This window comes from Pseudophryne corroboree (assembly GCF_028390025.1).
Source record: "Pseudophryne corroboree isolate aPseCor3 chromosome 2 unlocalized genomic scaffold, aPseCor3.hap2 SUPER_2_unloc_1, whole genome shotgun sequence".
In the NCBI taxonomy this organism is placed as follows: domain Eukaryota; kingdom Metazoa; phylum Chordata; class Amphibia; order Anura; family Myobatrachidae; genus Pseudophryne; species Pseudophryne corroboree.
Window position 1 is genome coordinate 1356704 of NW_026967488.1, and position 110429 is coordinate 1467132.

A 110429-nucleotide genomic window follows, 5' to 3' on the forward strand; every position below is an offset into this window, starting at 1 on the left:
TGTATAGGGGTATATATTGGGTTACACTGTGTGTAGGGGTATACATGGGGTGTCGTGTGTGTGTGTGTGTGTGTGTGTGTGTGTGTGTGTGTGTGTGTGTGTGTGTGTGTGTGTGTGTGTATATATATGGGGTGTCAGTGTGTATAGGGGTATATATGGGGTGTCACTGTGAGTATAGGGGTGTATATATATATGGGGTGTCACTGTGTATAGGGGTATATATGGGGTGTCACTGTGTGTATAGGGGTATATATGGGGTGTCACTGTGTGTGTACAGGGGTGTGTGTGTGTGTGTGTGTGTGTGTGTGTGTGTGTGTGTGTGTGTGTGTGTGTGTGTGTATATGGGGTGTCACTGTGTGTATAGGGGTATATATATGGGGTGTCAAGTGTGTATAGGGGTATATATGGGGTGTCACTGTGTGTATAAGGGTGTATATATAGGGTGTCACTGTATAGGGGTATATATGGGGTGTCACTGTGTTTATAGGGGTATATATATATATGGGGTGTCACTGTGTGTATAGGGGTATATATGGGGTGTCACTGTGTGTATAGGGGTATATATGGGTGTCACTGTGTGTATAGTAGTGATGTGCACCGGAAATTTTTCGGGCTTTGTGTTTTGGTTTTGGATTCAGACGCGTTTTGGCAAAACCTCCCTGAAATTTATTTGTCGGATTCGGGTGTGTTTTGGATTTGGGTGTTTTTTTACAAAAACCCCTCAAAAACAGCTTAAATCATAGAATTTGGGGGTCATTTTGATCCCATAGTATTATTAACCTCAATAACCATAATTTCCACTCATTTCCAGTCTATTCTGAACACCTCACACCTCACAATATTATTTTTAGTCCTAAAATTTGCACCGAGGTCGCTGGATGGCTAAGCTAAGCGACACAAGTGGCCGACACAAACACCTGGCCCATCTAGGAGTGGCACTGCAGTTTTCTAGCGAGAGGATGAGTGCTTCCATCCTCATGTGAATCTGAACCACTAGCCATGAACATAGGCCAGGGCCTCAGCCGTTCCTTGCCACTCCATGTCGTAAATGGCATATTGGCAAGTTTACGCTTCTCATCAGACGCTTCTAATTTAGATTTTTGGGTCATTTTACTGAACTTTTGTAGTATACTTGACGACACAGAGGTAGAGCAGTGGACTACTGTACGGACTACTGTACCGTACTGCTATATATATACTGGTGGTCAGCAAAATTCTGCACTGTCCTCCTACTATATACTGCGCACAACTAAAATGCAGCACAGGTATGGATGCATAGTATACTTGACGACACAGAGGTAGAGCAATGGACTACTGTACCGTACTGCTATATATATACTGGTGGTCACAGCAAAATTCTGCACTGTCCTCCTACTATATACTGCGCACAACTAAAATGCAGCACAGGTATGGATGCATAGTATACTTGACGACACAGAGGTAGAGCAATGGACTACTGTACCGTACTGCTATATATTATATACTGGTAGTCAGCAAAATTCTGCACTGTCCTCCTACTATGTATACTGCGCACAACTAAAATGCACCACAGGTATGGATGGATAGTATACTTGACGACACAGAGGTAGGTAGAGCAGTGGCCTACTGTACGGTACTGCTATATATTATATACTGGTGGTCAGCAAAATTCTGCACTGTCCTCCTACTATATATACTGCGCACAACTAAAATGCACCACAGGTATGGATGGATAATATTAGAGATGAGCGGGTTCGGTTTCTCTGAATCCGAACCCGCCAGAACTTCATGTTTTTTTTCACGGGTCCGAGCGACTCGGATCTTCCCGCCTTGCTCGGTTAACCCGAGCGCGCCCGAACGTCATCATGACGCTGTCGGATTCTCGCGAGGCTCGGATTCTATCGCGAGACTCGGATTCTATATAAGGAGCCGCGCGTCGCCGCCATTTTCACACGTGCATTGAGATTGATAGGGAGAGGACGTGGCTGGCGTCCTCTCCGTTTAGAATAGATTAGAGAGACACTTGATTTACTAATTTTGGGGAGCATTAGGAGTACTCAGTACAGTGCAGAGTTTTGCTGATAGTGACCAGTGACCACCAGTTTTATTTATAATCCGTTCTCTGCCTGAAAAAAGCGATACACAGCACACAGTGACTCAGTCACATACCATATCTGTGTGCACTGCTCAGGCTCAGGCCAGTGTGCTGCATCATCTATTATCTATATATAATATTATATATCTGTCTGACTGCTCAGCTCACACAGCTTATAATTGTGGGGGAGACTGGGGAGCACTACTGCAGTGCCAGTTATAGGTTATAGCAGGAGCCAGGAGTACATAATATATTATATAGTGAGTGACCACCAGACACACAGTGCAGTTTATTTAATATATCCGTTCTCTGCCTGAAAAAAGCGATACACACAGTGACTCAGTCAGTCACATACCATATCTGTGTGCACTGCTCAGGCTCAGGCCAGTGTGCTGCATCATCTATATATATTATATATCTGTCTGACTGCTCAGCTCACACAGCTTATAATTGTGGGGGAGACTGGGGAGCACTACTGCAGTGCCAGTTATAGGTTATAGCAGGAGCCAGGAGTACATAATATTATATTAAAATTAAACAGTGCACACTTTTGCTGCAGGAGTGCCACTGCCAGTGTGACTAGTGACCAGTGACCTGACCACCAGTATATATAATATTAGTAGTATACTATCTCTTTATCAACCAGTCTATATTAGCAGCAGACACAGTACAGTGCGGTAGTTCACGGCTGTGGCTACCTCTGTGTCGGCACTCGGCAGCCCGTCCATAATTGTATATACCACCTAACCGTGTTTTTTTTTTCTTTCTTTATACATACATACTAGTTACGAGTATACTATCTCTTTATCAACCAGTCTATATTAGCAGCAGACACAGTACAGTGCGGTAGTTCACGGCTGTGGCTACCTCTGTGTCGGCACTCGGCAGCCCGTCCATAATTGTATATACCACCTAACCGTGGTTTTTTTTTCTTTCTTTATACATACATACTAGTTACGAGTATACTATCTCTTTATCAACCAGTCTATATATTAGCAGCAGACACAGTACAGTGCGGTAGTTCACGGCTGTGGCTACCTCTGTGTCGGCACTCGGCAGCCCGTCCATAATTGTATATACCACCTAACCGTGGTTTTTTTTTCTTTCTTTATACATACATACTAGTTACGAGTATACTATCTCTTTATCAACCAGTCTATATATTAGCAGCAGACACAGTACAGTGCGGTAGTTCACGGCTGTGGCTACCTCTGTGTCGGCACTCGGCAGCCCGTCCATAATTGTATATACCACCTAACCGTTGTTTTTTTTTCTTTCTTTATACATACATACTAGTTACGAGTATACTATCTCTTTATCAACCAGTCTATATTAGCAGCAGACACAGTACAGTGCGGTAGTTCACGGCTGTGGCTACCTCTGTGTCGGCACTCGGCAGCCCGTCCATAATTGTATATACCACCTAACCATGGTTTTTTTTTCTTTCTTTATACATACATACTAGTTACGAGTATACTATCTCTTTATCAACCAGTCTATATATTAGCAGCAGACACAGTACAGTGCGGTAGTTCACGGCTGTGGCTACCTCTGTGTCGGCACTCGGCAGCCCGTCCATAATTGTATATACCACCTAACCGTGGTTTTTTTTTCTTTCTTTATACATACATACTAGTTACGAGTATACTATCTCTTTATCAACCAGTCTATATATTAGCAGCAGACACAGTACAGTGCGGTAGTTCACGGCTGTGGCTACCTCTGTGTCGGCACTCGGCAGCCCGTCCATAATTGTAGTATATACCACCTAACCGTGGTTTTTTTTTCTTTCTTTATACATACATACTAGTTACGAGTATACTATCTCTTTATCAACCAGTCTATATATTAGCAGCAGACACAGTACAGTGCGGTAGTTCACGGCTGTGGCTACCTCTGTGTCGGCACTCGGCAGCCCGTCCATAATTGTATATACCACCTAACCGTGTTTTTTTTTTCTTTCTTTATACATACATACTAGTTACGAGTATACTATCTCTTTATCAACCAGTCTATATATTAGCAGCAGACACAGTACAGTGCGGTAGTTCACGGCTGTGGCTACCTCTGTGTCGGCACTCGGCAGCCCGTCCATAATTGTATATACCACCTAACCGTGGTTTTTTTTTCTTTCTTTATACATACATACTAGTTACGAGTATACTATCTCTTTATCAACCAGTCTATATTAGCAGCAGACACAGTACAGTGCGGTAGTTCACGGCTGTGGCTACCTCTGTGTCGGCACTCGGCAGCCCGTCCATAATTGTATATACCACCTAACCGTGGTTTTTTTTTCTTTCTTTATACATACATACTAGTTACGAGTATACTATCTCTTTATCAACCAGTCTATATATTAGCAGCAGACACAGTACAGTGCGGTAGTTCACGGCTGTGGCTACCTCTGTGTCGGCACTCGGCAGCCCGTCCATAATTGTATATACCACCTAACCGTGGTTTTTTTTTCTTTCTTTATACATACATACTAGTTACGAGTATACTATCTCTTTATCAACCAGTCTATATATTAGCAGCAGACACAGTACAGTGCGGTAGTTCACGGCTGTGGCTACCTCTGTGTCGGCACTCGGCAGCCCGTCCATAATTGTATATACCACCTAACCGTTGTTTTTTTTTCTTTCTTTATACATACATACTAGTTACGAGTATACTATCTCTTTATCAACCAGTCTATATTAGCAGCAGACACAGTACAGTGCGGTAGTTCACGGCTGTGGCTACCTCTGTGTCGGCACTCGGCAGCCCGTCCATAATTGTATATACCACCTAACCATGGTTTTTTTTTCTTTCTTTATACATACATACTAGTTACGAGTATACTATCTCTTTATCAACCAGTCTATATATTAGCAGCAGACACAGTACAGTGCGGTAGTTCACGGCTGTGGCTACCTCTGTGTCGGCACTCGGCAGCCCGTCCATAATTGTATATACCACCTAACCGTGGTTTTTTTTTCTTTCTTTATACATACATACTAGTTACGAGTATACTATCTCTTTATCAACCAGTCTATATATTAGCAGCAGACACAGTACAGTGCGGTAGTTCACGGCTGTGGCTACCTCTGTGTCAGCACTCGGCAGCCCGTCCATAATTGTATATACCACCTAACCGTGTTTTTTTTTTCTTTCTTTATACATACATACTAGTTACGAGTATACTATCTCTTTATCAACCAGTCTATATATTAGCAGCAGACACAGTACAATGCGGTAGTTCACGGCTGTGGCTACCTCTGTGTCGGCACTCGGCAGCCCGTCCATAATTGTATATACCACCTAACCGTGGTTTTTTTTTCTTTCTTTATACATACATACTAGTTACGAGTATACTATCTCTTTATCAACCAGTCTATATTAGCAGCAGACACAGTACAGTGCGGTAGTTCACGGCTGTGGCTACCTCTGTGTCGGCACTCGGCAGCCCGTCCATAATTGTATATACCACCTAACCGTGGTTTTTTTTTCTTTCTTTATACATACATACTAGTTACGAGTATACTATCTCTTTATCAACCAGTCTATATATTAGCAGCAGACACAGTACAGTGCGGTAGTTCACGGCTGTGGCTACCTCTGTGTCGGCACTCGGCAGCCCGTCCATAATTGTATATACCACCTAACCGTGGTTTTTTTTTCTTTCTTTATACATACATACTAGTTACGAGTATACTATCTCTTTATCAACCAGTCTATATATTAGCAGCAGACACAGTACAGTGCGGTAGTTCACGGCTGTGGCTACCTCTGTGTCGGCACTCGGCAGCCCGTCCATAATTGTATACTAGTATCCAATCCATCCATCTCCATTGTTTACCTGAGGTGCCTTTTAGTTGTGCCTATTAAAATATGGAGAACAAAAATGTTGAGGTTCCAAAATTAGGGAAAGATCAAGATCCACTTCCACCTCGTGCTGAAGCTGCTGCCACTAGTCATGGCCGAGACGATGAAATGCCAGCAACGTCGTCTGCCAAGGCCGATGCCCAATGTCATAGTACAGAGCATGTCAAATCCAAAACACCAAATATCAGTAAAAAAAGGACTCCAAAACCTAAAATAAAATTGTCGGAGGAGAAGCGTAAACTTGCCAATATGCCATTTACCACACGGAGTGGCAAGGAACGGCTGAGGCCCTGGCCTATGTTCATGGCTAGTGGTTCAGCTTCACATGAGGATGGAAGCACTCAGCCTCTCGCTAGAAAAATGAAAAGACTCAAGCTGGCAAAAGCAGCACAGCAAAGAACTGTGCGTTCTTCGAAATCCCAAATCCACAAGGAGAGTCCAATTGTGTCGGTTGCGATGCCTGACCTTCCCAACACTGGACGTGAAGAGCATGCGCCTTCCACCATTTGCACGCCCCCTGCAAGTGCTGGAAGGAGCACCCGCAGTCCAGTTCCTGATAGTCAGATTGAAGATGTCAGTGTTGAAGTACACCAGGATGAGGATATGGGTGTTGCTGGCGCTGGGGAGGAAATTGACCAGGAGGATTCTGATGGTGAGGTGGTTTGTTTAAGTCAGGCACCCGGGGAGACACCTGTTGTCCGTGGGAGGAATATGGCCGTTGACATGCCAGGTGAAAATACCAAAAAAATCAGCTCTTCGGTGTGGAGGTATTTCACCAGAAATGCGGACAACAGGTGTCAAGCCGTGTGTTCCCTTTGTCAAGCTGTAATAAGTAGGGGTAAGGACGTTAACCACCTCGGAACATCCTCCCTTATACGTCACCTGCAGCGCATTCATAATAAGTCAGTGACAAGTTCAAAAACTTTGGGTGACAGCGGAAGCAGTCCACTGACCAGTAAATCCCTTCCTCTTGTAACCAAGCTCACGCAAACCACCCCACCAACTCCCTCAGTGTCAATTTCCTCCTTCCCCAGGAATGCCAATAGTCCTGCAGGCCATGTCACTGGCAATTCTGACGAGTCCTCTCCTGCCTGGGATTCCTCCGATGCATCCTTGCGTGTAACGCCTACTGCTGCTGGCGCTGCTGTTGTTGCCGCTGGGAGTCGATGGTCATCCCAGAGGGGAAGTCGTAAGCCCACTTGTACTACTTCCAGTAAGCAATTGACTGTTCAACAGTCCTTTGCGAGGAAGATGAAATATCACAGCAGTCATCCTACTGCAAAGCGGATAACTGAGTCCTTGACAACTATGTTGGTGTTAGACGTGCGTCCGGTATCCGCCGTTAGTTCACAGGGAACTAGACAATTTATTGAGGCAGTGTGCCCCCGTTACCAAATACCATCTAGGTTCCACTTCTCTAGGCAGGCGATACCGAGAATGTACACGGACGTCAGAAAAAGACTCACCAGTGTCCTAAAAAATGCAGTTGTACCCAATGTCCACTTAACCACGGACATGTGGACAAGTGGAGCAGGGCAGGGTCAGGACTATATGACTGTGACAGCCCACTGGGTAGATGTATGGACTCCCGCCGCAAGAACAGCAGCGGCGGCACCAGTAGCAGCATCTCGCAAACGCCAACTCTTTCCTAGGCAGGCTACGCTTTGTATCACCGCTTTCCAGAATACGCACACAGCTGAAAACCTCTTACGGCAACTGAGGAAGATCATCGCGGAATGGCTTACCCCAATTGGACTCTCCTGTGGATTTGTGGCATCGGACAACGCCAGCAATATTGTGTGTGCATTAAATATGGGCAAATTCCAGCACGTCCCATGTTTTGCACATACCTTGAATTTGGTGGTGCAGAATTTTTTAAAAAACGACAGGGGCGTGCAAGAGATGCTGTCGGTGGCCAGAAAAATTGCGGGACACTTTCGGCGTACAGGCACCACGTACAGAAGACTGGAGCACCACCAAAAACTACTGAACCTGCCCTGCCATCATCTGAAGCAAGAAGTGGTAACGAGGTGGAATTCAACCCTCTATATGCTTCAGAGGTTGGAGGAGCAGCAAAAGGCCATTCAAGCCTATACAATTGAGCACGATATAGTAGGTGGAATGCACCTGTCTCAAGTGCAGTGGAGAATGATTTCAACGTTGTGCAAGGTTCTGATGCCCTTTGAACTTGCCACACGTGAAGTCAGTTCAGACACTGCCAGCCTGAGTCAGGTCATTCCCCTCATCAGGCTTTTGCAGAAGAAGCTGGAGGCATTGAAGGAGGAGCTAAAAGGGAGCGATTCCGCTAGGCATGTGGGACTTGTGGATGCAGCCCTTAATTCGCTTAACAAGGATTCACGGGTGGTCAATCTGTTGAAATCAGAGCACTACATTTTGGCCACCGTGCTCGATCCTAGATTTAAAGCCTACCTTGGATCTCTCTTTCCGGCAGACACAGGTCTGCTGGGGTTGAAAGACCTGCTGGTGACAAAATTGTCAAGTCAAGCGGAACGCGACCTGTCAACATCTCCTCCTTCACATTCTCCCGCAACTGGGGGTGCGAGGAAAAGGCTCAGAATTCCGAGCCCACCCGCTGGCGGTGATGCAGGGCAGTCTGGAGCGACTGCTGATGCTGACATCTGGTCCGGACTGAAGGACCTGACAACGATTACGGACATGTCGTCTACTGTCACTGCATATGATTCTCTCAACATTGATAGAATGGTGGAGGATTATATGAGTGACCGCATCCAAGTAGGCACGTCACACAGTCCGTACTTATACTGGCAGGAAAAAGAGGCAATTTGGAGGCCCTTGCACAAACTGGCTTTATTCTACCTAAGTTGCCCTCCCACAAGTGTGTACTCCGAAAGAGTGTTTAGTGCCGCCGCTCACCTTGTCAGCAATCGGCGTACGAGGTTACATCCAGAAAATGTGGAGAAGATGATGTTCATTAAAATTAATTATAATCAATTCCTCCGCGGAGACATTGACCAGCAGCAATTGCCTCCACAAAGTACACAGGGAGCTGAGATGGTGGATTCCAGTGGGGACGAATTGATAATCTGTGAGGAGGGGGATGTACACGGTGATATATCGGAGGGTGAAGATGAGGTGGACATCTTGCCTCTGTAGAGCCAGTTTGTGCAAGGAGAGATTAATTGCTTCTTTTTTGGGGGGGGTCCAAACCAACCCGTCATATCAGTCACAGTCGTGTGGCAGACCCTGTCACTGAAATGATGGGTTGGTTAAAGTGTGCATGTCCTGTTTTGTTTATACAACATAAGGGTGGGTGGGAGGGCCCAAGGACAATTCCATCTTGCACCTCTTTTTTCTTTTCTTTTTCTTTGCATCATGTGCTGATTGGGGAGGGTTTTTTGGAAGGGACATCCTGCGTGACACTGCAGTGCCACTCCTAGATGGGCCCGGTGTTTGTGTCGGCCACTAGGGTCGCTAATCTTACTCACACAGTCAGCTACCTCATTGCGCCTCTTTTTTTCTTTGCGTCATGTGCTGTTTGGGGAGGGTTTTTTGGAAGGGACATCCTGCGTGACACTGCAGTGCCACTCCTAGATGGGCCCGGTGTTTGTGTCGGCCACTAGGGTCGCTAATCTTACTCACACAGCTACCTCATTGCGCCTCTTTTTTTCTTTGCGTCATGTGCTGTTTGGGGAGGGTTTTTTGGAAGGGACATCCTGCGTGACACTGCAGTGCCACTCCTAGATGGGCCCGGTGTTTGTGTCGGCCACTAGGGTCGCTTATCTTACTCACACAGCGACCTCGGTGCAAATTTTAGGACTAAAAATAATATTGTGAGGTGTGAGGTATTCAGAATAGACTGAAAATGAGTGTAAATTATGGTTTTTGAGGTTAATAATACTTTGGGATCAAAATGACCCCCAAATTCTATGATTTAAGCTGTTTTTTAGTGTTTTTTGAAAAAAACACCCGAATCCAAAACACACCCGAATCCGACAAAAAAAATTCGGTGAGGTTTTGCCAAAACGCGTTCGAACCCAAAACACGGCCGCGGAACCGAACCCAAAACCAAAACACAAAACCCGAAAAATTTCAGGCGCTCATCTCTAGATAATATACTTGACGACACAGAGGTAGGTAGAGCAGTGGACTACTGTACTGTACTGATATAATACTGGTGGTCACTGGTCAGCAAAATTCTGCACTGTCCTCCTACTATATACTACAATGCAGCACAGATATGGAGCGTTTTTCAGGCAGAGAACGTAGATATTTGCAGCACACTGAGCACAGATATTTGCAGCACACTGAGCACAGATATTTGCAAGCACACTGAGCACAGATATTTGCAAGCACACTGAGCACAGATATTTGCAAGCACACTGAGCACAGATATTTGCAGCACACTGAGCACAGATATTTGCAGCACACTGAACAGCCACGTCCTCTCCCTATCATCTCCAATGCACGAGTGAAAATGGCGGCGACGCGCGGCTCCTTATATAGAATACGAATCTCGCGAGAATCCGACAGCGGGATGATGACGTTCGGGCGCGCTCGGGTTAACCGAGCAAGGCGGGAGGATCCGAGTCTGCCTCGGAACCGTTTAAAATGGGTGAAGTTCGGGGGGGTTCGGATTCCGAGGAACCGAACCCGCTCATTACTAGTGTATAGGGGTATATATGGGGCGTCACTGTGTGTATAGGGGTATATATGGGGTGTCAGTGTGTGGGTATTGTGGTATATATGTGGTGTCACTGTGTGTATAGGGGTATATATGGGGTGTCACTGTGTGTATATAGGGGTGTAAGGGGTGTCACTGTGTGGGTATAGGGGTATATATGGGGTGTCACTGTGTGTGTATAGGGGTTTATATGGGGTGTCACTGTGTATAGGGGTATATATATGGTGTGTGTGTGTGTGTGTGTGTGTGTGTGTGTGTGTGTGTGTGTGTGTGTGTGTGTGTGTGTAGGGGTGTATATGGGGTGTCACTGTGTGTATGGGGGTATATATGGGGTGTCACTGTGTGTATGGGGGTATATATGGGGTGTCACTCTGTATAGGGGTATACATATGGGGTGTCACTGTGTGTATATAGGGGTGTAAGGGGTGTCACTGTGTGGGTATAGGGGTATATATGGGGTGTCACTGTGTATAGGGGTATATATGGGGTGTCACTGTGCATATAGGGGTATATATGGGGTGTCACTGTGTATAGGGGTATATAATATATATGGGGTGTCACTGTGTGTATGGGGGTATATATGGGGTGTCACTGTGCGTATAGGGGTACATATGGGGTGTCAATGTGCATATAGGGGTATATATGGGGTGTCACTGTGTATAGGGGTATATATGGGGTGTCACTGTGTATAGGGGTATATATGGGGTGTCACTGTGTGTGTGTAAAGGGGTATATATGGGGTGTCAGTGTCACTGTGTGTGTATTGGGGTATATATGGGGGTCACTGTCACTGTGTGTATAGGGGTGTATATGGGGGGTCACTGTCACTGTGTGTATAGGGGTGTATATGGGGGGGGCGCACTGTGTGTGTGTGTGTATCGGGGTATATATGGGGTGTCACTGTGTGTATAGGGGTATAGATGGGGGGTCGCTGTGTGTGTTTAGGGGTGTATATATGGGGTGTCGCTGTGTGTATAGGGGTATATATGGGGGTTGCTGTGTGTGTTTAGGGGTATATATATATGGGGTGTCGCTGTGTATGGGGGTATATATGTGGAGGTCGCTGTGTGTGTATAGGGGTATATATGGGGGTATCACTGTGTGTATAGGGGTATATATGGGGTGTCACTGTGTGTATAGGGGTATATATTGGATGTCACTGTGTGTATAGGGGTATATATGGGGTGTCAGTGTGTGTATAGGGGTATATATATGGGGTGTCACTGTGTGTATAGGTGTATATATGGGGTGTCAGTGTGTGTATAGGGGTATATATATATATATATATATGGGGTATCACTGTGTGTATAGGGGTATATATATGGTGTGTCACTGTGTGTATAGTGGTATATATGTGGTATCACTGTGTGTATAGGGGTATATATGGGGTGTCACTGTGTGTATAGGGGTATATATGGGGTGTCAGTGTGTGTATAGGGGTATATATGGGGTGTCAGTGTGCGTATAGGAGTATATATATATGGGGTATCAATGTGTGTATAGGGGTATATATGGGGTGTCACTGTGTGTATAGGGGTATATATATGGGGTATCACTGTGTGTAGGGGTATATATGGGGGTCGCTGTGTGTGTATAGGGGTATATATGGGGTGTCGCTGTGTGTATAGGGGTATATATGGGGGGTCACTGTGTTTGTTTAGGGGTATATATATGGGGTGTCGCTGTGTGTATAGGAGTATATATGGGGTCACTGTGTGTGTTTAGGGTATATATATGGGGTGTCGCTGTGTGTATAGGGGTATATATGGGGAGGTCGCTGTGTGTGGATAGCGGTATATATATATGGGGTGTCACTGTGTGTATAGGGGTATATATATGGGGTATCACTGTGTGTAGGGGTATATATGGGGGTCGCTGTGTGTGTATAGGGTATATATGGGGTGTCGCTGTGTGTATAGGTGTATATATGGGGGGTCACTGTGTGTGTTAAGGGGTATATATATGGGGGGTCGCTGTGTGTGTTAAGGGGTATATATATGGGGTGTCGCTGTGTGTGCATAGGAGTATATATGGGGTCACTGTGTGTGTTTAGGGTATATATATGGGGTGTCACTGTGTGTATAGGGGTATATATGGGGAGGTCGCTGTGTGTGTATAGGGGTATATATATACTAGGTGCTTAATCGCGCCCTACGGGCGCTCTTCACACCGTCGCTAGGGGCTACGCCCCCTTTACCCTTGCATGCCTGTCTGGGGGTCAATATTTGTATTATATGGAGTATTACCTGCATTCCTTTGTTAGTGGTTAAATATTGCACAATGAAAGGGCGTGCGATGGTGAAGGAGGCGCAGCCCCTTGCGACGGCGTGAACAGCACCTGCAGGGCACGATGTACAGAATGTAGCAGGTGCGGGGGGTCTGTGGATGTGGGAGGGTGTCTGTAGATGCTGCGGGTGGAGGGGGGGCGGAAGCGGGGCGGCCCGGATGGGGAAGGGTCGGGAGGTGCTGTGGGTGGGGGAGGGGCAGAGGAGTGGGGGCCGCAGATGGGGGAGGGGTCCGGAGGCACTGCAGGTGGGGGAGGGGCAGGGGTGCCACGGGTGGGAGAGGGACAGGTGTGGGGATGTTGCGGATGGGTGAAGGGTTCCGGAGGTGCTGTGGGATGGGAAGGGGCGGGGGTGCCTGGGGGTGGGGTAGGGGTCCGCAGGTGCCGTGGGTAGGGGAGAATTAGGTACGGGTGGTGCAGATGATGAGGAAGGAGGTCCGGAGGTGCTGCAGGTGGTGGAGGGGCAAATGCAGGGGTGCCATGGGTGGGGGAGGGGTGGATGAGGGGGGGACCACGGATGGAGGAGGGTGTCTGCAGATGCTGCGGGTGGAGGGGGGCAGGTGTGGGGGGAGACATATATGGGGGGTGGATGGTGGAGGGGGTCTGGAGGTGCTGTGGGTGGTGATGGGGCGGAGGAAAGTGAGCCGCGGGTGGTGTAGGGGGTCTGGAGGCTCAGCGTGTGGGGGAGGGGTAGGTGCGGAGGTGTGGTGCATTGGGGAGGGGTCTGGAGGCGCTGCGGGTGCTGTACCTGCCAAAAAGGTAGTTGGAGGGTATGCAGTAAGAGGGCCAGGACAGGGGTGACGGGGCCAGGACAGGGGTGACGGGGCCAGGACAGGGGTGACGGGGCCAGGACAGAGGCGACGGGGCCAGGACAGAAATGACAGGGACAGGATAGGGGTGACAGGAACAGGACAGGGGCGGCAGGACCAGGACAGGGGCGGCAGGACCAGTATAGGGTTGACAAGGCAAGCACAGGAGTGACAGGGCCAGCATAAGGGTGACAGGGCCAGGATAACGGTGACAGGGCAAGGCCAGGGGTGACAGGGCCAGTATAGGGTTGACAGGGCCAGGATAAGGGTGACAGGGCCAGGATAAGGGTGACAGGGCCAGGATAAGGGTGACAGGGCCAGGATAACAGTGACAGTGCAAGGCCAGGGGTGACAGGGACATGACAGAACACAGGGTACGGGAGAGATTGGTATTAGGGACAGAACAGTGGTGACAGACAGATGTGTCTTACCGGAGTCACTGCTGCTGGCTGCTGCTGTTCCACTCCAACCTGTTTGGATCTGCTGCTGGTGGAGACTTAGCATGGTTGACTCTCTGAGGCTGGAGTCCTGCTTCCTCTGCCCGTCCGCATCCCTCCCCCCCTCCTCAGTCACACACCGCAGACCTCGCGCAGCTGCCGGGCACTGTGGTAAGGGGAGACTGGGTGTGACTGGTTAGCTCCCAGGAGACGCTGCGGCTGGAGGGAGGAGGGGGTCGGAGCCTGCAAGCAGCTCGGACTTCTGCAGCGCTACCTGCCGGCTAAAGTGTGTGAAGGAGCTGGGTGCACCTCACTGCAGGCGGCAGCGCTGCAGCTAGCGGTGGGGTTGTCGGGGCTGGAGATAACAGAGGCGGTACGGAACCTGCACAGCGGCAGGTGCCCCACAAAACTGCAGCTAAGAAACGTGGAGTGTGCCAGAAAGTGACGCTCCTCCGCGCCAGAGAGACCCTGCTGAGTATGCTGATGTGGGGGGTCAAGTATGGCATACCCCCTCACACACCCCCATACCTCCCAACTGTCCCGATTTTCGCGGGACAGTCCCATTTTTTGGGGTCTGTCCCGCTGTCCCACCCGCAGGTCGCAGTGTCCCGCGGTGGGGGGGGGGGGGAGGGGGCAGTTGGAAAGCTCCTGTACTCGCTGTTCTGCTTAGCAGAGCAGCGGTGAATAGTGGAGACAGAGGGAGAGGGGGCATCAGGGGGTACGGATTAAGGGGGGGTTCCAGCAGCAGAGCTGAATTAAGGGGGGGGGGGGGCAGGGGTTGGACCCACAGTTTTAGGGGGGCCCCCGGCTGGAGTAGCTCTGTCCCAGCTCAGAAGCTCCCCCGTCCTGCCAGTAACAGCGGCAGCATTGTGCTACAGTCAGCACACGCTGCAGCGTATTGGCAGGTCTGTGGTGTTGCAGGGAGGCAGCAGTCTCCCTGCTTTCTTCTCCCTGTGCGGGTGTGTAGGGGGGAGCGACCACCCCCTCTGGATTTAGCCCTAGCTGAGGGGCCAAAATCCCATTTAAAAAGCAACAACATGAATTTGCATAAGGGGGCGTGGCCTCTCATCCCGCGATTAGGCCACGCCCCCAACCCCACAGCAGGCTCAGCAATGAGATAGGGCTCCCCTGTCTCAAGTGCCCTGGACTCATAATCAGCCCCTGGGGGCATGCCAGCAGCTCACAGAGTGCTGGGCATGCCCCCTCACTGACGAAAACGGGGACCCTCCGATCTGTGACTCATTTGACTAACTCCGCCCAGTGTTGTGACTCCGCCCAACGTTAGCAAATGAATCACAAAGTCATAGATCTGGGCTATTATATAGGAGATATATGGGGTGTCACTGTGTATAGGGGTCTATATATGGGGTATCACTGTGTGTATATGGGTATATATGGGGGGGTCACTGTGTGTATAGGGGTATATATGGGGGGTCGCTGTGTGTGTATAGGGGTATATATGGGGGGTCGCTGTGTGTGTATAGGGGTATATATGGGGAGGTCGCTGTGTGTGTATAGGGGTATATATATGGGGTGTCATTGTGTATAGGGGTATATATATATGGGGTATCACTGTGTATAGGGGTATATATATGGGGTATCACTGTGTGTATATGGGTATATATGGGGGGTCGCTGTGTGTGTATAGGGGTATATATGGGGGGTCACTGTGTGTGTATAGGGGTATATATGGGGGGGTCGCTGTGTGTGTATAGGGGTATATATGGGGGGTCGCTGTGAGCGCCAGGTGAGAGGTTACCCCCAGGTACTGGGGCAGCAGGGTGACAGGAGGCAGCAGCTGCAGGATGCAGTCACTGAGTGCTGGAATTCCGGGAATGTGGCTGGGATTAACCCCGTGTGCCCAGCAGCAGCAGCCGGTGATTGCAGCACATGTGTGAGGGGTGTAAGAGGAGGGGGAGGAGGGACAGTGTCTGAGGCCTATGTACAGAGCGTCCCAGGACAGCAGAGTCCCTGTATGACCGGGGTATCCCACTGCAGCTGCTGCTCTGTCCTGCCCCGGGGAGTGACTCTCAGGACCTCCAGGTGCTTATAGTGGGCGCTACCTATCCCCCAGACACCCACCCCTGCCCCTCACACCTCCCTGCCTGGAAGACTCTGCTCTCCCAGGTTTCTGCCCTTGGAGCGCATGGCGAAGGTTGGCAGCCCAGATGAAAGCAGCGGGGAGGCCCAGTCTCACTGCCCACGGTGCCAGGAAATGTTCCTGGATGCCCGGGTGCTGCCCTGCCTGCACACTGTGTGTCTGAGCTGCCTGCAGGTGCTGGAGCCATTTAGCACCATGGAAAGAGGTCAGAAAGTGGCCGCACACAAGAGCATCCTCTGCCCAGTGTGTGACTCAGAAGTAGCCCTGCCACCAGGGGGAGTCAGAGAACTGCTGCCCGACATGCTGGCACAGACCCAGGTGCTGCTGGAACGGCTGCGGAGCGGAGGGCACCAGATGCCGTGTGACCTGTGCGGAGATGGGAAGGGAGAGCACCGGTGCCAAGACTGCAGGGTGAACGTCTGCGAGTTCTGCTGCCGGGCACACAGGTGAGAGCAGGGGCTGTGGGTAGGTGGGCACACAGGTTAGAGCAGGGGCTTTGGGTAGGTGGGCACACAGGTTAGAGCAGGGGAAGGGGCTGCAGGTAGGTGGGTACACAGGTGAGAGCAGGGGAAGGGGCCGCGGGTAGGTGGGCACACAGGTGAGAGCAGGGGAAGGGGCTGCGGGTAGGTGGGCACACAGGTGAGAGCAGGAGAAGGGGCTGCGGGTAGGTGGGCACACAGGTGAGAGCAGGGGAAGGGGCTGCGGGTAGGTTGGCACACAGGTGAGAGCAGGGGAAGGGACGGGTAGGTGGGCACACAGGTGAGAGCAGGAGAAGGGGCTGCGGGTAGGTGGGCACACAGGTGAGAGCAGGGGAAGGGGCTGCGGGTAGGTTGGCACACAGGTGAGAGCAGGGGAAGGGACGGGTAGGTGGGCACACAGGTGAGAGCAGGGGAAGGGGCTGCGGGTAGGTGGGCACACAGGTGAGAGCAGGAGAAGGGGCTGCGGGTAGGTGGGCACACAGGTGAGAGCAGGGGAAGGGGCTGCGGGTAGGTTGGCACACAGGTGAGAGCAGGGGAAGGGACGGGTAGGTGGGCACACAGGTGAGAGCAGGGGAAGGGGCTGCGGGTAGGTGGGTACGGGTGGTATTCATGTGACCGCCGGTCAGCTGACCGACAGTCACATGACCTCCTCCACCATCCCGCCGGCTCAGTATCCCGATGGTCGGCATGCCGACCAACAGGGACTAATTCCACTCGTGGGTGTCCACGACACCCATAGAGTGGGAATAGAATCCGTCCACGACACCCATAGAGTGGGAATAGAATCCGTCCACGACACCCATAGAGTGGGAATAGAACCCGTGGCGACCGCAGGTCGCCACCGAGCCCGCAGCGTGGCGAGCACAGCGAGCCCACAAGGGGTTTGCTGCACTCGCCCCTCCCCGCCGGGATCCCGCCGTACCACACCCAGTGGGTACACTTACCCTTAAATTTAGCACAGCTACGATCAGTCACACTGACATGCGGGGGGACGCCCAGCACAGGGCTAGTATGTCAGTAGTACACCTGTCAATCAGGCAGAGGCGATCGTTTTGTCAGCCATGCAGTGTGCCGGTGCGCCGGTTCAGGTCAGAATGACCCCATAGTCTCATGGTATAGTCACACCTTACGTTTGTGAGCTCTGCTGCCGGGCACACTGGTGAGAGCAAGGGAAGGGGCTGTGGGTAGAAGGGGGGGTATTATTATTACTATCTTTTATTTATTTATATGGCGCCACAAGGGTTCCGCAGCGCCCAATTACAGAGTACATAAACAAATAATCAAACAGGAAAACAGCGACTTACAGGTGATGACAGTATAGGACAAGTACAGGGTAAATACACATAGTTACATCAGCAGATGACACTGGAATAAGTATCAGGTGGCAGAAGACTGCTGGATGTGGTGCAGTTGAGGATTATTAAAGTAAGACAAAGGATAAGCACTTGAGGGAAGAGGGCCCTGCTCGTGAGAGCTTACATTCTAAAGGGGAGGGGTAGACAGACAGGGGTGACACAGGTGGGGCAGAGCGAGCGTGGGACAGAGGGTTAGGATGAGAGACGGCTGGGTTTGGGGAAGAAGGGGGTCTTGAGAGCCCGTTTGAAGCTCTATAGAGAGGTGGAGAGTCTGAGGGGGAGAGGTAGAGAGTTCCAGAGAAAGGGAGCAGCACGTGAGAAATCTTAGGGATAGGAATGGAGGAAGTACACTTACCCTTAGGGCTGTACACACACCGTATGTCTGTGGGCTCTGCTGCCGGGTACTAGAAAACTGCTGTGTTACTGTATTGTCCTTTATAAAGTGCTCTACACCAGTGGTATATCTATAATAGGACAGCATGGTTGGTGTAGTGGTGAGCATTACTGCCTCACAGCACTGGGGTCCTACCTGTATGGAGTGTTTATGTTGTGTACGTGTCGTGAGGGTGTCATCCCGCACTCCAGTAATATACTGCGGACTGGTCGATATACTCACTGTGCAGTGCTATGTAATATGTGTGCGCTATAAATAACTGGCAATACATAATGGTGCACCCAGAACAGATCCACTGTGTGCCACTATGTATTGTGCTGGTGCTGCCATCTCTGACCACGCCGAGTGACCCTGCGCTACCCGCCTCTGACCACGCCTAGTGACCCTGCGCTACCCGCCTCTGACCACGCCGAGTGACCCTGCGCTACCCGCCTCTGACCACACCGAGTGACCCTGCGTTACCCGCCTCTGACCACACAGAGTGACCCTGCGCTACACGCCTCTGACCACGCCGAGTGACCTTGCGCTACCCGCCTCTGACCACACCGAGTGACCCTGCGCTACACGCCTCTGACCACGCCGAGTGACCCTGCGCTACCCGCCTCTGACCACGCCGAGTGACCCTGTGCCACCCGCCTCTGACCACGCCTAGTGACCCTGCGCTACCCGCCCTTGACCACGCCTAGTGACCCTGCGCTACCTGCCTCTGACCACGCCGAGTGACCCTGCGCTACCTGCCTCTGACCACGCCTAGTGACCCTGCACTACCTGCCTCTGACCACGCTTAGTGACCCTGCGCTACCCGCCCTTGACCACGCCTAGTGACCCTGCGCTACCCGACTCTGACCACGCCGAGTGACCCTGCGCTACCTGCCTCTGACCACGCCTAGTGACCCTGCGCTACCTGCCTCTGACCACGCCGAGTGACCCTGCGCTACCCGACTCTGACCACGCCTAGTGACCCCACACCACCCGCCTCTGATTACGGTGAGTGACCCCACACCACCCGCCTCTGACCACGCCGACTGACCCTGCACCACCCGCCCCTGACCACGCCGAGGTACCCTGCGCTACCCGCCTCTGACCACACCGAGTGACCCTGCGCTACCCGCCTCTGACCACGCCGAGTGACCCTGCGCTACCCGCGTCTGACCACGCCGAGTGACCCTGCGCTACCCGCCTCTGACCACGCCGAGTGACCCTGCACTACCCGCCTCTGACCACGCCGAGTGACCCTGCGCTACCCGCCTCTGACCACGCCGAGTGACCCTGCGCTACCCGCCTCTGACCACGCCGAGTGACCCTGCCCTTCCCGCCTCTGAGCACAGCGAGTTATCATGCCATACCAACCCACAGTGAGAGCGATCACATAAGCGTTACACACGTATCAGTCGGCCGCTCGGTATGTTGGGCCAGACGTCACAACTGGGCAGGCGTTTGCATTTGCTATGATGTCAGTGTCGGCGGTCCCTGCAGCTGGTGTACGGGCGGTCGGCACGCAGCCAGATGCAGCGATAGATCGGCTGGACGTGATAGGTCTGTACATAACGTATACTGAGTGTACACACCCCCTGATATAACAGGATACATCCGCCAGTGTGTTCCCAGTGTGACACTTGTGCGGTCTGCGTACGCTCTCCTGTGCTGGCTGACAGCGCGGTTCCCTTACTGGCACCTGTTGTTACTGACACTCGTGTGTGTACTATGGCATCCCACCTCCCAGCGGGAAATGATAGTCTCAGGGCACACAGGCCGGCTTATCCCATACTAGTGCCTCACACCCCGGAGGCACAGTGTACACTGTGAGGGGCAGGAGAAATGCCTCCCAACCTCACACACATCAGGACGAACGTGCGTATTGCGGGATGGCGGAACCCGTAGGGCGTCATTTAAATGGTGAAATGTGACGTTTGTAAATTTCTTCAATGATGGGGTCTAAAAATATGTTTCCTGGTAAGAGGAATAAAATCTGCCGCTATTTGTGAGATTGGGCCACATCGTGCTTAGTAAATCTAGGTCTGAATAACAATCATGTCACTTTCTCTCAAAATACCCATTCATACATTTTATCTTCTGGAAACGACAAATGTGCAGATATCTGCAGTTATATTTACATGAAACATATACCGTCAGATCTGAATTACCCCCTTATTCAGGTGTGTTAGCAAACCAAAACAGTTAGCAATTGGGAAAAACCATGGGGGTCATTCCGAGTTGTTCGCTCGTTATTTTTTTCTCGCAACGGAGCGAATAGTCGATAATGCGCATGCGCAATGTCCGCAGTGCGACTGCGCCAAGTAAATTTGCTATGCAGTTAGGTTTTTTACTCACGGCATTACGAGGTTTTTTCTTCGTTCTAGTGATCGTAATGTGATTGACAGGAAGTGGGTGTTTCTGGGCGGAAACTGGCCGTTTTATGGGTGTGTGTGAAAAAACGCTGCCGTTTCTGGGAAAAACGCGGGAGTGGCTGGAGAAACGGAGGAGTGTCTGGGCGAACGCTGGGTGTGTTTGTGACGTCAAACCAGGAACGACAAGCACTGAACTGATCGCAGTGGCCGAGTAAGTCTGGAGCTACTCAGAAACTGCTAAAAAGTGTCTATTCGCAATTGTGCTAATCTTTCGTTCGCACTTTTGATAAGCTAAGATTCACTCCCAGTAGGCGGCGGCTTAGCGTGTGCAAAGCTGCTAAAAGCAGCTTTCGAGCGAACAACTCGGAATGACCCCCCATGTGCAGTGGGGGGGGGGGGGGGGGCAGATGTAACTTGTGCTGAGAGAGTTAGATGTTAGGCTGCACTGCAGGTGGGGCAGATGTAACATGTGCAGAGAGAGTTAGATTTGGGTGGGGTGTGTTCAAACTGAAATCTAAATTGCAGTGTAAGAATAAAGCAGCCAGTATTTACCCTGCACAGAAACAATATACCCCGCCCAAATCGACCTCTCTCTGCACATGTTACATCTGCCCCACCTGCAGTGCATATGGTTTTGTCTAATTGATAACTTTTTTGGTTTGCTGTGGAACCTGAATGACTCCCTATGTACAGAGAAGTGAGTATATATAGTGTCAGCAGGAAGGGAGGGTCCGGATGCCGCATGTTCCTCTTATCTGTACATTGCACACATGAGAGCTGTTACTCTGCTCCCGCTGTCACCCCGAATTCTGCTGGTAGGAATAACTGTGTGCAGTCCGCACCCTGCCTGCCCGTTACACACGTCACCCACTCCACACCGGAGGAGATAGACAGTATGATATTATACAGTAGCAGCAATACGCGACAGGCTCATTGGTAACATTATCTGCATGTACTATAATATTATTATTATCCTTTATATGGCGACACAAGGGATCCGCATCGCCTAACAAAACATAAATACATGAGCAAAACAAGAACACAGCGACTTACAGTACAAGACAATGTACATGGTATATACACATTGCTTTATCAGCAGTCACAACACTTATATAAGCAGCAGGACAGCAACCAAGAATTAGGAGCCAATGTAAGGAGTATGGAGTAGAAGATAGTCTAAGTATGAGAAGGATAAGCACATGAGGGAAGAGGGCCCTGCTCGTGAGAGCTTACATTCTAAAGGGGAGGGGTAGACAGACAGGGGTGACACAGATGGGGTACATAGAGAGCGTGGGACAGAGGGTTAGGATGAGATTTGGCTGGGTTTGGTGAAGAAGTGGGTCTTGAGAGCCCGTTTGAAGTTTTGTAGAGAGGTGGAGAGTCTGAGGGGGAGAGGTAGGGAATTCCAGAGAAGTGGTGCAGCACGTGAGAAATCTTGGAGGTAGGAGTGAGAGGAAGTAATCAGTAGGCAGGATAGTCAGCGTGCATTAGCAGAGTGAAGAGGACGGGTGGGAGAGTAAAGGGAGATAAGGTCAGAGATGTAGATGGGAGAGGAGTGGGTGAGGGCTTTGTAAGTGAGTGTGAGAAGCTTGAAATGGATTCTGAAATGGAAGGGGAGCCAGAGAAGGTCTAGTAAGAGAGGAGAGGTGGACGTAGTGCGTTTGGTGAGGAAGATGAGCCGGGCAGCAGCATTGAGGATAGATTGGAGTGGAGAGAGGTGTTTGTCAGGAATGCCAGTCAGGAGGAGATTACAGTACTCCAGTCTGGAGAAGACCAGTGAGTGGATGAGGGTCTTAGTAGCGTCCTTGGGGCTGGATGTACTAAGGGAGAAATGCTGTAAACCCCCCAATTTCGGGGGTTTTACAGCATTTTCAAATGTACCAAGACCCGGCCGCCGGGTTTTCGCTGCCCAAGGTATCGCCATCTTTGGACGGCGATACCCCATAGAAGCCTATGGGCTTCTTATCACCGGTTGCCGCAACACGCCGCGTCCGCCGCAGATGCCTCCCCCCCGACTTACCTTCCTACAGGCAGCCTGGACCCGGAAGGTAAACTCCTCCTGCTTCCCAGCGTGTAGGCAGCGTGGAGAGCCCTGGGAGGTGACAGAGACCCCCTGCAGACCACCTCACAGGTATCGCAGGGGGGCTCCGTCACTGCATTAGTACATATGCGATCAACATCGCTGCGATGGGCGGCAATGTATCTTAATACATCCCGCCCTTGGTGAGAAAGGGTCTGATCCTGGAAATATTACTCCAAGGCAGCGCACTTGGGGGCTAGAGGCAGTGGCGGATCCAGACAGGGGCAGAAAGGGCGATCGCCCCCCCCCCCCTTACACATGCCCCCACACATTTGAGAAGCCGCAGCCAAACAGCACACCCAGCCGTACAATACTTCCGCTCTGCGCCCGCCGCGACGATCATCTGCGGCAGCCACAGCACTGAAGTGCTGCCTAGCTGCGGCTGCCACAGATGATCGTCGCGGACCCCCCGCCGCCGCCGAGAGTCTGAGAGCAACTTGCAAGGTGCCAGGGGCCGCGGCGAGCAGTGTGTCAGTCACTGTGTGTTCTCCACGCCCGGCCCCCCTCCCCTGGCCTTTTCCGCTCCTCCTCCTCAGTGTCGTCTGTGCGATGACACACTGTCAGTTTTCTTAGTGACTAATAAAAATGTGTCTTCCTGTCATTAGGAGACTGGCAGCCACAGTAATGGACAGAGATAAGGGATCCCCCTATTAACTAAACCGTACCTGCTGGTGATGGGAGGCAACCACTTTGCCGGCAGTCGGATACCGACGCCGGATTCCCAACAGCTGGCAGTGCGAACAGCCAGAATACCGGCTCACAGGGGCTATTCCCACTCGAGGGTGAGTCCACGGCACCCATAGAGTGGGAATAGAACCTGTGGCAAACGCAGCGAGCCCCCTGCCAGCATCTTGACAGGAGCGGGATGCCGCTGTGGGCATACTGACAGCAGGCATCCCAATAACCATCACCAGGTATTACTAGTGATAGCTTTCACCCACACACTCATATTTCTCTAACGTCCTAGTGGATGCTGGGGACTCCGTAAGGACCATGGGGAATAGACGGGCTCCGCAGGAGACTGGGCACTCTAAGAAAGATTTAGTACTACTGGTGTGCACTGGCTCCTCCCTCTATGCCCCTCCTCCAGACCTCAGTTAGAATATGTGCCCGGCCAGAGCTGGGTGCTTTTAGTGAGCTCTCCTGAGCTTGCTAATAAGAAAGTATTTCAGTTAGGTTTTTTATTTTCAGAGAGCTTCTGCTGGCAACAGACTCTCTGCTACGTGGGACTGAGGGGAGAGAAGCAGCCCTACTCACTGAAGATAGGTCATGCTTCTTAGGCTACTGGACACCATTAGCTCCAGAGGGTTCGAACACAGGATCTTAACCTTGGTCGTCCGTTCCCGGAGCCGCGCCGCCGTCCCCCTCGCAGAGCCAGAAGACAGAAGCCGGCAGAAGCAAGAAGACATCGAAATCGGCGGCAGAAGACTCCTGTCTTCACATGAGGTAGCGCACAGCACTGCAGCTGTGCGCCATTGCTCCCGCATTACACCCACACACTCCGGTCACTGTAGGGTGCAGGGCGCAGGGGGGGGCGCCCTGGGCAGCAATTAAGTACCTCCTGGCAAAAGCAGCATATATACAGTTGGACACTGTTATATGCATGAGCCCCCGCCATTAATTTTACACAAAATCGCGGGAGAAGCCCGCTGCTGAGGGGGCGGGGCCTTCTTCCTCAGCACTCAACAGCGCCATTTTCTCTCCACAGATCCGCTGAGGGGAAGCTCCCCAGGCTCTCCCCTGCACGATAGAGAGGGTGAAAAAGAGAGGGGGGGGCACATAAATTTGGCGTAAAAACAATATATACAGCAGCTACTGGGTTAACACTAAGTTACTGTGTGATTCCTGGGTCATATAGCGCTGGGGTGTGTGCTGGCATACTCTCTCTCTGTCTCTCCAAAGGGCCTTGTGGGGGAACTGTCTTCAAATAGAGCATCCCCTGTGTGTGTGGTGTGTCGGTACGTGTGTGTCGACATGTCTGAGGTAAAAGGCTCCCCTAAGGAGGAGATAGAGCAAATATGTGTGTGAGAGGGTGTCTCCGTCGACAACGCCGACACCTGTTTGGATATGTGTAAGAGCTGAGGTGAATTTATTGCACAAAAGATTAGAGAACAGACAGGAAATCTACCCATGTCTGTCCCTATGGCGCAGAGACCTTCAGAGTCTCACAATGCTCACTATCCAAAATAATAAACACGAATGTCGACACGGAGTTTGACTCCAGTGTCGACTACGATAATGCAAAGTTACAGCCAAGATGGCTGAAAGGTATTATATATGATTGTTGTAATAAAAGATGATTTGCATATCACTGATGACTCATCTGTCCCTGACACAAGGGTACACAGGTTAAGGGGAAGAAAGCTGAGGTAAATTTCCCTCCTCTCATGAGGAAAAAGAGCGGGAATCTCCAGACAAGAGACGGCAGCTTCCCACAAAAAATTCTCAAGCAGTATCCTTTCCCCACTAGGGCCAGGATGTGATGGGAATCTTCCCCTAGGGTGTCCCGTTTGCACAGAAGGTAGCACTAGCTATTCTCAGGGATCTTGCAGATAGCGTGCACATTCTAGTATACTACTCAGACCGGCTATTGTGTCGGCATGGGTTTATAGCGCTGTGGCAGCGTGGACAGGTACCTTATCAGCAGAGATTAAGACCCTAGTATGCATATAGATATATATATATGTGTGTATATATAGATATATATATATATTAAAGATGCTGTCTTAAGTGATAGGTATATATATATATATATTAAACATGCACAAAGAGACATGAGTATACTGGGTCCTAGAGTCAAAGCTATGTCGATTTCTGCTTGACGTGTCCTGTAGAATATGCAATGGACAGATGATGCCGACTTAAGAGGCATGTGGAAGGCTGAGGATTGTGTGGAGAAGGATTCTCGGACCTGGTCTCCACAGCTATAGCTGGTAATTCTGATATTTTGCCTTATATTCCTGCACAGCCTAGGAAAGCACGACATTATCAAATGCAGCCTTTCGAATAAAGAAACAAGAAAGTCCGAGGTGCGTCCTTTCTTACCAGAGGCGGGGGCAGAGAAAAGAAGCTGCACAACACAGCTAGTTCCCAGGAACAGAAGTCCTCCCCGGCCTCTACAAAAATCCACCGCATGTCGCTGGGGCTCCACAGGCGGAGCTAGGCCCGGTGGGGGCACGCCTTAGTAAGTTCAGCTACAAGTGGGTTCACTCCCTGTTAGATCCCTGGGCAATAGATATTGTGTCTCAGGGATACAAGCTGGACTTTGAGAAGATGCCCCCTCACCGACGGCCCTGCCGGCTTCCCCCCACGAGAGGGAAACAGTGTTAACTGCAATTCATAAATTGTATCTTCAACAGGTGGTGGTCAAGGTTCCCCTCCTTCAACAAGGAGGGGGTTATTATTCGACCATGTTGTAGTCCCGAAACCAGACGGTTCAGTCGGACCCATATTGAATTTAAAATCCCTGAACATATACCTGAAAGGGTTCAAGTTCAAGATGGAATCGCTAAGAGCGGTTATTGCAAGCCTGAAAGGGGGAGATTTTATGGTGACTCAGGACATAAAGGATGCATTCCTTCATGTCCCCATTTATCCACCTCATCAGGCGTACCTCAGAATTGCGGTACGGGATGGTCATTACCAATTTCAAACGTTGCCGTTTGGTCTCTCCACGGCCTTGAGAATATTCACCAAGGTAATGGCGGAAATGATGGTGCTCCTGCGGAAGCAAGGTGTCACTATTATCACGTACTTGGACGATCTCCTCATAAAAGCGGGATCAAGAGAGCAGTTGCTGAACAGCGTATCGCTTTCTCCGGAAGTGAAACGGCAAAACGGCTGGATTCTATATATTCCAAAGTCGCAGTTGGTTCTTACAGCTCATCTGCCTCTCCTAGGCATGATCCTAGACACAGACCATAAAAAGGTTTATCTCCCGATAGAGAGAGCTCAGGAGCTCGTGACACTGGTCAGGAATCTATTAAAACTAAAACAGGTGTCAGTGCATCACTGCACTCGAGTCCTGGGAAGGAGGGTGGCATCATACGAGGCCATTCCCTTCGGCAGGTTCCATACCTCCCAATGGGACTTACTGGACAAGTGGTCCGGATCACATCTTCGGATGCATCGGTTAATTACCCTATCCCCCAGAGCAAGGGTGTCTCTCCTGTGGTGACTGCAGAGTGCTCACCTTCTCGAAGGTCGCAGATTCGGCATTCAGGACTGGGTCCTGGTGACCACGGATGCAAGCCTCCGAGGGTGGGGGGCAGTCACACAGGGAAGAAATTTCCAAGGGCTGTGGTCGAGGCAGGAGACTTGCCTTCACATCAATATCCTGGAACTAAGGGCCATATACAACGCCCTAAGTCAAGCGGAGACCCTGCTTCGCGACCAACCGGTTCTGATCCAGTCAGACAATATCACGCAGTGGCTCATATAAACCGCCAAGGCGGCACAAGGAGCAGGGTGGCGATGGTAGAAGCCACCAGAATTCTTCGCTGGGCGGAGAATCACGTAAGCACACTGTCAGCAGTGTTCATTCCGGGAGTGGACAACTGGGAAGCAGACTTCCTCAGCAGGCACGACCTCCACCCGGGAGAGTGGGGACTTCACCAAGAAGTCTTCACGCAGATTGCAAATCGACAGGAACTGCCACAGGTGGACATGATGGCATCCCGCCTCAACAAAAAGCTAAAAAGGTATTGCGCCAGGTCAAGGGACCCTCAGGCGATAGCTGTGGACGCACTAGTAACACCGTGGGTGTTCCAGTCGGTCTATGTGTTTCCTCCTCTTCCTCTCATACCAAAGGTGCTGAGGATTGTAAGAAAAAGAGGAGTGAGAACAATACTCATTGTTCCGGATTGGCCAAGAAGGACTTGGTACCCGGAACTGCAAGAAATGCTCACAGAGGACCCATGGCCTCTGCCTCTCAGACAGGACCTGTTGCAACAAGGGCACTGTCTGTTCCAAGACTTACCGCGGCTGCGTTTGACGGCATGGCGGTTGAACGCCGGATCCTAGCGGAAAAAGGCATTCCGGATGAAGTTATTCCTACGCTGATAAAGGCTAGGAAGGACGTGACAGCAAAGCATTATCACCGTATATGGCGAAAATATGTTGCTTGGTGTGAGGCCAGGAAGGCCCTACAGAAGAATTCCAGCTGGGTCGATTCCTGCACTTCCTACAGTCAGGAGTGACTACCTAAAATTAGGGTCCATAAAGGTCCAGATTTCGGCCCTATCCATTTTCTTTCAAAAAGAACTGGCTTCACTGCCTGAGGTTCAGATGTTTGTCAAGGGAGTGCTGCATATTCAGCCCCCTTTTGTGCCACCAGTAGCACCTTGGGATCTTAACGTGGTGTTGGGTTTCCTGAAATCCCACTGGTTTGAGCCACTTAAGACTGTGGAGCTAAAGTATCTCACGTGGAAAGTGGTCATGCTGTTGGCCTTAGCTTCGGCTAGGCGTGTGTCAGAATTGGCGGCTTTGTCATGTAAAAGCCCCTATCTGGTTTACCAGATGGACAGGGCAGAATTGCGGACTCGTCCGCAATTTCTGCCAAAGGTGGTGTCATCTTTTCATTTGAACCAACCTATTGTGGTGCCTGCGGCTACTTGTGACTTGGAGGATTCCAAGTTGCTTGACGTAGTCCGGAGACTCCGGACTTTGAAGATTTATGTAACCAGAACGGCTGGAGTCAGGAAGACTGACTCGCTGTTTATCTTGTATGCATCCAACAAACTGGGTGCTCCTGCTTCAAAGCAAACTATTGCTCGCTGGATCTGTAACACGATTCAGCAGGCTCATTCTGCGGCTGGATTGCCGCATCCAAAATCAGTAAAAGCCCATTCCACAAGGAAGGTGGGCTCTTCTTGGGCGGCTGCCCGAGGGGTCTCGGCATTACAGCTTTGCCGAGCTGCTACTTGGTCGGGTTCAAACACATTTGCTAAATTCTACAAGTTTTAAACCCTGGCTGAGGAGGACCTTGTGTTTGCCCATTCGGTGCTGCAGAGTCATCCGCACTCTCCCACCCGTTTGGGAGCTTTGGTATAATCCCCATGGTCCTTACGGAGTCCCCAGCATCCACTAGGACGTTAGAGAAAATAAGATTTCTCTGACGTCCTAGTGGATGCTGGGTACTCCGTAAGGACCATGGGGTATAGACGGGCTCCGCAGGAGACTGGGCACTCTTAAAAGAAAGATTAGGTACTATATCTGGTGTGCACTGGCTCCTCCCTCTATGCCCCTCCTCCAGACCTCAGTTAGTATCTGTGCCCGGCCAGAGCTGGATGCACCCTAGGGGCTCTCCTGAGCTTCCTAGAAAAGAAAGTATTTGTTAGGTTTTTTATTTTCAGTGAGATCTGCTGGCAACAGACTCACTGCTACGTGGGACTGAGGGGAGAGAAGCGAACCTACCTGCTTGCAGCTAGCTTGGGCTTCTAAGGCTACTGGACACCATTAGCTCCAGAGGGATCGAACACAGGCCCAGTCCTCGGTCGTCCGGTCCCGGAGCCGCGCCGCCGTCCCCCTTGCAGAGCCAGAAGAACGAAGAGAAGTTGAAAATCGGCGGCTGAAGACTCCGGTCTTCATTAAGGTAGCGCACAGCACTGCAGCTGTGCGCCATTGCTCCCTTAGCACACCACACACTCCGGTCACTGATGGGTGCAGGGCGCTGGGGGGGCGCCCTGGGCAGCAATTAGATTACCTTACTTGGCGAAAAGCACATAATACAGTCTGATAAACTGTATATGTGCATTAACCCCCGCCATTAAAGTACATAAAAGGACAGAAGCCCGCCGCTGAGGGGGCCGGGCCTTCTTCCTCAGCACACCGGCGCCATTTTCTCTTCACAGCTCAGCTGGAAGGAAGCTCCCCAGGCTCTCCCCTGCAGTATCCTGGTACACAAAGGGTAAAAAAGAGAGGGGGGGCACATAAATTTAGGCGCAAAACTGTGTATATAAGCTGCTATAGGGGAAAAATCACTCAGTATAGTGTACATCCCTGTATTATATAGCGCTGTGGTGTGTGCTGGCATACTCTCTCTCTGTCTCTCCAAAGGGCCTTGTGGGGGAACTGTCTTCAAATAGAGCATCCCCTGTGTGTGTGGTGTGTCGGTACGCGTGTGTCAACATGTCTGAGGTAAAAGGCTCCTCTAAGGAGGTGATAGAGCGGATATGTGTGTGGGAGGGTGTCTCCGTCGACAACGCCGACACCTGTTTGGATATGTGTAAGTGCTGAGGTAAAAATATTGCACAAAAGGTTAGGGAACAGAAAGGAAATCTACCCTGGTCTGTCCCTATGTCACAGAGTCCTTCAGAGTCTCTCTATGTTCACTATCCAAAATAACAAAGTATCGACACGGAGTTTAACTCCACTGTCGACTACGATAATGCAAAGTTACAGCCAAGAGGGCTAAAAGATATTCAATATATGATTATTGGAATAAAAGATGATTTGCATATCACTGATGACTCATCTGTCCCTGACACGAGAGTACACATGTTAAGGGGAAGAATGCTGAGGTAAATTTCCCTCCTCTCATGAGGAAAAAGAGCGGGAATCTCCAGACAAGAGACGGCAGCTTCCCACAAGAGAATTCTCAGGCTGTATCCTTTCCCCACTAGGGCCAGGATGTGTTGAGAATCTTCCCCTTGGGTGTCCTGTTTGCACTAGCTATTCTCAGGGATCCTGCAGATAGTGTGCACATTCTAGTATACTACCCAGACCAGCGATTGTGTCGGCATGGGTTTATAGCGCTGTGGCAGCGTGGACAGGTACCTTATCAGCAGAGATTGAGACCCTAGTATGCATATGAATATTTTAAGATGCTGTTAAGTGATAGATATATAATTATAAAGCATGCCCAAAGGGACATGAGTATACTGGGTCCTAGAGACAAAAGCTATGTCGATTTCTGCTTGACGTGTCCTGTAGAATATACATTGGACAGATGATGCCGACTTAAGAGGCATATGGAAGGCTGAGGATTGTGTGGAGAAAGGTTCTCGGGCCTGGTCTCCACAGCTATAGCTGGTAATTCTGATATTTTGCCTTATTTTCCAGCACAGCCTAGGAAAGCACGACATTATTAAATGCAGCTTTTCGAATAAAGAAACAAGAAAGTCTGAGGTGCGTCCTTTCTTGTCAGAGCCGGGGGCAGAGGAAAGAAGCTGTACAACACAGCTAGTCCCCAGGAACAGAAGTCCTCCCCGGCCTCTACAAAAATCCACCGCATGTCGCTGGGGCTCCACAGGCGGAGCTAGGCCCGGTGGGGACACGCCTTCGTAAGTTCAGCCTCTCCCTGTTAGATCCCTGGGCAATAGAAATTGGCGGAGCTAGGCCCGGTGGGGACACGCCTTCGTAAGTTCAGCCTCTCCCTGTTAGATCCCTGGGCAATAGAAATTGTATCGCAGGGATACAGGCTGGACTGTGAGAAGATGCCCCCTCACCGAGGACCCGGCGGGCTTCCCCCCAAGAGAGGGAGCCAGTGTTAACTGCAATTCGTAAATTGTATCTTCAACAGGTGGTGGTCAAGGGTCCCCTCCTTCAACAAGAGGGTGTTATTATTCGACCATGTTATAATCCCGAAACCAGACGGTTCGGTTAGACCCATATTGTATTAAAATCCCTGAACATATACCTGAAAAGGTTCAGGTTCAAGATGGAATCGCTAAGAGCGGTCATTGCAAGCCTGAAATGAATCGGGACATAAGGGATGCATACCTTCGTGTCCCCATTTATCCACCTCATCAGGCGTACCTCAGAATTGCGGTACGGGATTGTCATTACCAATTTCACCAAGGTAATGGCGGATATGATGGTGCTCCTGCGGAAGCAAGGTGTCACTATTATCACATACTTGGATGATCTCCTCATAAAAGCGAGATCAAGAGAGCAGTTGCTGGACAGCGTATCACCTTCTCTGGAAGTGAAACGGCAACACGACTGGATTCTATATATTCCGAAGTCGCAGTTGGTTCCTACAGCTCATCTGCCTCGCCTAGGCATAATCCTAGACACAGACCAGAAGAGGGTTTATCTCCCGATAGAGAGAGCTCAGGAGCTCATGACACTGGTCAGGAATCCATTGAAAACCAAAACAGGTGTCAGTGCATCACTGCACTCGAGTCCTGGGAAGGATGATGGCATCATACGAGGCCATCCCCTTCGGCTGGTTCCTTGCAAGGACAATGGAACTTACTGGACAAGTGGTCCGGATCACATCTTCAGATGCATCAGTCAATCACCCTATCCCCCAGGGCCAGGGTGTCTCTCCTGTGGTGGCTGCGGAGTGCTCACCTTCTCGAGGGCCGCAGATTCGGCATTCAGGACTGGGTCCTGGTGACCACGGATGCAAGCCTCCGAGGGTGGGGGGCAGTTACACAGGGAAGTAAATTCCAAGGTTTGTGGTCAAGCCAACAGACTTGCCTTCACATCAATATCCTGGAACTATGGGCTATATACAACGCCCTAAGTCAAGCGGAGTTCCTGCTTCGCGACCAACCGGTTCTGATCCAGTCAGACCGCAGGGGCTCATGTAAACCGCCAGGGCGGCACAAGGAGCAGGGTGGCGAGGGTAGAAGCCACCAGAATTCTTCGCTGGGCGGAGAATCAAGTAAGCGCACTGTCAGCAGTGTTCATTCCGGGAGTGGACACGACCTCCACCCGGGAAAGTGGTGACTTCATCAGGAAGTCTTCACGCAGTTTTGCAAATTGATGGAAACTGCCTCAGGTAGACTACATGGCGTCCCACCTCAATAAAAAGATAAAAAAGGTTTTACGCTGGGTCAAGGGACTCTCAGGCGATAGCTGTGGTCGCACTAGTAACACCGTGGGTGTTCCAGTCGGTCTATATATTCCCTCCTCTTCCTCTCAGACCCAAGGGCTGAGAATTGTAATAAACGGAGGAGTGTGAACAATATTCTTTGCTCCGGATTGGCCAAGAAGGACTCGGTACCCGGAACTGCAAGAAATGCTCTCAGAGGACCCATGGCCTCTGCCTCTCAGTCAGGATATGTTGCAACAGGGACCCTGTCTGATCCAAGACTTACCGCGGCTGCGTTGGACGGCATGGCGGTTGAACGCCGGATCCTAGCGGAAAAGGGCATTCCGGATGCAGTTATTCCTACGCTGATAAAGGCTAGGAAAGATGTGACAGCAAGACTTTTTCACTGTATATGGCGAAAATAGGTTGCTTGGTGTGTGGCCGGGAAGGCCCTACAGAGGAATTCCAGGGGAGTCGATTCCTGCACTTCCTACAGTCAGGAGTGACTATGGGCCTAAAATTAGGATCCATAAAGGCCAAGATTTCGGCCCTATCCCTTTTTCTCTCAAAAAGAACTGGCTTCACTGCCTGAAGTTCGGACGTTGTTACAGGGGTGCTGCATATTCAGCCCCTTTTGTGCCTCCAGTGGCACCTTGGGATCTTAACGTGTGTTGGATTCCTAAAATCCCACTGGTTTGAGCCACTTAAGACCGTGGAGCTAAAATATCTCACGTGGAAAGTGGTCATGCTTTTGGCCTTAGCTTGGACTAGGCGTGTGTCAGAATTGGCGGCTTTGTCATGTAAAAGCCCATATCTGATCTTCCATATGGAAAGGGCAGAATGGAGGACTCGTCCCCAATTTCTCCCTAAGGTGGTATCATCGTTTCATTTGAACCAACCTATTGTGGTGCCTGCGGCTACTAGGGACTTGGAGGATTCCAAGTTGCTGGACGTAGTCCGGGCCCTGAAACTTTATGTTTCCAGGATGGCTAGAGTCAGAAAAACTGACTCGCTATTTATCCTGCATGCACCCAACAAGCTGGGTGCTCCTGCTTCAAAGCAGACTATTGCTCGCTGGATCTGTAGCACGATTCAGCTTGCACATTCTGCGGCTGGACTGCCGCATCCTAAATTAGTAAAAGCCCATTCCACGAGGAAGGTGGGCTCTTCTTGGGCGGCTGCCCGAGGGGTCTCGGCTTTACAACTTTGCCGAGCTGCTACTTGGTCGGGTTCAAACACTTTTGCAAAATTCTACAAGTTTGATACCCTGGCTGAGGAGGACCTTGAGTTTGCTCATTCGGTGCTGCAGAGTCATCCGCACTCTTCCGCCCGTTTGGGAGCTTTGGTATAATCCCCATGGTCCTTACGGAGTACCCAGCATCCACTAGGACGTCAGAGAAAATAAGAATTTACTCACCGGTAATTCTATTTCTCGTAGTCCGTAGTGGATGCTTGGCGCCCGTCCCAAGTGCGGACTCTCTGCAATACATGTATATAGTTATTGCTTAACTAAAGGGTTATTGTTATGAGCCATCTGTTACTGAGGCTCAGTTATTGTTCATACTGTTACCTGGGTATGGTTATCACGAGTTGTACGGTGTGATTGGTGTGGCTGGTATGAGTCTTACCCTGGATTCCAAATCCTTTCCTAGTAATGTCAGCTCTTCCGGGCACAGTTTCCTTAACTGAGGTCTGGAGGAGGGGCATAGAGGGAGGAGCCAGTGCACACCAGATATAGTACCTAATCTTTCTTTTAAGAGTGCCCAGTCTCCTGCGGAGCCCGTCTATACTCCATGGTCCTTACGGAGTACCCAGCATCCACTACGGACTACGAGAAATAGAATTACCGGTGAGTAAATTCTTATTTTTACTCACCGGTAATTCTATTTCTCGTAGTCCGTAGTGGATGCTGGGAGCCCGTCCCAAGTGCGGACTCTCTGCAATACATGTATATAGTTATTGCTTAACTAAAGGGTTATTGTATGAGCCATCTGTTGAGAGAGGCTCAGTTATTGTTCATACTGTTAACTGGGTATAGTTATCACGAGTTGTACGGTGTGATTGGTGTGGCTGGTATGAGTCTTACCCTGGATTCCAAATCCTTTCCTAGTAATGTCAGCTCTTCCGGGCACAGTTTCCCTAACTGAGGTCTGGAGGAGGGGCATAGAGGGAGGAGCCAGTGCACACCAGATATAGTACCTAATCTTTCTTTTAAGAGTGCCCAGTCTCCTGCGGAGCCCGTCTATACCCCATGGTCCTTACGGAGTACCCAGCATCCACTACGGACTACGAGAAATAGAATTACCGGTGAGTAAATTCTTATTTTTACTCACCGGTAAATCTATTTCTCGTAGTCCGTAGTGGATGCTGGGCGCCCGTCCCAAGTGCGGACTTTCTGCAATACGTGTATATAGTTATTGCTTAATAAAGGGTTATGTTATGTTGGCATCCATTGGTTGATGCTCTGTTGTTTGTTCATACTGTTAACTGGGTAAGTTTACTACAAGTTATACGGTGTGATTGGTGTGGCTGGTATGAGTCTTACCCTGGATTCCAAAATCCTTTCCTTGTAATGTCAGCTCTTCCGGGCACAGTTTCCTTAACTGAGGTCTGGAGGAGGGGCATAGAGGGAGGAGCCAGTGCACACCAGTAGTACTAAATCTTTCTTAGAGTGCCCAGTCTCCTGCGGAGCCCGTCTATTCCCCATGGTCCTTACGGAGTCCCCAGCATCCACTACGGACTACGAGAAATAGATTTACCGGTGAGTAAAATCTTATTTTAATGACAGTGGTGGTACAGGTGCCATTGTTGTCCTCCTATTACTTATGCCATCACAGGATCTAGTAAAAGAAATTAGTATATAAAGCATTTCTTCCTGCTAAAGTACAATTATTTCACTTTTTTCTCTCTGAAAGTGGACTGCATGATTGTGCATGTGTGATCTACGAATGTGCAGATGCGTGCAGGAACGGCGATTCGCCAGTGCGCGGGGTTCTCTCCAATAACTGCCAACATTTTATTAGTAATGGCAACAATAGGAAATTTTAGAATAGAATGGGAGGGGCATTGCTAAATGGGAGGAGCTATGATTATTATGTCTACAATCGCCTTACTGCCTTTCCTTCCTCACACTCACTGCTTGATCCATTCCAGTCTGGCTTCCGTCCTCTCCACTCCACTGAAACTGCCCTCACAAAAGTATGCAATGACCTCCATGCTGCTAAATCTAAGGGCCACTACTCTGCTTATTCTTCTTGACCTCTCTGCTGCTTTTGACACTGTGGACCACCCTCTCCTTCTGCAAATCCTTCACTACATTGGTCTGCGTGATACTGCCCTCTCCTGGTTGTCCTCCTACCTCTCTGACCATTCTCTGTCTCCTCTCATGACACCACTTCCCCCTCACTTCCACTAACTGTAGGGGTACCCCAAGGTTCTGTCCTTGGTCCTCTTCTTTTTCTCTCTCTATACGTCCTCACTAGGTGAGCTCATTCGCTCTTTTGGTTTCCAATATCATCTCTATGCTGATGATACTCAAATCTATCTTTCCTCTCCAGACCTCTCCCCTGCTCTCCTCACTCGTATCTCCAACTGTCTCTCTGCTACCTCTTCCTGGACGTCCCAGCGCTTTCTTAAACTTAACATGTCTAAGACCGAGCTGATCATCTTCCCTCCCTCCCGCACAACCTCACCTCCTACAATCTCATTATCTATTGATGGCACTACTATCTCCTCTAGCCCCCAAGTGCGCTGTCTTGGAGTAATCCTTGACTCTTCCCTCTCCATCACACCACACATTCAGCACCTCTCACAAACCTGCCGTTTTCATCTAAAAAATATTTCCAGGATCAGACCCTTTCTGACCCAGGATGCTACTAAGACTCTCATCCACTCACTGGTCATCTCCAGACTGGATTACTGTAATCTCCTCCTGACTGGCATTCCTGACAAACACCACTCTCCACTCCAAACTATCCTCAATGCTGCTGCCCGGCTCATTTTCCTCACCAAACGCACTACGTCTACCTCTCCTCTCCTACAAGACCTTCACTGTCTCTAACTTACCCTTCAGAATCAAACTCAAGCTTCTCACACTCACAAAGCCCTCACCCACTCCTATACCATCTACATCTCTGACCTTATCTCCCTTTACTCTCCCACCCGTCCTCTTCGCTCTGCTAATGCACGCCGTCTCTCTTGTCTTCTGATTACTTCCTCCCACTCCTATCTCTAATATTTCTCACGTGCTGCTCCCTATCTCTGGAATTCCCTACCTCTGTCCCTCAGACTCTCCACAGAACTTCAAACGGGCTCTCAGGACCCACTTCTTTACCAAACCCAGCCAAATCTCATCCTAACCCTCTCTTCCACGCTCTCTATGTACCCCATCTGTGTCACCCCTGTCTGTCTGCCCCTCCCCTTTAGAATGTAAGCTCTCACGAGCAGGGCCCTCTTCCCTCATGTGCTTATCCTTTTCTTACTTTAATAATCCTCAACTGCACCAAATGTTTTCTGCCACCTGATACTTATCTCTGTGTCGTCTTAGTTACCCTGTATTGTCGTGCATATGTACTCTGTAATTGGGCGCTGCGGAACCCTTGTGGCGCCATATAAATAAATAATAATTAAAGGGGTCAGAATTCTTAAACCCCCCCCCCAAAAAAAAAAAGTTAAGTCTAGATCCGCCACCGGCTAGAGGAGACAGTAGTGCCATCTATAGATAGTGATAGTGTGGGAGCTGAGTTTATGCGGGAGGGAAGATGATCAGCTCAGTCTTAGACATGTTAAGTGTAGGAAAGCGCTGGGACATCCAGGAAGAGATAGCAGAGAGACAGTTGGAGTGAGGAGAGCAGGGGAGAGGTCAGAGGAGGATAGGTAGATCTGAGTATTATCAGCATAGAGATGATATTGGAGGTTACTTGACCCACAATGAGCTCACCTAAAGAGGACGTATATAGGGAGAATAGGAGACGACCAAGAACAGAACCTTGGGGGACACCTACTGTTAGGAGAAATACGGGGAGGTGGTCATAAGAGAAGACAGAAAAAAACAGTCAGGGTGGGATGTACTATGCCTTGAAAACTGATAATTTCACTGTGATAAAGTACCAGCCAATCAGCTCCTAACTGACATGTCACAGGCTGTGTTTAAAAAATGACAGTTAGGAGCTGATTGGCTGGTACTATATAACAGTGAAATGATCACTTTTGAAGGCTTAGTACAGGGATGGGGAACCTGCGGCCCTCCAGCTGTTGTTAAACTACACATCCCAGCATGCCCTGCAACAGTTTTAACATGGCCAAATAGCAAAACTGAAGAAAGGCATGCTGGTATGTGTAGTTCAACAACAGCTGGAGGGCCAAAGGTTCCCCACCCCTGGACATCCTGCCCTCAGAGAGGTAGGAGGACAACCAGGAGAGGGCAGTATCACGCAGACCAAGGAAATGAAAGATTTGCAGTAGGAGAGGATGGTCCACAGTGTCAAAAGCAGCAGAGATATCAAGAAGAATGAGCAGTGGCCCTTGGGTTTGGCAGATAGGAGGTCATTACAGACTTTTGTGAGGGCAGTTTCAGTGGAGTGGAGAGGACGGAAACCAGACTGGAATGGGTCCAGCAGTGAGTGTGAGGCGGTTGTAGACAATACGCTCAAGGAGTTTGGAGGCAATAGGGAGACGAGAGATGGGTCGCTGGTTGGAGAGGGTGTTAGGATTGAGGGTTGTTTTATTGTTTTTTTAATAATAGGAGAGATGAGTGCATGCTTGAAGGCAGAGGGGACAGTGCCTGATGAGAGGGAGAGATTGAGGAGGTGGGCAAAATGGGAACAGGCAGAAGGAGAGAGGTAGACCCAGAGGCGGTGCTTACTCCAGTGACACCCGGTGCGGCCACACGAAAAAGGGGCAGGGTTTCATGGGAAGGAGGTGGATCTTCATGTGAAAGAGGTGGGGCTTCATGTCCTGAACCCCGTCTTTCGTCTCTCTGATGGGTTCGATAGATACAGCTACCCCCGGGGAGTGCTGTGGCTGCAGTTCCGGCTTCTACATAGTGACAGGAGCCGAGCGATGCATATAAAGATACAGCGCAGCACCCTGCTCCTGTCACTGAGCAGAAGCCGGCATTTTGGCGTCACCACTCAGCGGGTGACACCCGGGTGCGGCCCCCCCCCCCACTTGTGACGTCACTGAGTAGACCTAAACAGATTAATAGGATATATACTTATTACACAGATTGCTTTATTACACCAGCAGCATATTACTCCATAACATGAAACCAATAGTTCTTGCATCCATCGCCGTCCCTTACCCTCTATTGTTCTCTAATGGACCGTTATGTGATATTCCCTGTGTGTAGGAGTAGGAGCTGCCCTGATGAATAGCTCCCCCCGCCTGATCACATGGATGATGGATACGGGAGTGTATATACATGTTACATAGCATGGCGTGGGTGCCGTCTGTCCGGGGCATAGTCTGATGCGCTGTGTGGCGGCTGCTGGGTGGATGATTATTATGGTATTGATACGTTGTGCACTGCATGTAAGAAGCATTGTATGGGACAAAACATCCCAGCATGCCCTGCCACAGACTTCCTATTAGGGTATGCCAAAATGATGGCAGGGCATGCAGGGATGTGTAGTTCCACAGCAGCTGGAGGGCCATATGGTGACTTCCCCTGTTCTAAGGAGTGGAGAAATTACCCAATCAGCTTCTAGCTAACATTTATCGAGCGCACTGTACAAAATGATAGCTGGAAGTGGATTGGTTGCTGTGGGTAACTTCTGCACTCATTGGTGGGCTGATCCATCTCCCCCACAGTGTAGCATTGGGAGTATTATATTATATAGACACTGACAATGGTCATACGGCCACTAGCTATTGAGATATAGCTGTTATCAAGCCTTGAAGAGAGATGAAGTACCGGCCAATCAGCTCCTAGCTCCCATGTTACAGGCCATGCTTGCAAAATGACAGCTAGGAGCGGATTGGCTGGTGCTTTCTCTCTCTCTAAGCGTTGATAACTCTCCCCCTGTGTGCGGCAGGATGGCCAGGAAATGACAGAGTCTCTGTGATCTCTTCCCCAGGCGACAGAAGCGGACGGCTGACCATGCTTTGCTGCCCCTGCAGGACCTACCCCCGGGCTCCTCTCTGTCTCCGGTTCCATACTGCAGCCTACATCCACTGGAGGAGCTGTGCCTGTATTGCGAGCCCTGCGGCCTCCCCTCCTGCCGGGACTGTGCTCTCATCAGGCACCAGGGACACGATCTGCGCCCGGTCACCGAGAGCGCAGGGAGGCACAGAGCGCAACTGCAAGGAGCATTACTAAAGTTTGAACCCCAGCAGGAAGACCTGAAGACTGTACTCCAGGCTGTGCATGGTGCAGGAGAGGACCTCAGGCAGAGTGCGGCACTTCTGCGGCAGGAGGTGGAGACCTTCACGGAGGGGTACATGAGTGCAGTACAGGAACACAGGCTCCGGCTGCTGAGTGACATAGATGAGGAAGTGCGGCGGAGGGAGCAGGCGCTGAGCCTACAAAGGGCTCGGATACATCAGCAGCTGTCAGACCTACGCACGGCCACCACGTTCACTCGAAGCCTCCTAGACCGAGGGCCTGACCTCCACGTGGTACGAGCCAAGATCCTGGTGCTGAACCGCCTGAAAGAGCTGAATAATGACTGCAGCACAATGGAGCCAACAGAGGCAGACCGCATCCGATTCAGCCCGCAGGAGGACGCGGGACCGTGCCATGGGTATCCGATGTACGGGGCCGTGCAAACGTTGGGTGTGGATCCTGAGAGGTGCGAGGTCAAGGGGCAAGGTGAGTGTAGTTAGGAGGGATGTAACAAATCCAGGGCTTAGGGCGGGACAACAGGGTTTGCAGTCTCTAAGGGGCCCTGAGGTAAGGGGGCCCAGGCATGATGGCCACACCCTTCTCCCTCCACTGCAGAAAGCAGGACTGCATCTCCATTTTCCTACATGCCTATTATTTTGGCACTGCCAGATGAAGGTTCAGTTACTGGTTAGCTTCTAAAGGTTACTTCTATATCCCTGCTTGTCCATGTTAGCACAGAAGAGGTGAGATGTGTCCTATATCTGACAGTTTCCCCGGTGTCTATATTGTTATATATAAAACATGCACTTTGGTGTCATTGTGGTATATGAGCACAGAAGATGCTCCCCAGGTCTCAGCAGTGCCACCGAGCAAGATGCAAAGGAAGGGACTGCGAGTCCTAAACCAACCCCTGGCCAGTCCCTGAGAGCCTGGGCCGGTGTATGGCGGGGGGATAACCAGCACTTCAGGATGCTGTTCCAGATAATGACTTAAATAGGAAATATACATTCTTTTAATTGCAGCATTAGATAAACCAACATTTCACAATACAGTTTTCTTTAGAAAATATATATTTACTGCTGTTGTGCCACATTCCAATTGTAAAGCGCAACGGAATATACTGCGCTATATAAGAAACTAGTAATAAATATTCTCTCCATTCCCTACACAATATATACAGTTAGGCTCATATATATTTTTCACACTGACACAATTTTCCTAATTTGGGCTCCGTACGCCACCACAATGGATTATAAATGAAGCTATGGAGATGCCATTGAGGTGCTGACTTTCAGCTTTAATTCAAGATGTTGAATAAAAAATACTGTATGAAACGTTTAGGAATTAATTGCAAGCATTTTTATGCACAGTCCCCTGTTTCAGGGGCTGAAATGTAATTGGATACATTAACATGATCATAAATAAAATGCTAATGTTTAACACTTTGTGGAGCATCCTTTGCAGACAACACTGGTGACCCAGTGGCCGTGGAAGCAATGCCGGAACACGCCATCACACTGCCTCCACCGTGCGGTACAGATGAGGTGCTGTGCCTCAGATTATGAGCCATTCTAAGCCTTCTTTATCCCCCCCGCCCCCCCTCACCATCATTCTGGTGCATGTCAATCTTCGTTTTATCTGTCCATAGAATGCTTCTCCAGAGCTGGGCTGACTTTGGGCCTAATTCAGATCTGATTGCTGGGCTACGTTTTTTGCTGCCCTGCGATCAGGTAGTCGCCGCCTACAGGGTGAAGGTATATGTCGTGTGCAAGTGTGCGATCGCTTTTGTAGCAGAGCTGCACAAACATCAGTTCGTGCAGTCTCTGCTCAGCCCAAGACTTACTCTGCCGCAGTAATTGTTTCCTGCTGATCGGGGCCGAAGCTGACGTCAGACACCCTCCCTGACAACGCCTGATCCCGCCTGCGTTTTTCCGGACACTCCTGTAAAATGGTCAGTTGCCACCCACAAACAGCCTCTTCCTGTCAATCACTTTGCGAACATCCATGCAGGAAAACGAAGTGCTGGGAGGGCGCCCTGCATCCTCCACGGTCTACGAGAAAAGGATTTACCGGTAGGTACCAAAATCCTATTTTCTCTTACGTCCTAGAGGATGCTGGGGTCCATATTAGTACCATGGGGATGTACCAAAGCTCCCAGTACGGGACGGATAGCGCGGAGGCTCCTGCAACACTGCTTGACCAAACTTGAGGTCATCAGAGGCCAAAGTATCGAACTTGGAAAACTTGGCAAACGTGTTCGACCCAGACCAAGTAGCTGCTCGACAGAGTTGCATCGCCGAGACACCCCGGGCAGCTGCCCAGGAAGAGCCCACTTTACGAGTAGAGTGGGCCTTTACGGATTTCGGACACGGCAATCCTGCTGTGGAATAAACATGCTAAATAGTGAACCTGATCCAGCGTGAAATCGACTGCTTAGAAGCAGGACATACAATTTTTTTTGGATCATAGATGACAAACAGGGAGTCACTTTTCCTGTGACGAGCCGTCCTCTTCACGTAAATCTTCAAAGTCCTCACTACATCCAAGGCCTTTGAATTGGGGAGTCAGTAGCCACTGGCACCACAATAGGTTGGTTGACGTGGAAAACCGACACAACCTTAGGTAGGAACTGTGGACGAGTCCTAAGTTCCGCCCTATCTTCATGGAAGATCAAATAGGGGCTATTACAAGATAAAGCCCCCAATTCCGACACGTGTCATGCAGAAGCCAAGGCCAACAAGGTGACCGCCTTCCACGTGAGAAACTTGAGATCAGCCTCCTGTAGAGGCTCAAACCAAGCAGATTGCAGGAACTGCAACACGACATCCAGATGCCATGGAGCCGTAGGCGCCACAGAGGGAGGCTGGATGTGCAGAACCCCTTTCAAAAAGGTCTGAACCTCAGGAAGAGCAGCCAACTGTTTTTGGAAGAAGATGGACAAAGCAGAGATCTGGACCTTGATAGAGCCCAGTCTTAGTCCCATATCCACCCCTGCTTGCAGGAAAAGGAGAAAACGTCCAAGTTGAAACTCCACTGCCGGAAACTTCTTGGGCTCACACCAAGAAACATATTTCTTCCAAATGCGATGGTAATGCTTAGACGTTACCCCCTTCCTGGCCGGTATCAGGGTAGGAATTACCTCACTCGGGATACTTTTCTGAGCTAAGATCTGGCGTTCAACCGCCATGCCGTCAAACGTATCCGCGGTAAGTCTTGATAAGCGAACGGCCCCTGCAGAAGCAGATCCTCCTGAAGACGTAAAGGCCGCTGATCTTCCAGTAGAAGATCTAGCAGATCCGCGTACCAAGCCCTCCTTGGCCAGTTCAGAGCAATGAGGATTGCCAGGACCTATGTTCTTCTCACGAGCTGAAGAACCTTTGGTATCTGAGGAAGTGGAGGGAACACATACACAGACTTGAACACCCGTGGTGTTACCATTGCGTCCACCGCCACTGCCTGTGGGTCTCTTGACCTGGAACAGTACCTCCTTAGCTTCTTGTTGAGGCGTGAGGCCATCATGTCTATGTGGGGAACCCCCCCACCAACCGGTTACCTCCTCGAACACCTTCGGTTGGAGGCCCCACTCCCCTGGATGGAGATCGTGTCTGCTGAAGTAGTCTGCTTCCTAGTTATCCACGCCTGGAATGAAGATTGCCGACATCGCCACCGCATGCCTTTCTGCCCAGCTGAGGATTTTTGACACCTCTGCCATGGCAGCCTTGCTCTTCGTTCCTCCCTGTCGATTTATGTAGGCCACTGTGGTCACAATGTCCAACTGCACCTGAACAGCCTGATGCTGTAGAAGGTGTCAAAGTCAGAAAAATATCTCTACGCACACTACCATATTTGCACCTCACACAGGTCCGTGCTGCGCATGCATACGCTCTCCCGTACGTGCGCATACTCACAGTCGCGGGCACCCGCAGGCGCACGGTATGCGTATTTACGGAAGAGTTTATGTGATCGTAGCGTGCGACTCAATCGTTACATATTTTCACTATATAATGTATTTTGTAGATCATGGTCCCTTTGATAGATTCTGAAAGTTTAGTTAACATAGCATGTTCCTGAACAGAGAGATCCCTCTTTGTATTGTACGAAGGGTCTAACAGGGGTCATACAGTGGTGTTTGGTACCCATCGGAAGAGTATTTAAATAGCAATATTCCGGTGTTGGTTTGGAGCGGATTAATCGCTCGTGCGAATAGTTATGGACATAAGAAGTTTATGTCCATTTACTATTATTTGCTCTTACTTAGCCATGCGGCGGGAAACCCAGTATCCCACCCACCTGAACAGTTGGAAGTAGCCACAGCCCACCTGTATGAATCAACCTATGACCTTTTGTTATAATGCGAAGCCGAATTCCTGTGTCCAATGAACAATGAGATTGTAGGGACCATTGAATTGTATTGTGTGTGGGGCATAAATAGACAGGCCGACCATATCCAGTTCACTCTCTCTTCAACGGTTCTCATTGCTGATAATCGGGAGCTGGATATCGAGGCGCATGCGATCGTTTCCCCTTGTGCGTAAGTGTTTCTCCGCAATCATATTGATCTTCTTGTTATTGTGAGCCATTTCTCTCTCTCTCTCTCTCTTCTCCCCTTTCTCTCTTATTTTCCCTTAAAACGTAATTGTATTGTATTGTATTTCCTGTGTAGTTATCTGGTTAGGAAGTCTATGTTATATTGTAGTGTATGACTTGTATTGTGTTAATTCTTTTGCAAGTATAACATTCATAATATATATATTAGGCGTTGGACCCTGAGCACGGTATCTGTGTATTTCTTATAGTGTTAAGTATTCTCAGAGCGTCGGTGACGCTCGAACAGCTTTTGAGGTAATAAGGTTATACTGTGTTGCATTTACACTCTATCATTACACTAAGGTTTTACTGCACAATACACTGTTTATGGTTTAGATACAAAGGTTTAACATTGTGAGCGTCAGCGCCGCTGGTGATCTCCTCGTGGTCCCGAGCGTCCGCTACAGCGAATCAATACGTTAGTCGGCAGCCAATAGCGTGCCTGTCTGTGATCTCTTGGCCGTGAGCGAACGTGACGCTTGAGCGTCTCGACTACGGCTAAGCGATTGTTACGCAACGTGCGTACCCTTACGGTACTTCATACGTAAATAGCGTACAGTGTTCTTAGACCTCTTAAAGGGTTTTATATACGATAAATATTTAGCTTTATCAATTGGCGGCTCGCCCGTCCTTCACATATCTGCACTAGGTAGATACAGCAGACATTATCCATCAGCAAAGGGCGGGAGGTTATATTCCTCGTAGTGCTGACGGGATAAGCGTCTGCTTCGCTTAAGTAAAGAGTGCTGAAGGATTCCGGGACCGGAGGTAAGAACAAAACGATAGTGTCTTTTAAAACTGTTTATTTCTGTTTTGCATACACACGCATATATCTGCATTCCTTTTTCGTGTATATTCATGTCATTTTCCTGGTTGCCATTTTATAATTGATAAACGTGCTAAATTGTATTTTTGTGGCCAGCGTACACGTGTCTCTAACAAAAGGCTGAGACTCGCGAACACAACCCAAAGGCCGACGCACGCAGCGTATATTACGCAACGGAGCGTCTGGGTACGCCCACCGAAACTCAAACCGCACAATAGCATTGTTTTAGTGGGGGCGGTATAGCATAGCCACGTGATAACAGCACAAATTGATTTCAGTTTTTCCAAAACTTAGTTTAAATACCTTACTTTACTGTAATGCCTCTGGGGACAGCTATCAGACTACGGGAAATGATTTTTCTGATCAGAAAACTATAAGAATGATAGTGGGTTGAAAACGGTATGAGTGTATTGAATCCCGCTTTGTGGACGTTGTGATCTGTGTGATCTTTAGTGGAACGTAATGAGCACGGTCTGAGTGAAAACGTGCAACAGAGTGTGATAAAATTACGCTCTGGCTGTTTTGGAGCACAGTAGGGAGACTCCAATGATCCTACCATTTATGGGCAACAAGTGTCTATAAGTGGTACGATTGGACCGCACGGTTGTATGTGTGACCAATAACGCAACGTGATATGAGGTCTTGCCCTCATCCGTGTTGTAGGGAGCACATGCAAGCGTGATTTGTGTAAAGAAAAAGGAAGGGAATTTTCTCAGGAAAATCTCTAGAGATAGGGCCTGCAACGGCTACACGTGTCTGCTAGAAGGCGGACCGGAGATACTCGGAGCAGAAGAAGTTCAGTGGAAGAGCTTTAAGGATTTCCAACGTAGATTTCTGTGTTTGGTGCATTTAAGGAAGTTTTTCTGTGTTAAAGAGGTCCACAATGGCAGCCAAGTGCACAACACAGAGACGTTCAGCAGTCAGGATTCAGACTCCAGAGGCTTGCAGACCCCGAGGGTCTGCTCGGTTAGTAATGTGGAAGAGGTATGGTCCCCACACTGAGACCTTTTGTGATGAATGGACACGAATGACTGCGGGGGATAAGGCACCATTTCCCGGGATAGGTAGTTTTGACTTAGAGGTATTGCATAATTTAAGGCAAAGGATCAGTCTCATAAAATCCTGGAAACAACGAGTTAAAAATGATGATTGTTTGCATATATGGCTACAGGAAAGTGACATGCAAAGAAATGTAACTTACATACCTAACTTTCATCTTGAGAGGAGAGACATGGCAATGGAGAGGATTATGGTTGCGGAGAAAGGCACAATGGGGTGTGATAAAAGTGCACTTAGTAACTATATTAAGAATGAATGTAACAAACGTAATAAGGTTTATAAAAATGAAAGTGTTAAATGTACAACTATTAACCCATGCAAGTCGCACCCCATGTTAAACTTTCCTCAGGAACACCAACAAGAAAGTGAGCCCAGCACAATGTCGGAGCCTTTTCTAGCAGCCATCACACAAGACATCCAGGTGGACGCGACCAAATCGGTAAAGACTGTAATCAAACCCCCTAACGGAGGGTCAGGTGAGGTCGTGTCCACAGGTACGTATGGTATTATACATCACGCACAAACAAATGTACCTCATATCGTAGAACCAATTCAGAATGACGTTACTGGACTTAATCCTGCCAGGGTAATTGCAGTACCAAATGGGAAAACTGACTCTTCAGGAGTCACTCCCGTCAGGAACATCGCCATGTACTGCCCCTTTTCCCGAACAGAATTAAGAACAATTCTGTCCGAATTTCCTGATCCCAGGGAAGACTTAGTTGCTTGTCAAAGATACATTAGAGTGCTAGGAAACACTGCAGAGCCAAATAACAAAGATTGGAGGACAGTCTTGAGGGCATGTTTACCCCCCGATGTTGATTCATTGAAATTTATCGCCGATTGTAAGCTAGATGAGGAAGTGCCACTAACAGACGAGTATAACCAAGATAATGTAAAAAGAATCAATCTACAGTTGAAAGAATATTTTCCTGCAGTAGTAAAGTGGAATAAAATCTTTACAATAAAACAAAAAGAAGGTGAATCCGCATCAGAGTATTTTAACCGGGCTCTGCAGGATATGGCTAGGTACACGGGTATAGATGACATTGAAACTAATGTACACCACAGAGAGGTAGCTGTGTCTGTATTAATGAACCGCTTAAAAGACACACTAAAAATTAGGGTACAAACCTCAATACCTCATTGGAGAGGGATCTCGGTCGCTGCATTAAGAGAGTCCGCTATCGAGCATGACCGAAATATCCAAAGAACCAGGGAAGCGCAGGGAGAGCGGTTGATGGCACTGAACATCCAAGCACTAGAGGAGGCATCAAGTCGACCGGAACCCCAGGCCCCTAGCACATGGAGAAAGCCAAGGATTTGTTATCATTGTAGAAGAGAAGGGCATTATGCCAGCAACTGTAATAACCCACATAAAGTCAGACCCCCTAGACCAAGGAATGAGCAAAATTATAACACACACAATTATAATCAGGGATCATATAGGAAGAATTTTGGGCCACACCCATGAGATGTAGTCAGGAAAGGTGATCATTAGGACTGATGGTAAGCCTGAGGTAACGGTTAATAAATTGGGAGGTCATTCACTGAAGACACAGGAATGACCAGGTGAAACGTTGTAAATGTATTTGTGAAAAATGTTTTTTTTTCTCTCTCTATCCCCATCTCTGACGATTATTGGTAAGAACTCAAACATTGCATATCCGCTTGGTCTTTGCAGAAGTCTACCAAACCCCAGCATGACCTATCCGCATCAATGTATCCTGGCCAGATACAGAAAGTGGAGTATGGTGCTGGTGGGAGGGACTGCACAAGGAAACCATTGGACATGTAGATATGACAGCCTGATAATTTGACAATGTTTTAAAAAGTTTTAAAAATGTTTTTTCTCTCTCTTTTCCTATTGTTGGTTATTGGTGATTTATGTAATATATATGCATATGAATTGTTCTCTCTTTTTGTTTTTGTTTTTCTCTCTCTCTTCTCACTCATGTTTTCATGTTTAAAGATGGTATGTCACACATCAGTTAGACAAATGGTAATGCAAGATTTTTTGCTCCTTACAGAAAGATCGCTGGTTTGGAAGAAATATTGCATCACCGGAATGTTCATTTGGAAGACTGAGAGACAGCACCTTTGAGATGACAGCAGAACAAAAGGAACAACAAGATTAGAGAACTTATTATCGTAACAAGTTCTCTCCCCCTCAAACTGTTTACCTGTACCCCCTTAACAAATTTCTTCTTTTTTCCTCCTGTAAGATGGACTTGCCCCAAGAGACTGTGATATGGATTTTCCTGTTGACCATGATGTTGATAGAGCAGTCTGTTTCGGTGAGAGTATCAGTGAGGTCGAGAAAGGATCCAGAAAGGTCCTGATGATAAAGATGGAGGTGTAAATTTCCAATAGCAACCCAATCACCAAGCAAAGGCGAGTACCGGAAACGATCTAGCAGCCATGTTATCTGTAAACATTTTCTTTTAAGGATTGTTAGCTGAAGAAAACTGTATCTGTAGGCTCTGTAACAACGAAGTGGAGGATAGGTGCATTAAGAAATGCCAATCCAGTTTTAATATCCATATGGACCGGCATCCATTGAGTGACTATCACTCCTTAGTGGGTAGTGTGTTAAATAAAACAGATCGTTGGGTATGCTCTCAAGTACCTCAAGGTCATAGCAAATCAGGGCTAGTACCATTTCCTTTAACGGTAGGGGAGGTACTTGAGCTAAAGGGTGGGAGACCGGTGGACAGGAGGTTTAATATCTCCAGTCCTCCTAGTTTGAAGCTCCACCAATACCATGTGGATAGGTCCCTATTATGTTTCAACATCTCCAATCCCCGAAAGCCGGGAAATTGGGAAGTGTCATGGAGTAATCAAACCATGACCTTTTCACATAGAGCAGATAGAATGCCTACAGATACAGAGCTTATACGCCACATAGCCAGTAGAGGAAAATCTTTCCGGTATAGGTATACCTTAGGAAATAGGATTACGAGAGTTGGAGAGGTATCACCAGGATACTGTGCACATATCGTACAACCTGATACGTGTACTAAGCAGATGGAAGAATTAGGGTTAGGAGATTTCACATGGAAGGTGTGTAATATGGTTATGTCCTACTCCGTCCCATATGTTCTCCCCGATGATGCATATTTCATATGCGGGAGAAAGGCGTATAAGTGGCTTGCCCCAAACTCTGAAGGATTGTGTTATATTGGAAAAGTACTGCCTGAAGTAATGACTGTATCACATGACAAAATGAAAGACATACACCGTGGTGCCCAAGCTCCTTATACTCACACCCATTACGAGCACGTAGTTAAAAGGCAACTGACAGAAAGGACAGAGCATCTGGCCTCTGACATGATCCATGAATCCACCGGGATTCAGGTTCTACTTGCGCTAGATTTCACTCGCACCGCTCGAGGAGTGATGAACTATAGATACATCTCTGCGCTTGCAAATTTGTTAGATAATATCACTGAAATGTATGATGACACGTTTAGGTATACTGGAAGGGAACTTCAAGCTTACAAAACAGAACTGGTACAGCATAGAATGGTTCTTAATTACCTCACAGCAGTGACAGGCGGATATTGTGTCACACTGGCAACGCAGTACGGCGTGAAATGTTGCACATATATTACGAATAGCACCGAGGATCCGGTCGAGGTCATAGACCAAAAGATGGACGATATTCTCCAACTGAAGTGGGAATTTCGCAGGAGACACAATCTCACTCTTGCTGCTGTAGGTAATGAGCTGACTGGTTGGGTGTCATGGTTGAACCCGCGAAATTGGTTTTCTGGTTTAGGAGAATAGGCTCAAGGAGTCATAATGGATGTTGGGAAGTTTCTCCTATGTATCTTAGGTGTTATCATATCAATTGGTTTGATATTTAGATGCGGTCAGGCTTTAATGAAGTGCAAACATCGTACCAGGGTAATGAGTCTAAGGAGTGAGGAAACTGTAATTCCAATGGATTTGATTTATGACCCAACGGTAGAAACAATGATGTAATGAAAATGCGATTATACGGTCCGTTTCTTTCACCTGTTTTTCCGTTTTCCTCCAAGGTAAAAAGACCCACTTGGACGAGGAATTTGATGAGCCGATATACAGACGACAGATGGATTAAAGAAGAAGTTTTGACAACCTTATACACAGATTTTTGATGAACTATGCCATAGATCCCCAGTTTCCCTAGAAATTTTAAAATTACGCTAGCCCAACACTTTTGTAAATCTATGGACATTGACAGCTTTTGCTCGCACCTTATGGGCAAAAGCACAAAGAAGACTACAACCAACAGACAACGAACAAGACTTCAACCAACAAATGTACATTAACCTGACATAGAATACCACAGCATTTACCATAAGTGTTCTTTATCCTCATTTCTACAACCCTCAGGTAATGACACACATAGTCGATAGGGAATACAGGCACAGATATCAGCAATCACATCACTCCCCCATCCATGTATCATCAACTAAAATGTGCTCCCCCATTTTGCTACAACCACAGCCGAAAAGAGCTCGGTAGAGTTTGACAGCCCATCCACAGACCCTTAATACGGGATAAGAAGGAATTCAAATGTATACTTCGCAATACCTCGAAGCTTGATGTACCACACGTACGGCACGATGATACATGACCCCCCAAACATGGACTCATACACACATGCTTCTGCTATCTCACTAGGTCATACCCTCTTCACACCTTCTCCTCTCTCCTCCCTTACCCAACCATGGAAATGTATTAACCTCTGACATATATTTTTCTCTTTTTGAAATGTTTTAGAAGGTGGCAGTTATTGTTGACTGCCAAAGGGTGGACTGTCAAAGTCAGAAAAATATCTCTACGCACACTACCATATTTGCACCTCACACAGGTCCGTGCTGCGCATGCGTACGCTCTCCCGTACGTGCGCATACTCACAGTCGCGGGCACCCGCAGGCGCACGGTATGCGTATTTACGGTAGAGTTTATGTGATCGTAGCGTGCGACTCAATCGTTACATATTTTCACTATATAATGTATTTTGTAGATCATGGTCCCTTTGATAGATTCTGAAAGTTTAGTTAACATAGCATGTTCCTGAACAGAGAGATCCCTCTTTGTATTGTACGAAGGGTCTAACAGGGGTCATACAGTGGTGTTTGGTACCCATCGGAAGAGTATTTAAATAGCAATATTCCGGTGTAGGTTTGGAGCGGATTAATCGCTCGTGCGAATAGTTATGGACATAAGAAGTTTATGTCCATTTACTATTATTTGTTCTTATTTAGTCATGCGGCGGGAAACCCAGTATCCCACCCACCTGAACAGTTGGAAGTAGCCACAGCCCACCTGTATGAATTAACCTATGACCTTTTGTTATAATGCGAAGCCGAATTCCTGTGTCCAATGAACAATGAGATTGTAGGGACCATTGAATTGTATTGTGTGTGGGGCATAAATAGGCAGGCCGACCATATCCAGTTCACTCTCTTCAACGGTTCTCATTGCTGATAATCGGGAGCTGGATATCGAGGCGCATGCGATCGTTTCCCCTTGTGCGTAAGTGTTTCTCCGCAATCATATTGATCTTCTTGTTATTCTGAGCCAATCTCTCTCTCTCTCTCTTCTCCTCTTTCTCTCTTATTTTCCCTTAAATAGTAATTGTATTGTATTGTATTTCCTGTGTAGTTATCTGGTTAGGAAGTCTATGTTATATTGTAGTGTATGACTTGTATTGTGTTAATTCTTTTGCAAGTATAACATTCATAATATATATATTAGGCGTTGGACCCTGAGCACGGTATCTGTGTATTTCTTATAGTGTTAAGTATTCTCAGAGCGTCGGTGACGCTCGAACAGCTTTTGAGGTAATAAGGTTATACTGTGTTGCATTTACACTCTATCATTACACTAAGGTTTTACTGCACAATACACTGTTTATGGTTTAGATACAAAGGTTTAACATTGTGAGCGTCAGCGCCGCTGGTGATCTCCTCGTGGTCCCGAGCGTCCGCTACGCTATAGCGAATCAATACGTTAGTCGGCAGCCAATAGCGTGCCTGTCTGTGATCTCTTGGCCGTGAGCGAACGTGACGCTTGAGCGTCTCGACTACGGCTAAGCGATTGTTACGCAACGTGCGTACCCTTACGGTACTTCATACGTAAATAGCGTACAGTGTTCTTAGACCTCTTAAAGGGTTTTATATACGATAAATATTTAGCTTTATCAAAGGTGTGCTGCCTGCAGAAGGGCGTTGTTCACGGCCCTGAGTTCCAGGATGTTTATTGGGAGGAGTGACTCTTGATCCAACCATCGTCCCTGAAAGGTTACCCCCAGAGCGACTGCTCCCCAACCTCTTAGACTTGCATCTGTGGTTAAAAGGATCCAGTCTTGAATTCCGAACCTTCGCCCTTCCAGAAGGTGTGGAAGTTGCAGCCACCAGAGACGTGAAATCCTGGCTTTCGGAGACAGGCTATCCTCTTGTGCATGTGTAGGTGAGAGCCCGACCACTGGTCCAAGAGGTCCAGTTGAAAAGGTCGAGCATGAAACCTGCCATACTGCAGAGCCTCGTAGGCGGCAACCATCTTCCCCAGAAGGCGTATGCATTGTTGAACCGACACCCGGGTAGGTCTTAGGACATGCCGGGCCATTGTTTGAATCACCAACGCTTTTCCACCGGGAGAAATACCCTCTGCACTTCCGTGTTGAGGATCATTCCAGGAAAGACAGTCGCCTTGTCGGCTCCAGATGAGACATTGGAAGGTTCAGGATCCAACCGTGCTTCCTGAGCAGCTGTGTCGTGAGCGCGATGGACCGCAACAACCTCTCCCTGGACGACGCCTTGATCAGGAGATTGTCCAGATATGGAATTATGTTCACCCCCTGTTTGCGGAGGAGAACCATCATCTCCTCCATTACCTTGGTGAAGATCCTCGGTGCCGTAGAGAGGCCAAACAGCAGCGCCTGGAACTGATAGTGATCGTCCATCAGTGCAAATCTGAGATATGCTTGATGTGGCACCCAAATGGGAATGTGGAGGTAAGCATCCTTGATGTCCAGCGACACCAGGAACTCGCCCTCCATCAGTCCTGAGATAACAGCTCTCAGAGATTCCATCTTGAATTTGAACTCCCTGAGGTAAGGGTTCAAAGACTTTAAGTTTAGAATAGGCCGTACCGAACCATCCGGTTTTGATCCCACAAAAAGGTTTGAATAATAACCCTTGTTCCACTGCTGAGGTGGGACCTCTGACACCACCAATTTCTTGATGGCCTCCAGAAGAATTGTCCTGTCTTCCAGCAGGGCTGGCAAGCCTGACTTGAAGAACCCTCTGGACACCATATCCAGAACCCAGGGGTCCAGACCCAACGACACCCAGACGTGGCTGAACTGCCGGAGTCTTGCCCCCACCTGACCTTCCTCCAGGCCTAGCTGTCCACCGTCATGCGGAGGACTTAGGGGTATCAGAAGCGGGCTTCTGGGTCTGGGAACCTGCGGGAGCAGGTTTCTTTCCTTTGGTACGACCACCTCTGAAGGTGTACGAAGGCTTATTCTTTCTAGGCCTTGCGGGCCGAAAGGACTGTGACGTGGAAGATGAAAAAGGCTTCTTCGTAGCTGGTGCAGCTGAGGGGAGAAAAGAAGACTTACCTGCGGTATCCGTGGCAATCCACGAATCCAGCGCCTCCCCAAAGAGAGCTTGACCGTTGTATGGTAGGCCCTCCACACACTTCCTGGATTCCACATCCGCAGACCAGTTGCGCAGCCAGAGACCCCTGCTAGCCGAGACGGACATGGAGGAGATTCCCGCAGCCATGGAACCCAGGTCTTTCATGGAATCCACCAGGAACCCTGCAGAATCCTGAATATTACGTAAAAACAAATCAACGTCACCTTTGTCCAGCGTAGACGATTCCTCCTGTAGAGTGATTGACCACCTGGCAATAGCTTTAGCAATCCAAGCACAGGCTATAGTAGGCCGCAATATAGCCCCTGAAGCCGTGTAAATGAATTTCAGCGTAGTATCCACCTTGCGATCTGCCGGGTCCTTTAACGCGGTAGACCCCGGTTACCGGTAATACCACCTGTTTGGACAGCCTGGAGACAGAGGCGTCTATGATCGGCGGGACTCCCATCTCTTTCTATCGTCCTCTGGGAAGGGAAAAGCCACCAAGACCCTCTTGGGAATCTGGAATTTTTTTTACGGAGTTTCCCATGCATTTTCAAAGATAGCATTTAATTCTTTGGATGCCGGGAAAGTGAGGGGGGGGCTTCTTATTATCTGTGAAGAAGGCCTCCTCCACCTGTTCAGGAGCTGTGTCTGAAATGTATCCCGAACAGCCTCAATCATCAACTGCACCCCCTTGGCAAGTGATGCCGTCCTCCTCAATACATCCCCGTCACCGTCTGCAGCGTCAGAGTCGGTGTCCGTGTCATCCTGCATAGTTGCAAGTGCACGTTTGTGAGAATATACCGCAGGGAACCCCGAGGAGGCAGTATCAGACCATACAACCATAGAGGACTGGAGGACCTGAGTGGCATGCTCAGTCCTAGCAACCCTATCGGAAATCTGAGAAATAGTCCCCCTCAGAGAGACTAACCATTCTGGCTCTCTAGCTGGGAACTGCGCTAAAACAGTGCAATCCTGATTACATGGAATGGAGTCTTCCTGGGAAGACAAATCCTCTGCAGCATATGAAACAGTGTCCCTAGACATGTTGACACACACCCTCAAACACACAGGGTATTATGTAGACAGAGTTTCCCCCCAAGAATGGCAGAGAGACACAGAGATTGGAGCCAACCCACACACAGCGCTATGAGAGGTATAAGGAGACCCCAACCAGCGCTGACTGTGTCCCTTAATAGGTGACACAGCCTTTATACAGCCTACCCCCCCCCCCCCCCCCCCTTCTACAACCCCCTGGTACCGTACAGAAAGCTGGAGATTGCTCTGGAGAGACCTGGATCCCCTTGGCAGTGAGTGTAGGCAGGAAAAATGGCGCTGAACGCTGCTGGGTCCGCTCTGAGGAGAAGCTCCGCCCCCTCAATGGCGCTGTATTCCCGCTCTCTGAATGATAATACTGGCCAGAGGAGTTGTGCTGGCCTGGATCCGCAGACCCCGACAGGCTTGATGTGACCAGTGTAGGGTCCGGAGCTGGCCCAGGGTGCCCCCCAGCGCCGCACCGCGGTACCACTGAGCCTTCCAGGAGCGCGGTTATGACCGCGCTCCTACCCTCTAGCCACCCTCTTCACATTGTCCCCCCGCTTGCAAGGGGGGACAGTGACTCACTTGCCACTTGTTCAGCACCTGAGGGGGTGGCAGCTGGCTGCTGGGGCGAGCGTTCCCCTGCGGCGGGGCGCGATCAGACCCCTCTGGTGCTCACGTCCAGTCAGCGGGAGCAGTGGCTCAAGGACCCGCAGGGCGGACACTGCTCCTCCCCCCCCCCCATGCTGCAGGGAGGCTGTCGCCAGCAGCCTCCCTGTAAAATAACAAAACCTGAAAAGAAATAAAAAACGCTTTTCTAAGAGAACTCTGTAGAGCTCCCCTAGCTGTGACCGTCTCCTCCGGCCACATTTTCTAAATTGAGTCTGGTGGGAGGGGCATAGAGGGAGGAGCCAGCCCACACTATTAAACTCTTAAAGTGCCAATGGCTCCTGGTGGACCAGTATATACCCCATGGTACTAATATGGACCCCAGCATCCTCTAGGACGTAAGAGAAATAACAATAATTGCGTCAGTGTCCAATTATATATATGGCCCTAACTTTGTATTTTTTATTTCATCCGCCATTACACAGCTGTCTTTCCTGCCCCAGCCGTATAGCGTTACCGTGCTCCTCATATAACTTTCTGTGCCCCCAATAGAGCAGAGTTCATACCCCATCTACATTTACTGATTTACCCCTCCCACCATACAACGTTATGGGTTTCTTTCATCTCCATATAACAGATTGTGTCCCAGCTTTATTACACTTCTTACTTACATGTTCTTCCGGTGCTTTCTACTTTCATCTCCTTATCTTCGTCTCTCTCCTCGGTTCCCATCCTGTTCCGTCTGTCCCGTCGCTCTCTTCTGGTCTGCAGTAGCACAGGTCAGGTTTTGCTCGCTGAACGTTCACACCTCGCCCCCCAAAAACAAGAAAACCCAAAAACCACAACGAACTAATGAGAAAAAACTAAATAATGAACAGTAAAATAAATACGCACAATTTTTCTCGTCATAAGTGGAACAGGCAACTATGGGGCCCATTCAGAGGTGGGTGCCACAGCGCCTGCCCTGCGTCTTTGTGCGCAACGGCTACTGCAGGCATGTCCAAACTGCGGCCCTCCAGCTGTTGAGAAACTACACATCCCAGCATACCCTGACACAGCTTTAGCATTCTCTGACAGCAAAACTGTCAGGGCTTGCTGGTATATGTAGTTTCACAACAGCTGGAGGGCCGCAGTTTGGACCTGCCTGGGCTACTATAAAATATGTAACAGCGGCAGGAGGCATCTTGAGTAAAAAGGAGCCCAATGCCGGCTTCTGTGATCCGCTGCTGCACCTGAAGATGCAGCATCAGACCATCTGTGTGGCCATTGAACATCGGTATTACCCGCCGGTTACAGAGGACATCCGGTGAAAGCACGCTGCTGAGGCCAGTGGAGATTTGTCCAAGCGATGTTACTCGCAGTGCCCCATGCAGTTAAGATATCTCGGTACCAGCTCAGATCCAGAATATTCTACACTCGGCAGGTTTAGAGGTTTCCTCAGGGCTAGAGTCCTCCACAGTGGAATCTTAGTCCATCATCATACCTCAGAGAGGGGTTCCGGGTTGAGGCATGAGGCTTGGAGGCCATGCGGTAGATACAGCTTCTATAAATGCAATGTGCATTTGCAGAGTCACTGGAACATGTGCATAAAGAAGGTTTGCAATATATAGACACACAAAGTTCAAATTAGCCATAGAGCACAGGGGCGTGTGTCCCAGAATGCCTATTATTATTAAACACTGGTCCCAGTATATTTGTGTGTAATCGATGTGTATCTATTTTTTTTTTTAAATGTTTATTTATTAGTCAGATGAGATATACATAGAAACAGGCAATCGTGTAGAAACATGTTACACGTACAAAGTCATTAGTATACGTTAAACAGCCCCTTGGGGGAGTTGTTGGTTGATATAGACGAAGTAAATTGTGCCTGTTTTAACCCTTAACCCAACATATACTCATCTATTTTTTAAGACATTAAGTGACAGTATTCAAGTGGAGAGAGAAGCAGAGGGAGAGGAAAAGAGGGGGAAAGAGAGAACCACCTGGTTAGAGACCAAGGGCGGTGAGGAGAGGTACAAATGAGGGGTATAGTGACTCGGCTGGACCCGCCCAGAGGAGCGCATTCAACATATTGAATCCGGTGTGTAAGCATGCATCTTGTTTGGAGCTGACGTTAGAGTCTTGTTATATTAATGGAACGGTGGAGAAGTCTTGAAAAAGGACGTCCATGGTTCCCAGGTCCTCAGAAAGGACTCTGATGAGCCCTTTAGGATACTAGTGATATGTTCCATGGCATAAATGTGCCATATTTTTCCTACAATTTCACCTTGAGTGGGGGCGTCAGTGGATTTCCAGGTCGATGCAATGGCGCATCTAGCTGCCAGGACCATATGGGTGAACAATTTTATCTGACATCGTGAAGCCCCCGGGATTGAAATGGAGAGAAGGAAGTGCTTGGGATTGTGGGGGATATCGATTTCTAGGATTGAACTAAAGAGAGATCCCAGTTCCTTCCAGAGGGGGAGGAGTCTGGGGCATTCCCACCAGATATGCAGGAACGTACCATCCATTGTTTTACATCTCCAACAAAGTGGAGAAGTGTCTGGAAACATCTTGGCAAGTCGGGTGGGGACATAATACCATCTATAGAAAAGCTTATATGCATTTTCCTTTGCTCGTACACAAATAGAGCTAGATGCTAAGCTAGTATAGATATCTGTCCACTCCTCAGAGTCAAATACTTCACCCAAATCCGTTTCCCATGCCCTTTCATGGGGTTCCTTATCTAGCTGCCCTGGAGGAACCAGTGATCTATAAATATTGGAGATGAGTCCTTTGGTCGAGTTCGTGCGCATTGCGTAAGTTTCTAGAGATGTTAACGGTCTATGATTAATCTGTGTGAGAAGTGTGGAGTGAAAATGGCGAATTTGCAGGTATTGGAAAAAAATCGAATGAGGTAATGCATATTTAGATTGTAATTCTGTAAAGGTTGGGAACGTTGTATCTGAGGTTAGATCGTTTAGTAACATGATCCCTTCCCCACGCCAATGGGGCATGGCGTTGTGGTGACGACCTGGGTGAAACAAGGGATTATCATATATCGGGACCAAAGGACTAGGGGGTGGTGCCAACTGGAATTTCCGAGTAGCCAAGTCCCATATGCTCAGGGAATGGGATATTACTGGGTGTGATTTAGCGGAGCGGGGGCGTGCCGAAGAGGGAAGCCATAGCAGAGAGGGGAGGTAATTCACTTGTAGAGAGTCGGTCTCTATTGAGACCCATTTCCTCTCTGTTTTTGGGGTATTCCAGAGAGTACATTGTGCTAGGTTGGCCGCTATATAATAGGCTTTAAAGTCTGGGACTCCCAAGCCGCCTTCGGAGGTGTGTTTCTGTAGTGTAACGCGTTTGACTCTTGGCTTCTTTTTGGACCATATGTTGGAGGTTTTTAAAGACATAGGGTGGCACCCGGATAGGGAGAGTTTGGAACAGATAGAGGAGCCTGGGCAACAGGTTCATTTTAACGGCATTGATACGGCCGATCCAGGAGATCTACTTGCTACCCCAGGTTTCAAGGTCTTTTTGGAGTCGGACGATCAGGCTGGGGTAGTTGGCTTGAAAGAGATGAGAATAGTGTTTGGTTATCGCTACTCCCAGGTACGTGAGTTTTTTTGCATTCCATTGAAAATTAAACCTGTGTGTTAGGTTATCTTTCATATTTTGCTGGATATAAAAGTCTAAGACCTCAGTCTTATCAGTATTAATTTTATAGCCAGATTGTGCACCAAACTCCTCTATCTCACGAAAGAGATGGAGCAGTGAGTGTACTGGGTCAGAGATCGTGAGCATTACATCGTCTGCGTATAGTGCAATTTTGTGTTCAGTGTCACCTACCCTTATCCCTTTTATAAGTGGATTGGCTCAGATCCGCGCAGCAAGGGGTTCTATGGATAACGCGAATATTAGCGGGGAGAGCGGGCAGCCCTGTCGTGTACCATTAGTTATCTGAAAAGGGGAAGATAACACTCCATTGGCAAGCACAGCCGCTCTGGGGTTGTTATATAATGCTGTCACTCCCTGAAGAAAACGGCCCGAAATCCCCACCTGTTGTAGTGTATGGAACATAAACGGCCATTGTATCCGGTCGAATGCCTTCTCAGCGTCTAGACCCAGGACCATAGCTGGTTGTTTTTGTCTGTGTATTTCGTGTATTAAATCTACCGTTCTACGTGTGTTATCTAAGGCTTGGCGTCCAGGTATAAAGCCGACCTGATCAGGATGGATCAGTTGAGGGAGCAAGGGTCCCAGCCTTTTGGCCAGTAATTTTGCGTAGAGCTTAATGTCAACATTTAAGAGTGATATGGGCCTATAGTTGGTAACTAGCTCAGGATCTCGACCGGGTTTAGGGATCACAACTATGCTTGCCAAAGAAGTTAGGTTATCAAAGGAAGCTCCATGCAATATATCGTTGAAAAACTTAGTAAGAAAGGGAGTAAGTTCCGTTGCACACTTTTTATAGTACATAGGGGAAAAACCGTCCGGGCCCGGGGCCGCTGACATTTTAAGATTCTTAATGGCGCTTAAAATTTTCAGATCCGTAAAGTCAGCATTTAGGTCTAAAAGGTGTTGGTCAGATATACGGGGGAGTAATATATTGGTAAAGAAGGAGGAAAGAGAAGGGGTATCCTGTGTGGCTTGTTGAGGGGTGGTAGTAGTGAGATTGTAAAGTGTTTTATAGTAGGTTTGGAATTCCTGGGACAATTGTCTCTGGGTCATATGTGACGTTCCCAGATTGAGGGGACCTCAATTTATTAATAAGATTCGAGGCCTTTTTTTCTCGAAGCTTATTAGCTAGAACAGAATCTGCTTTGTCTGCCTTGTCATAGTATTTCTGCTGGAGCCGTCGTAGAATAAAGGCTGATCTACGGGACAGTATGGTGTTAAATCTGCCTCTTAGTGTGTTTATTTGAGATAGTACCGTAGGGGAAGGTTGCAATTGATGTTCGAGCAGTAGGGACGATATTTCAGTTTCGAGAGACGCTATTTCGATTTGGGTTTGCTTACGGCGATGAGAGGCTATGCTAATGAGCTTACCTCGAATCGTGGCTTTGTGCGCTTCCCAGACAATACTATTAGCTACGTCATCGGTTATGTTGATCTCAAAGTATTCTGATATGGCAGATTTAACATCTTGGAGAGTAGATGGATCGAGTAATAGGCTATCGTCAAGCCTCCAGGATCCAGACCTACCCCCCGAGTTACATAAATCAAACAGAAGGATAGTTCCCGAGTGGTCTGTCCACGAGATGGGTTTTATACCTGCATAAGTGACCCTAGGTGCTAAGGAGCGGGAGATTAGAATCATATCTATACGGGCGTATATTTGGTGAGTAGAGTAATGGGTATAGTCTCTAGCCATTGAATTTTTTAGGCGCCAGGAGTCTAACAACATCATCTTATTAATACCTTTTCCCTATACCTGTGCTGTTCGTAGAACCTCAGGGGAGTGTTTAATTAGGGTTGGGGCCTTTTTGTCAAGGGTCGGGTCAAGTACAGCATTAAAGTCCCCGCCAATTAGAACATGGCCCTGTGAGAACCGTTCTATTTGCCTGAATATAGCATGGAAGAAGCGGCCTTGACCATTATTTGGAGCGTACAAGTTAACTAGGGTGATCGTCTCAGCTCCGATGGTACCCAACAGCATGAGATATCTGCCTTCTGGGTCTATCAGGGATTTAGAGAGAGTGAAGGGAACCTTATTCGAGAGCAAGATTGCTAAACCCCGCTTTTTGCATGGGGCAGAAGCAAAGTAGGATTGAGGAAATCGCTTACCTCGTAATTGTGAGTGAGTGCCAGTCATGTGGGTTTCCTGGAGCATCACGATGTCAGCTTTCTCCCGCCTACAAGTATCCAGCATCAGAGTGCGCCGTCTGGGGGAGTTGAGGCCGTTGACGTTTAAAGAGAAGACCTTCAAACCCATTGGGGAGGCCAAATATGAAAAGCTCCTACATTCAGCTGAAAGAATCTAGAAAAATTGGACAGGGCCAGCCGAGTCAGGGGGAGAGAGGAGGAGGGGGGGGGGGGGGGGGGGAAGGAGGGAAGAGAAAGAGGGAGAGAGGACAGGAACAGAATGGCAGGAGAAAGATGAGAGACAAGAAGAGAAGGCCTGAGCAGGCCGAAACCCCTTATAATGCGAGCCCATATGATAGGGCCAATCATAATAACTAAGAGATTCACACTAGAATAAAGAGGGGGAAAAGGAGAACACTAAATACACAGGTATTATAATAATGTCCTCCAGGAGTGGAGGGGAGAAAATCTAGGGCCGGTAAAACACCATGGGCCCCTAAACCAGTTAATAGACCTCCCCTAAGGGGAGGATCATAGGGAGTGGATCCGTAAAGTATGCATCGTTATGTGTAATTTACAAACAGAATTTTAAGGTCTCCGGGATGGCCAACTAAGGCGCAAGCCCACCATTAGTATATGAAAAACAAACATCACTGCTATATAGCCCTAAAGAGGGTGTAGATTATATATAGAAGAATTAACTAGTAGATAATATATAAAACACAAATGGGATTAACCAAGCAGTGAGATAGAGAACAAGGAACAGGCCTATCTGCATTGAGAACCTAGCGATAGGCTAACTGTAGGTCTATAGGTAACTTATATCGTTAACTAACTATACAAATGAGAGATATCAAACGACCAAGAGTGGGGTGCATGACCAAAGAGCAAGTGTCCCAAGTCACGGAGGTGCAAAGTCATTCTTTGTGCCGCAGCGAACTTGTTGCCATGTCACCTGCGGGGGACGATTACGTTGAGGCTTAGGAGAGCTCGACGGGATAGTACCAGTGGTTGGTTCCGGAAGAATGTCCAAGTCCTCGAGTAGTTTTTGGCCTTGTTCCAGTGTTTTGGCTGTGCGTACAGCATTGTCTGCTAGAACTTGTAATTGGAAAGGAAAGTTCCATCTATATTTTATATTGTGTTGTCGCAGAATTCTTGTGATGGGTTGCAAATCTCTCCTTTTCTGTATAGTCGAAGGTGCCAGATCTTGGAATAGTTGGACTTGAGTATCTCTAAATGTAATGGTCGGCGTGTCTCTAGTCGCAGTGACCAGCCTCTCTTTTGTATGGTAATAGTGTAGCCGGGTGATAATGTCCCTGGGCTGTTGATCAGGTGGAGGTCTAGCTCTAAGTGCGCGATGCGCCCTGTCAAGGAGGAGTTCGTTGTCTTGAAGACCAGGTAGGATATGTCTAAAGAGGTCCTTGACAAATGTCGATACAGACGTAGTTGCGACAGTTTCAGGGATCCCCCTGATCCTTAAGTTGTTCCTACGCGACCTGTTCTCCATATCTTCTTGTTTTTCCTTAAGGTCGGTGATTTTGGATCTAAGGAGAGAGAGCTCTCTGTCTACGGAGCCTTGGTATTGGCATATTTCATCCGTTTTGGATTCCAGAGCATCCGTTCTCGTACCAAGAGAAGTCAGTTCCAATTTGAAGTCGTCCACCGCTCGCTTGAGCTCTTGTTGAAATGTCAGTTTTATCCCGTCTACTAGGGTAGTGAGGACAGAGTGTATAGACGGGTCTATATCCAAGAAAAAGCAATATATACAGCGCTTAAAAAAAATATAATGGGTCTATATCCAACTCTGGCGGCGACTCGGGGGGAGAAGACTCTGCACGATATGTATTCTGTGAGGACGCTTTGGCTTTAGGTGTAAATATAGAAGGAGTAGATGCAGCCGAAGCTTTACGGTTTTTATTAGACATATTGAAAGCTGATGATAAATATCTTGGAGATATTATACACGGATCCACAGAAAGAATTAAATAGATAAGGCGTAGGGGCTACCTTGAGGTACGGTCAAAACATCATTAGCCCAGCAGTGTAGGCAGGAATCTGGCGGACTGCGAGACGCTTTCCCACGTCAAAGTGCCACGTCTGGGGCTTGGCGACTTATTTGTCCCTGTGTGGGGCCGGTGATAAAATGGGTGGGATGGATGTTATACTAGAGGAGGGCTTCTTAGATATGAAGGTATTTTTTCTTTTTTCAGCTAACGTGGAGCTCTCTGCTCTTGCTGCCACCCCGTTCAGCCTCTAGGCCACTCCCCTTGTTGACAGTTCGATGTGTATCTATTACTGGTGTTCTGCTTCATTTCTAGGTCTCCAGTCTGTACAGCAGGGAAAACTCACCAGCTTCAATCTCATCTGTAAGAGTAAATCCGGAGATCCACTGGAGCACGGAGGGACACCACCTAGGGTCATCATTCTACAGGCAGAATCGGGGAGGTAATGGTTAACTCCATTCTACGTTATTCAGTCCATCTTTGGACATGATGGTCACTCATTATTGGTGGTGGGCTCCAGGGGTGGATTGGGAACAAAAAGCGTCCCTGGAAAAATTTGTACTAGTGGCCCCACATGGGCAGCACCAGAGGTGTAAGGTCTAGCCATGGGCCATGGCAGCAGCACTCTCCCCCCAAGACTTTCCAGATAGTGGGCATGTCCAGCATCAAGGGGAATTTAAAAGGAAATAAAATTAAATATTATGAGCACATTATATGATACACCTTCAGAATTTAGGAAACTATATAATTCTTTACAAAGATATATTTTCTTGCTTATTACACCAACCGTATCCCAATCACTATTCACTCAATCTTATATGTCAGCCAAGCAGGCAGACAGAGCATACACTAAATCATCTGCAATCACAGGCTAAGTGGCAAAGTCATTTTCATATATGCTAATTATTTTACATCTTATTCATTATGTCTATAAAAAGGACCACATGTCCTCAAACAAAACAGGCCCCACGGGTGCGTCGGCCCACCGGGAATCTTCCCTGTAAACTCTATGGCCAATCCGCCTCTGGTGGGCTCTATCTCCGGCATAGACATGATGGTCGCTCATTATTGGTGGTGAGCTCTTTCTCCAGCATAGACATGATGGTCGCTCATTATTGGTGGTGGGCTCTTTCTCCAGCATAGACATGATGGTCACTTATTATTGGTGGTGGGCTCTTTCTCCAGCATAGACATGATGGTCACTTATTATTGGTGGTGAGCTCTTTCTCCAGCATAGACATGATGGTCATTCATTATTGTTGGTGGGCTCTTTCTCTGGCATAGACATGATGGTTGCTCATTATTGGTGGTGGGCTCCATCTTTGGCATAGACATGATGGTCGCTCATTATTGGTGGTTGGTTCCCTCTCCGGCATAGACACGATGGTTGCTCATTATTGGACACCACCTAGGGTCATCATTCTACAGGCAAAATCGGGGAGGTAATGGTTAACTCCATTCTACGTTATTCAGTCCATCTTTGGACATGATGGTCATTCATTATTGGTGGTGGGCTCTATCTCCAGCATCGACATAATGGTTGCTCATTATTGGTGGTGGGCTCTTTCTCTGGCATAGACATGATGGTCATTAATTATTGGTGGTGGGCTCTTTTTCTGGCATAGACATGACGGTCATTAATTATTGGTGGTGGGCTCTATCTCGAGCATAGACATGATGGTCACTCATTATTGGTGGTGGACTCCATCTTTGGCATAGACATGATGGTCATTCATTATTGGTGGTGGGCTCTATCTCCGGCATAGACATGATGGTCGCTCATTATTGGTGGTGGGTTCCCTCTCCGGCATAGACACGATGGTTGCCCATTATTGGTGGTGAGTTCCGTCTCCGGCATAGACACTATGGTTGCTCATTATTGGTGGTGAGTTCCGTCTCCGTCATAGACACGATGGTTGCTCACTATTGGTGGTGGGCTCTATCTCCGGCATAGACATGATGGTCACTTATTATTGGTGGTGAGCTCTTTCTCCAGCATAGACATGATGGTCATTAATTATTGGTGGTGGGCTCTATCTCCAGCATAGACATGATGGTCGCTCATTATTGGTGGTGGGCTCTTTCTCTAGCATAGACATGATGGTCACTTATTATTGGTGGTGGGCTGTTTCTCTGGCATAGACATGATGGTCGCTCATTATTGATGGTGGGCTTTTTCTCTAGCATAGACATGATGGTCACTTATTATTGGTGGTGGGCTGTTTCTCTGGCATAGACATGATGGTCACTTATTATTGGTGGTGGGCTCTATCTCCAGCATAGTCATGATGGTCGCTCATTATTGGTGGTGGGCTCCATCTTTGGCATAGACATGATGGTCATTCATTATTGGTGGTGGGCTCTATCGCCAGCATCGACATAATGGTTGCTCATTATTGGTGGTGGGCTCTTTCTCTGGCATAGACATGATGGTCACTTATTATTGGTGGTGGGCTCCAGCATAGACTTGATGGTCGCTCATTATTGGTGGTGGGTTCCCTCTCCGGCATAGACACGATGGTTGTTCATTATTGGTGGTGGGTTCTGTCTCCGTCATAGACACAATGGTTGCTCATTATTGGTGGTGGGTTCCATCTCCAGCATAGACACAATGGTTGCTCATTATTGGTGGTGGACGCTGTCTCCGGCATAGACATGATGGTCGCTCATTATTGATGGTGGGTTCTATATCCGGCATAGACATGATGGTCGCTCATTATTGGTGGTGGGTTCCGTCTCCAGCATAGACACGATGGTTGCTAATTATTGGCGGTGGGCTCTATCTCCGGCATGGACATGATGGTCATTAATTATTGGTGGTGGGCTCTATCTCCAGCATAGACATGATGGTCGCTCATTATTGGTGGTGGGCTCTTTCTCTAGCATAGACATGATGGTCACTTATTATTGGTGGTGGGCTGTTTCTCTGGCATAGACATGATGGTCACTTATTATTGGTGGTGGGCTCTATCTCCAGCATAGTCATGATGGTCGCTCATTATTGGTGGTGGGCTCCATCTTTGGCATAGACATGATGGTCATTCATTATTGGTGGTGGGCTCTATCGCCAGCATCGACATAATGGTTGCTCATTATTGGTGGTGGGCTCTTTCTCTGGCATAGACATGATGGTCACTTATTATTGGTGGTGGGCTCCAGCATAGACTTGATGGTCGCTCATTATTGGTGGTGGGTTCCCTCTCCGGCATAGACACGATGGTTGTTCATTATTGGTGGTGGGTTCTGTCTCCGTCATAGACACAATGGTTGCTCATTATTGGTGGTGGGTTCCATCTCCAGCATAGACACAATGGTTGCTCATTATTGGTGGTGGACGCTGTCTCCGGCATAGACATGATGGTCGCTCATTATTGATGGTGGGTTCTATATCCGGCATAGACATGATGGTCGCTCATTATTGGTGGTGGGTTCCGTCTCCAGCATAGACACGATGGTTGCTAATTATTGGCGGTGGGCTCTATCTCCGGCATGGACATGATGGTCACCTATTATAGGTGGTATGATCTATAGCCAGCATAGAGGATGTGCTGGTCACTTCCTACTGGTCACATTGATTTTAATCTGAGAGGTTTTGAGGGAGTCTCTTAAACAAAGCAAATTCCTATTGGTGGTAGGTTTGGTCTCTGGTATAGAAAGGTTCCTATGTTTTGGGAGCTAGTTCTGTCTCTAGCTAAGATCACATATAATGGAGTGTATTCTTGATTGGCCAGTTGGGTAATTTAGGTCCTTTTCACTGTGGCATGACACCATGACAGTGTGCTCCGCCTATCACCAACTTACTTTTTATGTTTTCAACCATCTCAGTGTTTTATACAAAGCGCTAGAAATCAGTCTGGAAGAAGTGTAAGTTTGTGAGAATTTGTGTGTTTGTTTTATTTGTTGCACAGGTCTATCCAAGCCGCAATTCAAGATAACCGCAACGGCACGTTCCTGATTTCCTACACCCCATCAGAACCAGGGCGGATCTCCATAAGCTTGTGTATAAAAGGGCGCCATATCAAGGTGACAGCCAGCTCCATCCCACCACATAAAGCGGATAACAAACAAGCCGCACACCCACCACACTCCGTGCAAAACTTCTATACAGTAAATAGTAAATGCAGGTTTTCAACATAAGAATGTGTTTGGTCTCTGCAGGGTTCCCCCTTTAGCGTGACGGTGAGCGAAACACTGCGCCAGCACAGCGGTATTTACCATTGTTGCACATTCTGCTCCAGTGGGGGGCAAAAGGATGCCCGCTGCGCTTGTGGTGGTACAATGCCAGGTAAGGGGTATATGGGCACCAAGTCTCACCTAGTTACTGTGTACAAACTATAACCTACTCGCTTCCTCTTTTTCCTCTAGGTGGGTACCAGGGCTGTGGACATGGTCACAAGGGTCATCCTGGTCACCACCACTGGTCGTGTTGTGGATCCACCTTGGAGATATCAGAGTGCAGCGGTGTGAAGGACTCAGCCCCTCGTAATCTACTTAGAACTGTGGCTTTGTGAGGAAAGAGGAAGCAGCCTCCTGCCCTGGGGTCACCAGTCCATGCTAGGACCATTGACGGTGTCCACATTATTGGTGTGACCAGATAGAAGCAACTGCACCCCATTGACTCAGTCTTCTAGACTGTGATGGACAAAGACCTCCAGCTCAATAAAAATAGGAAAGTCAGGTACAACTCAAGGAGCACGAACCTCATTTTAGATGGGAGAAATGTGGCCCCTGTGCGGAAATAAGGAGCGGTCACTGAATCGTGCCTTAAAATGAATCCTCACTTGTATATGGCTCAGGGTAATTTCCTCCATGTACAGGTCACCATACACACAAGCTGCAGCCTCTTATACGTGTATATAAAGTCCAGCGCCTACATAACAGCACAGAGTATGAGATGGAGAAGCTGTCATTATCCCCCACAATGTCTCTGCACCCTACTGTACATTATATGGATATAATTACCAGTGACCATTACAGAAGAGACCATAGAGCACAGTATGAGAGAAGGAGACCGGGAGCTGCCATTATCTTCCCCACTGGTACTTAGTGGCCACCAGGACTTTAACTGATAGTATAAGCTCAAGAACATAGACACATATTTAAAGGGAACAGGACACCTCAAATAAATATACAGAAAACAGCCAGATCTTCAGTATTGCATGGGAAATGTTCACTGAAGAGGATGCTCACTGGGTTTATAAATAGCACTAATAGATGTTTTTCTGGACAATTCTTTCAAATAACACAAGCCTTTTCCACAATAGAGAATTAATGAGAAGTAAACATTTTTTCTGCCTGCATAAGTATTTGTAGAGAAACATTGCACAATTCTATTGAATAGTACAAGTATATTTTACAGTAACTATTAGCAAACAGCTAACGTATTTGCTGAGCAGCACAAATAATTTGCACAACAGAAAACTATTGAGTAGCTCCTCAGAATACTACAGATTCATTGCACTATAATGAAATGCTGCACAGTTCTTTCATTAGACACAAATCATTAGCACTGTAACAGGATACTCATCAAATCTTTCACAAAATCCAGTTTCGCTCCACCATAGAGGAATCAGCAGATTCCGCAGCAAGATCTGCGTCCATCTACTCACATGCTGGGGGCCGTCCAGCACGGGGCAACGCCAACCAGCATGTGTGTGTGGCACCGCCCCACGATGCCTTCACAATTTAATTGCAAATGCACAGTTTTAAGGTCGACCCCTACCTGCGCAGTCTTGCTGCACTGGCAGGATGACCAGCGTAATTTTTTCCCCCGGAGTGGTTGCTTGTGACGTCATGCAGCTGCCCCGAAAAACGGTCTGGACGCGCCTGCGTTGTCTGGACCATGATCGCAAAATGCCACATCAACGCGCCCCCGATGGGCGTTGCTGTAAATTACCTTTCAGCCACATCCTTCCAAGATGCGGCCGCATGGTGAAGAGTTGTGCACTATGGCCAGACCCGATGGATGCATCCGCTGCATGTGACCGCAGGGACTGCGTCTATCTCTGAATAAGGTCCAGAGTACGGGTCTGTACTCAGCATGTGAGGCTTTGGCAACGATCTCACAAGTTGGGTCCTAGATTGGTTGGTCCTTTCAGAATTTGGTGTGTTAGTTTGTATTTGCCACCTTCACGAAACACCTCACAGAGATGACGGCCACATTAAATAATATATTTGTATGTAAATAATATGCTGAATTATAATGCTAACTGCAGGCAGAAAAATACCGAATATTACCGTGCACATGGTATGTGACCCCAAGAGAATACAGTATATTGACTCAGCCCATCCTATCAATTACTGAGCGTATGGAGTCATTATTGCTACCGGGAAACTCTAAGTCCTATTGGCCAGGGACACTATATATCAACAATCTCAGGAAATGAACCCCTAGCTGTACTATACAGACATATAGCTCTCTATATAAAGTGACAACTTATGGATATTGGCCCTCATTCTGAGTTGCTTGCTCGTTAATTTTCTTCCCATCGCAGCGATTTTCCGCTAATTGCGCATGCGCAATGTCCGCACTACGGCTGCGCCAAGTAAATTTGCTAAGAAGTTAGGTATTTTACTCACGGCATTACAAGGATTTTTCTTCGTTCTGGTGATCGGAGTGTGATTGATAGGAAGTGGGAGTTTCTGGGCAGAAACTGACCGTTTTATGGGTGTGTGTGAAAAAACGCTGCCGTTTCTGGGAAAAACGTGGGAGTGTCTGAAGAAACGGGGAGTGTCTGGGCGAACGCTGGGTGTGTTTGTGATGTCAAACCAGGAACGAAACTGCCTGAACTGATCGCAGTGTAGGAGTAAGTCTCGAGCTACTCAGAAACTGCTAAGAATTTTCTATTCGCAATTCTGCTAATCTTTCGTTCGCAATTCTGCTAAGCTAAGATTCACTCCCAGTAGGCGGCGGCTTAGCGTGTGCAATGCTGCGAAAAGCGGCTAGCGAGCGAACAACTCGGAATGAGGGCCATTGTACAATAGCGATACGCAGGCCCATTATCTCGCCAGTTGTGCGCTCTTATTTTGGAGCATTCGCACAAAACACACAATTTATTTGTTCTGATATAGACATGAAGACACAGCAGGACACACGTTTTTCTTGCACTCTTTATTCACATCTAATCACAATTCTTGGGTACATTATTTTGTTTTATAATTTGGACATTTTATATGAACTTAATAAAAGTGAAGTTTTTATTTAGTGTGTTCCCTCTTTCTTACCCTTTCAGTGATAATATTCTATCAAGACTTTATACTCTTAGAACTCATTGAAAGATCTGACCTGTCTCGCGGTCAATAGTAGAGTTACGGGTATGGAGCCGAAGACACCCTACAATAACAACTGGAAAAAATGGAGAATCAATTATAGGAAAAAGAAAAAGCTTTTCATGCAAACGTCCGAACTGGGACAGGGGAGGCAGATGTAACATGTGCAGAGAGAGTTAGATTTGGGTGGGGTGTGTTCAAACTGAAATCTGAATTGCAGTGTAAAAATAAAGCAGCCAGTATTTACCCTGCACAGAAACAATATAACCCACCCAAATCTAACTCTCTCTACACATGTTACATCTGCCCCACCTGCAGTGCAGCATGGTTTTGCTCATTAGTGTGCTTTTTTGGTTTGCTAAGAAACCTGAATAACCCCCATAGTCCTAAATTCCAATCTCCTTCTCTTCTCCATAGATAATCGAGTAACTCCAAATTGCAGGGTTCTTCCAGATCCATGGAAGAATTAACCTGAGAGGAGGGTACGGATCCCACTCTCAGAAATATGTTCTCTAAACAGTCAATCAATCTTAATAACCAGCCTGATCGGAGCGTCCGACTCCACCACAGGATAGTGTAACGGCATCCTAAACCACATCAGGCAGCCCCCATCTGAACTAGTTTCTCAAGGCTGAACCATTGCAAGTGGAATCTATAAACCACCTGTGGAATTGAATAGCATAATCTTCCATTGAAGAGGATCCTTGTTGTAGGGTCCGTAATTGCGATGACACTTTATCTGGATCATCCTAGAAGAAGCCAAGGGCACTGAAAAACATATCTACAGAAGATAAGGTCTCACAGCGTTCTATCAAACCAAACGCCCATGTCTGTGGCTCACCCTGCAGTAATGAGATTATAATACACACTTGCTGGCCTTCAGCGCCTAAACTATATGGTCATAGGTGAAAACACAACTTGCAGCTCTACTTGAAATTACTAAACATACAGTATTGCCTTCTCCAGAAAATCGATCTGGTAAATTTTTGGCTCTAGAACAGCATTATCAGATTGTGATGTAACAGAAGCTGCTTGTCAATGCACAACTCCCAGAGAGCTCCCGAACAAACAGTTCATGTCTAAACCTGGGGGCAGATTTAACAACTAGTAATACTCATCATGACTTGTTATTAATCTTAAATGGTGCTCCAACCAATCAGTTCCTGAAATGTTTTTGAAAAAATAAGAATTTACTCACCGGTAATTCTATTTCTCGTAGTCCGTAGTGGATGCTGGGGACTCCGTAAGGACCATGGGGAATAGACGGCTCCGTAGGAGACTGGGCACATCTAAAGAAAGATTTAGGACTATCTGGTGTGCACTGGCTCCTCCCCCTATGACCCTCCTCCAAGCTTCAGTTCGGACACTGTGCCCGGACGAGCGTACACAATAAGGAAGGATTTTGAATTCCGGGTAAGACTCATACCAGCCACACCAATCACACCGTACAACTTGTGATAGGAACCCCGGTTAACAGCATGATAACAACGGAGCCTCTGAACAGATGGCTCGCAATAACAACCCGATTTGTGTAACAATAACTATATACAAGTATTGCAGACAATCCGCACTTGGGATGGGCGCCCAGCATCCACTACGGACTACGAGAAATAGAATTACCGGTGAGTAAATTCTTATTTTCTCTGACGTCCTAGTGGATGCTGGGGACTCCGTAAGGACCATGGGGATTATACCAAAGCTCCCAAACGGGCGGGAGAGTGCGGATGACTCTGCAGCACAGAATGAGAGAACTCAAGGTCCTCCTCAGCCAGGGTATTAAATTTGTAGAATTTTGCAAACGTGTTTGCCCCTGACCAAGGAGCAGCTCGGCAAAGTTGTAAAGCCGAGACCCCTCGGACAGCCGCCCAAGATGAGCCCACCTTCCTTGTGGAATGGGCTTTTACAGATTTAGGCTGCGGTAGTCCCACCGCAGAATGCGCAAGCTGAATAGTGCTACAAATCCAGCGCGCAATAGTCTGCTTAGAAGCAGGAGCACCCATCTTGTTGGGAGCATATAAGATAAACAGCGAGTCAGTTTTCCTGACTCCAGCCGTTCTGGAAACATAAGTTTTCAGGGCCCTGACTACGTCCAGTAACTTGGAATCCTCCAAGTCCCTAGTAGCTGCAGGCACTACAATAGGTTGGTTCAAGTGAAAAGCTAATACCACCTTCGGGAGAAACTGAGGACGAGTCCTCAACTCTGCCCTATCCATATGGAAAATCAGATAAGGGCTTTTACATGACAAAGCTGCCAATTCCGACACACGCCTGGCCGAAGCCAGAGCCAACAGCATGACCACTTTCCACGTAAGATATTTCAAATCCACGGTTTTAAGTGGCTCAAACCAATGTGATTTCAGGAACTCCAAAACCACATTGAGATCCCAAGGTGCCACTGGGGGCACAAAAGGGGGCTGAATATGCATCACTCCCTTTACAAATGTTTGAACTTCAGGCAGTGACGCCAGTTCTTTCTGGAAGAAAATCGACAGAGCCGAAATCTGGACCTTAATGGACCCCAATTTGAGGCCCAACGTCACCCCTGCTTGCAGGAAATGCAGGAATCGACCCAGTTGAAATTCCTCCGTTTGGGCCTTCCTGGCCTCACACCAAGCAACATATTTCCGCCAAATGCGGTGATAATGTTTTGCAGTGACATCCTTCCTGGCTTTGATCAGGGTAGGGATGACTTCCTCCGGAATGCCTTTTTCCTTCAGGATCCGGTGTTCAACCGCCATGCCGTCAAACACAGCCGCGGTAAGTCTTGGAACAGGCAGGGCCCCTGCTGCAGCAGGTCCCGCCTTAGCGGTAGAGGCCATGGGTCCTCTAAAAGCATCTCTTGAAGTTCCGGGTACCAAGCTCTTCTTGGCCAATCCGGAACCACGAGTATAGTTTTCACTCCTCCCCTTCGTATTATTCTCAGTACCTTGGGAATGAGAGGCAGAGGAGGAAACGCATAAACCGACTGGTACACCCACGGTGTTACTAGAGCGTCCACAGCGATCGCCTGAGGATCCCTTGACCTGGAGCACTATCTTTTTAGCTTTTTGTTGAGGCGGGACGCCATCATGTCCACTTGTGGTCTTTCCCAACGGTTTACCAGCATTTGGAAGACTTCTGGATGAAGTCCCCATTCTCCCGGGTGGAGGTCGTGTCTGCTGAGGAAGTCTGCTTCCCAGTTATCCACTCCCGGAATGAACACTGCTGTCAGTGCTAACACGTGATTTTCCACCCATCGGAGAATCCTTGTGGCTTCTGCCATTGCCCTCCTGCTTCTTGTGCCACCTTGTCTGTTTACATGGGCGACCGCCGTGATGTTGTCTGATTGGATCAGTACCGGCTGGTTCTGAAGCAGGGGTCTTGCTTGGCTTAGGGCATTGTAAATGGCCCTTAGCTCCAGAATATTTATGTGAAGTGAAATCTTCTGATTTGACCACAGTCCTTGGAAATTTCTTCCCTGTGTGACTGTGTCACGATCCGGGTATCTGGACGCCATTTCTTACCCATCAGATGCCTCCTAAGGCTGGCTCAGCGCTCCAGGACCGGATCCCATCTGTTATCCTGATGTGTACATTCCTGTATCCTCTCCTGTCACTCTGGGACGCTGTCACAGTAAACGCCATATTACACCTGGCATGGCGTCTCCCGCGGCCTCCGCCGCCGTCCCTGAATTTCTGCATGCAGAGTGTCTGAGTGGCGATTACGTCAGCCGCGGCCTCCGCTGTGTCCGCGTGGTTGGATGTGCATCTGTCAGCCTGGCGCCTCCTGTCTCCGGTGGCCGGCGCCGCCATTACTGTTTTCATTACCACATGGATTACAAACCAAACTTCCCTCCAAGTGTCTGCATGGGCGCAGCCATCTTGGATTCTGTCAGCTGATCATTTCCACCAATCTGTTCTCAGTATTGATAATCTGCATAATTGCCTAGCCAATCCCTTCCTTGCTGCAGGTATAAATACACTGTGCCTGAGCAAGGAAGGCGTCAGTGCTTTGGTTGTCAAACCTAGTTCCTGTTTGTCTCTCTCCTGTGATTGTCTTCCAGGTTCCAGCTCCTGTCTCAAGACTTCCACCATAGAGACCCGCACCAGCATTCCACCTGCGGTGTAGCCTGACTCTCCAATCCATTGTGGATTCATCTGTTTCCAGCTACAACATTACCTGCTTCCAGCTCAGCTTCCAGCAGAGTACAGCTTCCCTTAAAGGGCCGGTGTCCTTTCTACACTTTACCACTCTCCACCGGTATTATTATTTCTCCGCTCTCAAGTTCTACATTTCAGTTCATATTTCATCGCTCCCAAGTTCATTTATTATTTAACTGGTTCCAGCCAGTATCCACTCCGTGCTAACAACAGTCTGGTTCCAGCCAGTATCCACAGCAGCTGTTTTATCTTCAGCAACCCAGCTTTTCCTGGAACACCAGCTGGCACAATCCTGGGTTTTCTCCATTGCTACAGTCGGGCCTGGTAAGGACTTTCCATCTAGAAGATCATAAGAACTATCTCACACTACCAGTGCCCTGTGGCTCCTGCCATCCTGTAGTACCCAGGAACTGTATTTATTCTTTGCTGACTTTTACGTTTTCTTTTACTGCTGCTGTGTTGCGGAGTTGTCATAATAAACATCATTGACTTTTATCCAAGTTGTCGTGGTCACGCCTTCGGGCAGTTATTATTCATGTTACTTACATGTCCAGGGGTCTGATACAACCTCCCAGGTTCCGGTACATCTCAGCCCCTACAACTGAGGCTGCCTCCCGTCAGCTCAGGCCCTCAGTTGTGACAGTAAGCACTGACCTAATGAATCCAGCCGGAGACCAGGATCAAGCGGCCAGGCCGATGCAAGAACTGGCAGCCCGACTAGAACATCAGGAGGCTGCACAGGGCCACATCATCCGCTGTCTCCAGGATCTCTCTACTCGGCTGGATGGGATTCAGACAACTCTCCGTGGATCAGGCGCGTCTGGTGCGTCAACCACAGTGACTCCAGCTATAACCCCACCCACCTTACCCATTTCTGCTCCACGTCTTCATCTTCCAACGCCAGCAAAATTTGACGGATCTCCAAGATTCTGCAGGGGATTTCTCAACCAGTGTGAGATTCAGTTTGAGCTACAACCTGGCAATTTTCCCAGTGACCGTACAAAAATTGCCTACATTATTTCTCTTCTCAGTGGCTCAGCCCTTGATTGGGCATCACCGTTATGGGAGAGGTCCGACACCCTGCTATCTTCCTACACTGCCTTCGTGTCAACATTCAGGCGCATCTTCGACGAGCCAGGCCGGGTAACCTCAGCTTCATCCGAGATTCTCCGTTTACGCCAGGGGTCACGTACTGTAGGACAATATCTGATACAGTTCCAGATCCTGGCATCCGAACTGGCATGGAACGACGAGGCCCTGTATGCTGCATTCTGGCATGGCTTATCTGAGCGTATTAAAGATGAGTTAGCTACCAGAGACTTACCTTCTAAGTTAGATGAGCTAATCTCACTCTGCACGAAAGTTGATTTACGTTTCAGAGAGAGAGCAACTGAGCGTGGAAGATCATCTGCTCCAAAATCTTCTGCTCCTCCTCCTCGCCAACTGTCACCAACTAAAGATGAGCCCATGCAAATTGGCTGTTCCCGTTTAACTCCTGCTGAGCGCCGAAGACGTCTCTCCGAGTCTCTCTGTCTTTATTGTGCAGCTCCGTCTCACACCATTAATGCTTGTCCCAAACGTCCGGGACTCCAAATCCTAGCTCGCCAAGGAGAGGGCCGGCTAGGAGTAATGATCTCCTCTCCATCTCCTCAAGATTGTAATCTCCCAGTCTCGCTTCAAGTTGCTCAACGTTATCGGAACGTCATTGCCCTCCTTGATTCCGGAGCAGCTGGGAACTTTATTACCGAAGCCTATGTTAAACGGTGGTCCCTACCCACCGAGAGACTTCCTTCGTCCATTTCTTTAACTGCCGTGGATGGCAGCAAAATTTTTGATGCAGTTATTTCTTTAAGGACTCTACCAGTTCGTCTGAGAGTGTGAGTTCTTCATTCCGAACTTATTTCTTTTTTAGTGATTCCAAGAGCCACACATCCTGTGGTCCTGGGCCTTCCATGGCTCCGTCTTCACAATCCTACAATTGATTGGACGACTACGCAAATCCTGGCATGGGGTTCCTCCTGTGCTGAGACATGTTAGTTTAAAGTATTGCCTGTCTGTTCTTCCTCCCCCAGGTCGTCTGATGTTCCACCTCCTCCATATCAAGATTTCACGGATGTGTTCAGTAAAGCTTCTGCTGATATCCTTCCTCCTCATAGAGAATGGGACTGTCCGATTGATCTCGTTCCAGGGAAGGTTCCACCTCGAGGCCGAACTTATCCGTTGTCTCTGCCTGAGACGCATTCTATGGAGGAATATATTAAAGAGAACCTAGCAAAGGGGTTCATTCGACCTTCTTCTTCTCCAGCCGGCGCAGGCTTCTTTTTTGCAAAAAAGAAAGATGGTGGTCTGCGGCCGTGCATCGACTACAGAGGTTTGAACGACATTACCATCAAGAACCGTTATCCTTTACCCCTGATTACTGAGCTCTTTGACAGAGTTAGCGGAGCTACCATCTTTACAAAGCTGGACTTGCGAGGTGCATACAATCTCATCCGGATCCGTGAGGGTGACGAGTGGAAGACCGCCTTTAACACCCGTGACGGACATTATGAGTACCTCGTCATGCCCTTCGGATTGAGCAATGCTCCAGCTGTCTTCCAGCATTTTGTCAATGAGATCTTCAGAGACATTCTATACCGTCATGTCGTGGTCTATCTAGACGATATCCTCATTTTTGCCAACGATTTAGAGGAACATCGTTTTTGGGTTAAAGAGGTTCTGTCCCGTCTCCGTGTCAATCACCTCTATTGCAAATTAGAAAAATGCGTCTTTGAAGTCAAGTCCATTCCGTTTCTAGGGTACATTGTGTCCGGTTCCGGACTAGAGATGGATCCTGAGAAACTACTAGCAATCCAAAATTGGCCGGTACCCTTAACCCTCAAAGGGGTCCAGAGGTTCTTAGGGTTCGCCAACTATTACCGAAAGTTTATACGAGACTTTTCCACCATTGTGGCGCCTATTACTGCTTTCACTAAGAAGGGTGCTAACCCGTCCAAGTGGTCTGAAGAAGCCATGCAAGCATTTCATCTTTTAAAACAAAGGTTCATCTCTGCGCCTGTTCTGAAACAGCCTGACATCGACTCTCCTTTCATCTTAGAGGTGGATGCCTCCTCCGTTGGAGTAGGAGCGGTGTTATCTCAGAGGGCTAAAGATGGCCATTTACACCCTTGCAGTTTCTTCTCCCGGAAGTTCTCCCCAGCTGAGCGCAACTATGCCATTGGCGACCAGGAGTTGCTAGCCATCAAGCTCGCTCTAGAAGAGTGGAGGTATCTGTTGGAGGGAGCTTCTCATTCAATCACCATACTTACAGACCACAAGAACCTTTTATACCTGAAGGGCGCACAATGTCTCAACCCTCGTCAGGCCAGATGGGCACTTTTCTTTTCCAGGTTCGACTTTAAACTCCAGTTCTGTCCGGGCTCTCAGAATCGCAAGGCCGATGCCCTTTCCCGCTCATGGGAGCAAGAAAATGAGTCAGAGTCTTCAGACAAGCATCCTATTATAAATCCGTTGGCATTCTCCACGGTAGGGATGGACTCTACGCCCCCATCAGGGAAAAGTTTTGTGAAGCCGATGCTAAGGAAGAAGCTCATGCATTGGGCCCATGCTTCCCGTTTTGCCGGACATACAGGTATCCAAAAAACCCTGGAGTTTATCTCTAGGTCCTATTGGTGGCCAACTCTGAAAAAGGACGTCTTGGAGTTTATTGCATCTTGCCCAAAGTGTGCCCAACATAAAGTATCCCGCCAGTCGCCTGCGGGGCAACTGGTTCCACTATCCGTTTCCCGTCGACCATGGACCCACTTGTCGATGGATTTCATTACAGACTTACCCATGTGCAACAAGTTCAATACCATCTGGGTGGTAGTTGACCGGTTCACCAAGATGGCACACTTCATTCCTCTCACCGGTCTTCCGTCAGCTTCCAAGTTGGCTCAAGTATTCATACAAGAGATCTTCCGACTCCACGGTCTTCCTGAAGAAATTATCTCAGATCGAGGAGTTCAATTCACAGCCAAATTCTGGCGAAGTTTATGTCAAGTCCTCCAAGTCAAGCTAAAGTTTTCCACGGCTTACCATCCTCAGACCAATGGTCAAACCGAGAGGGTGAATCAGGACTTGGAGGCCTTCCTCCGCATCTATGTGTCCTCCTCTCAAGATGACTGGGTTCAATTACTTCCCTGGGCCGAGTTCTGTCATAACAACCAGTATCATTCTTCATCTGCTTCAACACCATTCTTCACTAACTTTGGATTCCACCCTAAAGTCCCTGAGTTCCAACCGCTTCCAGCAACTTCTGTTCCCGCAGTGGATATCACCTTGCATCAGTTTGCCAATATATCTGGAAGAGCGTACGATCAGCTCTGCTCAAGGCATCGTTCAGGTACAAGAAGTTTGCGGATAAGAAGCGTCGAGCAGTTCCTGCTCTCAAGGTGGGTGATCGGGTATGGTTATCCACGAAGAATTTGAGGTTAAGAGTTCCCAGTATGAAGTTTGCACCTCGCTATATCGGTCCTTTCAAGATTGAACAAGTCATCAATCCTGTTGCTTACAGACTCCAGTTGCCTCCCTTCTTAAAAATACCCAGGACATTCCATGTTTCCCTGTTGAAACCGCTGATCTTGAATCGGTTTCATTCCTCACTTCCTCCAACTCCGAAAGTCCAAACTCAACGAGGCGTTGAGTATGAAGTGGCCAAGATCCTGGACTCACGTCACCGTTACGGTCAACTACAATATCTTATTGACTGGAAGGGTTATGGTCCTGAGGAACGTTCATCGACCAATGCGTCTGATGTCCATGCTCCTGCCTTGGTCCGGAGATTCCATTCCAAGTTTCCTCAAAAGCCAAAGAAGTGTCCTGGGGCCACTCCTAAAGGGGGGGGTGCTGTCACGATCCGGGTATCTGGACGCCATTTCTTACCCATCAGATGCCTCCTAAGGCTGGCTCAGCGCTCCAGGACCGGATCCCATCTGTTATCCTGATGTGTACATTCCTGTATCCTCTCCTGTCACTCTGGGACGCTGTCACAGTAAACGCCATATTACACCTGGCATGGCGTCTCCCGCGGCCTCCGCCGCCGTCCCTGAACTTCTGCATGCAGAGTGTCTGAGTGGCGATTACGTCAGCCGCGGCCTCCGCTGTGTCCGCGTGGTTGGATGTGCATCTGTCAGCCTGGCGCCTCCTGTCTCCGGTGGCCGGCGCCGCCATTACTGTTTTCATTACCACATGGATTACAAACCAAACTTCCCTCCAAGTGTCTGCATGGGCGCAGCCATCTTGGATTCTGTCAGCTGATCATTTCCACCAATCTGTTCTCAGTATTGATAATCTGCATAATTGCCTAGCCAATCCCTTCCTTGCTGCAGGTATAAATACACTGTGCCTGAGCAAGGAAGGCGTCAGTGCTTTGGTTGTCAAACCTAGTTCCTGTTTGTCTCTCTCCTGTGATTGTCTTCCAGGTTCCAGCTCCTGTCTCAAGACTTCCACCATAGAGACCCGCACCAGCATTCCACCTGCGGTGTAGCCTGACTCTCCAATCCATTGTGGATTCATCTGTTTCCAGCTACAACATTACCTGCTTCCAGCTCAGCTTCCAGCAGAGTACAGCTTCCCTTAAAGGGCCGGTGTCCTTTCTACACTTTACCACTCTCCACCGGTATTATTATTTCTCCGCTCTCAAGTTCTACATTTCAGTTCATATTTCATCGCTCCCAAGTTCATTTATTATTTAACTGGTTCCAGCCAGTATCCACTCCGTGCTAACAACAGTCTGGTTCCAGCCAGTATCCACAGCAGCTGTTTTATCTTCAGCAACCCAGCTTTTCCTGGAACACCAGCTGGCACAATCCTGGGTTATCTCCATTGCTACAGTCGGGCCTGGTAAGGACTTTCCATCTAGAAGATCATAAGAACTATCTCACACTACCAGTGCCCTGTGGCTCCTGCCATCCTGTAGTACCCAGGAACTGTATTTATTCTTTGCTGACTTTTACGTTTTCTTTTACTGCTGCTGTGATGCGGAGTTGTCATAATAAACATCATTGACTTTTATCCAAGTTGTCGTGGTCACGCCTTCGGGCAGTTATTATTCATGTTACTTACATGTCCAGGGGTCTGATACAACCTCCCAGGTTCCGGTACATCTCAGCCCCTACAACTGAGGCTGCCTCCCGTCAGCTCAGGCCCTCAGTTGTGACAGACTGCACCCCAGCCCCGAAGGCTGGCATCCGTGGTCACCAGGACCCAGTCCTGTATTCCGAATCTGCGGCCCTCTAGTAGATGAGCCCTCTGCAGCCACCACAGTAGTGACACCCTGGTCCTTGCCGACAGGGTTATCCGCTGCTGCATCTGGAGATGGGACCCGGACCATTTGTCCAACAGGTCCCACTGGAAAATCCTTGCGTGGAACCTTCCAAATGGAATTGCTTCGTATGAAGCTACCATTTTTCCCAGGACTCGTGTGCATTGATGTACAGACACCTGTCCTGGTTTTAGGATGTCTCTGACTAGAGATGACAACTCCTCGGCTTTTTCCACTGGAAGAAACACTTTTTTCTGGTCTGTGTCCAGAATCATTCCCAGGAACAGAAGACGTGTCGTCGGGACCAGCTGTGACTTTGGAATATTGAGAATCCAGCCATGCTGGCGCAGCACTTCCTGAGATAGTGCTACTCCCACTAACAACTGTTCCTTGGACCTCGCCTTTATCAGGAGATCGTCCAAGTACGGGATAATTAAAACTCCCTTCTTGCGAAGGAGTATCATCATTTCGGCCATTACCTTGGTAAAGACCCTCGGTGCCGTGGATAACCCAAACGGCAGCGTCTGAAACTGATAGTGACAGTCCTGTACCACACCTCTGAGGTACTCCTGGTGAGGTGGGTAAATGGGGACATGCAGGTAAGCATCCTTGATGTCCAGGGAGACCATGTAATCCCCCTCGTCCAGGCTCGCGATAACCGCCCTGAGCGATTCCATCTTGAACTTGAATCTTTTGATATGTGTTCAAAGATTTTAAATTTAAGATGGGTCTCACCGAACCGTCCGGTTTCGGTACCACAAACATTGTGGAATAGTAACCCTTTCCTTGTTGAAGGAGGGGTACCTTGACAATCACTTGCTGTGAATACAGCTTTTGAATAGCCACCAACACTGCCTCCCTGGCAGAGGGAGTTGCCGGTAAGGCAGATCTTAGGAAACGGTGGGGGGGAGACGTCTCGAATTCCAGCCTGTACCCCTGAGATACTACTTGAAGGACCCAGGGATCCACCTGTGAGAGAGCCCACTGTGCGCTGAAATATCCGAGACGGCCCCCACCGTACCCGGGTCCGCCTGAGCAGCCCCAGCGCCATGCTGTGGACTTACCGGACGTAGGGGAGGACTTCTGCTCTTGAGAACTAGCTGTGTGCTGCAGCTTTTTTACTCTACCTTTGCCTCTCGGCAGAAAGGATGAGCCTCTAGCCCTCTTGCGTTTCTGGGGCCGAAAGGACTGTATCTGATAATACGGTGCTTTCTTTTGCTGTGGGGCAGCCTGTGGCAAAAAAGTCGATTTCCCAGCAGTAGCTGTGGAAACGAGGTCTGAAAGACCATCCCCAAACAGTTCCACCCCCTTATAGGGCAAAACTTCCATGTGCCGTTTCGAATCGGCATCGCCTGACCATTGCCGAGTCCATAACCCCCGTCTGGCGGCAATGGACATAGAGCTTATTTTTGATGCCAGTCGGCAAATATCCCTCTGTGCATCACGCATGTATAAGACTGCGTCTTTTATATGCTCTATCGTCACCAAAATATTGTCCCTATCCATAGTATCAATATTATCCGAGAGGGAATCTGACCACGCAGCTGCAGCACTGCACATCCATGCCGATGCAATAGCTGGTCTCAATATAATGCCAGTGTGTGTGTATATAGCTTTAAGGGTATTTTCCTGCTTTCTATCCGCAGGTTCCTTTAGGGCGGCCGTATCCGGAGACGGTAGTGCCACCTTTTTTGATAAACGTGTCAGCGCTTTATCTACCCTAGGGGGTGTTTCCCAACGTGACCTATCCTCTGGCGGGAAAGGGTACGCTGCCAATAACCGTTTAGAAATTATCAATTTCTTATCGGGGGAAGTCCACGCTTCCTCACACACCTCATTTAATTCCTCAGATGCAGGAAAAAATAAGAATTTACTCACCGGTAATTCTATTTCTCGTAGTCCGTAGTGGATGCTGGGAACTCCGAAAGGACCATGGGGAATAGCGGGCTCCGAAGGAGGCTGGGTACTCTAGAAAGATCTTAGACTACCTGGTGTGCACTGGCTCCTCCCACTATGACCCTCCTCCAAGCCTCAGTTAGGACACTGTGCCCGGACGAGCGTACACAATAAGGAAAGATTTTGAATCCCGGGTAAGACTCATACCAGCCACACCAATCACACCGTATAACTCGTGATATGAAACCCAGTAAACAGTATGAAACAACCGAGCCTCTCAACAGATGGCTCAACCATAACCCGATTTAGTTAACCATAACCATGTACAAGTATTGCAGATAAACCGCACTTGGGATGGGCGCCCAGCATCCACTACGGACTACGAGAAATAGAATTACCGGTGAGTAAATTCTTATTTTCTCTGACGTCCTAGTGGATGCTGGGAACTCCGAAAGGACCATGGGGATTATACCAAAGCTCCCAAACGGGCGGGAGAGTGCGGATGACTCTGCAGCACCGAATGAGAGAACTCCAGGTCCTCCTCAGCCAGGGTATCAAATTTGTAGAATTTTGCAAACGTGTTTGCCCCTGACCAAGTAGCTGCTCGGCAAAGTTGTAAAGCCGAGACCCCTCGGGCAGCCGCCCAAGATGAGCCCACCTTCCTTGTGGAATGGGCATTGACAGATTTTGGCTGTGGCAGGCCTGCCACAGAATGTGCAAGCTGAATTGTATTACAAATCCAACGAGCAATAGTCTGCTTAGAAGCAGGAGCACCCAGCTTGTTGGGTGCATATAGGATAAACAGCGAGTCAGATTTTCTGACTCTAGCCGTCCTGGAAACATATATTTTCAGGGCCCTGACAACGTCTAGCAACTTGGAGTCCTCCAAGTCCCTAGTAGCCGCAGGCACCACAATAGGCTGGTTCAGGTGAAACGCTGACACCACCTTAGGGAGAAACTGGGGACGAGTCCTCAATTCTGCCCTATCCATATGGAAAATCAGATAAGGGCTTTTACAAGACAAAGCCGCCAATTCTGATACTCGCCTGGCAGAAGCCAAGGCCAATAACATGACCACCTTCCACGTGAGATATTTTAGATCCACGGTTTTTAGTGGCTCAAACCAATGTGATTTAAAGAAACTCAACACCACGTTGAGATCCCAAGGTGCCACAGGGGGCTGAATATGCAGCACTCCTTTAACAAATGTCTGAACTTCAGGTACTGAAGCTAGTTCTTTTTGAAAGAAAATCGACAGAGCCGAGATCTGTACCTTAATGGAGCCCAATTTTAGGCCCATATTAACTCCTGCTTACAGGAAATGCAGAAATCGACCTAGTTGAAATTCCTCTGTTGGGGCCTTTTCGGCCTCACACCATGCAACATACTTCCGCCATATGCGGTGATAAAGATTTGCTGTAACCTCTTTCCTAGCTTTAATAAGCGTAGGAATGACTTCCTCCGGAATGCCCTTTTCCTTCAGGATCCGGCGTTCAACCGCCATGCCGTCAAACGCAGCCGCGGTAAGTCTTGGAACAGACAGGGCCCCTGCTGTAGCAGGTCTTGTCTGAGCGGCAGAGACCACGGGTCCTCTGAGATCATCTCTTGAAGTTCCGGGTACCACGCTCTTCTTGGCCAATCCGGAACCACGAGAATTGTGTTTACTCCTCGCTTTCTTATTATTCTCAATACCTTTGGTATGAGAGGTAGAGGAGGGAACACAAACTGACTGGTACACCCACGGTGTCACTAGAGCGTCCACAGCTATCGCCTAAGGGTCTCTTGACCTGGCGCAATACCTCTCTAGTTTTTTGTTTAGGCGGGACGCCATCATGTCCACCTGTGGACGACCCCACTGATTTACAATCATTTGGAAGACTTCTGGATGAAGTCCCCACTCTCCCGGGTGGAGGTCGTGCCTGCTGAGAAAGTCTGCTTCCCAGTTGTCCACTCCTGGGATGAACACTGCTGACAGTGCTAGTACATGATTTTCCGCCCATCGGAGAATTCTTGTGGCTTCTGCCATTGCCATCCTGCTTCTTGTGCCGCCCTGTCGATTCACATGGGCGACTGCCGTGATGTTGTCTGACTGGATCAGCACCGGCTGGTGTAGGAGCAGGGATTTTGCTTGACTTAGGGCATTGTAAATGGCCCTTAGTTCCAGAATATTTATGTGAAGGGAAGTCTCCTGACTCGACCATAGTCCTTGGAAGTTTCCTCCCTTTGTGACTGCCCCCCAGCCTCGTAGGCTGGCATCCGTGGTCACCAGGACCCAGTCCTGTATGCCGAATCTGCGGCCCTCCAGAAGATAAGCACTCTGCAGCCACCACAGAAGAGACACCCTGGTTCTTGGTGACAGTGTTATCAAGCGATGCATCTGAAGATGCGATCCGGACCACTTGTCCAACAGGTCCCACTGAAAGATTCTGGCATGGAACCTGCCGAATGGAATTGCTTCGTAAGCTACCATCTTTCCCAGGACCCGCGTGCAGTGATGCTCCGATACCTGTTTCGGTTTTAGGAGGTCTCTGACTAGAGAAGACAACTCCCTGGCTTTCTCCTCCGGGAAAAACACTTTTTTCTGGATTGTGTCCAGAATCATTCCCAGGAACATTAGACGTGTCGTCGGGACCAGCTGTGACTTTGGGATGTTCAGAATCCAGCCGTGCTGGCGCAGCACTTCCTGAGATAGTGCTACTCCCACCAACAACTGTTCCTTGGACCGTGCCTTTATTAGGAGATCGTCCAAGTATGGGATAATTAAAACTCCCTTTTTTCGAAGGAGTATCATCATTTCCGCCATAACCTTGGTAAATACCCTCGGTGCCGTGGAGAGCCAAACGGCAGCGTCTGGAATTGGTAATGGCAATCCTGTACCACAAATCTGAGGTACTCCTGGTGAGGAAGGTAAATAGTGACATGCAGGTAAGCATCTTTGATGTCCAGGGATACCAAGTAATCCCCCTCGTCCAGGCTTGCAATAACCGCCCTGAGCGATTCCAACTTGAATTTTTTTATGTATGTGTTCAAGGATTTCAAATTTAAAATGGGTCTCACCGAACCGTCCGGTTTCGGCACCACAAATAGTGTGGAATAGTAACCCCGGCCTTGTTGAAGTAGGGGTACCTTGATTATCACCTGCTGGGAATACAGCTTGTGAATTGCTGCTAGCACCGCCTCCCTGTCTGAGGGAGCAATCGGCAAGGCAGATTTTAGGAACCGGTGGGGTGGAGCCGCCTCGAATTCCAGCTTGTACCCCTGAGATACTATTTGAAGGATCCAGGGATCCACCTGTGAGCGAGCCCACTGATCGCTGAAATTCATGAGGCGGGCCCCCACCGTCATGCGGCGGACTTGGAAGAGGAAGCGGGGGAGGACTTTTGTTCCTGGGAACCTGCTGTTTGCTGCAGCCTTTTTCCCCTACTTCTGCCTCTAGACAGAAAAGACCCTCCTTTTCCACGCTTGTTTTTCTGGGTCCGAAAGGACTGAACCTGATAAAATGGCGCCTTCTTAGGCTGTGAGGGGACATGGGGTAAAATGCTGACTTCCCAGACGTTGCTGTGGAAACTAGGTCGGAGAGACCATCCCCAAATAATTCCTCCCCCTTATAAGGCAAAACTTCCATGTGCCTTTTGGAATCTGCATCTCCAGTCCACTGGCGAGTCCATAAACATCTCCTAGCAGAGATGGACAATGCACTTACTTTAGATGCCAGCCGGCAGACTTCCCTCTGTGCATCTCTCATATATAAGACTGAATTTTTGATATGTTCAATTGTTAGCAGGATCGTGTCTCTGTCTAATGTGTCAATATTTTCTGACAGTTTATCTGACCACGCAGCGGCAGCACTGCACATCCATGCTGACGCAATAGCTGGTCTAAGTATAATGCCTGAGTGTGTATATACAGACTTCAGGATCGCCTCCTGCTTTCTATCCGCAGGTTCCTTAAGGGCGGCCGTATCCTGGGGCGGTAGTGCCACCTTTTTAGACAAGCGTGTGAGCGCTTTATCCACCCTAGGAGGTGTTTCCCAACGTGACCTATCCTCTGGTGGGAAAGGGAACGCCATTAGTACCTTCTTAGGAATTACCAATTTCTTATCAGGGGAAGCCCACGCTTCTTCACACACTTCATTTAATTCATCTGACGGGGGAAAAACTACGGGTAGTTTTTTCTCCCCAAACATAATACCCTTTTTTGTGGTACCTGGATGTAAATCAGAAATATTTAACACCTCTTTCATTGCCTCAATCATGCAGTGAATGGCCTTAATGGGCATTAAATTTGACTCATCGTCGTCGACACTGGTGTCAGTATCCGTGTCGACATCTACTTGTGCCATCTGAGAAAGCGGGCGTTTTAGAGCCCCTGATGACTTTTGAGACACCTGGACCGGCACGAGCTGAGAACTCGGCTGTCCCACAGTCGGCATGTCGTCAAATTTCTTATGTAATGAGTCTATACGTGCACTCATTTCTTTCCATAAGCTCATCCACTCAGGTGTCTGCCCCCCAGGGGGTGACATCCCTTCTAAAGGCATCTGCTCCGCCTCCACATCATTATCCTCATCAAACATGTCGACACAGCCGTACCGACACACTCCACACACACAGGGAATGCTCTAATAGAGGACAGGACCCACAAAAGCCCTTTGGGGGGACAGAGTGAGAGTATGCCAGCACACACCAGAGCGCTATATAAGGCAGGGACTAACTGAGTTATGTCCCTTATAGCTGCTTTTTAATATAAACTATATACTGCGCCCAATTAAATGCCCCCCCTCTCTCTTTTTTTACCCTTTTCTGTAGTGTAGTCTGCAGGGGAGAGCCAGGGAGCTTCCTTCCAGCGGAGCGGTGAGGGAAAAATGGCGCCAGTGTGCTGAGGGAGATAGCTCCGCCCCTTTTCCGCGGCCTATTCTCCCGCTTTTTTATGGAATCTGGCAGGGGTATTTACCTCATATATAGCCCCTGGGGCTATATATTGAGGTATTTTTGCCAGCCAAGGTGTTTTTATTGCTGCCTCAGGGCGCCCCCCCCCCAGCGCCCTGCACCCTCAGTGACCGGAGTGTGAAGTGTGTGAGAGGAGCAATGGCGCACAGCTGCAGTGCTGTGCGCTACCTTGGTGAAGACTGATGTCTTCATGCCGCCGATTTTCCGGACCATCTTCTCGCTCTGTAAGGGGGACGGCGGCGCGGCTCCGGGACCGAACATCAAGGCTGGGCCTGCGGTCGATCCCTCTGGAGCTAATGGTGTCCAGTAGCCTAAGAAGCCCAATCCGGCTGCAAGCAGGCGAGTTCGCTTCTTCTCCCCTTAGTCCCTCGCTGCAGTAAGCCTCTTGCCAGCAGGTCTCACTGAAAATAAAAAACCTAAGACTATCTTTCTTTTCTAAGAGCTCAGGAGAGCCCCTAGTGTGCATCCAACCTCGGCCGGGCACAAAATCTAACTGAGGCTTGGAGGAGGGTCATAGTGGGAGGAGCCAGTGCACACCAGGTAGTCTAAGATCTTTCTAGAGTGCCCAGCCTCCTTCAGAGCCCGCTATTCCCCATGGTCCTTTCGGAGTTCCCAGCATCCACTAGGACGTCAAAGAAACTACTGGTAGTTTTTTCTCACCAAACATAATACCCTTTTTTGTGGTACCTGGGGTATTATCAGAAATGTGTAATACATTTTTCATTGCCTCAATCATGTAACGGGTAGACCTATTGGAAGGTACACTAGTCTCATCGTCGTCGACACTGGTGTCGGTATCCGTGTCAACATCTGTGTCTGTCATCTGAGTTAGCGGGCGTTTTAAAGTCCCTGATGACATTTGAGACGCTTGAACAGGCACAAGCTGAGTAGCCGGCTGTCCTATGTCGTCAAACCTTTTACGTAAGGAGTTGACACTGTCACGTAATTCCTTCCATAAGTCCATCCACACAGGTGTTGACCCCGCAGGGGGTGACATCACATTCACAGGCATTTGCTCCGCCTCCACAGCATTTTCCTCCTCATACATGTCGACACAGCAGTACCGACACACACAGCACACACAGGGAATGCTCTGACAGAGGACAGGACCCCACAAAGCCCTTTGGGGAGACAGAGGGAGAGTATGCCAGCACACACCAGAGCGCTATATACCACAGGGATATCACCTATAGAGAGCGTTTTCCCTTATAGCTGCCTTATAATAATATACTGCGCCTAAATGTCGTGCCCCCCCTCTCTTTTTTTACCCTTTCTGTAGTGCAGGACTGCAGGGGAGAGCCAGGGAGCGATCCTTCCAGCGGAGCTGTGAGGGAAAATGGCGCCAGTGTGCTGAGGGAGATGGCTCCGCCCCTTTTTTGGCGGGCTTTCTCCCGCTGTTTTTGTAATTCTGGCAGGGGTATTTTTACACCTATATAGCCCCTGGGGCTATATATGGTGTCAGTTTTGCCAGCCAAGGTGTAAATATTGCTGCTCAGGGCGCCCCCCCCAGCGCCCTGCACCCATCAGTGACCGCAGTGTGTGGTGTGCATGAGGAGCAATGGCGCACAGCTGCAGTGCTGTGCGCTACCTTGTTGAAGACCGAAGTCTTCTGCCGCCGATTTTCTGGACCACGTTCTTGCTTCTGGCTCTGTAAGGGGGACGGCGGCGCGGCTCCGGTACCGGACGACGAGGTCGGGTCCTGTGTGCGATCCCTCTGGAGCTAATGGTGTCCTGTAGCCTAAGAAGCCCAAGCTAGCTGCAAGCAGGTAGGTTCGCTTCTTCTCCCCTTAGTCCCTCGTAGCAGTGAGTCTGTTGCCAGCAGATCTCACTGAAAATAAAAAACCTAAACTATACTTTCTTCTAAGAGCTCAGGAGAGCCCCTAGTGTGCATCCAGCTCAGCCGGGCACAAGATTCTAACTGAGGTCTGGAGGAGGGTCATAGAGGGAGGACCCAGTGCACACCAGATAGTCCTAAATCTTTCTTTAGATGTGCCATGTGCCCAGTCTCCTGCGGAGCCGCTATTCCCCATGGTCCTTAAGGAGTCCCAGCATCCACTTAGGACGTTAGAGAAACCTCGGTTAGTTAAACTAGGAGCCACAGTGAGTTGCTGAGGTTCCATGGTGTCGGATTCACAAAACGGTGAGTTGTAATGTGGAATGCCTACTGTGATCTTGAGCTTACAGAACCCAGTTGCTCAGTGCTTCACCTATAACATCCCCCTTTCCCGATACTACAATCATTCACTGGTACTCGGCGGCCGCCAGGACTTCAACTCTTAGTGTAAGCTCAAGATCAGACACATTTGACAGGACACCTCAGAGGCTACTAAAACTATACAGAAAACAGCATGCCAGATCTTCAGTATAGCACAGGCATTCTTCACTGAAGATTATGCTCACTAGAGTTGACGAGAAGTAATCTTTTTGTATGGACAGGCAAATGCCTTTGCACAGTTATCTCCGATAGCACAATCATATTCCATAGTAGATCTTTGCAAATAGCTAATGGATTTCCTGAAGACACAAGTAGTTTTAACAAGTATAAGGTATTGAGTAACTCTTCAAAATACTCCTAATTAATTGCACTGTACTGAAATGCTACACAGTTCTTTCATCTAGCACAAATCATTAGTACTGTAGCAAAATACACAGCAGATCTTTCACAGAATCCAGTTTAGCTTCACCATAGAGTTATTTCATTAGGTAACAGGCTTTCCAAATGATACAGGCATATAAAGTTCACTGAGGAGTTCAGGGCAGGAATCCATGTACAGTGCATCCGGATAATATTCATAGCGCAATTTATTCAAGTTTGGAATAAGGCTGTAACATTACAAAATGTGGAAAAAGTGAAGCGCTGTGAATACTATCAGGATGCACTGTATACATAAGGACAAGGCAGGATCAGACTGATTACAACCCACAGAGTATCCACGAAGACTCCATATAAGGGCTGGAAGATACAATCAGCACCAGTGAAATTAGCAAGATTCTAACTTCACCTGCAGCAATCAGGAGTCAGAACAAAGGCCATCACACTGAGACCTAGTCAGCACAGCTGACTGGTTACCAAGAGACTGACTGGAGGTCACAGCACTAATCTGACCATGATCTACTAAGATGTGCTTATTACAGATTCTAACAAATATATAATGTGCTCCCTATTGTACAATATATGGATATGATCACCAGCACACAGAGTAAAGCACAGACCATAGAGCAGAGAATGAAATGAGGAGGCAGGGAGCTACTGTCCCGCCCCCCCCCTCCCCCAAACCGCCAGGTATAAAGGTGCTGTAAATTACAGATGTGTCCTCATACATCTTGCCTCAATACGCCACACAGCGGGAGATTGCTGGTGTGAGTTAGCTGATCGGTTCCATGCTACTCTGTTAGTCATTTGTTGCCGAAAATGCATTTTATTCTTATCACTATGCGAATAAGATGCACAAGCAGACTCTGGTGCGGATTTAGATATGCGGTATTCCTATATTCTGTGTGCGACTGCAGCTGTATCTGCACACGAAATGCTACATTACAGTGTCAGTGACTGTTTTCTACAAAATCACTGTAGCGTAGAATTTTGCTTGCAGATACAGCCACGGTGGCACACAGTATATAGGCATGCCGCATATCATTTTAACCAGCATAAGTTGCTTGTGCATCCTATCTGCATCGCTTTGCGAGGATGACGGAATTTAATGGAAAACAATTGCGCAAAAGACGCTCAGCACTACGGCATGGCGTGACTGGAAGGGCTCATTAATGTGCAGGGAGGCTAGATGTTAGTGGATACATCTGTATATGGATAACAGAGGTCACCGTGGAGTTCTGTGAACATATAACACACAAGTCTTTCAGCTGAGAGATCCTGTACAAGTCACAATCATGCGATGTGACCTCTAATATCCATAATAATACCCAATAGTTGGCGAATAACGCCTTATAATACACATTTTCCTAATTCCATTCCGGAAGGGTATGTGCCACACACGCTCCTTTACCCTCTCGCCAGTGTATATATGACAAGGGGTGAGCGGGCAGGGAACAAAATAAGAATTTACTTACCGATAATTCTATTTCTCGGAGTCCGTAGTGGATGCTGGGGTTCCTGAAAGGACCATGGGAATAGCGGCTCCGCAGGAGACAGGGCACAAAAAGTAAAACTTTAGGATCAGGTGGTGTGCACTGGCTCCTCCCCCTATGACCCTCCTCCAAGCCTCAGTTAGGATACTGTGCCCGGACGAGCGTACACAATAAGGAAGGATTTATGAATCCCGGGTAAGACTCATACCAGCCACACCAATCACACTGTACAACCTGTGATCTGAACCCAGTTAACAGTATGATAACAGCGGAGCCTCTGAAAAGATGGCTCACAACAAATAATAACCCGATTTTTGTAACTATGTACAAGTAATGCAGATAATCCGCACTTGGGATGGGCGCCCAGCATCCACTACTGACTCCGAGAAATAGAATTATCGGTAAGTAAATTCTTATTTTCTCTATCGTCCTAGTGGATGCTGGGGTTCCTGAAAGGACCATGGGGATTATACCAAAGCTCCCAAACGGGCGGGAGAGTGCGGATGACTCTGCAGCACCGAATGAGAGAACTCCAGGTCCTCCTTAGCCAGGGTATCAAATTTGTAGGATTTTACAAACGTGTTTTCCCCTGACCAAGTAGCTGCTCGGCAAAGTTGTAAAGCCGAGACCCCTCGGGCAGCCGCCCAAGATGAGCCCACCTTCCTTGTGGAATGGGCATTTACATATTTTGGCTGTGGCAGGCCTGCCACAGAATGTGCAAGCTGAATTGTATTACACATCCAACTAGCAAAAGTCTGCTTAAAAGCAAGAGCACCCAGTTTGTTGGGTGCATACAGGATAACAGCAAGTCAGTTTTCCTGACTCCAGCCGTCCTGGAACCTATATTTTCAGGGCCCTGACCACATCTAGCAACTTGGAGTCCTCCAAGTCCCTAGTAGGCGCAAGACACCACAATAAGCTGGTTCAGGTGAAACACTGACACCACCTTAGGGAGAGAACTGGGGACGAGTCCGCAGCTCTGCCCTGTCCGAATGGACAAACAGATATGGGCTTTTTTGAGAAAAAAACCACCAATTTGACACTCGCCTGGTCCAGGCCAGGTCCAAGAGCATGTTCACTTTTCATGTGAGATGCTTCAAATCCACAGATTTGACTGGTTTTAAACCAATGTGTTTTGAGGAATCCCAGAACTACGTTGAGATCCCACAGTGCCACTGGAGGCACAAAAGGGGGTTGTATATGCAATACTCCCTTGACAAACTTCTGGACTTCAGGAACTGAAGCCAATTCTTTCTGGAAGAAAAATCGACAGGGCCGAAATTTGGACCTTAATGGACCCCAATTTGAGGCCCATAGACACTCCTGTTTGCAGGAAATGCAGGAATCGACAGAGTTGAAATTTCTTCGTGGGGCCTTCCTGGCCTCACACCACGCAACATATTTTCGCCACATGTGGTGATAATGTTGTGCGGTCACCTCCTTTCTGGCTGTGACCAGGGTAGGAATGACCTCTTCCTGAATGCCTTTTCCCTTAGGATCCGGCGTTCCACCGCCATGCCGTCAAACGCAGCTGCGGTAAGTCTTGGAACAGACATGGTACTTGCTGAAACAAGTCCCTTCTTAGCGGCAGAGGCCACAAGTCCTCTGTGAGCATCTCTTGAAGTTCCGGGTACCAAGTCCTTCTTGGCCAATCCGGAGCCATGAGTATAGTTCTTACTCCTCTACGTCTTATAATTCTCAGTACCTTAGGTATGAAAAGCAGAGGATGGAACACATACACCGACTGGTACACCCACGGTGTTACCAGAACGTCCACAGCTATTGCCTGAGGGTCTCTTAACCTGGCGCAATACCTGTCCCGTTTTTTGTTCAGACGGGACGCCATCATGTCCACCTTTGGTAATTCCCAACGGTTTACAATTATGTGGAAAACTTCCCCATGAAGTTCCCACTCTGCCGGGTGGAGGTCGTGCCTACTGAGGAAGTCTGCTTCCCAGTTTCCATTCCCGGAATGAAACACTGCTGACAGTGCTATCACATGATTTTCCGCCCAGCGAAAAGTCCTTGCAGTTTTTGCCACTGCCCTCCTGCTTCTTGTGCCGCCCTGTCTATTTACGTGGGCGACTGCCGTGATGTTTTATCCCACTGGATCAATACCGGCTGACCTTGAAGCAGAGGTCTTGCTAAGCTTAGAGCATTATAAATTTACCCTTAGCTATATTTATGTGGAGAAAAGTCTCCAGACTTGATCACACTCCCTGGAAATTTTTTCCTTGTGTGACTGCTCCCCAGCCTCTCGGGCTGGCCTCCGTGGTCACCAACATCCAAAACTGAATGCCGAATCTGCGGCCCTCTAGAAGATGAGCACTCTGTAACCACCACAGGAGAGACACCCTTGTCCTTGGATATAGGGTTATCCGCTGATGCATCTGAAGATGCGATCCGGACCATTTGTCCAGCAGATCCCACTGAAAAGTTCTTGCATGAAATCTGCCGACTGGAATTGCTTCGAAGGAAGTCACCATTTTTTTACCATGGCCCTTGTGCAATGATGCACTGATTTTAGGAGGTTCCTGACTAGCTCGGATAACTCCCTGGCTTTCTCTTCCGGGAGAAACACCTTTTTCTGGACTGTGTCCAGAATCATCCCTAAGCACAGGAGACTTGTTGTCGGGATCAGCTGCGATTTTGGAATATTTAGAATCCACCCCTGCTGTTGTAACAGTATCCGAGATAGTGCTACTCCGACCTCCAACTGTTCCCTGGACTTTGCCCTTATCAGGAGATCGTCCAAGTAAGGGATAATTAAGACGCCTTTTCTTCGAAGAAGAACCATCATTTCGGCCATTACCTTGGTAAAGACCCGGGGTGCCGTGGACAATCCAAACGGCAGCGTCTGAAACTGATAGTGACAGTTCTGTACCACGAACCTGAGGTACCCTTAGTGATAAGGGCAAATTTTGGACATGGAGGTAAGCATCCCTGATGTCTCGGGACACCAGATAGTCCCCTTCTTCCCGGTTCGTTATCACTGCTCTGAGTGACTCCATCTTGATTTGAACCTTTGTAAGTGTTCAAATTTTTTTAGATTTAGAATAGGTCTCACCTAGCCTTCTGGCTTCAGTACCACAATATAGTGTGGAATAATACCCCTTTTCTTGTTGTAGGAGGGGTAATTTAATTATCACCTGCTGGGAATACAGCTCGTGAATTGTTTCCCATACTGCCTCCTTGTCGGAGGGAGACCTTGGTAAAGCAGACTTCAGGAGCCTGCGAGGGGGAAACGTTTCGACATTCCAATCTGTACCCCTGGGATACTACTTGTAGGATCCAGGGGTCCTGTACGGTCTCAGCGTCATGCTGAGAGCTTGTCAGAAGCGGTGGAACGCTTCTGTTCCTGGGAATGGGCTGCCTGCTGCAGTCTTCTTCCCTTTCCTCTATCCCTGGGCAGATATGACTCTTATAGGGACGAAAGGACTGAAGCTGAAAAGACGGTGTCTTTTTCTGCAGAGATGTGACTTAGGGTAAAAACGGTGGATTTTCCAGCAGTTGCCGTGGCCACCAGGTCCGATGGACCGACCCCAAATAACTCCTCCTTTATACGGCAATACACCTTTGTGCCGTTTGGAATCTGCATCACCTGACCACTGTCGTGTCCATAAACATCTTCTGGTAGATATGGACATCGCACTTACTCTTGATGCCAGAGTGCAAATATCCCTCTGTGCATCTCGCATATATAGAAATGCATCCTTTAAATGCTCTATAGTCAATAAAATACTGTCCCTGTCAAGGGTATCAATATTTTTAGTCAGGGAATCCGACCAAGCCACCCCAGCTCTGCACATCCAGGCTGAGGCGATCGCTGGTCGCAGTATAACACCAGTATGTGTGTATATACTTTTTATGATATTTTTCCAGCCTCCTGTCAGCTGGCTCCTTGAGGACGGCCCTATCTATAGACGGTACCGCCACTTGTTCTGATAAGCGTGTGAGCGCCTTATCCACCCTAAGGGGTGTTTCCCAACGCGCCCTAACTTCTGGCGGGAAAGGGTATACCGCCCATATTTTCTATCGGGGGGAACCCACGCATCATCACACACTTCATTTATCTGATTCAGGAAAAACTACGGTAGTTTTTTCACATCCCACATAATACCCTCTTTTGTGGTACTTGTAGTATCAGAAATATGTAACACCTCCTTCATTGCCCTTAACGTGTGGCCCTAATAAGGAATACGTTTGTTTATTCACCGTCGACACTGGATTCAGTGTCCCTGTCTGTGTCTGTGTCGACCGACTAAAGTAAACGGGCGTTTTAAAACCCCTGACGGTGTTTTTGAGACGTCTGGACCGGTACTAATTGTTTGTCGGCCGTCTCATGTCGTCAACCGACCTTGGCGCGTGTTGACATTATCACGTAATTCCCTAAATAAGCCATCCATTCCGGTGTCGACTCCCTAGAGAGTGACATCACCATTACAGGCAATTGCTCCGCCTCCTCACCAACATCGTCCTCATACATGTCGACACACACGTACCGACACACAGCACACACACAGGGAATGCTCTGATAGAGGACAGGACCCACTAGCCCTTTGGAGAGACAGAGGGAGAGTTTGCCAGCACACACCAAAAAACGCTATAATTATATAGGGACAACCTTATATAAGTGTTTTCCCTTATAGCATCTTTTTTATATATTTCTAACGCCAAATTAGTGCCCCCCCTCTCTGTTTTAACCCTGTTTCTGTAGTGCAGTGCAGGGGAGAGCCTGGGAGCCTTCCCTCCAGCCTTTCTGTGAGGGAAAATGGCGCTGTGTGCTGAGGAGATAGGCCCCGCCCCTTTTTCGGCGGCCTCGTCTCCCGCTCTTAACGGATTCTGGCAGGGGTTAAATATCTCCATATAGCCCCCGGAGGCTATATGTGAGGTATTTTTAGCCAAAAATAGGTTTTCATTGCCTCCCAGGGCGCCCCCCTCCCAGCGCCCTGCACCCTCAGTGACTGCCGTGTGAAGTGTGCTGAGAGCAATGGCGCACAGCTGCAGTGCTGTGCGCTACCTTTAGAAGACTGAGGAGTCTTCTGCCGCCGATTCTGGACCTCTTCTTACTTCAGCATCTGCAAGGGGGCCGGCGGCAAGGCTCCGGTGACCATCCAGGCTGTACCTGTGATCGTCCCTCTGGAGCTGATGTCCAGTAGCCAAGAAGCCAATCCATCCTGCACGCAGGTGAGTTCACTTCTTCTCCCCTAAGTCCCTCGTTGCAGTGATCCTGTTGCCAGCAGGACTCACTGTAAAATAAAAAACCTAAGCTAAACTTTTCTAAGCAGCTCTTTAGGAGAGCCACCTAGATTGCACCCTTCTCGGCCGGGCACAAAAATCTAACTGAGGCTTGGAGGAGGGTCATAGGGGGAGGAGCCAGTGCACACCACCTGATCCTAAAGCTTTACTTTTTGTGCCCTGTCTCCTGCGGAGCCGCTATTCCCATGGTCCTTTCAGGAACCCCAGCATCCACTAGGACGATAGAGAAAAGGGGTTATTCAGGTTTGTTAGCAAACCAAAAAAGCACACTAGTGGGCAAAATCATGTGCAGTGCAGGTGGGGCAGATGTAACATGTGCAGAGAGTTAGATTTGGGTGGGTTATTTTGTTTCTGTGCAGGGTAAATACTGGCTGCTTTATTTTTACACTCTAATTTAGATTTCAGTTTGAACACACCCCACCCAAATCTAACTCTCTCTGCACATGTTACATCTGCCCCATCTGCAGTGCAGCATGACATCTAACTCTCTCTGCACATGTTACATCTGCCCCACCTGCAGTGCAGCGTGCTTTTGGCCATTAGTCTGCTTTTTTGGTTTGCTAACAATCCTGAATGAGGCCTATAATGGGTAACACGGGACCAGGCGATGCAGATGTGCGGCCCTTACACGTTGGATATGTAGCTGATCTATGCATGTGTGATATGGGACCGTGGCGGACATAGAGGCCAGGGACCCAGATCATGTTATACCTACATATATTACCATATAATAATGATCTACGCTTCAGCAGAACTGGACTACACTGCGGTCACATCGCCAGTCTGTGCAGCGCGGGACAGCAGATAATGGGAAGAAATACAGACGCTGAAGGTCATTATATAAAAACGCGCTGCTTTATTACATAACACACATAACAGACATATACAGTATAACATATGTAAGAAAAAGCACCACATAAATAAATAGAGAGAGGACAGTTCAATTCCCATCAGTAAGAATTGTCATTTGCATTCATCAGAAAACCGGTAATTCCGGTAACCGGAGCACCCGTACTAAGGCGGATCACCGGCCGGACAGACGTAGACTGGTTACATCCCGAACAGCAGCCGCAGGTCAGCGAGGGTGAGTTTGGTGAACGTGCTGCCGTTTCCAGACAAAACCTTCTTGGCCAAATCTTTCTTCCTGTCTTGGAGCTGAGTGATTTTCTCCTCCACCGTCCCCTGGCACACAAACCTGGGGGCAACACGTAGCTGGTGAGCATTATAACTGCACGCAATAAAGGCGGGCGCAGGAGAGTCGCGGCAGACATCCGGACTGACCATTATTCACTACACGTGTGAACAATGAACTGTTACTATATCTACAGATCTCGCTGGAGGGTTCTGCCGGGTCAGAGGAGAAACGCGTGATTTATCTAACTGTACCTGGCGAGAACCGCAGGGGAGGCGTTCTGCTCATTTGTACGCAATGTGAAAGTAATGACGCTTAGGGGGGTAATTAGTACAGAAGAGAGCAGGGTAATAAATACACCTAGGGCAGACGGGTGACGCTGCGGTAACAGGAGGCAATCGGCAGATACCATTCACAATGTTCTAGGCATACAGAGTTAGGGTATCAGAGATGAAAGTTCACTTACACCAGTGATGAAGAACCTTTGATGAATAATACATCCCAGCATGCCCTGCTACAGGTTTGGCATGGACAAATAGCAAAACTGTAGCAGGGCATGCTGGGATGTATAGTTCAATAGCTGAAGTGCCAAAGGTTCCCCATCACTGACCTAGAGTGTCTGATAGATAGTCCTCACCAGTAACGCTATAACGGGAAACCAGCGAGCTGCGCTAATGAGCCCCAGAAGTGACTCCTCCCACCAGCAGAACGATGTAAGACATTCTCACCGATGTATGACCACGTCCTTGTGTTGTCCCACTCGGTAGATTCGATCACAAGCCTGATCCTCCAGCGCCGGATTCCTGGGGGACACGTGGACAATCACACAATTATTCTATTGTAATAAAACACATACAAAGGGGGATGGAACCACCCGCGTCCGGTGGCGTCATCGCCTCGCGTACACTGCATGCGCCAAGGGGATGGATGGAGTGTCTGCAAGTAACCCCACGACGGCAAGCTGCCACGCCATGACAAAAACAATCACATGTGGGTAGCGGGTAGAAGGTGGCATTACCAGTGCATGTCCAACAAGAAGAGGTGGTTTCCGCCAATCAGGTTTAAACCAACGCCACCGGCACACAGGGAAACCAGCATGACCTGAAACAGAGACCACAAACATTACAAGATGAAGCCCACCTCCACCCCGCCCCCCCCCCCCCCTCCCTGATATCAGCCAGACTGGACCACAGGGAGATCCGCGAACTACTCTGCTCTCCCTGCCAGTACATGGGCTCATATCCTCTACTGTATCATGGGAAGGGGACGCTGACAGTGGTAGGTGCGCCTGTGGGAAGGGAGTGAGAGGCTGGCAGCGGTAGCTGCACCTGTGAGAGGGGAGTGTGAGAGGCTGCACCTGTGAGAGGGGGGAGTGAGAGGCTGGCAGTGGGGTAGGTGCTCCTGCGGGAGGGGAGCAAGAGGCTGGCAGCGGTAGGTGCTCCTGTGGGAGGGGAGTGAGAGGCTGGCAGCGGTAGGTGCGCCTGTGGGAGGGGAGTGTGAGGCTGGCAGTGGTAGGTGCGCCTGTGAGAGGGGAGTGAGAGGCTGGCAGCGGTAGGTGCGCCTGTGGGAGAGGAGTGTGAGGCTGGCAGCGGTAGGTGCGCCTGTGGGAGGGGAGTGAGGCTGGCAGTGGGGTAGGTGCACCTGTGGGAGGTGGAGTGAGAGGCTGGCAGCGGTAGGTGCGCCTGTGGGAGGGGAGTGTGAGGCTGGCAGCGGTAGGTGCGCCTGTGGGAGGGGAGTGTGAGAGGCTGGCAGTGGTAGGTGCGCCTGTGGGAGGGGAGTGAGAGGCTGGCAGTGGGGTAGGTGCTCCTGTGGGAGGTGGAGTGAGAGGCTGGCAGCGGTAGGTGCTCCTGTGGGAGGGAGGAGTGAGAGGCTGGCAGCGGTAGGTGCTCCTGTGGGAGGGGAGCAAGAGGCTGGCATCGGTAGGTGCTCCTGTGGGAGGGGGGAGTGAGAGGCTGGCAGCGGTAGGTGCTCCTGTGGGAGGGGGGAGTGAGAGGCTGGCAGCGGTAGGTGCTCCTGTGGGAGGGGGGAGTGAGAGGCTGGCAGCGGGGTAGGTGTGCGTGTGGAAGGGGAGTGAGAGGCTGGCAGGGGTAGGTGCGCCTGTGGGAGGGGAGTGTGAGGCTGGCAGCGGTAGGTGCGCCTGTGGGAGGGGAGTGTGAGGCTGGCAGCGGTAGGTGCGCCTGTGGGAGGGGAGTGTGAGGCTGGCAGCGGTAGGTGCGCCTGTGGGAGGGGAGTGTGAGGCTGGCAGCGGTAGGTGCGCCTGTGGGAGGGGAGTGAGAGGCTGGCAGTGGGGTAAGTGCACCTGTGGGAGGTGGAGTGAGAGGCTGGCAGCGGTAGGTGCTCCTGTGGGAGGGGAGCAAGAGGCTGGCAGTGGTATGTGCTCCTGTGGGAGGGGAATGAGGCTGGCAGAGGTAGGTGCTCCTGTGGGAGGGGAGTGAGAGGATGGCAGTGGTAGGTGCTCCTGTGGGAGGGGAATGAGGCTGGCAGAGGTAGGTGCACCTGTGAAAGGGGAGTGTGAGGCTGGCAGCGGTAGGTGCTCCTGTGGGAGGGGAATGTGAGAGGCTGGCAGCGGTAGGTGCTCCTGTGGGAGGGGAATGTGAGAGGCTGGCAGCGGTAGGTGCGCCTGTGGGAGGAAAGTGAGGCTGGCAGCTGTAGGTGCTCCTGTGGGAGGGGAGTGAGAGGCTGGCAGTGGTAGGTGCTCCTGTGGGAGGGGAATGAGGCTGGCAGAGGTAGGTGCACCTGTGAAAGGGGAGTGTGAGGCTGGCAGCGGTAGGTGCTCCTGTGGGAGGGGAGTGAGAGGCTGGCAGCGGTAGGTGCGCCTGTGGGAGGGGAGTGAGAGGCTGGCAGCGGTAGGTGCTCCTGTGGGAGGGGAATGAGGCTGGCAGAGGAAGGTGCTCCTGTGAAAGGGGAGTGTGAGGCTGGCAGCGGTAGGTGCACCTGTGAAAGGGGAGTGTGTGGCTGGCAGCGGGAGGTGCGCCTGTGGGAGGGGAATGAGGCTGGCAGAGGTAGGTGCACCTGTGAAAGGGGAGTGTGAGGCTGGCAGCGGTAGGTGCGCCTGTGGGAGGGGAGTGAGAGGCTGGCAGCGGTAGATGCGCCTGTGAAAGGGGAGTGTGAGGCTGGCAGCGGTAGGTGCGCCTGTGGGAGGGGAGTGAGAGGCTGGCAGCGGTAGGTGCGCCTGTTGGAGGGAAGTGAGAGGCTGGCAGCGGTAGGTGCGCCTGTGGGAGGGGAATGAGGCTGGCAGAGGTAGGTGCACCTGTGAAAGGGGAGTGTGAGGCTGGCAGCGGTAGGTGCGCCTGTGGGAGGGCAGTGAGAGGCTGGCAGCGGTAGATGCGCCTGTGAAAGGGGAGTGTGAGGCTGGCAGCGGTAGGTGCGCCTGTGGGAGGGGAGTGAGAGGCTGGCAGCGGTAGGTGTGCCTGTGGGAGGGGAGTGAGAGGCTGGCAGCGGTAGATGCGCCTGTGAAAGGGGAGTGTGAGGCTGGCAGCGGTAGGTGCGCCTGTGGGAGGGGAGTGAGAGGCTGGCAGCGGTAGGTGCTCCTGTGGGAGGGGAGTGAGAGGCTGGCAGCGGTAGGTGCGCCTGTGGGAGGGGAGTGAGAGGCTGGCAGTGGTAGGTGCGCCTGTGGGAGGGGAGTGTGAGGCTGGCAGAGGTAGGTGCGCCTGTGGGAGGGGAGTGTGAGACTGGCAGCGGTAGGTGCTCCTGTGGGAGGGGAATGTGAGGTTGGCAGCGGTAGGTGCTCCTGTGGGAGGGGAGTGTGAGGCTGGCAGCGGTATGTGCTCCTGTGGGAGGGGAGTGAGAGGCTGGCAGCGGTAGATGCGCCTGTGAAAGGGGAGTGTGAGGCTGGCAGCGGTAGGTGCGCCTGTGGGAGGGGAGTGAGAGGCTGGCAGCGGTAGATGCGCCTGTGAAAGGGGAGTGTGAGGCTGGCAGCGGTAGGTGCGCCTGTGGGAGGGGAGTGAGAGGCTGGCAGCGGTAGGTGCGCCTGTTGGAGGGAAGTGAGAGGCTGGCAGCGGTAGGTGCGCCTGTGGGAGGGGAATGAGGCTGGCAGAGGTAGGTGCACCTGTGAAAGGGGAGTGTGAGGCTGGCAGCGGTAGGTGCGCCTGTGGGAGGGCAGTGAGAGGCTGGCAGCGGTAGATGCGCCTGTGAAAGGGGAGTGTGAGGCTGGCAGCGGTAGGTGCGCCTGTGGGAGGGGAGTGAGAGGCTGGCAGCGGTAGGTGTGCCTGTGGGAGGGGAGTGAGAGGCTGGCAGCGGTAGATGCGCCTGTGAAAGGGGAGTGTGAGGCTGGCAGCGGTAGGTGCGCCTGTGGGAGGGGAGTGAGAGGCTGGCAGCGGTAGGTGCTCCTGTGGGAGGGGAGTGAGAGGCTGGCAGCGGTAGGTGCGCCTGTGGGAGGGGAGTGAGAGGCTGGCAGTGGTAGGTGCGCCTGTGGGAGGGGAGTGTGAGGCTGGCAGAGGTAGGTGCGCCTGTGGGAGGGGAGTGTGAGACTGGCAGCGGTAGGTGCTCCTGTGGGAGGGGAATGTGAGGTTGGCAGCGGTAGGTGCTCCTGTGGGAGGGGAGTGTGAGGCTGGCAGCGGTATGTGCTCCTGTGGGAGGGGAGTGAGAGGCTGGCAGCGGTAGGTGCTCCTGTGGGAGGGGAGTGAGAGGATGGCAGCGGGAGGTGCTCCTGTGGGAGGGGAGTGAGAGGCTGGCAGTGGTAGGTGCTCCTGTGGGAGGTAAGTGAGGCTGGCAGTGGTAGGTGCGCACGTGGGAGGGCAGTGAGAGGCTGGCAGCGGTAGGTGCGCCTGTGGGAGGGGAGTGAGAGGCTGGCAGCGGTAGGTGCGCCTGTGGGAGGGGAGTGAGAGGCTGGCAGCGGTAGATGCGCCTGTGAAAGGGGAGTGTGAGGCTGGCAGAGGTAGGTGCACCTGTGAAAGGGGAGTGTGAGGCTGGCAGCGGTAGGTGCGCCTGTGGGAGGGGAGTGTGAGGCTGGCAGCGGTAGGTGCGCCTGTGGGAGGGGAGTGAGAGGCTGGCAGCGGTAGATGCGCCTGTGAAAGGGGAGTGTGAGGCTGGCAGAGGTAGGTGCACCTGTGAAAGGGGAGTGTGAGGCTGGCAGCGGTAGGTGCGCCTGTGGGAGGGCAGTGAGAGGCTGGCAGCGGTAGATGCGCCTGTGAAAGGGGAGTGTGAGGCTGGCAGCGGTAGGTGCGCCTGTGGTAGGGGAGTGAGAGGCTGGCAGCGGTAGGTGCGCCTGTGGGAGGGGAGTGAGAGGCTGGCAGCGGTAGATGCGCCTGTGGGAGGGGAGTGAGAGGCTGGCAGCGGTAGGTGCTCCTGTGGGAGGGGAGTGAGAGGCTGGCAGCGGTAGGTGCTCCTGTGGGAGGGGAGTGAGAGGCTGGCAGCGGTAGGTGCGCCTGTGGGAGGGGAGTGAGAGGCTGGCAGTGGTAGGTGCGCCTGTGGGAGGGGAGTGTGAGACTGGCAGCGGTAGGTGCTCCTGTGGGAGGGGAATGTGAGAGGTTGGCAGCGGTAGGTGCTCCTGTGGGAGGGGAGTGAGAGGCTGGCAGCGGTAGGTGCTCCTGTGGGAGGGGAGTGAGGCTGGCAGCGGTAGGTGCTCCTGTGGGAGGGGAGTGAGAGGCTGGCAGCGGTAGGTGCTCCTGTGGGAGGGGAGTGAGAGGCTGGCAGTGGTAGGTGCTCCTGTGGGAGGTAAGTGAGGCTGGCAGTGGTAGGTGCGCACGTGGGAGGGCAGAGAGAGTCAGATTCCGCACAGTCTGCTCCTCACCTGCTGGCCATCATACACCCTGTCTGGAACCGAGCTCCTTACAGGAAATAAAACGCTCTATACCACGCTGCTTAGACGCGGAGTCAGCGTAACGCGAGGCGTGCAGTGCATTGTGGGAAGCAGACACTTCATACCTGGGGTCCTCGGGAGTTCACGTTAAACTCTTCCACAACCTCCATCCGCTGTTTGGGATTGACGGAGCCGTCGATAGTGGCGTAGGAGAGTCCGATGCGCTTTAGATGCGCAGCCACAATCTTCAGCATGCCGGTCCACTGAGACACTATGACGCTGGTGACGATACATAACAGACCATTAACCACTCGCACGCCACAGTTCCGGCACGTCTCCAGTATTATCACCTCTCATGCAGAGAACGTGGGAATAAGGTAGGGAACATACAGATGTCGCCATGCCAGGAATTAATGGAGCGATCGCCGGTTGCGAATAGTCACAGCCCGGCACGCCATGCATTAAGCAGTGTTGCGGCATTCTGCATCGCAGCAAGAAGAGCATGGCCACATCTGTACACGCCTCTGCTCAGTGACCAGCGCTGGACCTCACTCTGCTCCTCACCTCTTCTGCGGCTCAGGTCCAGCGTTTATGGCTTTCAGCTCTGAGATAAGGGAATCGATCTGGGGAGAGAGACGGCGTTAAACAGAGTGTCAGGCGGTCCCCCGCACCCGCGGCAGTGCGCCCGGATCTCCAGCATCCAACCCGTTTCCTAGTGAAGCGGCAGGAGGAGGAGATCATACAGCAAATTGTGGCGCCGTATGGAGGAGTTGGGGTTAAAAAATGCGAAAATACCATTTAGCGTCACCCCCACCCGGAAAAACGTGGCATTTTGGGGGAGGGTCTCGCGATGAGTTGCAGGATAGATAATTTGTGATACCATTGGGGGGGTATTTATTTAGCCGCGATAGCCGACTTTTTGTGCGAAAAAACAGACTTTTCCCGCAAATCGCGATTACACCCTATTCAATTATCCGGGAAAAATTATCGGCGGTCATTTTGTCACAAATTTCACTTCACCTTCTCTGAGCAGGGGAACAGTTGGTAAAAATGTTTGGACATGGTACAGAACCCCTGGGACACCCCCTTAATGACTAATTAGGCACGTTATAGATTTGTTGTTATTTTTAATTGCTCAATAATGACATGTCATTTTTAGGGTAAAAAAGTACACAGTGATGGAAAATGGGGTACAAGGTATTGGGGGCTGTATGAATGGGACAGGGATATGGGGGTGCTGTATGAATGGGACAGGGATATGGGGGTGCTGTATGAATGGGACAGGGAAATGGGGGTGCTGTATGAATGGGACAGGGATATGGGGGTGCTGTATGAATGGGACAGGGATATGGGGGTGCTGTATGAATGGGACAGGGATATGGGGGTGCTGTATGAATGGGACAGGTATATGGGGGTGCTGTATGAATGGGACAGGTATATGGGGGTGCTGTATGAATGGGACAGGTATATGGGGGTGCTGTATGAATGGGACAGGGATATGGGGGTGCTGTATGAATGGGACAGGTATATGGGGGTGCTGTATGAATGGGACAGGGATATGGGGGTGCTGTATGAATGGGACAGGTATATGGGGGTGCTGTATGAATGGGACAGGTATATGGGGGTGCTGTATGAATGGGACAGGTATATGGGGGTGCTGTATGAATGGGACAGGGATATGGGGGTGCTGTATGAATGGGACAGGTATATGGGGGTGCTGTATGAATGGGACAGGTATATGGGGGTGCTGTATGAACGGGACAGGTATATGGGGGTGCTGTATGAACGGGACAGGTATATGGGGGTGCTGTATGAACGGGACAGGTATATGGGGGTGCTGTATGAACGGGACAGGTATATAGGGGTGCTGTATGAAGGGACAGGGATATGGGGGTGCTGTACGAATGGGACAGGGATATGGGGGTGCTGTACGAATGGGACAGGGATATGGGGGTGCTGTACGAATGGGACAGGCATATGGGGGTGCTGTACGAATGGGACAGGCATATGGGGGTGCTGTACGAATGGGACAGGGATATTGGGGTGCTGTACGAATGGGACAGGGATACTGGGGTGCTGTACGAATGGGAAAGGGATACTGGGGTGCTGTACGAATGGGACAGGGATACTGGGGTGCTGTACGAATGGGACAGGGATACTGGGGTGCTGTACGAATGGGACAGGGATATTGGGGTGCTGTACGAATGGGACAGGGATATTGGGGTGCTGTACGAATGGGACAGGGATACTGGGGTGCTGTACGAATGGGACAGGGATACTGGGGTGCCGTACGAATGGGACAGGGATACGGGGGTGCCGTACGAACGGGACAGGGATACGGGGGTGCCGTACGAACGGGACAGGGATACGGGGGTGCCGTACGAACGGGACAGGGATATGGGGGTGCCGTACGAACGGGACAGGGATATGGGGGTGCCGTACGAACGGGACTGGGATATGGGGGTGCTGTACGAACGGGACAGGGATATGGGGGTGCTGTATGAACGGGACAGGGATATTGGGGTGCTGTATGAACGGGACAGGGATATTGGGGTGCTGTATGAACGGGACAGGTATATGGGGTGCTGTATGAATGGGACAGGGATATGGGGGTGCTGTATGAATGGGACAGGGATATGGGGGAGCTGTATGAATGGGACAGGGATATTGGGGTGCTGTATGAATGGGACAGGGATATGGGGGTGCTGTATGAATGGGACAGGGATATTGAGGTGCTGTATGAACGGGACAGGTATATGGGGTGCTGTATGAATGGGACAGGGATATTGGGGTGCTGTATAAATGGGACAGGTATTTAGGGGCGCTTTTTTTATTTTTTACAAGTACCATAAAATGACCCAAATATATAGTATACCCATTTTCACGTACCCCAAATTTACTGAGAGCACTTATTGTGCAGAAAAAACAACAACTGCTTTCTATAATTTTTTGCATTATAAGAGAAACGCATATAACCGCCATGTCACACAATGTAAGTCCCCCAGGAACGCTGTACTGTGACCTCTAATACACTGCTCTCCTGGTAGTTTGGCATTTTTGGGGTACAGGCTGATTTCCCCATTTTCTCCTACACTTTTCACTGCAAGAATTTTCACGTGAAACCCTTTTGGAATTGAATAGGTCAAAAAACGGGAGTGCGCATACCTGCGGCAATTTTTTGTCCGCCTGCCACGTGAAAAGTTTGCGACTAATTGAATACCCCCACCATGGGTAGATTTGTGCAATCTTAAAAACCAAAAAGTGGTGGTGTTGCCTATAGCAACCAATCACATTCTACCAATCAGTTCTCTACTCCACCCTAAAAAATTATAGACATAATGTGATTGGTTGCTATGAGCAACTTGTCCATTGGTTCTCTATGGATGGTCTGATACATCCCCCCCATAAGGTACCATTGATTGTATTACTATCGGGGTGCGCAGGCCCCAACACACACACACACACACACACACACACACGCGAGCACGCACACTAACCCTTACACACGCACACACCCTTACACACTCACCCAGCCACTCACCCTTACACACACGCACTCACAACCTTACATGCACTCACTCTCCCTTACACACACATGCACCCAACCTTACACACGCACACTCTTGCACACAACCTTACACACACACACTCACCCTTGCGCGCGCCCTCCCGCCCTTACACACGCGCACACCTTCACGCACCCACTCTCCCTTACACACACACACACTAACCCTTACACACACACGCACCTTTGTGCTCCGGCTCTCACTCTCAAACAGCTCAGCCTGGAACTTGGTCCCGTTCAGGGAAACGGTGGATTTGGGGTCAGGGGTCTCCAGGTGACACAGGGTCAGGGCGCTCAGCTGCTCCTCCAGCGTCAGGCTCAGCCCCTCACTTCTCAGCTCCTGCTGGTCGAGAGTCTGGGGGAAAGATGGGGTCACACCGTCATCACTCCGCCCACAGTCGGGTCACCTTACAGAGTTACCCTCCCCTGGTAACGTGTGTATATAGGGAAGAGAGGTGACGTGACATGCGGTACAGTGCCCTGTATGTGTAACGCATAGGAGAGACAGACGGCGACTATCAGGGCTGGAGCTGGACAGAGACACAAAACCAATCCGCTCATCCGGACGTGGCATCTCTCATACACTATGACCCACAGGGCGAGACAGGGACAGAGGAGCAGGGACAGGGCGAGACAGGGACAGAGGAGCAGGGACAGGGCGGGACAGGGACAGAGGAGCAGGGACAGGGCGGGACAGGGACAGAGGAGCAGGGACAGGAGGAGCAGGGACAGAGGAGCATAGTGCGGATCACGGGGACACTCACCGTCCTCAGCAGGGAGAGGTGGCAGCAGCACTGGCAGAGGAACAGGGACAGGATGAGATAGGGACAGAGGACCATAGTGAGGATGACGGGAACACTCACCGTCCTCAGCAGGGAGAGGTGACAGCAGCACTGGCGGAGGAGCAGGGACAGGATGAGATCGGGACAGAGGACCATAGTGGGGATGACGGGGACACTCACCGTCCTCAGCAGGGAGAGGTGACAGCACTGGCGGATGAGCAGGGACAGGATGAGATAGGGACAGAGGACCATAGTGGGGATGACGGGGACACTCACCGTCCTCAGCAGGGAGAGGTGACAGCACTGGCGGATGAGCAGGGACAGGATGAGATAGGGACAGGGGACCATAGTGGGGATGACGGGGACACTCACCGTCCTCAGCAGGGAGAGGTGACAGCAGCACTGGCGGAGGAGCAGGGACAGGATGAGATAGGGACAGGGGACCATAGTGGGGATGACGGGGACACTCACCGTCCTCAGCAGGGAGAGGTGACAGCACTGGCGGATGAGCAGGGACAGGATGAGATAGGGACAGAGGACCATAGTGGGGATGACGGGGACACTCACCGTCCTCAGCAGGGAGAGGTGACAGCACTGGCGGATGAGCAGGGACAGGATGAGATAGGGACAGGGGACCATAGTGGGGATGACGGGGACACTCACCGTCCTCAGCAGGGAGAGGTGACAGCAGCACTGGCGGAGGAGCAGGGACAGGATGAGATAGGGACAGGGGACCATAGTGGGGATGACGGGGACACTCACCGTCCTCAGCAGGGAGAGGTGACAGCACTGGCGGATGAGCAGGGACAGGATGAGATAGGGACAGGGGACCATAGTGGGGATGACGGGAACACTCACCGTCCTCAGCAGGGAGAGGCGACAGCAGCACTGGCGGAGGAGCAGGGACAGGATGAGACAGGGAGAGGACCATAGTGGGGATGACGGGGACACTCACCGCCCTCAGCAGGGAGAGGTGACAGCAACACTGGCGGAGGAGCAGGGACAGGATGAGATAGGGACAGAGGACCATAGTGCGGATGACGGGGACACTCACCGTCCTCAGCAGGGAGAGGTGACAGCAGCACTGGCGGAGGAGCAGGGACAGGATGAGATCGGGACAGAGGACCATAGTGGGGATGACGGGGACACTCACCGTCCTCAGCAGGGAGAGGTGACAGCACTGGCGGATGAGCAGGGACAGGATGAGATAGGGACAGAGGACCATAGTGGGGATGACGGGGACACTCACCGTCCTCAGCAGGGAGAGGTGACAGCAGCACTGGCGGAGGAGCAGGGACAGGATGAGATAGGGACAGGGGACCATAGTGGGGATGACGGGGACACTCACCGTCCTCAGCAGGGAGAGGTGACAGCACTGGCGGAGGAGCAGGGACAGGATGAGATAGGGACAGAGGACCATAGTGCGGATGACGGGGACACTCACCGTCCTCAGCAGGGAGAGGTGACAGCACTGGCGGACGAGCAGGGACAGGATGAGACAGGGACAGAGGACCATAGTGGGGATGACGGGGACACTCACCGTCCTCAGCAGGGAGAGGTGACAGCACTGGCGGAGGAGCAGGGACAGGATGAGACAGGGACAGAGGAGCATAGTGGGGATGACGGGGACACTCACCGTTCTCAGCAGGGAGAGGTGACAGCAGCACTGGCGGAGGAGCAGGGACAGGATGAGACAGGGAGAGGACCATAATGGGGATGACGGGGACACTCACCGTCCTCAGCAGGGAGAGGTGACAGCAGCACTGGCGGAGGAGCAGGGA

General features: G+C 49.7%; 2 protein-coding genes across 4 annotated transcripts in view; one reads left to right on the forward strand and one right to left on the reverse strand.

The window, feature by feature from the left end:
• The first annotated feature begins 16045 nt into the window (after positions 1–16045).
• On the forward strand, positions 16046–70731 carry TRIM45 (tripartite motif containing 45). The gene is made up of 6 exons (XM_063948738.1): positions 16046–16681; positions 39731–40464; positions 63843–63969; positions 67436–67550; positions 67686–67812; positions 67893–70731. The coding sequence occupies exons 1-6, from the start codon at positions 16281–16283 to the stop codon at positions 68036–68038; spliced, it is 1650 nt and encodes a 549-aa protein (XP_063804808.1). The 5' UTR covers positions 16046–16280; the 3' UTR covers positions 68039–70731.
• A 27531-nt stretch (positions 70732–98262) lies between these two features.
• TTF2 (transcription termination factor 2) overlaps positions 98263–110429 on the reverse strand; it is a 143758-nt gene continuing 131591 nt past the window's right edge. For all 3 annotated transcript variants that reach the window (XM_063948739.1, XM_063948740.1, XM_063948741.1), the window contains exons 19-24: positions 108051–108221; positions 104866–104924; positions 104427–104580; positions 99580–99662; positions 99290–99364; positions 98263–98624 (exon numbers count right to left, since the gene is read on the reverse strand). In XM_063948739.1, the coding sequence (XP_063804809.1) occupies positions 98480–98624; positions 99290–99364; positions 99580–99662; positions 104427–104580; positions 104866–104924; positions 108051–108221 (687 nt within the window). In that variant the 3' untranslated portion in view covers positions 98263–98479. The remainder of the gene's footprint in view (positions 98625–99289; positions 99365–99579; positions 99663–104426; positions 104581–104865; positions 104925–108050; positions 108222–110429) is intronic.

Excerpts from the sequence above, each read along its gene's own strand:
- TRIM45 (XM_063948738.1), top strand. The coding sequence starts at position 16,281 with ATGGCGAAGGTTGGCAGCCCAGATGAAAGCAGCGGGGAGGCCCAGTCT. Across the intron at positions 16,682-39,730 it reads TTCTGCTGCCGGGCACACAG|GCGACAGAAGCGGACGGCTG; the intron begins GTGAGAGCAGGG and ends TCTCTTCCCCAG. Across the intron at positions 67,551-67,685 it reads TAAAAGGGCGCCATATCAAG|GGTTCCCCCTTTAGCGTGAC; the intron begins GTGACAGCCAGC and ends TGGTCTCTGCAG.